The sequence below is a fragment of the Gallinula chloropus genome (genome assembly GCF_964237585.1).
Source record: "Gallinula chloropus genome assembly, chromosome: 5".
In the NCBI taxonomy this organism is placed as follows: Eukaryota; Metazoa; Chordata; class Aves; order Gruiformes; family Rallidae; genus Gallinula; species Gallinula chloropus.
In genome coordinates this window covers 79,723,563-79,867,741 of record NC_140090.1, presented here as the reverse complement: position 1 = coordinate 79,867,741, position 144,179 = coordinate 79,723,563, and the positions used below count along the sequence as shown (strand labels likewise).

The 144,179-nt window shown below is 47.2% G+C and overlaps 2 protein-coding genes across 3 annotated transcripts; both read right to left on the bottom strand.

Moving 5' to 3' along the window:
* Positions 1–33,370: 33,370 nt before the first annotated feature.
* Positions 33,371–55,318, bottom strand: MKI67 (marker of proliferation Ki-67; the record flags this gene model as incomplete). The annotated part of the gene is made up of 15 exons (XM_084264651.1): positions 33,371–36,435; positions 37,797–37,872; positions 39,074–40,074; positions 40,495–41,130; positions 43,016–43,138; positions 43,227–43,398; positions 43,626–43,741; positions 46,145–46,556; positions 47,266–47,501; positions 48,497–49,984; positions 51,368–51,446; positions 52,806–52,875; positions 53,463–53,578; positions 53,669–53,750; positions 55,227–55,318. 15 exons carry the CDS (start codon positions 55,316–55,318, stop codon positions 33,371–33,373), a joined length of 7,764 nt encoding a protein of 2,587 aa, XP_084120777.1.
* An 11,784-nt stretch (positions 55,319–67,102) lies between these two features.
* On the bottom strand, positions 67,103–102,331 carry PTPRE (protein tyrosine phosphatase receptor type E; the record flags this gene model as incomplete). Of its 2 annotated transcripts, XM_084264365.1 has the most annotated exons (19): positions 67,103–67,279; positions 69,028–69,163; positions 72,651–72,811; positions 74,283–74,408; positions 75,562–75,696; positions 76,528–76,604; positions 77,384–77,477; positions 79,645–79,794; positions 80,213–80,348; positions 84,215–84,375; positions 85,819–85,938; positions 87,303–87,400; positions 87,798–87,834; positions 87,959–88,035; positions 88,555–88,645; positions 94,045–94,181; positions 95,783–95,856; positions 96,115–96,217; positions 102,229–102,331. In XM_084264365.1, the coding sequence occupies 19 exons, from the start codon at positions 102,329–102,331 to the stop codon at positions 67,205–67,207; spliced, it is 2,091 nt and encodes a 696-aa protein (XP_084120491.1). In that variant the 3' UTR covers positions 67,103–67,204. The 2 variants fall into 2 exon arrangements, with proteins under 2 accessions (XP_084120491.1, XP_084120492.1); XM_084264366.1 differs by lacking the exon at positions 102,229–102,331 and having other exon boundaries at positions 72,651–72,802; positions 96,115–96,173.
* Positions 102,332–144,179: the final 41,848 nt, after the last annotated feature.

Here is a 144,179-nt window from a genome sequence, read left to right as displayed (position 1 = left end):
TGGCTCTTGCAGCTGGGAAGGGCAATGGTATCCTGGGCTCCATCAGCAGAGGGGTGACAGCAGGGACAGGGAGGGGATTGTCCCTCTCTGCTTGGCCCTCATGGTAACCACCAAAGATGTCCAGGCTCCTATAGATGACATGACAGGTGCATCTGGAGGTGAAAGGAATGCTACTGGACATTCACTGGGAATAAAAGGCACAGGTGGAAGTGAGCCTCTTTTCAATGGTCACTTCTCAGTGTCTGTGGGGACAGGACAAGGGGCGATGGCTGCAAGTTGGAGCACAGGGAGTTCCCCCCCAATCTGGGGAAGAACTTCTTCCTGGTGAGGGTGAGGGAGCCCGGGACAGGCTGCCCAGGGGGTATGGAGTCTCCTTCTCTGGAGAGATTCCAGCCCCATCTGGACACCGACCTGTGTGACCTGTCCTAGGGACCCTGCTTGGGCAGGGGGTTGGACTCAACGAGCTCTGGAGGTCCCTTCCCACCCCTGTGATTCTGTGGGTTTGTTGCCACAAATCTTTCAAAAAAGATTCAGAAAACAAACAAACTTGTCTCTAAAGGGCATTTTCTTTCATTTTTACTGTATTATTCTCATTCAGGACTTTTTATTTAAACAAACAGGAGGGAACATGCTGCCTTACAAATAAAAACCTGGAAACTATTAATTGCTGATTATTAACTTAAATAAAAGATCAGTTCCATATGTGTATCATTAGAACTATAGCAGCTTTCCAGGGAGCTCAGATCTGCCTGGAAGCATTTCAGAACTCCACTGGAGCAGCAACCTACCTATCGATGGAGACGCTTCCAGCACCCTGCTGCAGAGATCTCCTGCACCACCTCCTCTTCCCAGGGTTTGCTTCACAGTGACCTCTGCAACCCTGTCTGCAAGTCACCTCCATCTGTCTGACCACTCAATATTATTCACAGGGGTTCACTCTGTGTTTGTTAAGAGGAGCAAACAAGATCCCCTGCAAAGAGCTGGGAACCTGGAGCTGCCACACCAGCCCCTGGGGAGCAGTGGCAGGGAGGAGTTTTAAAAGCCCAGGGACCATGTCACAGCCACGGAATGTGTTGGGTTGGAAAGGACTTTTAAGCCCATCTATACCCACCCCCTGCAGTGAGCAGGGACATCTTCACTAGATCAGGTTGCTCAGAGCCCCATCCAGCCTGACCTTGGATGTCTCCAGGGATGGGGCCTCCAGCACCCCTCTGGGCACCCTGTGCCAGTGACCCACCAGCCTCAAAGGGAAGATTTTTTTCCTTATACCCAACCTAAATCTCCCCTTTTAGAGTTTAAACCCATCACCCCCTCCTCCTGTCGCTCCCTGCCCTGGGGAACAGTTCTTCCCCAGCTTCCTACAGGCACCTTTCAGGTACTTGAAGCAGCTAGAAGGTCCCCCCAGAGCCTTCTCTTCTCCAGACTGAGCAAGCCCAATTCTCCCAGCCTGTCTCCATTGGAGAGCTGCTCCAGCCCTTGGATCATTTTTGTGGCATCCTCTGAACACGCTCCAACAGGTCCATGTCCTTCTCATGCTGAGGGTTCCAGAGCTGGACCCAGCACTACAGGTGAGGTCTCCCTAGAGCAGAGCAAAGCCAAGGCCCTCTCAATCTGCTGGCCACACTCCTTGGGATGCAGCCCAGGATGGGTTTGCCCTTCTGGGCTGCAGATGCACATTGGTGGCTCACATCCAACTTCTCACCCACGAGTCCCCCCAAGTCCTTTCCCTCAGGGCTGCTTTCTACCACATCATCTCCTGACCTGTATGGATAGTGGGGATTGCCCTGACCCAGGTGCAGGACCCTGCACTTGGCTTTGGTGACCCTCATGAGGTTCCCCTGGGCCTACTTCTCCATCTTGTCCAGGTCCCTCTGCACAGCACCCCATCCCAGAATATATACCAGTGATAAACCACATATTGCTTCAGCCACACAGAGTTTGCAACTGTTGTTTCCTTTAACAGAAGATGCCTGGACCAGCAGAGACCTTTAAACAGCACAGCCTGGGTGCAGGTAAGGCCAACACTGGCTTCTCACATCCTTCAATCAGATACCTAATAAATCTTGCATCAGAGAAAGACTTTTGAAACTAAATGGTTCAGTAATATGCATTTTCGATCAAACCCCAAGGGAGCCTTTAAAAATTTACTGTGCATAAATAAAAGATTTGATCTTTCTGATTCTTATTTTCCAAACCCTTGCAGACACTTCATACTAATATTGACATTAAACTTCAATACCAGGGTAGGCATGATAAAACTGAACTGTCTGCTATAAATATTTTAATAGGATGCACTGGGATGTTTCCACAAAAATAAGGGGTTTCCAAAGGGTTCTTGGGATGACTTCTCCACTGGTGTGATATGTAAGTGTACTGGGGGCTGTCCCATGTGGGCTGAGGTGGATGTGGCAGCTTGGCTGTGCCTGAAGGCTGCTGGGGAATCCCATGGGGACCAGAGCTGCAGAGCAGTGAGGGCAGTGGCCACAAGCAGAGGACAACCAGGTAGGGCTACAGGTGAGCCCAAAGGAGAAAGGCACATCTGGAGGTCAACAGCAGGGCTTTGAGCAACATTTGCTCCAGTCATCAATAGCAGAGATGGCTCCTACCTCAGTCAAGGTGTTCACGGTCCTCTGGCTGGCTCTGGAGAGATGCTCCAAGGGGTCCTGGGTCACCACGCTGGGGCTGCAGCCACCTCAGGGGCTGTACACATGGCAGAGCCTTGGAGCACAAAAATGAAAGATGCTCCCCAGATGCACATCTCTGGTGGGATCCAGTCCTACACAGCCAGGGCCACCACATCCTCATTCATCAGGTGAGCTGAGAGACAGCATCACAGAATCACAGGGTTGGAAAAGACCTTTAAGCTCATCAAGTCCAACCATTCCTGTCCTGTGCTAAACCCTGAGCACCTCATCTTCCCTCGGTTAAACACACCCAGGGCTGGGGACTCAGCCCCCTCCCTGGGCAGCCTGTGCCACAGCCCCACAACTCTGCCAGGGAAGAACTTTTCCCTCACATCTGATCTGAACCTGAAACCTACAGAGAGCCACTAATCTTGCTAAAGACAACAGCAAGTCATACAGGTGGAAGGGGGACAGTCAAACTAGGTGGTCTCAGTGTCTCTTCCAACCGTAAGGATTCTGTGGGTCTAAAGCCCACTTCATGCAGCCAGCAAAACCAATCTCCACAGCACTTCTTGCTGCTTCTACAAGAACATCACTCACTTTGCTGATTTTTTAATGTATTTTTTTGTAAACCAATGTCCCCTTATTTCCATTTAAGGGTTGTTCTCGTTTCATTGCAGAGGGAGAAGGCAGCAACCAGAGGCAGCATCAAAAAAAGAGCATCTAATCAGCATTAAAACCAGAAAAAAAGCCCCAATTTCAAATAATTAGAGCCAGGTTGCATGGGAATCATTACAGAAATCAATATCCAGCACCAGTACCAGAGAAAGTACCAGATGGTCGGTAGAAAATAAGGGTACATGGGAACTAAAGCACTGTCTTTTTGAGGGGGGTGGGTGCCAGGGTGGGAAGGACACGAGTGTGAATTGTCCTTGGGGCAAACCCAAGCTAATAAAAACTAAACTCTTCAGTTTTGTAATGAGCTTGTTTTGCTAATCAATATCTGAACATAAAGGCCAGGCTGCTGGGTGAGCAGCGTGCCCTGGCTGGCAGGCATCGGCGCAGGGAGCTGGCCCAAAGCTCTGCTCCTCTGGCCAAGGCTGGTGTGCACACACGTGGTGAGAGCTCCTCCTGCCTTCATGCAGCTAGAGAGACCCAGTGCTCAGAGACAGACAGGGAACTTCTCTAAGTATGTGTTTGAAAAGGGACCTACCACGAGGAGTAAACAAGGAGCAAAGGGTGTTATCACGGTCCCTGTTCTGGTGCATCTCCTGGTCCAGGAACAAGCCACAAGCATCCCTTGGCCATGCACCATCTCTGTACTCCTGGAGCTCAGGCAGCTACTTTTGAGTTTAAAAGGTGGACTTTCCTTCTGCTTGACCTGAACAGAGAGGCCTGAGACCAACGATGTTCATACCCATGGGTAAGAAGATCCTAATTCAACCCGAGCTTTCCATGGATGTTGGCTACAGATGACAAGACAACATTCACAGCAAAATCTGACCTTTAGGTGAGCAGCTCCTTGCTTCCCAACACTTCCACTGAGAGCTCACTAGAGGCAAAGTGGTAACACCTGGAATATATCCCAAAAAAATGACAGAAGAGGAAAATAGGAAGAGAATTACATGCAAAGAAGCACAAGGCTTGGTGCCCCAAATCGAGGATACAGTGATGTACCTCAGAGCTCGGGCTATGGCAAGTGGCTGAAGGACATCCAAGGAGCAGATCATCACCCCAGCAATCACCACTCCTGCCTTACCAGTTACTGGGGGGTCATTTTTTCATTTTTTAAGCTAATCCTTAACTTTTGCAGTCTGTAACGTCACGTACAGGGGGTCACACACATAAGCAGGATCAGCTCAGCATGAATTTTTGGTGTATTTTGTTTCATATTTCAAATCACTCTGAGCTGTCTGAACCAGCCAACAGCCCTGTTACATCAGCTAAGGGATAACTTAACTACCTGGTAATTAAAAGCTGGGCAAATGGAATGCTAAGCTCACTCCCAGTACAAATTGGGAGTATATATAAAGGAGTGAGATCATATCCAGGAGGTTATATTTATGCCAGGTCTGAAGGCTGTGAGGTAACCTAAGCAAATCCCCCTACTATTAGCTTAAGTGCAGGAAACACACAGGGACACAAGGCTGGTGATTTATACTCTTCCATGAATCAGTCATACAAGCAGCTGATGGAGACTGGAGCAGAACAGGTTAGAGAGCAAAGGTACATTAGAATCATGAAGCTCCCCAGGAGGGGCTGACAGGCAGGAACACTGAGAACAGGAACAGTGAGACCTGGACAGGCTGGAGAGCTGGGCAGGGAGAAACCAGATGAGGGTCAACAACAGCAAGTGGAGAGTCTGGCACCTGGGGAGGAATAACTGCTGGAATCAGGACAGGCTGGGGGTGACCTGCTGGAGAGGAGCTCTGTGGAGGAGGACCTGGGGGTGCTGGTGGGTGACAGGGTGGCCATGAGCCAGCAGCGTGCCCTGGGGGCTGAGAGAGACAATGGGATCCTGGGGGGCATCAGGAGGAGTGTGGCCAGCAGGTCACAGGAGAGGATCCTCCCCCTCTACTCTGCCCTGGTCAGGCCCCACTGGAGTGTTGTGTCCAGTTCTGGGCTCCCTGGGATAAAAAAGCCAGGGATCTCCTGGAGAGAGTCCAGAGGAGGAACAGAGATGCTGAAGGGCCTGGTGCATCTCCCCTGGGAGGAAAGGCTGAGTGAGCTGGGGCTGTTCAGCCTGGAGAGGAGAAGACTAAGGGGGGACCTTAGTAATGTTTAACAATATCTTAAGTATGGGATGCAGGGGGAATGGGCAGCCCCTTTTCAGTGTTTGTGGGGACAGGACAAGGGGCAATGGCTGCAAGTTAAGAGCATAGGCAGTTCCTTACCAACATGTGGAAGAACTTTTCCCCAGTGAGGGAGCCCTGGGACAGGCTGCCCAGGGGGTGTGGAGTCTCCTTCTCTGGAGCGATTCCAGCCCCATCTGGACACCGACCTGTGTGCCCTGTCCTAGGGACCCTGCTTGGGCAGGGGGCTGGACCCCATGGGCTCTGGAGGTCCCTTCCAACACCGTTAGTTCTGCCATCCATTAGGTACCAGATCAGCACTTCTGCTATCACAGCAAAGCCTGAAACACCAAGCAGCTGCTACAAAAGGCAGGGACAGGTTCCTGGACACCAGGCTTTGTGTAACAACCTCCCCAGGAGTTACACTTCATCTTTAATTCATCTCAAATAAAGTGGCTTGCATGACATCACGCTGACATTTCCTAAGACAGTTACAGCTAGCTGATGTCACAGGCATCCTAGGTAAACATGTCAAAATGTATTAGCTAATATTTTTATCTGGACAGCCATCGAATTAAGTCAACAGAAAACAAACCAGGGTGAAGGCAAACACTGCCTTTCTTACCATGGGTCTCCAAAGGGAGAGAACAAATTATTTATAGCACCACCATTGCTACATGCAGGCAAGACCTTTCTCTTTAGACTTCAGGAAAAAGAAAACAAGGAAAGTATTACCAAGCCAGCTGATTTTCAACTCTGCACAGATTCCAATTTCCTAGGTGCTTGAGCCAGCGTTCCCAGAAGACCCCAGTACAGAATTCTGCCTAGAAATGGGCTAAGTACCCACTTGTTCTCTTAACGTAAGTGTTGTGAGCGTGGGGAAAAACACCTGGTGAGGATTTTTGGGTGTTGTTTTCACAGAGACAGGCAGCATTTCAGCCTCTCTCCTCCCAGTCCCACACACAAACACTGGCACCCCTCACACCTGCGTTTCAGCCAAGCCTAAAAGGCCAATGGCAGGGATTCTGTGAGCCCACAGAGAGCCTGAACCTCTGTCCTGCAGCTTGCTGCAGCTCTGAATAACACTTAGCCTGTTTCCCATGTTATTGGCACGTTTGTCATAGAAGCCAGTGGCAGTAGAGAGCAAAACCCACCTCAGGTCCCCATCTCCTGTTGCACGGTGGTGAGATCCCACCCGATGTCACCCAAGGAGCTGCCATCATGGCTTCACCTCCCCCTCAGCAGTGGCTTCGTGCCTGGATTTGTTTCCAAAGATACAGCAGAGCAGAGTCCTGATGCTTCAGCAGGAATACCTGATGCCACATGTAGACTGTGGGGACGGTGAGAGCAGAGGTGGCGGCTCAGGCTGGGGCACTGTGGTGATTCCAGCTCGTCGCTCACAGGCACAGGACCACAAAGTGTTCACCAAGACCTGCTACCCCCTCCTCATGGGATTGGTCAGGGTTAGTGGAGCACACCCATGGGACAGTACACAGTATCTGCTTCAGGCATCAATAAACAATACAACCCTCAGGCCACAAGGTGTGACAGCTAATGCATCAGGGTAACAGGGCTGCAAAACCTTCCAAAGCCTCAGGTTCAGGCTTTGATACCCATTACCAAACACCCACCACTGCCAGTGGAGCACCACAGTCACCCTGTGACCCAGGGCAGACACCAGCTGAGTTCTGTGCATTCTCAACACCACTGAAATGTGCTTGTGTGGAAGCATCTTTGTGTGGCACACACATGCTGTCTTCATCCAGAGGGACCCTCACAGGCTGGAGTGGTGGGCTCCACACATACCACATGAAGCTCAACAAGGCCAGCTGCAAGGTCCTGCACATGGGTTGGGGCAATCACAAGCACAACTGAGCAGGATGGAGAACAGCCCTGAAAAGGAGTTGGGGGTGTTGGGGTGGATGAGCCAGCAATGTGCACTGGTAGCCTAGAAAACCACCCCTATCCTGGGCTGCATCCCCAGGAGTGGAACCAGCAGGTTGAGGGAAGGGATTCTCCCACTCTGTGCCACTCTGATGAGGCTGTGTTCAGCTCTAGGGTTCCCAGTGTAAGAAGGGCATGGACCTCTTGGAGCAAGTCCAGAGGAGGCTAACAAAGATGAACAGAGGGCTGGAGCAGCTCTGCTCGGGAGCCAGGCTGGGACAGCTAGGCTAGTTCAGCCTGGAGAAGAGAAGGCTACTTCTGGGGAGAGCTCTGAGTCCCTTCCAGTCCCTGAGGGGCTCCAGGAGAGCTGGAGAGGGAAGGGAACAAGGGCAGTGAGGGCCAGGCCCAGGGGAACTGCCTGCAGCTGCAGGAGGAGGATGGAGAGGGGCTGGGAGGCAGAAATCCTTCCTGGGGAGGGGGATGGCCCTGGCACAGGGTGCCCAGAGAAGCTGGGGCTGCCCCTGGATCCCTGGCAGGGCTCAAGGCTGGGTTGGATGGGGCTTGGGGCACCCTGGGCTGGTGGGGGTGGTGTGTCCCTGCCCATGCTGAGGTCATACTGGGGAGACTCTGAGGTCTCTCGCACCCAAAACTGTCTGGGATTGTGTGATAACTCTGCTCTGTGAGTTGCCACTTGCTAGATAGTGAGATTCAAGGCCCAGGGAACAAGGAATCAGGAAAGAACACGAAGGACAAAGTGACACCACCAAAGTGCAGCAGGGCAGGGAGAACAGAGAGCTGGTGAAACACAGGGAGGGGAGAAATATTCCACAGGGGGATGCTTAGATTAAACTGAGGAGAGAGAAGAGCAGAGCTGGTGATGAGTCTGTTCCATAAATGATCTCAACCTTGACTCAGCTTTTCTCCCCTGATTCTTTCTGGGCAGCACTTTGGGCATCATTCCCAAAGCCAGGTGGCCTCCCCTCCAGAGCCTTCCCCACGAGTCTCCACTACACAACCTGCTTAGATGCAGCACGTAGAGACTGCAGAGTCTCCATAGCTGGACCTGGTTATGATGGGAAAACGTTTGACCAGCTCCTGCCCCAGGAATCCCTTTGTATAGCTCTGAAGACTTTAAGTCATCTGACCTAATTTCAGTGACTGTGGCAACACTGTCATTTTCCTGAAGCCCTTTTTGGGACACAAAACCTTCCAAACAGATTTTTTTTAAAAGTTATACTGTGCTGACACTCACTGTTGACAAATATCTTTGAATGTTTAAAGAAATACAACTTGTAGGTCAAATAAAGTGATTGAAAATGAAGTTCTGGCCCCCACAAGCACCACATTTCATTTTTTGCTGCTGGTCCTGAACAAGCACCAAGTGCAGCTCTCTGGAGATGTGTACTCAGTGTGTGCTCAGAAGCAATTTGGAGGACATCACGGTGATGGGCTGGACTGGAGCATCTCCAGTCTGTTGTGTCAACTCAGATTCTGACTTTAATCTGAAGATTCTGGCTCTAATTTGAAGATTCTGGCTCTAACCTGAAGAGCCACTCGAGTGTTGTGTACCTGTGAGCATTAAACTCATCACAGTTTTGATAACCCCCAGAAAACTCCCTGTTCACAGCAGCTACTTGAACTGTGACTGGACTATTGAGGTTGGGGGTGATGGTTTATAGCCAAGTGTGTGTAGCCTGCACCACAGGCTGATGATATTCAAGACTGTGGTAGAGAATGAAGTGACTTTAAATGACAACTGGCCTCTGGAATGATGGTGCAGCCTGAAAACGCTGCGTGTGTGTCATCATCACTGTGTTTATCCCTCATGTATCTACCTCATAATAAATGCCAGAGGGAAAGCAGGGTAGTTTTGGCATTTAAATAAAAGAATTTGTTATGCATTTGTACTTTTAAAGGTCAAACACTTGCCAATATTGACAGAGAAGGAGCAATGGAGAGAACCCGATCGACTCGCGTTGAGGGAGCTCAGCAGGAGAACGTCAGTGCCCTGACCCCATCTCCACGTGGGCTTTCCAAGGCAGCCACTGATGTCTACTTACTCCTTGGCTCCTGAGTGTGTGATGGCTTTTTCCTGTGACTCCACCCTCTGCACAGGTCCTCAAGGAAGAGCAATGGAACCGAGGAACTCCTGCAAGCAAAGTGCTGTGGTTATTTGCCAAGCCTGACACAAACACCTCTCCCTTCCTGCTTCCCCAGAGTCATCATGATGTTCAAAGAATTTACTTTTCTTCTAAGTGATCCTTTGCCCCAGGAACACAAAGAGATCAGACTCTTTATGAATACCCATGCCCACTATGACTGCAGTTGATAGTCTTCAACCTTTATTGAGTGCTAACAGCAAGGCTGGGGAGGGGCTACTGCAGCTGCCCTTCAATCCCCTGTTACCAAAACACCCACCAGCAGAAATTCCATTTAGCAGGGATGAAAGATAGACAGGAGAAGCTGTATTAGCAACCCCATTCAACCCCAGCTCTAGGTGTTGTCTTGCTCTGAACAATAACCTAGGTTGAACTGAGGACCAGGCACCTGGTACCTCCCTGGAGAAACACAACAAACCTCCCCCAAAGAACTTAGAGTCGGCTTTGACCTGGATCAACCAGACTTGAAACTGGGCTCTGAGGGTGCCTGGCTTCACAATGAAGCTCTCAGCTTTCTCCCAAAACCAGTCCAGAATGAAAAGCCTCTACTCATCTGAGGAAATTACATACCCCTTGGATAAAGCACATACAGGCACATTGCCAACACTGCTCAGAAAAGCCAAGGATACATGCAAAACATAACTTAAAAGCCTTGGTCCACTTGAGTCAAGGGTAGGGAAAGACCATATACCATCAAAACAGCATAAAGGATACCAAACTAATCATAAAGAGAGAAAAGACAACAATACCAGCTGCTACTTTGCAATGTTTTCTCTCTTCTCATAGAATCCCAGACTGGTCTGGGTTGGAAGGGACCCCAAGGGTCCCAGAGCTCCAACCCCCTGCCACAGGCAGGGACACCAACCTCCAGGCCTGGAGCTACACAAGGTTGCCCAGGGCCCCATCCAACCTGGCCTTGAACACCCCCAGGGATGGGGCACCCATGGGTGTCCTACACCTTGGCTGACTGCTCTGTCTCTCCCCTGAATGGTCCCTGGCAGACTCAGGCTAAGTGCCTGGAGATGGGGTTCAAGGTGCAGCACCTCTCTGTAGCGCTGTCGTGGGGGGTTGGGAAAGAATGAAAGGATGAGGAGTTGATTGTCCAGGAAATCTGTCCCTTTCAGAGTCAGTATGGCTTGTGCCCAGCTGGGTTATCAAAATGATGTGGGCAGAGACCTGTGGGAGTCTCCCAGTGGTCCTGGAGATTATAAGAACTGGAAAGGAGACATAAACAACGCCCGGGCCTACGCCAGGGTAACAGCCCTTGGCAGCAAGCCTGGGCTGGCTTGCTCCCTGGGGAAGATCTCTTGGCACTTGTACTGGAAGGCAAAAGTTCCTGCTTGCACAGCGTTTCCAGCACAGGGATTCAGAAGCCATTCTACAGAAAGGACTTCTTATGATGGGGTGTGTTCTGGTGATCCATAAAGGATGGCATTTGAGAGCTGATGTAAAGCTGAGTGTGCCAAGTCCACAGGCAGATCACACGCTGGCGTCAACGTCACGACCTTGGACCTTCAGTTTCTACTCATTTCTCTGGGCTGTCAGGGCAATTCTGCTGGCCCCTGGGCACACACACAGTGAACTTCCACTGCAAGACCCCAGTGACCAACACACTTAAAGATCCCAACTGCCAATTAAGATGTCTGTTATGGCACTCACAGCTGGCAGAAAACATGGTGGATTTCAAGGATGTTAAATGAAAAAGGACAGGATCTCTGGGGGAATCCCTGCTGGAAGCACAGGGAGTTCCACACCAATATGCAGAAGGACTTCTTCATAGTGAGGGTGACAGGCCCTTGGGACAGGCTGCCCAAAGGGTGTGGAGACTCCTTCTCTAGAAGGGCTCCCTCACCCTCACTGGGAAGAAGTTCTTCCCCAGATTGGGGGGGAACTCCCTGTGCTCCAACTTGAGCCCATCACCCCTTGTCCTGTCCCCACAGACACTGAGCAGAGGCTGCCCATGTCCCCCTGTGTCCCACCCTTCAGCTATTGATACCCATTGATCAGATCCCCTCTCAGTCTCTTCTCTCCAGGCTGAACAGCCTGATAGTGAATCCTTGACAAGAAGTCTCTCCTCCTCTCACAGTCTTTTTGGAAAAACATATTTATCTGTGGACAGAAGAGGTTTTTTTTTACCTGACAGAAGTAAATGCTTCTAGTTGAGGCAGCTGTAGGCATAATTTACTGCAGAAGGAAGCCTGTTTCACATGCTATCTATATAAATCACAGCTTGGAGTACATGTATTTTTAATAAACTCACCTTAAAAGCATGGATGAAATAAGATCACCTCAATATTTCAAAAGCAAAATTATTAGAGGTTTGATTCTCTTTCTGCCTAGACAGAGCATCTGCTTGGCTGAGTGATGGGTGCCTCTTGACATCACATACACATGAAGCCCAGGGAAAAAAACATCAGGAGAACATTAATATAACCCAAAGAAATGGTTACAGAGGAACGTCCATGTGTGTTTTCTTTTGCCACTCCATCCATACTGCAAGCAAACCAAAAAGCTTCTTTGAGTTTTTAATTCTTTGGCTTTACTACTTTGCTTATTTTGTTGGATTTTTTGGTTTTAATTAGCTGATTTTACTACTAGTTTCCAGCAGCCCAGTTTTCAGGTATGTCCATTGTACACCCAAAGACAATTAACCTGCTAATAGCCAGGTATTTACAGAGTCACGTGCAGATGATGTATAGCAACTGTCAGTGCAAGAAAATAACCTGAACCAGGAGAAAGAGGAGTCCTGGTAAATGAAGGGAGCAGAGGAACAGGAGGGGAATCAGCTTTTTAAAAGGGTAGACAATGGCAGGACAAGGGGGATGGAGTGAAGCTGAAGGAGGGAAGGGTGAGATGAGGTATTAGGGGGAAGTTCTTTGCAGAGAGAGTGGTGAGGGGCTGCAAGGGGCTGCCCAGAGAGGGGGTGGGTGCCCCGTCCCTTGGGGTGTTCAAGGCCAGGTTGGATGGGGCCCTGGGCAACCTTGTGTAGCTCTAGGCCTGGAGGTTGGTGTCCCTGCCTGTGGCAGGGGGTTGGAGCTCTGTGACCCTTGGGGTCCCTTCCAACCCAGACCAGTCTATGATACTAAATTTACTAAAGAGATTAATCTGAGAGCAGCAGCTGAAGTAATCTAATGCCCTGTTTTCAAGATTTTTCACCAGGATCAGACCTATTTTACTTCTCTTCCACATATTCAGCCTTCTTCATGGCCAAGTATTTATTTACCCACCATAACATGATGTCTCTTACAAAGGTGTTCATGCAAGGTCCCTTCTCTTATGAGGGGATCCATGCAAGCCATCCAAAGGAAGCAATGCCTCCACATAGAGATAAAATAACTGCTTCAGCTGTGGGCAACCAGGAACCTCCAACCAGCCCAGCACAAGGTGCTGGATGCTCAACAATCACTGACTTTGGAGGGGTCACAGACAATAGCTTAGCTGCCTTGCTGCCAGAGTATCTTAGACACTCCAGTAGAGATGCACTGGAGAAAGAGAGCTCAAAAAACCCCCCCTCTCTGCCTTTTCCAGGGCTGGCTGCTAATTGTCACGCTCGTGCAGCTGAGAAATTACACGGGGCCTCGTGGAGCTGGTGAGGCTCTTCCAGGCTGCTTTGCCAAGCACACAGCAGTCCTGCCCTTCTGCATCCCTGCTACTCCAGCCTCTGCCCTCTCCTGAGCAGCCGCCGCCAGTTGCGCTAAATTGGGTAGTGGTTTTGGAAGTGAACAAATGGGGACTAGAACAAGACCCCAAGCTCATTTGCAATTTTGTTCTGAGCTCCTGTTTGAACTGGAGTAGTTAGGAAAGCAATAAATAGGCCAGGGCCATAGGGGAACAGCACTTGATGTACATTTGGGTCAGGGGCTACCACTAGGATTTCTTTAGCAATCCAGATGACATGATTATTTTTTTTTTTCTTTAAAAAAAAATAAGAAATTGAGCCACAGAAAAGTTTTGTATGGAACATTTGGGCTGCTCAGGCACAGGCTGGGTGCCTCACCACGACAGCAACAGCAGCAGCAGCACCACTAAACAGCTAAAAATGATGTGGAGCACCACGTTTATTTTACCCAGTCACTTAAATATCGTAAATTTGCCTCCCCGAAGGTCTCAGCTTACATTTTAAAATGGGATTTCTGCACTTTTACAAATAATTACTGTGAAAAGACAGCCACTGATGGAGGCCCTACACTTCTACCTGGTTTTTAGTCTGTAATAAGCCATTTAATAGCAAAATACCAGTCTATATTCTATAGATCCTTAAACTACAGCCATCACTACATTGCCTACTTTTAATAAGCAGAATAAAGAACATGTCCTTTGCTTCTGCCTTGTCCTTGTGATAACAAGGAACACATTGATGGGGTTTTTTTAAACAGGGAATTTAAATGGAGAATTTCATGTTTTGGGTTTTTTTTTTTTAAATGGAGAATTTGCTCCTTGTTTTGCTGTTCAGCTCAAGTTGGCTTATAATTGTCTCACACAGAGACTGTAAAGGGTTTATGTTCAGAGGAGCACAGCTGAGGAAGTTACTCTTGTGCTCAGACTGAAGGGGCTCAGGGCTGCATGCAGACAGGCTCCCTGGCAGTGGGGCAGCCTTCAACCCAGGGGGCAGGTGGGTTACTGGATCTGCTCCCACAGAAGCTTCCTCAGTAAATATTCAGGATATATATTTAAAGAAATAACCTTAACATCATGAGCTGAAGTACTTGGAGCCTCAATAAAAGACTTGAGCCCCCTTTTTAACCGGACTAAAAAGATGTTGCTGACACAGACTCAGTCAGGTTGCCACAGGGGATAATGTGTGAACTGATGTCACTCGTTCTAGATGTGGGGGAAGCCATATATCAGGGTACAACTTTCCCTGGAATCTTTGCAGAGATCACAGAATCCCAGACTGGTCTGGGTTGGGAGGGACCCCAAGGGTCACAGAGCTCCAACCCCCTGCCACAGGCAGGGACACCAACCTCCAGGCCTGGAGCTACACAAGGTTGCCCAGGGCCCCAGCCAACCTGGCCTTGAACACCCCCAGGGATGGGGCACCCACCCCCTCTCTGAGCAAGAGATATTAAAATCTCTTTATTTTAGAAGGGTTCACTTGCATCTTTTTAAAGGACCTTCTAGTAATTATGCCCAGTATGCAAAGCACCTTTATGTTCATGGCTGTCACACCTTTTGAAACAACAAAGGGGATGTAACTCAGTATTCACACAGGTAGATTTGATTAATGCAACCAGCAAACAACTGTTGTTCATCTTGGCCCCTTTCATTCCTTCACAGTTGGATGCTGCTTATTATCACTCACTTTGGAGTGAAAGAAAATGATAAAATAGTGCTTCTAATGGAATGAATCAGTCAAAGGAATGACAGAGGAAGACAAGAACCTGAGAGACATCCACCTTTGCTGTCAGGAAGACAAGGTTCTGCTCCCTTTACTCTTTAGGGACAGCCTGGTATTTTTCACTAACCCTAAATTTACTCCCATTGTTTGGAAATTTCACTAAGTTAGCAGAAGTGGTGGCATGAAAGCTACTCAGAGGTGCTTAATTCCCATCATCTTTCAGCTCCTGTTGGTGTCACTTTCTGCTTGCAGCCCTTTCAGTGGTACAAAATATGCAACGTTGGATTAGGATGAGAAAACCAGTTCAAGAAACTGGGATGACAAATCTCAGAGCTCCATTATTATTGTGTGATGGGTGGAGCAAACTGCAGAATACTAGTATAAAGGTACATGGGCCAAATGCTTCACAGCACTACACTTAAATATCAGAGTGAATCTCATGACCCCTGAAATAAATCTAAAAGGTCACATGCCAAGGACTGACCAAGTCTTTCTTTAAAGAGGGAGCATGAAGTTGGAAGAGCTGGTCAGCATCTGCATCAATATTACTTGTTGCCATTCAAAACTCACAGGGGGCCCTGAATAAATGGGGGCCTCTTGTCTGTACAGCCCCAACTCCTGAGGCAGGCCATCACTTTGTTTTTAGACCTGCACACAACCCTTTGATCTAAAGGGAAGTTGCTTTCAGCTCATGAAATGTAGGAGAGCACCAGCTTGTAAAGCCCACGTTGTCTGCTTACTGCTGGGTTTTGCTTATGCTTCTCACAGGGACATAGTGCTTCACTGAGTCGTGGTGCTGAAAAAGAACAGGATCTGGGCAGAAATATTTGCTCAGATTCACTAGGAATGGCAGAAATCAACAAACAACTTCCTCTCCAGACCCTGTTCCACCAGGGACACCTCCAACACCTCAGTCAGCACAGCTGTGTGAACATGAAGAGCTGCTACTACAAGGTTTCTACCTTGGTAGTGTCAGAGTAGGTACACAGGAGGTACATTGACTGGAAAGGTCATCTTACCTTGTCAGACCTTAAGAGGCAGCAGCTCTGCTTGAGGACGTGCATCTTTTGGTGTCTCCCAGCCAGCAAGGCTTGCTGAAACATCTTCCACCTGCTGCTCTGTCAGGTGGGGCATGCAAAGAAGCAAACAAGTGTCAGGGCAAACACAAGGCTGACACATGGTACCTGCCCATTCCCCAGCCAGGAACCATGCCAGCTCACAGAGGAACAGCATAAAAACCTACTGGGGTTGAGAACTTCTTTCCAGGGATGGTCAGGGTGGAGAAATACCAGTGATGAGACCTGCTGCGTGCTTCATTCCTGACCATCACAATGTATCTACCAAAAGGCAAAGCTAAAGCATCCTAATTACATCAAACTAATTACTAGTTATGCAGGAAATGCTTGGGAGGTCTCTTTGTGTGGACAGTTAGGAGCACACAGAATGCACCAGCAAACATTACACATGTAAAAACTCAAAGTCTCAGACCTTATTTTGATTTCAAAGTCTTATTTTGAGACAAAATAAGAAGTTTGGAGGAGAAAAGGGGAGGAATGAAAACTTGGGTAGCTTCCTCCAGCTCTGGGTGTTTCTCTGCCTACGAGCAGCACTCTTCACTTGCACTCCCATCTCTTTGAGTTTTAATTTAGATTTCAGCCAGAAAAATAAGAAGAATTGTGGATCAATCTGTCTTTTCTGAACATGGGCATTTATTAATTTGAAGCTGATTTACTTGCAGTTGGGTTATGGGATGGCAGATGTTAAAGCTGCCCCTGTAAGTGTCCCGTTTGGGATGCAGTTGTGTGACTGAGGCCACCTCAGGATTCCAGTGAATCCAGTTATGGGGGTTAACAACTCACTGCATGGATTTACCCACAGGTAGATGCTGCACAACTGGCTACCCAGAGCATCTCTCAGTGCCTTAGAACTCGCTCTCTCTTCTCAAACACACTGTGTGAAATGATTTCCAGGAAGGGCTATTACGTGGTCCTGAGACAGTGTAATAGATGCTGCAAAAACCACTTTCCTGGCTTCATTCCCCAAGGCAAACAGGTTCCTGTATTTCCTCTTTCCTCCCTGCTTTTCCCAAGGGAACTCATCTTTTCAAAACATCAAACCAAACCAAACCAGACCTGGAAAAGACTCTCAGTTACATCCCTTCCAGAGAGACACTGGAAAGTTCTTAACATCTGTATTCTAACGATTTCTCTTAATTACTGGAGGATCTGGTTATCATTTTGTTCTGTGGAGATGTGCAGGGCTAAGAGCATGAAGAAGCTGATAGAGCCCAACCAGCCCCTTGTCTTTTCAGTTTGGAATTGAACCTGGACTGCAAGATTGGGAAGGATTGATGCTGTGAAGGTGACCCTTAACCTGGCCTTTTCTTTGAAGAGGTGATGCTCCCAAACAGGGTGAAGTTGTGGATTCAATTCTGCTCCACTACTGGTGTGAAATTTTAATCAAAAAAAAAAGACAACCACCAAACCCAAACCACCCCACACAACCTAGAGAGCTCATTCAAAAAAGAAATTAGTGAAAAAAAAAAAATAGAAACCCAACTTTGGTCGTCTCTCATCAGTGAAAACTGATTTAGTTATGCAAATTACTGCTATGAATATTAAACCACTGATGAAAGGTTTTTAATGAAGGGATCTTTTGTTTTGGAAATGCAAGGGTATATGCTTTAATTTCTTGCTAATTTACTGTTCTTTGATAATGTTCACATTTTCCCCAAAGTGACTCCACTGATGGGTTTAATACTGTGAATAGAACTACAGGCCAACAATACTGGTTTTGACAAGCCTTCCCCTGTGTAACTATAGATCATGATTTGCAGCCCCTTATGCACAATTCTATTAGGGTGAATTTTGTCTACAGGGCTTTCCCTGAAATGAATTCTCATTTTAATGTTAGCCTCCTGCAGTTTTTAATTTTTAATCTGTAATATGAAATTGCAAATTTTACAAACATCATTTGAAAAAGCCACTAGGACAGAACCGAATGCCAAAGTTTACATATTGCCTAATTAGACTGTTATGAGAAGCAGCTTATCAATGTCAAGCCAAAGATCATCAAAAGGGGGGGGGGGGGGGGGGAGAAAAAAAATCCAATTACTAATTTGAAAAACACATATATTTATAGGTTCATTTTGTTTAATTTGCATCCGATTAGCTTAATAATTGTTTAAAAATTGTGTTAAGGTTAATAATTTGGGTTCAGTTAGCAACAACACCTGGGCTGCCAAAGTGGGGGGAGCAAATCAGGCGGCTCCCCCTACCTACAATCAAACTCTGCTGCAATCTTCCCCATCCTAAAGCACAGAGAACTCGTTACTCCAATGACAAGGCAATTTCAAATAGGAAAAGGTAATAAATCTGCTTGCAAGCTGCCTGTCTTTACAGCTGCACCACGGGCCAGAGGCTGAGGAAGGGCTCGGTCTGCACAGGCTCTCCCAGACCTTTCTGGAGGATGCATGGCCCTGCAGTGCAGTATGTTGTGTCTTGTAAGAGACAACCAAGACCCTGCTTTGCTTCCCCAACACAGGAAGGACTCAGCCTTTTGGAAGTTGGGGCTTCCAAATGTGTTTTTTTTTCTTTCCAGTCAACTTAGGTGAAACTTCAGAAGTTTACATTTATGAGAGCCAGTGGTAGGACTGAGCAGGAGGGCTCACAGTTGGACTCCATGATCCTAAAGGTCTTTCCCAACCTAAACCATGAGGTAGGTGCCCATCCAACACTACTAAACAGTTTCTACTCATGTGAAAAGTTTGTCTTCCTCCCATCCCTCCTTGACCCTGCACTGGTGAGGTCAGTGGCACCCTGAGATTAAAACCAGCAGCCTGGTAAGAGGGACCTGCTGAGTCTACCGATGGTTCTGACCCTACAGACCAGAGCTGTCTGTAGGGTCAGAACCTATGGGCACAACATCTATGGACAGAAACAACCTGGGAGAGGTGGAGTAGGAAGGTGGTGGCTGTGTGTCATCAGGTGACATGATGGCCTCACCTCAGCTGTGACATATGAGCAGCCTTTGCCCTGGAACTCAGAAGTCAGACTCATTCCATCTTACTGAAAAGGGTGTGTGGTTGAGCAGGCCCATCCTTTGCCCAGGGATGCTAGTCTTTCCCTTTAGTTAATGGAAAGGAGGAGGCTTCTCTAGAGGGTGAATAAGAGCAGAAACCCAAGCCTGAGTGCCCTGGAGGAACTGCTGGTTCTCTGCTGACTACACAGGGCCCTTGGGAGGAGAGTCTCAGGGTGATCAAATTAGTCTTTGTGCCTGCCTCATTCCCTAATTGGCATTAGGTATACCAACTAATGAACAGTGTGTAGCATAAGGAAAAAGGAAGCACACACAGGAAAGGGAGAAAAGTGAGCTGGTGCTAATTGGTGGTCTTGGCTTTGCTGGTGGTAAGTGCATGTGCTCTAAGAGGAAGGCTAGAAAGCAAAGCACACAGTCTGAAAGACACTGCACTACTATACATACATAAAATGATATAGTTTTTCTATCTATATCTATTTATCTTGGTGAATTGACTGGCTATAAGCTGGTTTCCCTCTGGTCCAGCTCTCAGACTGATGGAAGTTCTACTTCTGGTTGTGAACTTCCCTTGCAGCCTGGGACTGAGAACACTGGGTTCAGGTAAAATCCATTTGGCCCTTAACTTGTCTCACGTATCATTCCTGATCCTGCTGACCCTCCTAGAGGGTTTAATCATTTCCCATTATTTAAAAATAGGTCAGGCTGAGCTTTATGAACACACACAAAATATTAATTACAAAGCTCACCCAACACAGTGGTGGCTTCCTTGTGGAGTATCTCCTCTTTCCAAGGAAAGCAAGGATCTATGGCAGTGTGCTTGGCTTCGGAGATTTACATGGTAAATGGACTTTAGGTGGTTAAGAACTCAGTCTTTAAAGAATATTTACAGCTCTGACTAGCTGATTTTAAGGAAAAAAAAAATTCTGACCTTCTTAAGGACAATGAAACACAAATCTTTTCCTGCTCTTAGAATCCTAGAATCCCAGACTGGTCTGGGTTGGGAGGGACCCCAAGGGTCACAGAGCTCCAACCCCCTGCCACAGGCAGGGACACCAACCTCCAGGCCTGGAGCTACACAAGGTTGCCCAGAGCCCCAGCCAACCTGGCCTTGAACACCCCCAGGGATGGGGCACCCACCCCCTCTCTGGGCAGCCCCTTCCAGCCCCTCACCACTCTCTCTGCAAAGAACTTTCCCCTAATATCTCCTCTCACCCTTCCCTCCTCCAGCTTCACTCCATCCCCTTGTCCTGCCAGTCTCTGCCCTTTAAAAAGCTGATTCCCCTCCTGTTCCTCTGCTCCCTTCAGGGACTGTCAGGCTGCAGTGAGGTCCCCCCACAGCTTCTCTTCTCCAGGCTGACCCAGCCCAGCTCCCTCAGCCTCTCTCCATAGAGGAGCTGCTCCAGCCCTCTGAGCATCCCCGTGGCTCCTCTGACCCCTCTCCAACAGCCCCACATCTCCCTTGTGTTGGGCCCCAGCTCTGGACACAGGACTCCAGCTGGGGAGGGCAGAGCAGAGAGGGACAATCCCCTCCCTGTCCCTGCTGCCACCCCATATCTTCACAGATACCACATCTTACTATAGCTCTAGAGTTACAAAACTTAACTGTGGTTGATAAAGACAGAGGTGCAAGTCCCCCTGATGCTAGCAGGAGATCATGAGCTCATTCCTATGCCATACAGCAGCCACTTAGATTTCCTTATATTCTCCCACAACCACATCCAGCAGCCTGGGAAAGGTTCTTAACTGCAGAACATCCTAATTTCCATTCCAACATGCTAACACTTCTAAAACTAGGTCTTTTCCTAGCAAATACTACTCCTCCACCGAAGGAAATAATACTAAGAACATGAAATATAGAAGGCAAATATTAAAATAGAATTGTTTTGAGGTAAACTTACCTTTTTGAAATACTTTTCTGACAGCTGCAGGTCTGTGCAGCCCTTTTTTCTCCAAGCATCAAGGGCCATACCAGCTTTCTGGAAGTCACATAAGCATCTTTTAACCAAACAGCTTCTTTCTTTATCACACCTTTGCTGATGAAAAGTTTCCCTTGCAGTGGGAAAACATATGTTTGTACATTAAAACAAGAATCCAACACAACACTGTGCCTGTTCAAGCACCCAAGCTTAATTAAACAGCAAAGTAGTGCAGTTTGGTGAGCCCAGATCACCCCTGATGCTTGGACATTTGTGTTGGAGGAGCTGTATCACACTGCATTTAAAACTACTGAAGTCACAAGAGGGGTTTTTTATTGCTAAGGTAGGCTTCTCTCAGTTCTTGTTCTAAATATCCATGTCTCAAGGAGGTAAAAGAGCCATGAGGTATTTTCTGCTCAAGCTTTTTGATTATTTATCTTACTATAAATATAGTATATATATATATTGTGTGTATATATGCAAATATTTCATATATACACTATATTATATATTGTATGTCTATATATAATTATAAATATATACAAATAAATATTTAGATATAAATATAGTATGTATATAAAATGTAGTCATTTTACTCATGCCATTCTAATAGTGGCATTAAAAACACTGATTGGTTGCCAATGTTTCCTCCCTAATATACAGAGACACAGGGATATGTGTCTCAACGTGCCTGGATTTCTTCTGGCTTCAGCTGAAATACTCCCACACCATCTAGAGCCACCTGGACATGGTGAGGCTGAACTATGAGGCTCCAAATCAAACGTGAATGGGTCCTGAAGCACTTTTCTCCCCCCTCCCTGTGTTCATGTAGTGTGCCCTACCCTTAATTCTGAGCTCTGACTGCAGTTCTCTGAGTTCATAAGGGGTTTAGCAGGGAATATGATTCTCAGTTTACTTTCTACACCCTTAAATAGCAGAATTTATTATTTTCCAAGTATAAAATATGCAGCATTTGCCTTTAGAAACAGCACAGACCTGCCTTTGTTTGGGTCTCACATGAATCACAGCTTCTAAATGAGGACACAGACCTCTATTCCCCAGTGGCCAGTAAGGAGGACCCACATATGAGACCCCGATAACCATCCCAGCCCAAACTGGGAAGTATTTTCCTTTCCACAGGAACACCACAGTTTTTACTGGGTTCTTTCCCCAGCTGATCAAATGGGTGATGGTGCAAACTGGGTGCCAGCTCTAAGGAGGCTGCCCTAACCTGCATGCTTACACCTGAAAGACATGAAGAGCTGTAGCTTGTAACAGATTATCCTCACATTATAATTAAAATCTTTCTATTCAAACTAATATGTTGAAGACCTTTGTGTCCCTTTCATGCTAAAACTGTATTCTACAGTGAAAGGCAGTAGGTTTTAGTCCTTCTAACATGTCCTTTAAGAAGCTGCAGCTCCCAAACATGAGGTTTGGACCAGAAAGGTGTATTTTAGCCACACACTGTCCTGCATCCTACTGGAATTAAAAAATTCCTCTTAAAAAAAAAAAAACCACAAAACCAAAACACTTCACTACATTAATATGGAGAAGTTGCTTAAACTTATAATTATATAAATTATAAATAATTAGAAAATTTATATAAAATTCATCATTTTGCTTAAAGTTTGTGATACTGAAGATCAGATCACTGATTTTCCCCTGTGTTTTCCACTGATGCTTTCCAGGTTTTGGTGTTAATTTCTACTGCTGTTTTCTTTAGCATGCAGATGACTTTGTGAGGAGGAGTAACCATGACAGTGCTGCTCAGCTAGCAGGTGAACTCGATCTTAAAGGTCTTTTCCAGCCTTGTGGTTCTGTGATACTCACAGACTGACAGGTACTAAAAATCCTGCTGGGCATAGGTACTCGTGTGAGCCATAAAACACCCTATTAGTACCTGTCTGGGGTGCCATAAAAAGCTAGCAGATGACCTAATACACCTGACAGTTACAATTCTAGTTGGGTTTTCTTACCTTTCCTTTTATAGGACTAAAAAAGGTTACTTCATGAGATGTTCTTTGGGTTTATTGCCTCCACAAGTTTAAGCTTCTGCAGTGCCAGCACCTCTAGTTACAAGCCTGAGAATACTCACTAATTATGAGTTTTGGAGTGGCAAATAACCTCACACGTGCTTTTTAAAAAGGGTGTGAGAGTCCCACCTGTCCCTGGGTTTTTTTTCTGTCCTCCTCTGAGTACCAGCCACAAATTATCTTCTAAAGAAACAGGGAAGGAAACTGAAGTGGGAATCTATGGAGACAGCATCCTCAAAGATCATCAATTACCTGCTATCTTTTAATCTTTGAGAATTGTCTCCATCAGACCTCAGCCTTGGGGAAATCATCAAACCTGATGGTGTTTACAGCTTGGCATCAAGGTTAACAACTGCCGTCCTGCCAGCCTCTCAGAACAGCATCGGGCCCCGGTGTCAAGTCAGGAGAGGAATAAGATACAAATTAGAAGGTGGAAAATTCAAACCAATAGGAGTTTCCTTTCCACACCTCGTGTAATTAGGCAGCTAATCTTGCTGTCAACAAACTCTTCTGAGCCAAGAGCCTGGTATCCTGAGTGCTGGAGGCATGGAAGAGAACAGCAAAGCAGGGTGGTGGCACTGGTGACAATGCTGATTGGAAATGTTACAACCCAGTTTTGTTGTCAGGATCCTTTTGAAGGTTTTTCACCCCTCCATGACAACCAAGTTGCTTTTTCAACCTTTGAAATGAAAGTAGAAAGTCCATTAGTTTTTTTAATAAGCGTTGAAATGAAGTTTCGGGTATACCCACAGGTGCCCCCAGTGAAGATCAGCTGCACAGGAGTGAAAATGCCTTTAAAAGGCTGTTCATACTCAAAACTCCTAGAAAAATAATGCCTCCTGCTTAAATAATAAATACCCTGGAGGTATCTGAGATGTGCAGACAGATGTAGTGCTCAGGGATGTGGTTTAGCAGCAGGCTTGGCAGTGTTAGGTCACTGGTCGGACCCGATGATTTCAAAGGTCTTTTCCAACCCTGATGATGCTGTGACTCTAAGTATCACCAGCAGCCTGCTCTCCCTACTGAACACAAGGCTTTAAAAGGTTTCTTCTTTACTAGCTGAGGATCCCTTCACAAATCTGGATACAGCACTGGCTAAAAGCCCAGCCTTAGAAGGTCATCATAACATGACCACGCTCCTACACACAGAAACACATGAGAAACATGCTGGCTGTATGTACTTTTATATCATGTAAGGATATTTACTATACCCATGGAACATTCTATTTATAAACACCACAAATAGCCTTCTAAAGGGTCTGCATTATTCTGTACTATTCCATTCCTGAAGAAAAGCTTTGATCTTGTCTCATCATACTTGCCAGTCTCTCTAGAATATTATTCTTTTAGGTAAGAAAAGCACCATTAGTTTTGTCTTTCATAATGTAACAACTCAAACATACAAAACTTAAAGAGAAAAAGAAAGTCCTGGCATTGCTTTAGTTTCTTAGGCTGTTCTTTTTTGCCCCCCTCTCTGGCCTAAAGCAAGCAAACTGCTGCTCAAAAGGGTAGCAAGTTATAGTTTGGGGGCTTTTTATGTTGCCTGATCATGGGCGTCACTAGTTTCTACTGTCATTTTCCATGTATAGTCATCTGCTAAATAAATCTGTAAACATAAAGATACCTAGATCTATACAGCAACATGTATATATATGTTATATATATGAGTATATATATTTTTTATATATATAAGATGTATAAATGAGAACATTTTTATGCAGCCCTGAAAGCAAAAGTCATTGTAAGACATGAAAATGTTTTTAACATCATCAAGCAAAAGCTTCCTAAGAGCCAGACATGAAAAGCACTGAGGCATATATAGAGATTTAATTGCATTCTTCCAAAGCTCCCAGTCAACACATCCCAGTTAGGTGGCTGAGCTACACAGTGGCTAGGACAGCAACGCTTTACTGAGGAGAAACATGTCCTGGCAACATCTGCCTGACACTTTGATCCCTCTGGATCTTAAGAGCTGCAAAAACTCTCCCAACACTAGAGGTCAGCTGCTCATCTATCTTCAGTGTTCACATCACACCCCTTTCCAGTGACACACAGGCTTCTTCCAACACTGAACCGTGTCTCTGTGTGTTGCTTTGTTCACACTTTGGGATGGAAAATGACATTTTAAACTCACATCCTAAAGATAAGTAAGTTCAGGTTGTTTAGAGAGTTTGCAGTACCTCCTCACAGAGTGTTTTGTAGTTTATTTCAGTTGTGAGCACTATGACATCTCTGAACTCTTAACACAGTTCACATTTTAACTGCATTTCAGTTTTTCTGCACAGGGACACTTGTTTTCCCCTGGGATATTTACTTAGGACAACAGCCCACCTTTTAGAAGACATTTTAGCACAGTAAAACAATAGTGGTTTGCATTGTTTTAGGACTCTCCCATTTATCTGGGGTTCATTCTGATTCTCCCTGAGTTTCACAGAAAACAAGGAGCCACAAGTGCTTTACCTGGTTCCTGCACCTGCCCAGCTGATTTCACCTTTTGCCTGGCTGATCCAAAGCAGGTCTTTCAGAGAAGGGTAAACCCTACCAGAAGCAAGTTTAAAAGAAAAAGGCTGAAAATGAAGCATGATAGAGTTGGGGAATGACTTTTTTCAGGTGTTTAGCAGCTCTGCAGGTTGGGGGTTTTACACAAGGCAGTCCCCAAGAAGCAACACCATCCAGCCATCAGTAACCCCTGTACTGTACAGTGTTCTATAGGTTTGGAATGCCAGGTATCCTGAAAGGACCTGGGCACAGGTGTGAATTCAAGAGACAAGCACACAGCACAGGGTGACTACCACAGTTTCATGTTTACCAGAGAAGTGTCTGAGGAAAGATCAACTCAAGACACCTATCTGTGGGTGAGGACAAGCAGCAAGATGTGTGTTCCTTACACAGGATCATTCCAGGGTTGGTGTTTTCCTTGTTACCACCTGTGGGGCTCGTGAGGTGAGGTTTTTTCCTTGTCCACCTGAATCCCTCTGATGCTACAGCTAATACCTGTCGCTGTGAGATGGTTCCCCAAACCCAACAGTTCCCATTATCAGCTCCCAAACTGTGCCCAGCAGATTCATGAAGCAATGCTGTGTTACCTCTTAGTACCACTGAGCATCACACTGGAGTGTGACAGTCAAGATGGGTACAGGAGTCTTGGTCACCATTCAGTTAGGAATGGAGCATCAGTTCTTTACTGATGCTCAACCCCCAGTAAATATTATGGTAAGAAGCATGAACAAGCTCACTGCATGCAGATTTCAATGTAGAGCAAGTACTTTGGGCAGCTTAATAGCTAAAAGCAAACCAAGGATTCATTCCCCACTTCCCAGGGCAGGCAGGTGTTCAGCCATCCCCAGGAGAGCAGGACTCCATCACTCCCAACTCCATGGCCTCCTTCCTCCTCCTTCCCCCAGCTTTACCTGCTGAGCATGAGCTCATACACCATGGAACATCCCTTTGATCAGCTGTCCCAGCTGTGTCCCCTCCCAACCCCTTGTGCACCCCCAGCCTGCTCAATGGTGGGGTGAGGAGCACAAAAGGCCTTGGCTCTGTGAGCACCACTCAGCAATAGCAAGAGCATCCTGAATTATCACCACTCATTTCAGTCCAACATCCAAAACCCAGCCCCACACCAGCCACCATGACAAAAACTAACTTCATTCCAGCCAAAACCAGCACATGATGTAACAGAAAACCAGTTGCTACTACTTGTACTGCAACTCAGCTCCAACAGGTTCATTTTGTTCTGCTAGAAAAGAGCTAAAATATTCCAGCACCTCAGACTTCATCAGATGATTAGATTCTAAAGTCTAAATTTGTATTTCACATTGAGTGTTGCTTTCACTGAAGGGCATCTTGACTTGGGGATGTAAATCCTTATTTAACTATTTTATCCCTAAGGTCACACACATCATCTCAAAGCAATTCTCCAAGGACTTCTTAAGACTCATAAACTCAACACTTAATCTAAGATAGCAGGTCCTAATGCTTCTTCCAGGGGTGTGTAAAGCCCAGGCAGAAAATAACCTTTCCTCCCCCTGGAAAGTGGCCTGGTTTATATATGATGATCTGTGGATCAGGATATATTTATATCAGGAAGGCAGAACCTGAACATCTTTCTGTGCTGAGAAAATATTTAAAAATGTAAATTTAATAATCATACTTTACACATGCATTGGAAATCAAAGGGGTTGAAAGGATTCCAGGCCAATGGTGGGCTTAAGATGATTAAATGAGTTATAAGCTGCAGCAATCACATGTCCTCCACTCAAAAAGGCCACTCTACTGATCTACAGCACCAGTGAAGCACACAGCACCTGATGATGAAATCAAGCTTATTTAAACACCAATCACACCTGCCTAGTTCACCACTCCCATTGCCAAGGCCATGAGTAAGACAGATACTGAGGATACAGGAAGGTGAAGATGGTGGCTTGGATCATTCCTAACTCTGGCAATGGAAGATGGAGAATAACAGGTGATCACTACTCTGAAACTCCTTTTTCTTAATCACCTCAGAAATACACTTTGCTGCAGTGAAGCAGCTTTAACCTATACTGACAGCATCCTTCAGAGATACAAAAGAAATGCCCAGAAATGGGCAGAAAAGCTACTGCCCTTGAGCTCTTCGGTAAGAGCGTGACAGCCTCAGCTCCTGACTCTGTTTTATGTTCCATTCTTTTGTTTCATTAAAAATCAAAAAGAAGAGGTTTCAGAGTGGTTAGGTTTCTGAAGAACATCTACTGCTGGCCTTTGATGACTCAGAAGGGTTAGCAATAAGCTTTTTCTACTATGGTTTCCTCTGTGTACTTTTGTACAAGCAACAATGAAGTGTCAGTACAGAAAACTCCTCAAGAACAACTCTTCCCTGGAAGAGAAGACTTGCTTCTTTGGTCAACCCCACAGAAGTTGTCTCTCAATTATTTCCTGGGAAGTTCATTAACAAAACCTTGGAAGTGGAGTTGCAAATTCAAATTTTCCCCATGGAAGTGTGGTTACCAACACGAAACGTCTGTATAGAGTTTGAGTCAACATGAATTCAAATAAGAGTTCTACAAAAGAGCACTAAGGGCTTGGGAAACACTTCAAACAGAGCACAAAGTGCTAGGCTGTGTAATACTTTCACAGTTAGAAGTATATTTATACAATGGAACAGACCAGTCATCTTACTCTCCTGCTGGTTTTCCTGCCTTGCCAAGAACACATCTACAAGTGATAAGACATCCTTACTCCAAGACTCCTACAGACTAACACCCTACCTTGTTCATCTCTTCACAAAACACATCTGGACTTCCACAAATCATCATAGGACATCTGTGCTCCTACCATTATGAAGAACTTAGCCTTACACCAGGATCTACCTTTAGAGATCTCTCCTCCTCCTGGAAACTATGGGGATACGATCCCTACGGAGAGACTCTGCTGCCTACCTTAGAGAAGCTTGGGAATTGCATTCCTTAGGAGTCTTTTGGGCAAATCTGCATAACAGCAAAGTGGCTTGTGAGATGCAGACAACTCCTGGAAGACAGTTCTGGCCGGAGGAGTAGAAACACCAGCCATGGGAAAGGGTTTGCAGCTATTTCACCTGATCAGGCCTCCTGTTCGCTTTCAGACCAGGGCCAAACAAAACACCAACATGTCAAACAGGAGTTACTGGGGACAAGGCTCGTTTCTACCAGAAAAATCATCCTGTACTTCCCAGCATTGCCATACAGCTTGGATACATGCTTACACAGAGGAGACTGGTTTCATTTTAGCTGTGATGGTAGAACTTTGCTTTCTAGGCCTAAAGTTTTATGGATGCCACGTTTGGGAAGCAAGACCCCAGTTACAAGTTAGAAGGTTTTGGTGGAGTTAAAACTTCACCAAAACCCCATATTCTGCTGCTCATGTCATTTTTACTGCTGGGGTCATTTTTTTACCCAGCTTTCCCCCCCTCTCTGTGTTAAACAGATGTGATTTACTTCAATCCATCTCTGTGCTTCTGTTCCTTACAAGAGTGACATACACAGAGTGCTGATCCCCAAACCCAAATCATCCCTCAGTTTACCAATTTTGAAGAAAAAATAAATCACCCCCAAAAAACACTTGAGGTTGACCTTGCTACTCAGAACAACACACAGCAGCTCAGCAGCCCACTCTGCCAACACTCCCTGGTTGAAGGCAGAGCAGAAGCAAAGCATCACCACCACTTCCTGGCAGCAGTGGGATCTTCCCCACCCTTCTTCCTCTGCATACACACCTTGATGTACCTACACAAGGCTTACTTCTCCTTAGGCATGAAGGATGCTTCTTTAACAGCCTTGACAAAGAAACAGTTGTATGTCATGTGATTAAAAACAGAGGGTTTTCTTGAACAGCACATTTTTCTGTTGTTCTGGGAAGTCCTGGCCTTTGATTTATCATTAGGCCAGAAATCACTGTCTTGGATAGCTACAGAACAATACTAATTACTGGAAAGATGAGAGGTGCAATCACTTCCAGACACTTCATTCTCTTATATGAGAAGAGAGAAAATTCAGACATGAGCCCAAAAACCAGCAAAAGCCTGTGGGGCTCACCTGGAGTAAGAGTGCTCACAAAAGCCTCCAAATTTCCTCTTCATATCCACAGTTCACAGAGGAGGCTACCTACCCAATATAAGAAGAGCTTGCTGTGGTCATGCAATAGGACAGGCAGTAGGAAAAACTCCTTATAGCTCAGTGAAAGGTAAATGTAAGCTGAGCAGCTGCTGAGCAGAAACACTGAGCTCTGAGCACCTTCCTTCAGATGGATCAAGTAATGAACGTGATACCACAAAGGCAGAAATGATTTCTTGAGTGAAATGCTAAGGAAAATCAGAGTATTCAAACAGAAACATCCTCTGCAAGGAGAGACCCAGAGATTAACACACCAGCACACAGACAGAGTAGCACAGCAGTGCTTTCCAACCCCTTTACCTTCACACCACGTCCAGTATTTCCTTTTCTCTGCACACTGTCATCACTGTGCATCACTAACTCTTCCCTTCTTCATCCTCTGGTGAGATCTAGCCATCTTCTCCAAAAAATTCAGCTAGTAGACAGTGACCCACATAACAACAGTAAAGGAAGCACATGCAGGAAGCAATAGAGGTGATTTGAAAACATGAGATCTACAGCACGTTACATTTCAAATCAACACACTGGAAATAAGTGTGGAAAAAAAGCCCATTATACCAAGATGAAGTGCCCAAAGCATTTAAAGACCCAGAATGTGGACACTCAAGACACAAAAACCACAGAACAAAAAAGCAACACCTCAATGAAAAGTATCCTTCATGTCATATCACATCTGAGCTCTAGTGTCCAGGTGGCATCCAATGAATTCCTTACTTAATCTATTTTTGAGTGTGGAGAGAGAGAAGAAAAGACAAAGAACTCACCTCAAAAAGGGATGTTATTATTCCCAAAAAGAAGAGGTAACATCTGAATGTAGAATCCAGTTGTCCTCCCACAGGAACATCTCTGAGCTCCTCATGGACTCAAAAAAAAAGCTGTAACCTTTCAATCTGGTCTTAAGACTGCCCAAGTTAGATGAAACTGCCCAATTTAGGTGCCTGAGAAGAATCATCTCCCTTTAACCCAACTCATTCTTGATGTAACAGGAAGCCACCAGCCATGAAGACCAACACACATTGTGATCACTCACACACTGCAGACACCCATCACTTAAGTCTCCAAGCCACAGCAGCTACCCCATGCCAGGTGAAAAGGGGCATCATCCCAACTTCATCATCCCAACTTCATCATCCCAACTTCATCATCCCAACTTCATCATCCCAACTTCATCATCCCAACTTCATCATCCCAACTTCATCATCCCAACTTCATCATCCCAACTTCATCATCCCAACTTCATCATCCCAACTTCATCATCCCAACTTCATCATCCCAACTTCATCATCCCAACTTCATCATCCCAACTTCATCATCCCAACTTCATCATCCCAACTTCATCATCCCAACTTCATCATCCCAACTTCATCATCCCAACTTCATCATCCCAACTTCATCATCCCAACTTCATCATCCCAACTTCATCATCCCAACTTCATCATCCCAACTTCATCATCCCAACTTCATCATCCCAACTTCATCATCCCAACTTCATCATCCCAACTTCATCATCCCAACTTCATCATCCCAACTTCATCATCCCAACTTCATCATCCCAACTTCATCATCCCAACTTCATCATCCCAACTTCATCATCCCAACTTCATATGCTCATTACTTGGGTCTCTTACCAACACTGCACAATCCAGCCACACTGACAAGAGAAGCTTCTGTGCCACAGGAGACCCACAGTCCATGTGGGCTAGGAAGAACTTCTCTTTGAAATACATTTATAAGAGGACAGTAATTAAACATGCTTAAGTCTTCTTAAGAACAGAAACCACACAAATCCCAAATTGTTTATAAATTTAATGGACTTACAAACCTTCACTTTTCAGTACAATTCACTTCAAAGGTTTTCTTTTTAAAAAAAATTATCAAAATTTCAGCATAATAATTCTGCTAAGACAACTATAGCTTTTCAAGGAATATTTACAGGACTACCATGGAAAATAAGACTCAAGCATGTGAAAATTAAAAGACAGCTTTAAAATTTAAAAGAGAAAAATAAGACTCAAGCATGTGAAAATTAAAGAGAAAACAGCTTACAATTCAACTGGCAGTAATGCAGTATGGCTTCCTGACCACTGTACTGAGCAGGAGAAAAAGGGGGGTAAACACTGTCATAAAGAGATTGAGACTTATGTTTGCAGCTCTGCACAAGCACCCCAAGGTTTAAGAACCATTACACATCAACTAAAAAGATTGTGTCTGTAAACAATTAAGAGACACACCTTGATAAGAACAAACACTCAGTGATTGCTTTGCAAAACCTGAAATTAAAACCTGAGTGCAAATCAATTCACATTAAAAACCTGCAGTTTCAACTACTGAATTGATTTTAAAACTGATTCTGGGACTGTTAAAGATTATTTTCTTGTTCTTGCACTTGTTCTTGTGCTGCTTCTTGTCTTCCTGTCCATCCCACCAGCAGTCTGGGTGGTCCTTACAGCTCCTTTGTCACGTTTTTCCTGAGATCTGGTCCTTTTTCCTTTTTCCAGCGTTTTATTTTCATCATTCTCTATTGGCACACACAAAAAAACAACCCCAAACTTGTAAATTTGTATCATAAATCAAAACATTTTATACAAGATTCATTCCTCAGTTACATTGTTTTTAAAGGAAATGTCCCTAATGACTAAATTCCAAAGATTACATCTATGAACTCAACAAGCCAACAAACCCCATACTTCTCCACATCCAATATCCTTTAAGATAGATCCCTGAGGACCTACAGCTATTTCTGAAAGTAGGTTAACATTAATGAGAGCACCAAAACCAATTAGCTACCATTTTAGCTGAAATTCCTTCTACTGACACGTAACAACTAAAACATATCCAACACCACAGAAAAATCCTGCAAAAATTAGTATACAGGAACTGGTTTGTGGTCCAGATTAAGCTGGGAAGTCGGGTTGTTAACTGTAAAAGAAACAACTGGAGACCTACATAGCTATCTAGACAGCAGAGAAAAGTTTGGCTGCTCCAAGAGATAAGCATCAGCCATGCAAACTGTCACTAAAATCCATGAGAGGAAAGATGATGTTCTCCTTGGAAGACAAATTATCCAGGCAGGATAGTTTTGCTAAAGTACCAGATGATCAGTCATTTGGCAAATACATAAAGCACTCTCAGGAAGCACCAAGTGTATAAAGGGAAAGAAAAGAAAACACAATAAACCATAGAGGAATGTGGTAAGAGATGTAGGTGTTGTACAAGTGTAAGCACAGGCAATGGGAAAGTGCCAGAGAAATGAAATGAAGGGCACAGTCAAACCCCAATTAAGGTTTTTAATACAACCTGGCAGGAAATTCCTCAATATATAGCTCTAAAAGATTCACTGTTGTTTCCATAAATTTATCTGATAATGTTTTCTAATAATATCATGGGAGTTTTGATATTACATTGCATCAAGGTGATATTTCCAGGGAGTATTTTAGTTGTTATCTGCAGCAAGAGTTCTATCAGCTTGGGGAAAGCAAAACAGTAAAGGAAGCAATGGGAGGCATGGGGAACTTTTGCTGTCTTATCTCCAGTACAGCTTCCAGCCTTTCTAGCACCAGCTTCAAAAAGTGGATGACCAGTAAAGCTCCTCCAAATCCTAGATATAAAACCAGGAGCTTGGATAGCATGTGGGAAAAAACAACAATGAAAAATGGGTGCTACAAGCATGTAGTTATCCCATTCTGTCATTACACCCTTAGGCATGTAAGTTACTTGCTGTATTTACTTTAAACTACAGTTTATTGTTCTCTATTGTTAATAGAGAATGTATTCTAGAAGAGGAGGAAGACACTTGAGTACCCAACAGAGGAAGAATACACATCATATCCCACAAAACCAATCCCTTTTACTTAGCAAAATCCACCTTGTTTCTATAAGACACCCTTAAGTAAAGAGACCCTATTTACTCAGGTCATCTTGCTGTACTGAGAACTCTCTCTACCTCCTCTCTGTCTACACTACAGCAGGGCAGCCCACAGGGTTTGGCACACGACTGCTGTCACTATACTTGTAAAACAGGAAGGAAATTCTTGCCTCACCTGATTTGAGCTTTTTGGATGCCAAGTCATCTGCTGGCAGAGGACATCTTCTTCTGCGAGCAGTGGAAGGTGGCTGTGGCACAGGGTTGGCCTCTTCTTTTCCAGAGGGACCGTTCTTTGCACAACCAGAAGATGCCAAACACCCAGCTTGAGCTTCCAAAGCGTTTCCACATCCTGGCAGGTCACTGTTGTTGCAGCTACTTCTCTCTGCCTCTAATGCAAATTCTTCCTTTTTCCTCTGACTCCTGAGCTGCCTTGGTTTTCCTTGGGATGATTCCTTTTCTAGAGATGCATCTTCACTGACTTTAAGAATCTTCTTTTGACCTCTGTCTTTGGCCAAGCCAGGATTTGCCCTGAGAGAAGCTGAAGTAGTTTCTTCAGATTTGGAAGATGTTTTCTTTCTGCCCACCCTTGATGGGTTTTCTTTTGCAGATGGAACTACTTCCTGAAGTATATTGTCTTGTTGTTCAGGAGTTTCATTCTTATCACCTTCTGGCAGACCTTGGAGTGAGGTGGAACTAACAGCCTGGGATGAGACCGTTTGCCTCGAGCTCCGTTTTGGAAGATCCATTTTTTCTTGGGAAGTAGAGTTTTCCAAAGCCAGTTTTCTTCCTTCCCCATCATTCTTTCTGCCACTCTCTTTTGATAAGCCCTGTTTTCCCTGAGTAGAAGTAGGATTTGGAGCTTCTGAAGAGAGGGCAATTCCTGTCCTCCTGCTTTTTCTCAGTTGAGTTGGAACACCTTTATCTTCTTCAGGAGCTCCTTCTCTACCATTATTTGCTGGCAAACCACGTTTTCCTCTAAGAGGAATGTAATTAGTTGTGTGTGATGCTGGAGCAGTTTCTTTCCTTCTGCCCCTTCCCAAAGGCTTCTCTTCTGCACAGGACACAGTTTCCAAGGGCATAATTTGTTCTTCATTAGTACTCTCCTCTTTATCATCAGTTTCTGACAAGCCACGTTTTCTCTGGAGAGATGAACTTTTTGCCTCCACTGCTAGATCAATCTTCCTTCTGCCCCTTGCTGATGCATTTGCTTTGGTCTGCAAAGTTTTCCTTCCTAAAGCTGGATCTTCTCTCACAGTCGTCTTTTCATCATCACCTTCTGGCAACCCACATCTTCTCCTGGCAGAAAGAGACCGAGATGCTCGTGGTGCTGCAGCAACCTCACCTCTTTTCCCTTGTCTCCGTGGATTGTCTTCTGCTGAAGGGGGAGTAGCTTCTGTAGCTGGATCTTGCTCTTTTTCAGAAGCCTTATCCTTACAATGCTCTGCAATTAATGCTTCTTTTTCCACAAGGGTAGGGCAAGCTGTTTGTGGAATGGAATCACCTTGCTTTCTTCTGCTCCTCCTTACTTGTGAGGTGGGATTTTCTGAAGTCTCATGTTCACCATCTTTTTCATCCCCAGGTAAGATACTTTCTCCTGAAACCACTTTGGAAGTGGCTTCTTCAAGTTCAAAATGAACTTTCCTACCTCTCCCTCTTCTACAGGCAGATGTGTTGTTCTGTGCTTGATTCTCTTGCAGGACTGCAGTTTGCTTTGCTTTAAGGATTCCCTGCTCATTCCTTGTCCGTCTTGGACGGCTGTGAGGAAGACTGTCACTGTCCTCACCAGGTATTGATGTGCCAACTGGGTTGGGGTTGTTCTGGTCCTTCATCACAGAAACAGAGCTTAAAGTATGTTTGGGAGAGGTTTCATCCATTTCTCTTTCTGGCTTAACTTTGGGAGTGATCAATTCCAGGCTGTTTGCATCTTTGGTGACTTCAGCAGGCTGTTTCTCCAAAGAGTCTTTTTTGCCTCTCCTGTTTCTAGTTCTGCTTGGTTCTTGCACTGCATTGTTCATCACTTCCAGACTCACAGCAGCAACTGGCATTTTGTTTGTCTCTCCAGAAGGCACTGCCTTTAATCTCTGAGATGTCTCTGTTGTATTTTCCTCAGCATTTTCATCTCCCAAACACACTTTAATCTCACTTTTGAGGTGTGGTCGTGTTCCAGTATTGGCTTTAGCTGATTTTTCCTCAGTTTTCTGAGTGTTTAGCATATTTTCAAGCACTATCACACAAATACCTGCTTTTACTTCAGGTAAGTGCTTTCTAGCACTTCTTAAAGACTTAGCTCTTCCCTCTGTTATCTTTTCTTCAGGTTTAGTTCCACTTCCAGATTCTCCTGGTGTGGCAGCATTTTTCTCAGCAGCCTGTTCATGCCCTTGTATCATCCTTGCTGACGGGTCTTTGCGAAGCTTCCTTGTCCCCTGAAGGTCCACAGCAGCTTGTTCAACTTGGACATTCCTAGCTCTTCTTCCTCTTTTAGGTGGAATCACTGGCTCTGTTCCTTTTACTTCCTGTGCTCCTCCAGACCTCTTCCAGGGTGACAGAAACTTTTCCTTACTGTCTTCTACACCACTTTCATTAGATCTGTTTTCAGGGGGGTTTACACCTGCTTGCAGCTGACAGTTTTCATGTTGAATGCCATGAGGAACAATTACTGTCTTCACAGTTGCATCACCTTCAGTGCCTAGTCTCTCGATGTCACACACCTGCAAAACCTGTGCTGGATTTACAGGTCCTTTCTGTTGCACTGAAGAATCTTTGCCACAAGACTGGAGATTCTCACTTGGATGTTTTACCTCCTTTGGTTCTATCCTTTTGCCTCTCCCTGGTCTTTGAGCAGCTCCATATGGTTCCACAAATGAAACTGTTTCAAATTTTTCCTGATTTGAAATAATTTCTTCTATGCAACGGTTTGTTCTTCTGCCTCTCCCTCTGTTTTCAGCTACTGAAGTACTGATCTCTCTTATCTCCTCTGGGGTGTTCTTTTTTTCCATGCCTTGCAATTCTTTCAAGTTCTCCTCAGGCTGCTTTGCTGAAGCAGGGTGTACTGTTCTCCGTGATCTGCCCCTTGTTGATCTCTGGGTAGGCTGGTCTTCAACAGTTGATTCTTTCTGTTGAGGATCTTTGCCATGTGAAGTATTTCCTTTGTCTTCTGTAACAGGGTTGGTTTTTTTTTTCCATTCAAAGTTTTTACATAGGAAAGAGCACAAATAAAAGTTACAGCCAGGCCTTATCACAGTGTCTATCAGCTTGGATTTTCCTCACAGTCACCTTGCTCAAGCAAATCACACTTAATATTCACAGAATCACAGGGGTTGGAAGGGACCTCCAGAGATCATCAGGTCCAACCCCCTGCCCAAGCAGGGTCCCTAGGACAGGGCACACAGGGAGGCATCCAGAAGGGTCTGGAATCTCTCCAGAGAAGGAGACTCCACACCCCCTGGGCAGCCTGTCCCAGGGCTCCCTCACCCTCACTGGGAAGAAGTTCTTCCCCACATTGGGGGGAACTCCCTGTGCTCCAACTTGAGCCCATCGCCCCTTGTCCTGTCCCCACAGACACTGAGCAGAGGCTGCCCATGTCCCCCTGTGTCCCACCCTTCAGCTATTGATACCCACTGATCAGATCCCCTCTCAGTCTCTTCTCTCCAGGCTGAACAGCCCCAGCTCCCTCAGCCTTTCCTCACAGGGGAGATGCTCCATCACCTTCATAACCACCTCTGGACTCTCTCCAGGAGATCCCTGTCTTTTTTATCCCAGGGAACCCAGAACTGGACACAAGTGGAGCCTGACCAGAACAGGTTATGGATGTGGAAAAATTAGGATTTTTCTTTTTATTTTTCCTAAACTCTCAGGGCACTATCCCTCCTGCCATGGGAGGAGCACGTTGTTTATCTCTATAACCACTGAGCTCCCTCAGCGTGGTCGGTGTCACCTCGTTTCTCAAGTACTTGTATTGCAACTGGAAACTGTTCCAATACAGCTACTCCAGGTGGGGCCTGACAAATAAATATATCTTTTTATTTATCAATAATTTTATTTACCAATAGATCTTTTTATTTACCAGCAAAAAAAGATAATCATTTAATGATTTGAACCAACTTGTAAATTAAAGGCCAAGCTTCTGGCCAGTGATGTTTGGATTCTTTGGTATGCAACATTCACAGGTTCAAGCAGTGTTCTTGAGAGTCTTTGCAAAGAAAGAGAATTTAAAGTGGAAAACTTAACATCAGGGTTTCTTACACCAGTGTGTTTGGTAATGCCAGCATTACCTGTCCTGGTTTCAGCTAGGACAGAGTTAAACCACGTGGGGCTAAACTACACCACACTATGACACTGTAGCTTCTATACCAACAGAATTCCTGCACCTGGGGATCATTAGGGAAAACCACACAGTCTCCATGAACTATCTCCGCTTCACACTGTCTATTTTGGCATTTCAAATGTTAAAGCTTCATAATAATACATACTACCTTGTATATTCATTACTCCTTTAGTAGAAGTATTTGTCCTTACCATATCTGTGACTGGAATTACTACAAGGAGGTGCAGTATCTTCGTGCTGAGAATCCATTGCATTTACTGATGTGACCTGAGGGAATAAAAAATAATGGATAAATAAATACACACCTGACAGGATTAGAAGCAAGAGAGCCAACCAAAACTAACTTCATGTATAGCAATAGCTGAAAAAAAGGCTTGGTATATACTTTTCTCTAAAAACAAAGTCAGCTTAGTCTTGTAACACACCCATAGAATTGGATATATCAACTGTCTGAATACATCGAATAATACTTGCCATCTGAGCTGCTGTTTTTAAAGTGAAAGATAAAACCCACTGCACACAGGTTATAAAGTATCCATTAAATTGGCTGAGAAGTGTCTAAATAAGAGCTCAAAAGTATTTGGGGTACTGAAGCACGCAGCACACACCACACAGCATCATGTGCTGTCAAATGCTCAACACTTCTGGGTGTGCAAATGACAGCTTAAAATTTAACCTATAGGGTATGAAACAGCCCTATGGAACAAAGCAAGCCCAACTGTATCCCTTGCTTATGAAAAGGCTGGGAAAGAACATGATTATACCTGGTAAGAAGTTCACAAGATGATTTAAACACAACATGAACAAACAACCAGAAAAATAATCATTTTCAGACTTGTGCTTAGGTTGCAATAAGGTGTCCTCTAGCAGGGGGTGTGCACGTGGACAAAGCTACCAGGGAAAGAGGTTGTCATCTGGAGTTTTCACATCTCCCCTGTGAGGAAAGGCTGAAGGAGCTGGGGCTGTTCAGCCTGGAGAAAAGCAGCCTGACAGGGGATCTGATCAATGGGTATCAATAGCTGAAGGGTGGGACACAGGGGGACATGGCCAGCCCCTTCTCAGTGTCTGTGGGGACAGGACAAGGGGCGATGGGCTCAAGTTGGGGCACAGGGAGTTCCCCCCCAATCTGGGGAAGAACTTCTTCCCAGTGAGGGTGAGGGAGCCCTGGGACAGGCTGCCCAGGGGGTGTGGAGTCTCCTTCTCTGGAGAGATTCCAGACCCTTCTGGATGCCGCCCTGTGTGTCCTGTCCTAGGGACCCTGCTTGGGCAGGGGGCTGGACCTGATGATCTCTGGAGGCCCCTTCCAACCCCTACAGATTGTGATCCACATGAGGTGCTTTTCTAGAGAATATCTTTCCTCTGGAGGCTGCAGTACAAGATGTCATACTAGGAGGCCTAAGAATTCATTTCAACCACAAGCTTCAAATCCTAAATAAATCCCTTCCAAAAGCAAAACAAAGTGTTTTACCTTCATTTTCTCTGGCACATCAAACATTTCCTTCACTCCAAGATAGTCCACTTCAACATCAGAACGTTTCTGCCTGGGTTCTGCCAGAAGCTTTTGCAGACCCACAAAGTCATCAGCTGGTTGACACTTCTGCCTGGGAGTCTTCACTAATCTCCTAAAGCCAAAGTCATCTACTATGGGATCAAGTTCTACTTTTGGTGTCCTGAAGATACGGGCAACCCCAATCATGTCTTCTACTGGCTGGTATTTCATCTTTGGGGTTTTCTTGGTTACAGCAACACCTGCTACATCTTTCACCGCTTCTGTTTCTTGTACTGGAGTCTTCAGCAACCTTTTAAAGGCAATTTCATCTAGAACAGGTTCCAGATCTTGCTGTGGGGTTTTCATGAGCTGCTTGATGCCCGAGAGGACCTCAACTGGCTCTGGTTTCTGCTTTGGGGTTTTCATGAGCTGCTTGATGCCCGAGAGGACCTCAACTGGCTCTGGTTTCTGCTTTGGGGTTTTCATGAGCTGCTTGATGCCCGAGAGGACCTCTGCTGCCTCTGGTTTCTGCTGTGGGGTCCTCATGAGCTGCTTGATGCCCGAGAGGACCTCTGCTGCCTCTGGTTTCTGCTGTGGGGTCCTCATGAGCTGCTTGATGCCCGAGAGGACCTCTGCTGCCTCTGGTTTCTGCTGTGGGGTCCTCATGAGCTGCTTGATGCCCGAGAGGACCTCTGCTGCCCCTCGTTTCTGCTGTGGGGTCCTCATGAGCTGCTTGATGCCCGAGAGGACCTCTGCTGCCCCTCGTTTCTGCTGTGGGGTCCTCATGAGCTGCTTGATGCCTGAGAGGACCTCTGCTGCCCCTGGTTTCTGCTCTGGGGTCCTCATGAGCTGCTTGATGCCTGAGAGGACCTCTGCTGCCTCTGGTTTCTGCTCTGGGGTTTTCATGAGCTGCTTGATGCCTGAGAGGACCTCTGCTGCCTCTGGTTTCTGCTCTGGGGTTTTCATGAGCTGCTTGATGCCTGAGAGGACCTCTGCTGCCTCTGGTTTCTGCTCTGGGGTTTTCATGAGCTGCTTGATGCCTGAGAGGACCTCTGCTGCCCCTGGTTTCTGCTCTGGGGTCCTCATGAGCTGCTTGATGCCTGAGAGGACCTCTGCTGCCCCTGGTTTCTGCTCTGGGGTCCTCATGAGCTGCTTGATGCCTGAGAGGACCTCTGCTGCCCCTGGTTTCTGCTCTGGGGTCCTCATGAGCTGCTTGATGCCTGAGAGGACCTCTGCTGCCTCTGGTTTCTGCTCTGGGGTTTTCATGAGCTGCTTGATGCCTGAGAGGACCTCTGCTGCCCCTGGTTTCTGCTCTGGGGTCCTCATGAGCTGCTTGATGCCTGAGAGGACCTCTGCTGCCTCTGGTTTCTGCTCTGGGGTTTTCATGAGCTGCTTGATGCCTGAGAGGACCTCTGCTGCCTCTGGTTTCTGCTCTGGGGTTTTCATGAGCTGCTTGATGCCTGAGAGGACCTCAGCTGCCTCTGGTTTCTGCTTTGGGGTCCTCATGAGCTGCTTGATGCCTGAGAGGACCTCAGCTGGTTCTGGTTTCTGCCGTGGGGTCCTCATGAGCTGCTTGATGCCTGAGAGAACCTCTGCTGCCTCTGGTTTCTGCTCTGGGGTTCTCATGAGCTGTTTGATGCCTGACAGGGCCTCTACAAGCTCTAACTTCTGCTTCGGGGTCCTCATGAGCTCCTTGACACCTGACAAGTCTTCTACTGGCTCTGACCTTTGCTTTGGGGTCCTTAAAAGCTGCTTGATGCCCGACACAACCTCAGCTGGCGCCAACTTCTGCTGTGGAGTCCTCCTTTTACGTCTTGATTTCGCCTGAGATGCCTGTTGCTCTGGAACTGCTGACAGACTATCCACAGTAAGACTTTCTTCCAGGGCAGCTTTTTGCTTTTCAGGAGTTTTTGTGGCTATTGCAGCAAACACAGACTTTGGGGACTCCTCCTCTCTGAAGCAGTGACAGATGCATGGATCATCTTGTTTCTGTTCTGAAGCATCTGAATTATTTAATGGTGACACCAACATCTCTCCTGAAATAAGCAGCAGATTTATGCAAATTTGAAGAAGAATTGAGAAGAGCATCCAAGCATTCTAATAGCTATGTAAGCAAGTAACATGGATTCAAACAGCTGGAGCCTTCTACAAACCCAAAAGTGTGCATCAACAATTGTGATTTGGTAATTTGCTTCTACAAGGCACAGCACACATTTAAAAAACTGACTAAAAATTGGTTATTCTTTAATTTAATCTAACATAAAAATGAATGATTTCATTGTCCCTCATTTTTAGTGGTGCGAGGTTTTTATTGCAGATTCCTTTGCACTTTGAAGCAACACCAGACACAAGCCAGAAACATCTATTTGACCTTTCCAACGTGAAAGGAGTAAAAAAGAGATCAATTTTCCTTAAAAATATCATGCAATCAAAGGACATCTCAAGTTGGAGGGACTCTTAAGGATCATCAAGTTAAACTCCTTGGCCCTTGCTTGGCTACCTAACACTAAACCGTATGAATAACAGCATCACCCAGATGCTCCTTGAACTCCAACAGGTCTGTTGCCAAGGCCACTTCCCTGTGGAGCCTGTTCCAGTGGCTGATCACCCTCTCTTGGTGAGGAGCCTTTTTCTTATGCCCAATCTGAACTTCCCCAGATGCTTTATTCCATTCCCTTGTGTCACTGGACAGAGAAAGGAAATCAGCACCTTCCACTCCACTGTCCCTCCTGAGGAAGGTACAGACTGTGATGAGGTCACCCCTCAGTCTTCTCCAAGCTTAGCAAGACAAGGGACTTCAGCCACTCCTAGTAAGTCTTGTCCTTGAGGCCTTTCACCACCATGGTTGCCATCATTCTCACCCCTCAGTTCATATGCATAACTAGGAGTACCTCACACCAGGTGGAGAACCTGCCACTTGCACACGTTAAGCTGTGGAAGGTTTGTGATTGCTTAAGCTCTTTATCAACCCAGATCTCTCTGTAAGACCTCTCTACCCTCAAGGGAGTCCACAGCTCCTCCTAGTTTAGGATCATCAGCAAAAGTACATTCAATTCCTGCGTGCAGATCATTTAAGAAAACATTTAAAGAGCACTGACCCTGAAATTGAGCTCCAAGGGACTGGTCACTGGCTGCCAGTCTGATGTCACCTCATCACAGGAACTCTTTGAGCCTGATCGGTCAGCCACTTGCTCACCCACCACATTAAGCACTTGCCTAGTTCTGTTCTGTGCAGTTTCCAGAGGGACACTGAGAGACTATCAAAAGCTTTGCTGAAATCCAATCTACTGGCTCCCCTTGGTCAACTAGATGCCTGGCCTTGTCATAGAAGGAAATTAAGTTGGTTAAGCAGAACTTTGCCCTTGTCAACCCATGCTGGCTACGACCAACAACTTCAGTGTCTCTCAGGTGGTTTTCAGTATCTCCCAGAATAACCTTCTCCACAATTTCACCCAGGAGTGAAGCAAGACTGAGAGGTCTGTAATTACCAGTCATCTTTCTTACCCATCTTGAAAACTGGGATATTTGCCAGTCTGATCTCTCCCAAGACCATAGAAAAAGTAGTGGAGAGAGGTCTCACAACGACATCAGCCAGCTACAATGACTTTACACATGGCTTGTACTTGGAGATACTTTTCAGCCCTATTCATTACCTTCCCTGCAGAGGCACTGACTTTTGGAGTGATTCAAATCTTAGCTCATTATGCATAACAGAAGATGATAATCAAGAGGAAAACTTGGGGAACTACAAAAAATGTCTTTTAATACTGATAAAAATCAATGGATCCTTTTATGGGTTGCCAGATGTTTCACCTCAATACATCAAGCCTTCCTAGGCTGAGGACACTCACTCTCTCAAGCAGCAGACACACCACTACTTCTAAATCTTTCTAAACATTTCCTTTCAAATAACAAACATACCAGATTCTTCAGGAGTCTGCAAGTCAGAAACTTCCACTATACTACATGTTGGTATAAAATCAGTCTTCTGAACCAGATGTTTTCCACTCCTATTTTCTGGAGTTTGAAACATTTCAGGCATTCCTGTAAATAATATTCAGAGAAATGAGCATATCATTTGACAGAGGAACTACATGGTTGGCAAAGTGAGCAACAGACTTTAAGAACCAACCTGTGAAGCTTTCATCCAGGTTCATGTTTAGCTTCACCACAGCATTTCTGACCACTTTAGGCACCCTTCCAGATGTCCTGACTGTGGTAGAATAAGCTCTACCTACAACTATTGTAGCAGGTGACTCTGCATGACCTGTGCTGAAGTGACCTTTTATCGTTCTTACTGGAGTCTGAAGAGAGGAAAGAATAACAGAAAAAGACAAAAAGCAGTTAGCAAACAACCTTTTATACTAAAATTCCTATTTTTTTTACGAATGCTGATGTTTATTTTTATGCTGCTGTTACAAAGACATCAGCACCCACTTAATATCATATTAAAAGCTCCTAAACTTCCAGCTTTAGTAGCAAAATGCCTACAAGCTGGTTTGGAGTCCTGCAAAACTAAAATCAAGACTACCTGTGGTGACTGGGTTCTCTTCTTCACACGTCTTCCTTTTCTGACCCTTTTTCTAGCAGCCTTTGACTGTGGTCTTGCAACACCCAACTTGACAACTTCTGCCCAGGATTTTGCAACTAGAAAGGAAAAGAGAAATAGCCACTTTAATTCCTAGCTGTAGAGATGGAATATCACAATTAGTTCTTTAGGATTCCAATGGATTTGCTGCGATAGGGCACAGGGAAGTGGTGGTTATATCATCTCCCAACACCTAGGCTGATGTGCTCTGAGAAATGCTTTCAGTTGAAAGGCCCAATGGCATGTATGACCCTTCCCACATCAAAAAGCTTCATGCAGTGTCAAGTGAATGCTAGAACTAGAGCTGAAGGCTGACCCAGTGACACCCTTGCTCTTTTTGTAAGGAAATTATTATTCCCAATAGAATCTGCTGCCCAGGGTGGTTGTGAAGTCTCCATCTCTGGAGATATTTAAGACCTGTCTGGATGCCAACCTGTGTGCCCTGTCCTAGGGACCCTGCTTTGGCAGGGGCTTGGACCCAATGATCTCTTCAGGTCCCTTCCAACCCCTACAGCTCTGTGATTCTGTCTGTATTCTTGCCCTGGGCCTTTCAGTCCTGTCCATTATTACACCTGAATTTTCCCTGATGGGACATTAAGATTTACCACCAGACTAATGGCTTCTAAGTGAAACACACCCAGCTTTCTTTTCACCACCTTCCTAAGGAATTTCAGTCAGGAAGTTATTTATTTACACTGCTTACCACATTTAAACCTACACAGCTATCCCATAGTTTTTTTTCCCTCCTACCAACTTCTCCTTCTAAGATACTCTGAAAATTCCCAAAGCAAGGTTACCCTCATCACAGCATCATTCTGCACACAGCAGAGGAACGGGAGGATTACTTAGAGCTGTGTCATAAATGAAGCTGTAAGTTGGTAGGACATCTGCCTCATTTACTTCAAAAATAGGCTATGAGAAGACAGGGCTCACATAAAAGAAACAATTATTTTTTTAATTATAGATAAAAAGGGGAATGCCATTCCTGAAGGGTGTTATTAGTCTCTTAGCAGAATTACTCTGCAAGTGGGGGAAAGTCTCTAAATAAAAATAACTCAAAAGCTGCCACTAATAGGGTGTTCAGGACAGAGAGGAAAGCCAAGCATGCAGGAAATTATCTGACAAAGCACTGGGAACAAAGAGGTTTTGTTTGGATACAAAGTAGACCTCCAAAATTTTAGGAATCCTGGTGTGCTTATTACAGAAGAAATGGATGCACTGACATTAAAACCCATTTCCACATTACAGAGAGGTGGTGAAAATGGTTAATCATTACTATTTGTGTACTCTGCTGCTACTGAAATGAAAAAAGAAATACATCTTTATTTCACAGGCTAATTCAGCTGTGTTAACCAGGAGGTTTTGTGAAGGTCTGTGATATCTCATCATGAAATAACAACGATGTTGAGGAGACCATCACCAGGACACTGGATATGGTGTGTTTCAAACATTTAACAAGACACCACAAACAAAAAGGAGACAAAGAGTATTAAAAATTCCAAGGTGAATGGTGGTGTTGGTGGGAAGCTTTAAATTTAACTTTGAAAGAGTCAAACTGATTTAATTTATGAAAACAGATAAGAGACACATCCCTATATTTCATAATGTAAAAATTATGTTTCCAATGGTGTCAAAGCCATCTCAAACCACTGCCAACACTCAAATGTCAAACTTCAAACTACTCAAATTCACACCCATTTATCAGCTTACTTTTTAATTTTATCTGTTATAACTGTCAATAGTTCAGTGCAGTCCAGTCCATGGATAAAGGTTGTGAACAGTGCATAAAAAAGGCCTAAAGAAAACAAACTGGAGATAGATTGCTATAAAAAAAGCATATTTTCAAGTCAAAACTGCTATGATTTAATTTAATACTGTTTGAACTTGAAAGACTTGAAAAATCACTATTGCAACTAACTTCGCAAAACCAACCAAAATTCTACCTTTTTTCAGCTTGTGAACATTAAAATCTGTGTTCTAAGTATGGTTTTATATATGCTTTAGGAAATTGAGCTTTATGAGCTTGATGACTGTAACACTTTGCAACTCCCAGTTGTTTCCAACAGGTCCAACAGCCATCAGAAGATAAACCAATCTTTTGGTGGCATTTGCCTAACATCATAGAATCCCAGACTGGTCTGGGTTGGAAGGGACTCCAAGGATCAGAGAGTTCCACAGGCAGGGCCACCAACCTCCAGGCCTGGAGCTACACAAGGTTGCCCAGGGCCCCATCCAACCTGGCCTTGAACACCCCCAGGGACGGGACACCCACCCCCTCTCTGGGCAGCCTGTTCCAGCCCCTCACCACTCTCTCTGCAAAGAACTTCCCCCTAACACCTAATTTAAGCCTTCCTTCCTTTAGCTTTAATCTATTTCTCCTTGTCTACCCTATAATCAGCCTATTTCAGTTTTGTTCCTGTATTTGAAAGCATTAAGATTAAAAATCAGCTGCTGGAACAAACCTAGTAAGTTGGCACTAGAGGCACCGCTCTTCCTCTGTGCGCTGAGGACGGCCACAGACCCACTTCTCCTCTTCACATAAGTGGCCTTTGGAGGAAACTTGGCACTTCTTCTTGATTTGGTGGGTGTGGGGGTCAAAAAGGTTTTGTCATCTTGGTTAATGTGAGAAGATAGAGGTGTTTGCACTTGGGCATCATTTTTCTCCATCGTATTCAGGGCTTCTTCCAGAGGATCTTTCTCTTCTGCAATTGGCAATGGTGCTGTGATGCATGACACAGAGAAACGTCCTTTGGTGTAAGGAGCTGGAGAACCTGAAGGAAGTTTAGGTGTTGCAGGGGATGAGGCAGCTGGGGACTTTCTGCTTGGCACATTTTTTGGAGACACTTTTTCCTTCTGTGAATGTTCAGAAAGCTCCTAGTAGAAGAAAAACAACCCCAAAACCATAAGATGTTACTGACCACAGCTGAAGTCATCGACATCTCTGGCAAGTAACTAGCATAAAATATCATCAAATGACTTGAAAACACCTTAAATATACTCACTGAACACAAGCATGTAGAAACTTTGATGGTTGGAAATTTTGAAGTGGTCCCAATGCATTTGCAAATTTAATTGAATAAAGTTAACTGAATTTATTATTCTACTTTATTCAAAGGTTTTGTTCTCCTCAAGTCCACTACACTCATTTTAACTTGTTTAAATCACCAGCAAATGTTTCCAAATTTTTAGGCAAACCACACAGTAGTGGTTCACAGCAACAAACAAGTGTTCTGCTTGCTGTTCCTCATGGAAACTTCTGGACCATGTAGACAGTGCTGCAAAGCACAGACAGAAATACACTCCACATATGCAGAATGAGCATTAACATGTGAGGTGAATAAAATCACATCACCTGTATAAAGACAGGTGGATATAAAGGGTAAGCTGAGCAATATAGAAAGTACAAAAAAAAACCAGATTAAACTTTGCTGTTTTCAAACATTTTAATTTGAAATTTAAAAATTTCCACCTCCCAAAAGATATATTAAAAAAGTTTACTACTAACTAAATGTTTAGAAGTCTTTAAATTCATACATTCTGTTCACATAAATTGTCTTAGAAGCTTGGTCAGTCTTAATGTTACCTGGACTGCAAAGTGCTTCAATCCCTGAGCCTTCTTCAGGACAGCTCGGGGCGAGTTTCCATAGGGTAAGCTCAGCCTGGCAGGAATGGCACCTCTCTTCAGGGGGGAGTTGGGAGGCAAGCTTTTATCAAAGAGTTCTGGACTCAGATGCCCACCAAAAGACACTCTCTTTCTTTTTCCTGAAGGCTGAAGTAACTGGTCACCACTTCTCTTCCGAGAATTCCTTTTTGTCTTGCCTAAAAGTAACAATTGAAAATAAGTTTAATGAATCTAGTAACTCCTGTCAACATTTTAAGCAGTGTAGAAAACAGCTTACACATTCTACAGCTGGAAACATATCAGAAGGCAACTTCTAGAATCAGTTGATTGGAAAAAACCTTTAAGATCATCAAGTCCAACTGTTCCCATCTTGTGCTAAACCAGATCCCTGAGCACCTCATCTCCCCTCTGTTAAACACACCCAGGGCTGGGGACTCAGCCCCTCCCTGGGCAGCCTGTGCCACAGCCCCACAACTCTGCCAGGGAAGAACTTTGCCCTCCCAGCTGAGCTGGATGTGCTGCTCCACCCTGCCCTGGGGCAGCTTGAGCCCATTGCCCCTTGTCCCATCTCCTGTCCCCTGGCTGCAGAGACCATCGCCCACCTCTCTGCACCCTCCTGGCAGGGCAGGGGAGGTGGGGAGAAGGTCTCCCCTCAGCCTCCTCTTCTCCAGGCTCAACACCCCCAGCTCCCTCAGCTGTTCCTCAGAGGATTTGCCCTCCAGCCCCTTCCCCAGCCTGGTTGCCCTTCTCTGGACTCCCTCCAGGACCTTCATGTCCTTCTGATGGTGAGGAACCCAGAACTGGACCCAGCACTCGAGGTGCAGCCTCCCCAGTGCCCAGTCCAGGGGCACAATCACCTCCCCAGACCTACTGGCCACACTATGTCTGACACAAGCCAGGATGCCATTGACTTTCCTGGCCACCTGGGCACACTGCTGGCTCATGTTCAGTCAGCAGTCACCCAACATACCTTCAAGAGGAAGTAGATCCAATTGAGTAAGCAGCTTTCCTACAATATACACTGTAGATTTCCTACAATATACATTGTTTATTTTGTGGTCAAGTAGCACAACATGATAAATATTTTAGAACTAATGAGTTCCATATTTTATGTTAAGTGGGAAACTTCTCATTAAAACACTATGAGAATTTCTCTATTACAAAAATGAGGCAGGGGATTAAATGTATTTACCTGACTCTTCTTCAGCCAACAGGCCAGAAATACTCATTTCTGACCCAGCCTCAGTGTCTTTCAGCACAGTGGTGCTTCCAGAAGACCTTCCCCTGAATGACAATCTATGAGGTCTCATAACACTGGCATCTTCCAAATCTTGTTTCTGACCATCCTCCTTCATGGCCAGCTCTTCTTTAGTTCCACTGTCCTTCTTGTCTGCAGTCTTATCCTGATGTTCTTCACTGGCATTTGTCTCCAACACTTTATCAGTCAGGGACCCAGAGGTCCTTCTCCTACCCCTCTTTCTTCCAGAGTCAGCTTTCTGGCCAGCAGATGCCAGTTCTGATGCCAACTCTTCTGAAGCCAGTGTCTCTGAAGGGACACTTTTGTTAAATAGCTCTTTACTTTGCCTGTCATTTCTTCTGGGACTCTTGGAACTCAAAAGAGAGGCAGGAGTTTCACAATGTCCCTCTTGTGAGTTCACCAAACTTGCCTGGTCACTGGCTTCTTTCAGTACTTTCCCAGGTGTTCCTGGGGTACGTTGTTTACTATTTCTTCTCTGTTTTAAGCACTTATTTTCTGCCAAAGGCAGCTGCTCAGGGTTATCATTTCTGCACATGCAACCTTCCCTTGGAGTTTCAGCTGACATTTCTGTGAGAGACCTCCGTTTCAGGGACACACGGCGCCCAGTTTTTGGGGTCTCAGCAGTCGCAGGATTCATCCCACTGGATTCTTGGGTAGGTGATGGGAAGTGAGACTGAGAACTCTTCCTTCTCGACGTTGGGGTAGACAGGATGTATTTCTCTGCTTCAGAAGCATTCCTTGTTTGTGCTGGTCCATTTACTGCCACTGCACAGCTGGATGCTTTCATATTATCTACATAATCCATGCAGTGTATAAAGCACAGCTGGGGTGGAAATCCTGCATTTCCAGCATTCCCCTTACTAGGTTTGGTTGTAACTTCCACACCTGCAGATACATTTGCTGTTCTTAGTTCCTTATGATTCTGCAAGTGACTTCTCCCACCAGCATCTCTTGACATCTCCTTTGAAGCAGAACTTTGAGGACTTTTGGTAAAACTCTTCCTGGTAGCACGTCCTCCACCTGAGATCTGGTTCAATTCTGAACTGATCCCTCCTTGCTCTATTTTACATACTTCCTTCTTTTCACTTCTGCCTACTTTTTCTTTAGTCAGGCTTCCCAGGTCATAAACACCACTGGATGATGAAATTTGAGCACTTGGTTCTAGCAGAAGACTCTTACTGCCTTCTTTTGCAGCTTGTTGAGATCTAATTCTCTCTTGCAGAGATTTATCCATTTTGATTTCATGTTTCAGGTTTTCATAGAGTTCAGAGAAGGGAGACATTCCATATTGCTTCTTAATAGACCTCTGTACTCTGCATGAAGATTTGGGTGTCTGTAGTTGGATGGGTAAAGCTTTAGAAATGTTTTCCTCTGTACATTGTTTATTTTCAGTGGCATTTTTTTCTTCACACTCAGCTGCATCTACAAAGTAAGCAAAGCAAAAATATAGATGCAGAGTTACTTTAAGTACTGCAGAACTACAAATGTAAGCTTGATAAATACAGGCAAAAAAATCCTTCCTTTCCTCTCCCAAGACCATTGAGCAAGGTACAGAATAGAGCACTGTGAATAGAGCTCTGCTAACAATAACAATTTCTCTTGTAATAAAAGCATTAGTATTGAAATGTTTAACAGAAATTGTGAGTTGTAATCTGCAATTTATCCTTTATTCAGGTAAAGGCACATGGTACTTCATGGTTTTATTTTAATTCAAAATCAGTGGTTCACATAAATCTTTCAGGGCTGCCACCAGACAAACCTACAAGCTCAGAATTAAACCACCATTTAGATCAGCTTACCACAGTTCAGACTGGTTTTTATCCTGCATTTACCTGGGTGCTGTATTGCTTCACCTGCAGCAATGCTTCTTTAGGGAAAAGCAGAGCTGCCACCTCCCAGACCTGAGGTGACCTCAGCAAGTGACCACATTAGTGCTGCCACTCCACTGCAATCTCTGAAGTGCATCCTGGGAAGTCTGAGGTAGCACCAGGGTGGTGCACTTTGCCTTGTCCATGAGGAAGGAAGGGGGTTGTGCAAGCTAGCAGAGCTCATCTGATGAGAGGTGGCTTTTTAAGCCATGAAGAGCTGAGCCCTCATGCACCTCTCTACATCTACAAGGTCTGCTTCTCAACATCTGCCAAAACAAATGCTGATACATGTTGACTTTTCCTGATTGTGATGGGAAGCAATCCATGCAAAGAGGCTCTGATATACAAGGAAAAGCCTGTCAGTTATCTTCTAGGGAAAGGAATGAGGAAGGGGGAAAAACACTTGGGAAAGAACAGGAAATCAGATCTTTCTATGAAAGCTTTTAGCCAACCCCCTGAATAGAAAACTTGGAAACAACCTGGGGTTTTAGCCCTGGAACAAATACTTGCCATAAAAATCAAACCTGTCTGTAGATAAGTAGCCTCCAGCTAACAAGCCTGTATCAGCCAGTTTCAACTGACATTTGTATTGCACACCCAAAGTGGGTATAGTGCACTCTACTCTTAGCTATAATCTTCATTAACCAAATCTGCACAAAACAAAGCAAAACATCTGGGCTCTTCCAGTTCCAGGCTGTTACTGCCCCTTTGTCAGGATGCAACTGAACAGATTTCTCCAGGCAGGACTGAGCTTTGGCAAATCACAGCATCCAAGTATGCTGAGCTAGCACACTGATACATGGTGTATCATACTCAGATTGAACAGTCTTAAAATCATTTATTTTGCTCTTTGCAACTTTTTCCTCCCATGCTAAGAATAAACATGGTTAAAGACAGAGAAAAAAACCACCACCACCCCAGTCAAACAAGTACCAACCTGAAGCATGAAGACTTTTAGATCCTGGAGTTTGTTGACGTAGTAATTCCACTTCTGCCACCTGCTGAACATGAAGAACCTGTAAATTTGTACAATATTTCAGCAGAGCAATACAATTTTACACTTCAGCTTTCAATTGTACACTGCAAAACACTGGATTTATAAAAGTATATGCTTTATTTACTAAACAGGCTTAAAAGTATCCAAATTAAATCCTAGAATATTTCAAAACATAAGAACATTAAGCAATACACACAGATTTGAGACCCTGCATAGCAAGAGTTTAGCTCTTGTTTTATTACTGAAATTACCAGTAGCTATATATAAGAAACTGCTCTAAAAGCAGCTGGAGCATAAGAATGTGTATAAGCACATTAGAATCTCACATTCTTATTGGACCCAGTGGGAGATTTTTAAAGAAAATAGAAGTAGAACACTACAGCAAAACCAAGTGTTTGAATAGCCACAGAACTCACAAACTAACACTGTCCCCCCCTATAAGGAAGAAAACTTTCCTAAGAACAAAAAAATAAACCAAGGAAAAGAAGTTGTTAAAAGATAGGCTTTGTTTGAGGTGCTGGAGAGCAGCCCTGGAGAGAACTTAGGGGTGCTGGTGGATCAGAAGCTCAATGAGATCCAACTATGCACACTTGCAGCCCAGAAGTCCAACTGTGTCCTGGGCTGCATCAAAAGGAGTGTGGCCAGCAGGTCTGGGGGGGATTCTGCCCCTCTGCTCTGTTCTCCCGAGACCCCACCTGGAGTGCTGGGTCCAGTTCTGGAGTCCCCAACATAAGGAGGACATGGAACTGTTGGAATGGGTCCAGAGGAGGCCACAAAGATGATCAGAGGGCTGGAGCAGCTCTCCTGTGAAGACAGGCTGAGAGAGTTGGGCTTGTTCAGCCTGGAGAAGAGAAGGCTCTGGGGAGAACTTATAGCACCTTCCAGTCCCTGAAGGGGCTACAAGGAAGCTGGGGAGGGACTTGTTAGAAGGGTCTGGAGTGACAGGACGAGGGGGAATGGGTTTAAATTGGGAAAGGGTACTTTTAGATTGGATATTAGGAAAAAATTCTTCACTCTGAGGGTGGTGAGGCCCTGGGACAGGGTGCCCAGGGAGGTGGTGGCTGCCCCCTCCCTGGAGGTGTTCAGGGCTGGGTTGGATGGGGCCTTGAGCAGCCTGGGCTGGTGAGAGGTGTCCCTGCCCATGGCAGGGGGTTGGGACTTGATGATCTTTAAGGTCCCTTCCAGCCCTGACTTGATATCATTTTATATGTATACACTCCAACAATATCTTAGTGAACCAGCACTGAGACCGACAAATTATTTTCGGGGGGTGGGGGGGGGCAGGGGTGGGGGGAGAGGGAAAGAAAGTTTATTCTCCACTGTATCACTACTGCCACCAATGTACTTGTAATAAATGAGCCTCTGGCCACAACATTACCTGCAGTGTTTCATCTTTTGGAGATCTAGAACGCTTCTTTCTTGGAGTTGATTGCAGAGGATATTCAAACCTGGAAGAAATATTTAAATAAGTAATACAATGATTATTTTTTCAAATAGGTGATGACTGAATTCCCATGACTGAGATCTGACCTGGCAATAGTTGTTCACTCCAAACAGGCTTTATCTACATCAAAATACTTCTAAATTTTCCCTTTAAAATGATCACTCTTGAAACAAAAATCAAAATGATCTCTCTAGACAGTTCCATCTTTATTGGTTTAGCTGAATGTAATATATAATTTTATTATATAATATATAATTCTATATATAAGTATATAGAATTATTATATTATACATTATCTAATTATATATTATATCATTATATATATAATTTTATTATATATTACATGTAATATAGAAGTGATTTAAAAAAATCTTTAAGCAATCTTGCCTGCTGAAGAAGGTCTACTAAGACACTGGAAAGAAATAGAAGATAAATTCAATTAGCTTCTGTTTCTGCAGATGGTGAAAGGACATTTTAATTTTTGCCATTTATCTACATCCACCTTCTGTACCTTCAGCCAGCTCCCTGCACATCCCACCTGCAGAGCACGTTCTAGGATCAGGGCATGAAGGGTTTGTCACTGGGACCTACCTGAAGGAACGATCAATGATGGTTAACACATCTCCATGCTTCAGCAGCACAGGCTGCTGGAAACAGCCCCCGTTCAGCTGCGTAGGATTCACGGCACTTAAATTAGTCAATATTGCCTAGAAATGAAACAAACAAGTCAGGAGGCTGAAGAGATGCAACAGTGAGATGCAAGGAGGAAATGCATGTCATTGCAACGTGTTTCTTACCTCCTTGTTTTCATTCACTTCAATTTTACAGTGCTCCTTTGAGACCTGAGGCAGCTGGATGCGAATATCACATTCTTTTCTCCTGAGGGTGAAAAACACAGTTCCAGTTTCAAGAAACACAGAAGACCAGGTCCAGCAGCTATAGAATCAGGTGATTGCCCAAATTTTTAGCTAATCATTGTACAGCAGCGTGATACTACTTTAAATTTGGTAACATGAAACAAACTAACTATAGAATGCTTTCAACTGTGGCAAATCATGACAGGTGGTCAAGACTTGTACAACATCACAACATCCACAGCAGAAAAAAATACCTAAAATACCTGAATTCTGAAAATACTTCAGAAGTCAAAAGAGTCCCATCTATAACAGACTGATTGGAGATTGTTTCCTGACTTGCAACTTGCCAAAGAGTTGTGGAGCAATTTTAGAAGACACCAGCCTGGGCTCTCCAGCTCACACTTGGTCATTGCTTACTGGTCACTCTCAGGAGTATTAGCTCCATGGATCAGGGGTGTCACCTGATCACCACTTCAACCTTCTTTAAAGCTGTCAGTAAGTAAAAGCTGTGTTTCCAACTGTACAGATTCTTCCATTCTTTTCTTATTTCCTTCTTTCTTCCTCCCACTATCCTCTAATGCTTTTGACACGCTGCAGGTCTCAGCAGCAAACACCCCAGCCATCAGAGCACAGGTACCTTTCACAGAAGTACCTGGCACTCCTTGCTGATGCAGCAGCCAGAAACTAGGGTTTGTACCCCAAGTGACACTTCTCCAGGCAGCTCTTCTGAAGCCAAGGCACAGAATCCCTGACATTGGAATGCCTCCAATAGAGTTTCACTATGAAATCTGATTCAGGACAGGTATCTGAACTAACTGCAGTCATTCAATCAGTCAGCAAAGTGCTGAACAGACACAGCTTAAGTAAAACCATTTTATTTGGAGATTATTTATAATAAGATCATCAAGTCTTCACATATACCTTTCGGGTATGTTACTTTTAAAGTACAATAGCTGGATCAAGCTCAAAACCCACTATCTCTCAACTATGTAAATCAGAGAGCTTCAAGATTGAGGAGGAGGAATAACTCATTAGTAATTTCTTAATATTAGTTTTAGATACTGGCTGATGCATCACTGAGGCTTTGGAGAATCAAAAATAAAATAATAAAAACTGAGAAAAGCACTAGTGTAACAAAGACTGTCATACACAAGCCATGTACCTTGCTTCTCTTCATTAGCCAGTTACTGGAAACTGCCTCTGGATAAAATACCACCAGCACTGGCTTATCAACTGTCCTTTCTCCCCAGATTTCCTTTGGCCAGAAACCATTAAAAAAGATATGTTACTCTGGCAAGGAAAGGAATAAAGTAACAAAACTCAATTTCAGCTTCTCAGTCTTAGAATTAACCTCTGAACTATGCCACCTTCCCTCCTCTTAACACGACTGGCAAACAAACAGCTTTTAGTGTTGAAAATAACTATTAGGAAATATAACCTGGAGGAAAAATATCTCTAATGTCGTTTTGATGTATGCAGGTACTCAACTAATTCTCACCTTCCAAATAAACAAGAACTTGCAGTGAGTGGAAAACTAATTCCATCATTCCCGTTCCGTTTAATTACAACGATCTTCCCGAGGAGCGGCATCTTCAAATGGAAAGACTCTTACCTAGAGAAGAATGTCAGAATGGCTCATCTGAGTAACACTTTACACCTTTCTGAAAGTAAATCAATGTAAGTCTTCTGTTGGAGTTTTCTCACAAGGATCCTGATGCCCTTTGAACTCACTTGCTTGTGTGGAAAACTGGGAACTACCTAATTTACCCGGAGCCTGATGTCAATCATCATGAGGAAGCTGAAGGCTCAGGGCAATTGGGGAAACTGGTGCCTATACAGGGTGCAAGAGCACTTCTCACATGTTCACCTAAACCTGGCTGCACTACCTTTACATCACAGGTGGTGTTTGCTACCCTTTCTGGGGTGCATCAAGAGGAGTGTGGGCAGCAGGTCCAAGGAGGTGATCCTCCCTCTCTGCTCTGCCCTGGTCAGGCCCCACCTGCAGTGTTGTGTCCAGTGCTGGGCTCCCTGGGATAAAAATGACAGGGATCTCCTGGAGAGAGTCCAGAGGAGGGACAGAGATGCTGAAGGGCCTGGAGCATCTCCCCTGTGAGGAAAGGCTGAGGGAGCTGGGGCTGTTCAGCCTGGAGAGAAGAGACTGAGAGGGGATCTGATCAATGGTTATCAATAGCTGAAGGGTGGGACGCAGGGGGCCATGGGCAGCCTCTTCTCAATGGTTTGTGGAGACAAGGGGAAATGGCTTCAAGTTGGGAGGATAGGCAGTTCCACACCAATATGCACAAGAACTTCTTCCTGGTGAGGGTGAGGGAGCCCTGGGACAGGCTGCCCAGGGGGTGTGGAGTCTCCTTCCCTGGAGAGATTCCAGCCCCGTCTGGACACCTGTGTGCCCTGTCCTAGGGACCCTGCTCTGGCAGGGGGGCTGTACTCAATGATCTCTCGAGGTCCTTTCCAACCCCTACAATTCTGAGCTTCTATGAAAGATGCAGGGCCGATATATTTCATCCCAGAAGCAACTTAAAAAGTTTATCTTCCTGCAGTCAGTCCTCTCCTAAACCTAGTACACACTCTCTTACCTACAGGGAAATTCTGAGGCTTGGTTACAAAGTAAACAGAGACCATCTGACTGCAGCTGCGTCCTCCTGAACAAGGGGGAAAGGGGGTAGCCGAGACCTGGGGAGGAGGAAGTTCTGAAGAAGGCGCCTGGAAGTTCAGGGGTTGCTCCGCGAAGCTGCCGGCACAGCTCGGAGAGTGGGGCGAGGGCACCTCAGGTGCGCACAGAAGGCGGAAGGAAAGGCGTTGAGCTTGAAAACAAAAACCCAGCCAAAGCCACGAACCCGCAGCGTTCGCTCCACAGCCAAACACGAGCAGCCCTCGAAGAAAACTGGTCGGGAACCTGCGACCAGGTACCGCGGGGCCCGGCGCAGCCACGGGACTAAAGGCGGGCACTAAGGAGCCCTAATGAGCTTTCTCGCCGGGCTCCACCCTGCTGAAAGGCACCAAAACAAAGCGCAAGAGACCTCGGGGCGCCCCTGGCAGGACCCCCAGGTACCGGCACGCCGCAGCCCGCCGCGTCCCCCGCCCGCACCGCCCGGCTCGCAGCTCCCGTCACCGCTACGAGCCCAAGCTCCGCGGGGCAGCAGCCCTCACCCGCCCCGGCACCCAGCAGCAGGACGGGGCCGGCACCGGGCAGCGACACGGCGCGACCCCGCTCCGCAGCCCCAAAGCCGCCTCCGCCCGCCCGCTCCCCCCGTACCTAGAACGCTTCTGCCTCCCCAGGGAGCCGCGCACACCCACAGCCCCCAGCGCAGCGGCGGCCGGGACGCCTCTTACCTGCGGCGGAGCGCTGGCAGCGCGCTGAGGAGCCGCTGTGGCGGCGGCAGCAGCAGCAGCGGTACCCGCGCGGCGCCTCCTGTCAAAGCGCAGCGCGGCTCAGCCTCTCCGCGCGCGCCAGCCGCACCGCGCCGGGGCCTCGCACCCGCCGCCGCCGCCGTATCCCTGCGCCGCACCGAAACAGAGCGCGGGAGCCGGGCAGGCGGGAGCCGGACAAGCGGCCGCTGCACTCAGCTGCTGAGAGCCGCCATGGCTGGTGGCAACCACCGGGGCCGGCCGGCCGAGCGGGATAGGGGCCCCTCCGCAGCCGGACTCTTTTAGCTTCAATGATGCCGCCTTGGCGGAGGGAGAAAAGTTTCTCCAAGCACCGGGAACGGTTTCTTTTCGAAAAGGCGCGCGGAGGCCGGCGATTGGCGGGGGGGATGTCACGGGACCGCGCCGAAGGCCCAATCGGAAGCGCGGAGGCGGTTTGATTTCAAACGGAGGCGTAGGGCTGAGGCGCCACCTCGGGAGCCGTTCCCCGCCTCAGGGCGGCTCCGCCCGTCACCGCCCCCGCCGGCCGCCTCAGAGGCTCTGTGAGGCGAGAAACCTGCTCCCGCCCGCCACGGGCTGAGGTTCTGGCTCGTACCTGTCCGGGTTTACTTCAGCGCCTCTACGGAGCTGCTGGATTCCCAGCGGGTTCGGCTGTGTCCCCGATACGTTCCCCTTTGGCTGCCCGCAGTGCTTGACCGTGACGGGAGCGCCTCAGGACGGGGAGGAAAAACAAGCAGCACCCTGTCGCTTTATTCTGCTTCCGTTTAACTCACTCAACTGCTTTCTAAGCGAATTTAAGCACCTGGATTTGTTTCCCGCACTGGTCTTTTAGGAGCCGTTTACAAGGGCAGGGAGGGATAGGACAAGCTTCAAGCTGAAGGAGAGGGGATTTAGATGAGATCTGAGGCAGAAATCCTTCCTGGGATGGGGGGAGGCCCTGGCACAGGGTGCCCAGAGAAGCTGGGGCTGCCCCTGGATCCCTGGCAGGGCTCAAGGCCGGGTTGGATGGGGCTTCCCACCCAAATCATTCTATGATTCTATAATTAGATTGAAGTATTTAAACCATGAACATCAGGAACTTAAGAAAATAAAGGGGGCAATGATGGGAGGGAGAAAGCAATAAAAATTAAACTAGCGTTTTAGGTCAGTTTTACTCAGCCATTTAGTTACCTCCATTTATCTACCAAAACTGATTCCCATGACAGCTCCCTGACAGGAATCCATTCCCCAGACTTGAATTTGTGGCTCTGTAAGACAAATGATCAAGAATCAAGACAAACACTGTTTGTGCTGTTCTGTATTTGAAGACAGAAGAAGGGGGAAAAAACCCAAACAACTGACAAGCTGTTCCTAGAAAAAAACAATATCACTGCCTTCCTCATCCTTGATCGATCTTCTATTTTTGATATTATCATTATATGGTTGTATAAAGCTAAAAATTAATATTGAATCAATGAGATGATAACCTCCAGGTATTGAAAAGGAGAAGAAACCTGACTTAAAAAATAGCCAAGGAGAGGAAGGTACCTTTGAGCCCTTTGCATATCATCTCAGATCAGAAACGTTTTTCAGACTGGAAAGGCATTTACTTGGAGCCCTTTCCACAATATGCAGGGTATTGCAGAATATTGCAGGTGTTGCAGAAAAATGCAGGTTATGCTGAGGCTACAGAGCTTCCATCAGTATGCTCAGTTCTTCTGTAGGTTGAACAGTTGCACCAGTGCTCTGAAATTGCAAAACACAGACCCCAGAACCTAATTTTATTCTGCAGAGTCTCCTCTATGTGACGCACAATATGAAGTTTTAAAGCTACCCATTTGCTTTCTCATTCTTTTTGATGTTGAAGGGAGTTCTGAAAGCATTTGGACTTCTGGAAGAGAGGTGCTGTTCTCACCCTCATGAAGCAGTGCAGGAAGGTACATACAGACAAAAGGAACATGGATTTGTCAGTGACATATTGTCCTCTCCCTGGTAAGCCGGTTCTGAGGGGGACAGGGAGCAAGGCTGTTCTTTTGGCATGAGTTTGATTAGATTGTCTGAAACATCATTTCCAGGCTGTGGTTCTGCAAAAAAAAAACTAAGCCAAATTCACCTCTGTGGCTGGAGAAGTAAATAGAAAAGACATTTTAAATAAGCACCAGAACAAAGTACTTTCAGAAATGGTGAATAGTTCGCAAAAAGAGGGATGGCAATTTACTCTTACAGATGGTATTTGAAACACACCTTGGATAACAGATGGAAGTTTGAATTTCTGATATTTGCCCATATATTTCCTAGGTACTGCACATAATGAACGCTTGGACTTGGTTTCAATCTTTTAAGATGACCACAGGAAAACCATCCCAGAGGAGCAGCCTGCATTCCAACTTGCACAGCATTTTTGATACAAGGCCTTTTACAAGGTCATCCAGTCCTTTGTGCTTCAGGGGATGAAACTCTGCCATTCAGATCTTTCACAAAGCAGAACTCCTTTTGATATTACTACTATTTTATTTCATTATCTAGTTTGCCTCAACTGCTGCTTTATGAGGTAGGATGACTTTGGGGTACTTCAGATGTGATAGATGTAAGCAGCTAGTCAATTTTTTTTCCTTTCAATTAAATTACTCAGAAGTTTATTTTATAAGCTTTAATTTAGTTCAGCATATTAAATCATGATTATGACTATAATTATACCTTCAGCTGGTAACAATAGCTTTATGCTGCTGGAAAAATCTTGTCCTTAGATGTAAAACATTCAGACAAAATCAGCATTCTAATAATAAACAGATAATAAACTCACATCCTTCCCAGGAATCTTTAAAAGTGCAGTTGTACCTGAACAATATATCTAACCCAAACCATTTATACCTGCCAAACTCTTTGAGAGCCTTAATTCCTTCCAGTTTCTTCTAGCTCCCATCAGATCGAACTGAGCTGGGCAGGAAAAGAGCAATTTTGCTGCTCTAGTTATGTGAGCCTTGTCATGCTGACGAGGGCTTTGGTGATTTCACACCACCACCCCAAAAAAACCCCAACCCTGCAGTGTGCCAATAATTGTATATTCTTGGCATGTCATGCAGTGGTTTATTAGCACACTTACTGCACAGAATCCTGTCACATCCCCTGTGATAAATGTCTCTGCAAACACAGCAGAACTTACAGGAAAACACAAATTGTAATAAAGGTTTTAAGCACGGCTTTAAATCTGCCTCCAGAGCAGTAGTGCTCTCTTAAGGGGCAGATATACAAATAATTGCAAAAGTAGATCTATAGGAGGGGGAAAAGTGACATTTTTTCTTTAAGCTTTAAATTTTCTATTAGGGTAATTTTTATCTGTGCACATTTAATTTATGAGGAGCACAAGTCAACAGCTGCATCCATGTTGAACTATCAGCTTTCAAAAAATGTGTTGAAAAGTAGTTTATTTTAAATCAGCACTTGAATCTCCTTACCGGCTATTAAGGCATTTTTTTTTTTCACTTACTCAACCAATCCAAGGGGGACTAGGAGAAAGCTGCTTCACTGAGATCCATCTGTATGAACCCATGAGCCTTTCCAGGGCTTAATGACCAGAAGAGGTGGCCCAATAATACAAAAAATCACAAGAACAACAACAAAACAAAGATAATTAGAAAACTGGGCATCTCATTTTTTCGTCTGAAGATCCTCAAACAAGGCCATTCTAGTTTCTGAGCAGCTGAATTCGTTTCTCTCAGCTGGTGCTGCTGCTGATTTTTAACTTGAAAGCCTAAGGAGGCACAAGTTCTATTTTCTAGATTAGGACTTTATAGGGTATCAAGGTATTAGGTAAATAAGGCACTAAGTTCAGGCAGCAGCTGATGTGGATGGGGGGAAATGGGCAGCCCCTTTTCGGTGTCTGTGGGGACAGGACAAGGGGCGATGGCTGCAAGTTGGAGCACAGGGAGTTCTGCACCAATACGCAGAAGAACTTCTTCCCAGTGAGGGAGCCCTGGGACAGGCTGCCCAGGGGGCGTGGAGTCTCCTTCTCTGGAGAGATTCCAACCCCTTCTGGATGCCTCCCTGTGTGCCCTGTCCTAGGGACCCTGCTTGGGCAGGGGGTTGGACCCCATGATCTCTGGAGGTCCCTTCTCTGTGATTCTATGACCTGTTCATTCCCTGCCTGCTATGCCTGCAGCCTGGGATCGGATGCTGGTATTGGATCTCTGCCACCTCAAGTGCAAACTGAGCTTCAGACTCCGATGCTACTGCAACTGCACGAAGTTTTTCCTCCTCGAGCTCCTCCAGACTGGCATCATTTTGCTTTCTTGGTGTCGCCCCAGCTGGCAGGAAGTCAGCACTTAGATCTGTTGTTCAACATTTAGAAACAGGCTGTGTGTGACACCGACAACACTGGAACAATTTCTGATGTACTGCAAACAGGTGAAAGGGAAAACGGTTAACTGTGAAAAGAATCCTTGGCAAAGTCCCAATTAATAATTCAGTAATTCTCCCACCCTGTGCAGAGTAGCACAGAAAACACATAAAAGTCATTAGAATAAAGCTCTTATTAAACTATCTAAATTACAACATAATCCGTTAATACCTAAGGCGAAGAGTGCTCGTGGTGAAGTGCAACTGCTTGAAAAACTCTCCACTGCTGCATGAAGCAAAGCGCAGCGTAGACTTGACACAGGTGCCCTGCACAGAATAAACACATCCTTGATCTCACTCAGTCTACACTGTTTAAATAACCTATTAAACACATTTCACTGTCAGTTTACAACGAAACCAAGTTCTGTCTGAGTCCCCAGTTTCTAGAAACACATCCCCCCTGTCAGCATCACCGGGTGTAAGATGCAAAACCCCACTGAAGCAGCACAAGGTCTTCATGGGATTTCTGTGTAACATTTATGGGTAGGGAAACAACCCACATGCACGAGGTGAGGCAAACGAAATTAACTGCTGGGGGAGTGCATGATGAGAAAATTCAATTCTTACCTGTAATTAAATATAACCTGGAGATATGAACAAGGTCACAGAAGGTGCAGGGTTCATACTTTCAGTACAGCTATTGCTGTATCCCAGCAAAGTCTCACAATTCCTCTGTTTGTTGCAGATTTGTCAGTAAAATGGGACAGAACAGAGTGTATGTTGTAAGGAAAACACTTCCACTCATAGGATCTTAATTACACTGCCACCTTCTCACTGCAATCTTTTTCCATGGGAAGTCAGAGGCAAATAGAGAACTTTATCATCAATATAGTATCTAAACAGCCGTCCGTTACCTGCTTGATGGATGTGAGGATCAGGTGAGCCCTGATTTGCTGTTAATAAACCCCTGTTGAAGTCATCCTTCATCTCACAGGTGATCCCAGTTACGTAGCTTGACTCATCTAACAATGGCAATTCTACTATACCACTACACAGAACCTTACACTAGAAATGGTAGAGACCTGTAGTAATCAATAATTATTTAAATTAACCAGTGATTAATTCACAACTGATTAATACTTGAGATTATTCTATTTCCTGAAGTCACACACAGGCATCAGTTTATGCTTACACGAAGTTAACTTTCACCGATCTCACCAGCTGTGTATCTTGCTCTGGGCTAAACAATATATAATATATATATAGTATAGAATCCAATCACAAAATATTTTGTCAGCTCATTTGGAATTATTAAAATAATTAGTAGCTTTTACAGGTAATGCAAAAGATTACCCTTAACTTGGTAGTACTTAGCGTCCCAGTAAGCAACAGCAACACTTTCCTGAATGCTGATCTCCTAGAGGCTCTGTATTTCGGGGTGCTGTGTCCCTGTATTTCAAACTCTGCAGGTGGATTCATGGTTAGTACATCTTTTGGTGAAGCAAAGCCATCCTTCAGGATGCACACACATGCTGTCTCTGGAAAACAACGCCTAAGTACTTGCTGCAGTTATCCCTGGATGGTTTAATTAGTGTTGAAAGCACCGTGATTGCCAAGCACAAATGTTAGAACAGTGGACAAGCAGACATTGGAAACTACATGTTCTTCCAAGCAAGCTTGGAAAAAATAATCAGAAAACGATCTACACTGAAAAGGCACCTCTGAGGTGTCAGGTGTACCAGATGAAACAGGGCTGCAGGGGTCAGACAGAAACACTGCTTCCTTAGGGCATACTTGATGGGTAACGTTCAGTCGTTTCAAGTCTCAGAGATACTACCTTGGCATTAGGATTGTAACCTTCCCGCGTGGTTACTCCTGGGTTAAACGAATCTCCCCAACACCTCTTAGAACAGTGGGACATCTTACCTTTGGCACGTGAGGTCCAATATAAAACCTGTTGAAACTAAAGCAGAAGTTGCTGGGCCTTCGGTTAACAACAGACAGCACAGTTGAAAATTAAGCTGCTGTTTTTATCTTGGTGTGATACTGTTAGTGTACCACAGCACTGCTCCAACTTAGTTACAAGAGAACAGAAAGGCTTTGTGTGCTGTGAGCACCCTCCCCTCGTACTCACCTGCCCTTCTCCCTCAGAGACAAGACGCGCTCCTACTTCCCTCAGAGCAGCAACGTGGCACTGGGCTCCCCGCTCCTCCCCACCTCTCTCGATGGGGGCAGAACCCCGGGTTCTTGCAGCTCTGCCCTGCTCCAGTGCTTTGCCAGACCAAAGAACGAGGAGCTGCTGTGCTAAGGGCTGTATGGATCGATGGGGGAGTAACAGCTGGAGGTACATCAGGGTCGGGGTCTGAATCATCAAGGGAGGATGCAACAGGATGAGTCACATCAGCGCTCTACACCACCAAGTCTTACTATTTACACAGCTTGGGAAGACCTGTGGCTTTCAATTGCCACCAGGAGTTTGCAGGCACAATGCTTCAGTTACAGCAGGGATCTATTACTTCCAAATAGCTGCAAGATAAGTACCAAAAGAAGCATTTATCTAGATCTTGGATTTCAGCTCCTTTAGAACACTTAATTTAAATGAACACACAGCACGGGAATGAAATGAAAAGATTTAAGGAACGTAATACGGTTGGAGAATAAAAAGGAAGCTTTGTTCTTGCATCAGAATGTATTAGATCTTGCAATTTGCATATACAAATAATTCAGCAACATTCACTGGCATTAAAAACACAGCAAGATCAAATTATAAATGTAATAAAAGAAAATAATAATAGCCGAAACTGTATAATACATACATATATTATAAAGATTTGACAAATTAAATACAATTTGGTTATACAGAAAAAAAAGTTTCAATAACTTTACATTAACAATGGTACTAGGGAAACGAAAACATTTCAAAATACTGCACACAGGTGGTCAGGCTCATTTGAAAAGTTTAAAAATTGATACGTAAAAATACCCTTAAAAACACCGGTAATTACAGTTTGCATTCTTCGTTAAGGCCCAATTCAGCAAAGCACTTAAGGGATTTGCTTCAGGAACAAAGAACCTATGGGACTCGATGGTGGAACAGAGATGTCGTAAAGCAAAGGCTTAAATGCTCAGGTGAACTGGAACCTACCGTAACACGTGAGAACAGTCAAGTCACATGGTGACCAAAAACCACACACAGATCAGAATGTACAACTTCCAATCAACTATTTGGCATTTTAAAGTAATTCCATGCAACACAGGAAAAATTAAAAGAAAATTAATATATGCCTATGTGGAGAGACAGCTCCCTGGCTGCTGGGCGGCTGCAACCAGCAGTCCCTTGACCAACGGAAGAACCAGAAAGCAACCTTTTCAAATTATAAAAGACAAGTCATCCTGTAGCTATAATTTGTGACTTCTGAAATATACCATAGGTACTTCTGTTTCCTCCCAGACACCTTAATACAGATAGCAACTAAAATCTGAGTACCCACTTAGGATGTGATGCTGCAGCTTAACTCCTGCTTGCCGTGAGTACAGAGCGTGTAGCTCTGTGCCCTGCAGAGCGATTCCTTGTAGCCAGCTTCAGGGGCAGGTGGCATCTGCTGCATCTCAGGCAGGCTGTGAGTCCCCGCTGCCACCACACCACGTTGCCATCACGCTGAGGTTTGCTTCACAAGGCAACTCTCACTCCAAGCTTTTACTGAGGGGACCCGACAGGCTGTCCAACAGACGAGTTAGTTTCCAAACACAGATCCTGACATTGGGATCCAACAGGACCACAAAACGCTGCTTTGGAAAACGGTGGGAAGTTCTTGGCATTACATTCTACCATCATTTACCCTCTCTGAGTCTCCCTGTGCTACAAAGGATCATACTGAAAGCCCCACTGCATTGGTTTCCACAGCGAATTTATTTGATGGCTTTTCCAGCTCTGGTAAAATTCTCACAAGCAGTAGTCAGGTCAGCTCACTTAGCAGTCGTTTGCAGCCACTCAACACTTCCTGCGTCTTGAGTGTATCTTCTAAGAGCAACTCACAACAAAGGTGTAGTCTTTAAACAATCTTTTCTGAAGTGCATAATTTACTGTACAAATAAATACAGGAGCGCTGATGGGGAGACAAGCAGCAGTCAATGGCAGTGTTCAGAACAGTGTGCTCAGGCATTTCTCAACTGCATCTTTTCCTCTGAGTAGGAAAAGGAGAGGTAGGGACACCTTCTCCTTTCCCTGCATCCTTACAAAGTATAATGCTGTTTGTTATGGGCAGTGAAGAACGGACACGGGATAAACCAGCACAAGAACAGGGAACTGAGCAGTGGAAGTTGCTGATTTTAAATAAGGCTTTTATGCTTGCACTAAAAAAAAAACCCAACCAAGTGGACAAAGACAGAACTATTGCATATTACTTAGGTAATTAAAGTACATATTCACATTAATTTGTGCTCATTAATTCGTATATGCATTTTAAAGAGTGGAAAAGATAGACTTTTTAATTATTCAACATTCGGACGCCCTGTGATTTTTGGATTTTCAAAACCCCGAAGCGTATCCTGCTCAGGGCTACGATAAAGACTTTGAAACTTTCCTTCCCCAATTATACTATCAGTAGTACTTTCATTAAAAATATATCTCTATACACAATCATATATCCCTTTTAGACAGAGGAAGCATTCCTTTTGTCATAATACAGGGGAGGGTGAGAAGGGAGAGGAGCTCCTTGCTGCGGTGCTTCATGGTGAAAGCATTGCACTGTTAGTGAAACAGGTTTGCAAAATTTTAGCAAATATTGTCAATTCTTCCTTTGTGTCTCATCAAAGAATAAGAATTTATGGCTTTTGCCTTTTCTCAAAGAAGTGGGAAATTATGTACGTGTACATAGAGAAGCTTTATATCCATTTCTGACTGTGGTTATAAACCCTCTTCAAGTAGACAAGTGCAGGTGGCGCAAAATATACTCTTCTGATGTGCAAAATATTCTCCAAGTAGCAATAAACTCACGTTATTGTCATTCTAGATCGATTTAAGCTGGTGTATTAGTTAGGAAACAACAAAATAAATGGCCTTTGAAAGCTGTATTAAGTCAAAATTTCCAATCTGTGTTTACACTCATTATATCTTACTGACTTCAGGACTCAAACCAGAAATGCCATCAACCTGGAGGTTCTTAAATCAGACTTTAAAAGCAGTTGTATTTTTCAGTCGGGCTGCACATTATTACACACGAAAGGGCCCCATTCTGATACCTTGAGCATTAACAGCGCTTCACTCGAGCGGTCTCTTTGCCTCCAGCAAGACTCTCTGTGAAATAAATTACAAGTAAGCATGAGCAGGGTATCAGAAGGCGACCCCACACAAACACCTGCTTTCATAGCAAAGGAAGATTCATGGCTAAAACTCATCTAGTTTAAACGTTGGTACCACGATTCACTTCTTTTTTCATAGGAAATGTAAATCACCTGTGTAAAGGTTCAAGAATTGGGACATAACGTTCTTCATAAATATTTATAAGTGGAAAAATCCAAAGAAATAGACCCTCAAGAATTAATTTACTGTTAATTAGAATAAAGATTTCTATACCATCTTACAGTGATATATTGTATATGAACATTATACTTGGCTTTAGGAGATATTTACATTTAAGAAATAACTTTTTACAGCGAATACAACTTTTAGAGCAAACACAAGGTCGTATTTACAGTTCACAATCCAAATGGCATGGAATAAATTAACAGAATATACAACTATTTATACAGGCAAATTAAAAAATAAGGCAGGAGTTTTCATTTGAAATTAGCGTAATCCGAAAATATGTCGATGAAATCTTGTACCACTCTGTAGCAGAACTCATACTGCTCCTGAAAAACAGTAAGAAGATGTCACAATGGGCTCTGATCTGTTATTACAACAGGCTCTGGTTGCACTGTATGACTGCACTGGGGAAAATCACACTCATACAAATCTGGGGGTAAATGCCAGGTGTTCTGGCCTGGACCGGTGGGTTCTGCTTTGTATTCCTGTGTTTAGGTTTGAACACAGAAGCAATGGTGCCTTGCTCTTCTCTCAGGCTGACTGCTGCTTGTCAAAGTGATTCCATTCAGCTGCCGAAATGATAGTTCCTAAAACGCACCATGCATCAGTTCTTAGACCTGCCTTCTCACTGAAAGGAAGCAGCTCACTGTACCTGCCTGTCACCCAGCTCACCCTACAAGTGAGCGACTCCTGCAGCTTCCCCGCAGAGCCTGGCTGCTTAACACCAAGCTCTGGCTTTACAGCAGAAACCATGGGACAGGATAACTTCTGACAACACAACTGTATCGTATTAATTGGGAACTTATTCCTGTTTATCAATATCTGAAGTGTGGGACACAGGGGGAATGGGCAGCCTCTGCTCAGTGTCTGTGGGGACAGGACAAGGGGCGATGGGCTCAAGTTGGAGCACAGGGAGTTCCCCCCCAATCTAGGAAAGAACTTCTTCCCAGTGAGGGTGAGGGAGCCCTGGGACAGGCTGCCCAGGGGGTGTGGAGTCTCCTTCTCTGGAGAGATTCCAGCTCTGTCTGGACACTGACCTGTGTGCCCTGTCCTAGGGACCCTGCTTTGGCAGGGAGCTGGACCCCATGGGCTCTGGAGGTCCCTTCCAACCCCTGCGATTCTGTAACTGCAGAACATGAAACCTGTTCTGCATTCACCTGCCTGAAGCAGAGCTTCCTTGCAGTGCATCTATCCACTGCCTACATTAGCCTGCTGGCTGGTACTCTGTGTCCTGAGGTGGGCCACGGCCACAGCTCTGAGACACGATGGCAAAACCTCTGGCAGCACTGACAAGAATTGGAACTGGCACCTGAATTCGCTCAGGCTGGAATGTGGAGTTTAGTGGTAGCCTTTCTGCAGGCCCATCAGGGAATATCTGTTACACCCTTCACTAACAGCATTCAGTCACAGAGCCAGAACAGGTTTCACCCCTGTCTCGGTGTGGCTGTGGATAGTCCAATTCTACTTCTGCCCATTTCTTCCTATCTGTGGTATGAAGAAAATCTACCTGAAAAAGGTCTTCTGAGATAACTGTTTCTAAATAAGTTTGGAATTACAGAGCAGAAGCTGCTGTCAGGACAGAAAGTATCAGCATTTTTATAGATTTTGTCAAAAACATGAAGGCCAAACCGAACTCTTAAATAGTTATTCAACAGGGGAAAGTGTCTGGAGCAAGTTTCACCTATTATTTGTGGCTGTCCTTAAAGAAGTCAAAGAATTGTCTCCTTTTCAGTGATGAGCTGCAAGCTAATTTAAGCCCAGATGTTCTATAGTAAGAAAGCAACATCTGATACACAGCTTAAACCACGTTTACTGCGTGTGTTTTGTCACCCACAACGTGCAAAGGACTTTCTTTTATCTGCCTCCTGTTCCTCCCAGACAGGACATTAAGCCAAGCTGTGTTTTCAGGAATGTCATTAAAGAAAAAAATCCATACAAATACAGACCTTGGATCAAACCTTGTACAGCATCACACAGAATGTACTTCAACCTGCAACCCCCCCCTTGGCTCTCCTCCCACAAGAACATTCACACACACACACACCCCCTGAGACAAAGAGACAAAATACCTTACCAGGGTTTGCACCATGTGGGGCCGTTGCAGCCTTAAGCTCTTGACAGCCTGAAACACATCTAAGAGCCCTTCAGCCTTCACGCGCTCCAGGATGTTGCTGAGCGCTATGAAGGTTCCTGTCCGTCCTGCGCCGGCGCTGCAAGGCAAACACATCTGCTTGGCATGCCGTGGGGTAGAAACATCACCAGAGTGAGAAGAGCTGTACAGAATGGGCAAACCCTACCACTAGCCAACTTCTACTCCTTTTTTTCTCACCTCAGCTACACTAGCAGGGAGCAGAATTGTTGGAGTTAAGTGGGAGCCAGGCTGGAACCAGTGAAGGTTGGTCACTGGCAGCGCCGGCACATGACCGGCAGGATCTGTATTCATCTTCGGCACAGGCGACTTCCCGGGCTCCTGCTCTGCTCTCAGGTTTGTTTTCCATGGGGGAGAGAGAAAACAAGCCTTGGGCTGGTAGGCACCAAGCAGCACTGTGCAACAAACCCAGTGTTTTGGTAGGTGGTGATGTATACTGCATGTGGAGCACCATCACCATCGTCATTATTTATTATTATTACTATCATTACTCCAAAGCAATTTGAAGGAAAACATCCTATCCAGCTCTAAGTTTTAAGAGCCCTTTGGATCTAAGCTGGTTCTTCTCATGTGCAAAAGGGCAAAGGGAAGCCAGACTACGTGTGAGGCTGTATGCACACCAGAAACTGAACCCCACTGTTCTGCCTCTGTCCAGACCACAACACATGACCCAATGGGCTCCAGAGGAATCGTACTATCTTTTATCCCAGTATCTTTGACTCCACATACTTTGTCCTTGTATTAATTTCAGATCCTGACTCCATGGGCCCAAAGTACAGTTCAGTAATTGTTTTACCTGATTTATTATGCCCAATGCTGGAGCCAAAAAAAAAAAGAAAGAAGAAAGATTGCTTTCTGTTCCCTAATTACATTAATTAAGGATTATGGGACACCAAGAGAACAGTGGCTGTGCACTGAAAGGCCAGCACCTTTGGTAAGAAATACTTCCTAAAACCAAGATAGGACTGGGAAATTGGGAATCAGGGGTAAAATGGAGTAGAAGGTTCACTGGATTACTGGATAAACACAAAATGCATTCAATTTAAAATGTTTATGTACTTCAAGCAGAAGCAGGCAAATTGAAATCTTCTACCTTACTTCTATCAAATACAAGAGAACCTGATAAGCACAATCCTCATGAAGAGATTAAGTCCAAAGTTGTGTATCCTCAGCTGGATGCATTAAAAGTCTCGCAGGAGCAGGCAGAGCGCCTTAGATGTGTTATTCCCTTCAGACAATTCCTTTTATCAGATTAAAGACAACTACAAAACCCAAAAAGGCTTCAGATTTATTGGTAATTAGCTAATCTCTAGTAGCCATTTGGGGTTTCTGGTGCAACCCAGGAGCGAGGCACCTCGGAACAGGTCAGCAGCTATCAAAAGATGAGGAGATGAAGGAATAAAGAAAACCTGGGCACACACAGCATCACCCACATCGCTTCCCCCTCTGTGCCTAGAAGAGGTCAGCAGGCATTGCTTTGTGCTCCATTTTTAATACTCCTCGTGCTGGGCTCGCTCCTTTCTTCCCAAACATGCTTTGAGCAAATCCTTAAAGCCCACACAAGTTGGGGGTTTTAATTTCAGGATTTTTAGTATGGATGCATGGCAAACAAAACTGGATAGTTCTTACACATCTCATTTGGGTATGTCAAGGACATCCCTCACTTTTACCCCTTATTTCATTTTTTGCATGAATGAATTCACTGATTCTGAGGGCAGGGACAGAAAGAGGATTGGTTTATGAATCGGTGGTTGAGCCTGTGAGCTTCAGTGGTGAGAAAGGCTCCAGTGTGGGAGGTCTTGGATGAACACGGTACGGAGGGACACAGCCTCTGAACGCTCCCATGCTGGGAGCTGCAGATGGGGTTCATCCCCTGCATCCCCCAGCATGGGTCCTGGGAGTCTGCAGCAGTGAAGAGGCTCATGGCAAAGGGCAACCTCGAGCCCAGTAACTTCTTATTTAAAAAAAACTAAAAATAAACCATAGGGACTTCTCTTCTGGGGCTGTGAAACCCTGCTGGTCTCAGCCCTGCGTATGGCAAGCTTGGCTTTGTACAGATCAGAAAGCAGAAAAAGCTTTGTTGGCTTATAAAGAGTAAAATACTTTAAAGTAAGGTATGGTTACTGAGCTGGAGGTAGGCAGGACACTAGTTCTGCTCTTACTTTTTTCCTGGCACAGAAAGGGAAAAGACAAATTGAGAAGACTTATGAACATACACCTCCCCCTCTGAAAAACACTGCTTGAAAAACCAGAGAAAAAGCCTTTAAAAACCCCAAAATGCTGCAGTGAAAATGTACAACAAAAAAAAGTGAAAACCTGGCACAGGGTAAGGATGTGTCTCAGTTACCATGCCTCACATCACACACAAGCTACCCTTCAGCATCAATGTAAACATTGTTTTCTCTGTCCTCCCAGCTCTCCTGCCGGCTTTCAAGGACAAGGACACGTTTTGCCTTCAGCTTAGATTAGGGATATATTTTATCCTCCTGATAGTTTGTAAAAACCAACAGCATTTTGCTCTTGACAGAAGATTTGAGCACTATATCACGGGGTACATTACACACCGCTACAATAAACCTACAGCTTTCCTTTCCCCATCGCGGTGTTGAGCAACACTCACCTGTACTGCCAGGAGTTAACAGTGCCCAGAGTCACTCCCAGCCACGAAGGACACCCACCCTGTGGCACCCACCTTGCTGACTTAGCAAACCACCAGTCACAAACCTGCAGGCTGAACATGAGCCAGCAGTGTGCCCAGGTGGCCAGGAAGGCCAATGGCATCCTGGCTTGTGGCAGAAACAGTGTGGCCAGTAGGTCTGGGGAGGGGATTGTGCCCCTGGACTGGGCACTGGTGAGGCTGCACCTCGAGTGCTGGGTCCAGTTCTGGGCTCCTCACCATAAGAAGGACATGGAGGTCCTGGAGCGAGTGCAGAGAAGGGCAACCAGGCTGGGGAAGGGGCTGGAGGGCAAATCCTCTGAGGAGCAGCTGAGGGAGCTGGGGGTGTTGAGCCTGGAGAAGAGGAGGCTGAGGGGAGACCTTCTCCCCACCTCCCCTGCCCTGCCAGGAGGGTGCAGAGAGGTGGGCGATGGTCTCTTCAGCCAGGGGACAGGAGCTGGGACAAGGGGCAATGGGCTCAAGCTGCCCCAGGGCAGGGTCAGCTCAGCCGGGAGGGCAAAGTTCTTCCCTGGCAGAGTTGTGGGGCTGTGGCACAGGCTGCCCAGGGAGGGGCTGAGTCCCCAGCCCTGGGTGTGTTTAACAGAGGGGAGATGAGGTGCTCAGGGATCTGGTTTAGCACAGGACAGGACGGTTGGACTCGATGATCTAAAGGTGTTTTCCAACCTTGTGATTTCTGTGAAATCCTTTAGTGTCACCCTGGTTTTTCTTCCTGCCCCCCACCCCCTACATTTCACTTGAACTGCTTAATTGTTCTTATTTTTTAAAGGATGTGCTCTGCTCCCTCTGGAAGCAAAGCTGCTGGACCAGAGACCAGGAGGGAGAGAAAGCAAACCCAGCTCCTCAGCTGTGTGTGGGAGGAGGCGAGTCTCACCTGCAGTGCACCGTGATGGGGTGATTGCCCGTTTGCTGCTGCTGCTTCTGGACAGCAGCGATCAGGTCGATCATGCCCTTCCCTTCGGCAGGAATCCCGATTTCTGGCCAGCCGTGGAAGTGGAACTGACGGATGAGCCGGTTTTGCTTCTCCTGATTACCCTGTGTGTGGGAAAACAGCAGATTTACCCGGGTATAACCTCAAAATGGAAACAAACTTCCTACCTCAAACATCTGTAGCATAACTTTCACCCTGCTATAGTGGAGGGGGCTATCTGTGACCTGGCCCACAATCTCTGGGCCATCACAGGACGTTAGGAGGTGGAAGGGACCTTGAAAGATCATCTCATCCAACTCCCTGCCAGTGCAGGATCATGCAGACTTGCCCACACAGACCCAGCAGCTCTGTTTGTAACCCTCCACTGACAAGTGCAGGTTGGTATCAGTGCAGGGGGCCCTACACAGGTCTGGACACACCAAGTCTCTCTGTTCTCTTGCATTTCCCTACGCTGAGATTTGGGCTTTCCCATGTCTGCACTGTAACAGCGTCTGGACGCAGCGGGAATGTCCTGGCAGTTCTACCACCTTTGTGAGCCACTGAGTGTAAAACACGAGGTCTCTGCCAATGCTGGGTGCCTGCAGCGTGCCCATGACAGGGGACACAGGTAAACGAGTTCGATGGGAAGTCTCTGGACGCTGTTTTGTACTGGAAGCCTGAGAAGTTTCACCATGATGAAGGAAAAGGCTTGGTCAAGCCTCCTTCCTGCCTTCTGAAGTAACATCGCTTTGGATATCACTGACTGTCTAGCTGGACTCAGGCACAATGCAGAAGTTCCCCAGAGTCCTGACATCTGCAGCAGAAAAACCTTCTAATGATGCTGGATTGTAGAGCAAAACCCCTGATGTTGGGGTACAAACTGCCCTTAGGTGGGTTTGAAATGCTTCCCAGCATGACAGAAGCCAACACAACAACAAGGGTCTGAAGCACAGTGTGTATTCACGCCGACCCCAACCACCCTGCTCCTCCTTGAGGAAACACAGAGTATTTAAAGTTCTCTTGCTTTGCATATGCCAATTATTTAAGCACATAAATTCTAAGCAATGCAACTAGTTAAAGGAATTATGCTCTTAATTGTAAGTAACTTTTGTTTGGTGTTAGTTTTTCCAAAGAGGGATGCCAGTCAGATCCTACAGCAATGGCACAGTGAGTGGAGACACACAAGTCCTGGACATCAAAACCAGGTTCCGAGCAGAGCTTGCTGCAGCAGAGCAGCAGGAAGGCAGAGCTGGTAGGTCAGGCTAAGTACAAGTGCTGTGAAAATGCTTCACAGGATTTAAAAATACCAAATTGAATAATCTATTGTATTCTAATCTATGTGGGAGACAAGAATAAAAAAACTAACCCCCCCCCCCAAAACCCCAAACTAAATAACCCCACATGCCACTTCGAGGACGTGTTTTACTGCCCAGAATCTTCCCGGGGCTCCAAGCAAAAACTGTCTCCTATGAGCTTCCTCTCGATGGATACAAGGCTGGATGTTGATTAACCAGAAATCCCAGAATTTTAATTACAAGAGCACTCAAGTAAACACCTTCAAATGCAAGAAAACCTCACGGCACTACAAAACATTACCTGGCTGTAGGTAACCACGAAGTCCCTGACGCTGATGGCATCGAGCAGACTGTCATTCTTTATTTCTACGGTGATGTCTCCGTGAGTCACAGAGCCCTCTGATGGCCAGTACTGGCAGCATTTTTCCTGCAAAATTGAGAGAATTATAAATGTTCCTTAAAGTTTTTGCCAGTTACCCACGTTGTCGTGAAGCTCGGATAGAGGAGGTGGCACACGGCACAACACACACACTCTGAACACTTTGCAGTGAAACACTTAATGGCCAAGACAGGGATGAAACGCTTCTGTAACATGAGCTGTTCAGATGAAAAGGGCTTCAGAGCCATGGATGGCAAATGCTGCTTTAAAACAGGTCAGGATGAATACACATTAACTCCTGGAAGCAATGCAGTGTTGATAACAAGCCTCCCAAACCCACCAACAAAACCCATTTCACACAATAACAAGGTTGGAAAAGACCTTTAAGACCATTGAGTCCAACCGTTCCTGTCCTGTGCTAAACCAGATCCCTGAGCACCTCATCTCCCCTCTGTTAAACACACCCAGGGCTGGGGACTCAGCCCCTCCCTGGGCAGCCTGTGCCACAGCCCCACAACTCTGCCAGGGAAGAACTTTGCCCTCCCATCTGAGCCGACCCTGCCCTGGTGCAACAAAACCACTCTGGTTGCTGCATCAAACCCTGAATCTTCAAACAGCAGCAGACAGAGGTATATGGGATGCTCTTCATTAATTAATAATGTACCAGGAGGAGCCCAGGATAAGCCACCAGAGCTTGTACTGGCAGAACAGGGAGGGAAGTTTTCCCAAAAGCTTAGTCCAGCTGCTGCAAACTCCACACTGCTGTTTCATGTCAGGCACCCTAGTAACTGTTGTGCTTTTAATGTGTGCTGGCCTTGCACAAACCAGGAGTTTTGGTAGTTTTGGTGGGTTTTCTGACAGTTCAAGCAAAAGTACCAACATTGGCCCAATGAAGCCAGAGCTTGTTTTAGGGAAATAGTAAGAAATGTATCTTGTACGGCCAGTTTATCTAACATTAACAGGATCACAGAATCACAGGGGTTGGAAGGGGCCTCCAGAGCCCATGGGGTCCAACCCCCTGCCAAAGCAGGGTCCCTAGGACAGGGCACACAGGTCAGTGTCAAGATGGGTCTGGAATCTCTCCAGAGAAGGAGACTCCACACCCCCTGGGCAGCCTGTCCCAGGGCTCCCTCACCCTCATATTTTACAGGTGCCGATGGGCACCGCTTCGCTCAGGGGCTGGCAGCTGCGGGACACGTACCTGCTCCCTCTCTTGAACCTCTGTGAGCATCACGATGGTGTGACACTTCCACTCCCACACCATCCTCCAGAAGTCCTCCACCGTGTGCGGAAGGGGTCCCTGGGTGGCGATGAAATAATCCTTCTGGCGATAGCCCTGCGGAGAAACGGCAGGGGAGCCCGTCACAACGGGACGGGTGTCGCGAGGCAGGGACACCGAGCCCACCCTGGTCCCGCTCCCTGCCCGAAGCACAGGACAGAAAACCCTCCGAATTCACAGTCCTGGGGTGTGTTTTAGGATTTAGGCTGAAGCAGCAGCAGCAGGTGACCCGAAGGACCTCACAGCGGGGCCACGACAAGCGGCAGCTCCGCTTCCCCACGGAGCGGGCATTGCTCCGGATTTCTGAGCTGCTGTTCTGTGGCCACACCGACCCGCTTCAGAGCCCCAGTGTCTGTGGTCCTCAGCCACCAACGGGGTTTTACTGCTTACAGATAGAAGGAATCCTCACAAGACACAGTGGGAGCAGCTGCCCAGATTCCACTGGGAAGCAGAGTTAGGAATTAGCACAGGTCTGCCCAGGCAAACGCCGGTTCCTAGGCACCGTCAGAGCCTTGTCCTGTGCTGAACAGGGAATCTTCTCCCTCCTGCCCTCAGAAGAGCCCAAATTTACATCCCTCAACCCGAAGGCAGGGAATGGATCAGTTGGCTGTCAGGTTTACAGCTCATTTGTTTTACTGCCCATAGTTTTTAGAATACAATGAAAGCCTGAGTTTGTAAGTCTAACATGAAGAATGCAGAAGTTACACAAAATAATATAAAATTGACCCCCCCAGGCAAGAAATTTCTTTGGAATACATAATCCAAACCCAAACAGATCCCATAATGTTCCTCCTCAGCCAAGGTGACTGTGTCTCTTTAGGCAGGCTTAGCAGTGATGGCAAAACATTCAACTTGCAATTTAAATCCACACAGTGTTTCTGTACATACATCTATGAAGGAAGCGTTGATGTAGTCTGTGTATTCCTGCCCTCTTTTCATGGACAGAATCACTCTGTTGAAGTCATCTGAAAGAAAGAAAAAGCCTGTTCTTGCTCCTGCTTAACTGCACCTTGACTGCTCCACTGCTGCATTTATAAACAGACCCGACAGAGTCTCTGATGTGAGAACCAGAGTGTCTGAAAGATCTTATCAAGAGGATTTAGGCACGGTGAAGGAGGGTGCTAACTTGTCTGCTCTTGTTTTTCCAGTCACACAGGATATGGCCAACAAGGTTTCGCTTTCAGGCACAGACATAACGTGCTGCTCCCCCTCAACCTCCATCCCGGAGAAAAACCCAACCATGACACATTTAAATCCATCAAATAAAAAACCCAAACCAACCAAAACTCATTAAATCACCCACAAAGGTTTTATGATGGTGTTGGGCTTTGTAAGGAGAGGACAATGCTGTTTGGAGCAGGAAGTCCTCTAGAAACCAGAGCAGCTATGTCTGCAGAGAGGACAACAAAACCAAGGGGGTAGCTAACAGAAACACCCCTCAAAAAACACCTCCAAGCTAAAAACAAACCAACACCAAACATGACCACTCCACACAGCCCAATGGGTTTTGAAACCATTTGAATTTTCCACCAGAGAAGTAAAAACTTCTTCTCTTGAAGACAGACACAGCAATTATTTGCCAAACTGCAGTTTCCAGCTGCAGGCAGGACTCTCAGCTCTTGAGTTGTCCCAACAGAGTTGCTTCGATTTGAGCTGTGCTGTTCTCAGTGTGGAGGTATCTACACCTTAGGATAACCAGGTACTTCTAGCCCTTGTTTCTATTCACCCACAGCTGATCTCTTACATGGGATAATCTGGATGACTCTTGCTTTCTTCATATTTGCTGGCAGATTCCCAGTTCTCATGTTTTCCTTCATTATCCGGACGTTTGTCAGCTTCTGCAACGAGACACACCGATGAGGATGAGAACTGGGACCAGAAGTGGTTCTTGTCCATCACATCTGGTACTCAGGGGGTTCCCAAGTGACTCCACTGGTTGCCCAAAGCCCCATCCAACCCAGCCTTGAGCCCTGCCAGGGATCCAGGGGCAGCCCCAGCTTCTCCGGGCACCCTGCGCCAGGGCCTCCCCCATCCCCAGGAAGGATTTCTGCCTCCCAGCCCCTCTCCAGCTGCCCTCCTGCAGCTGAAGGTGTTCCCCTGGGCCTTGTCCCCATCCCTCTCCAGCTTTCCCAGAGCTCCTCAAGGGACTGGAAGGCCAATATTACTCTGATTACAATCTGTTCAGAGCATTAAATCTCCAGTGTGTTGGTCCTGACTGTGCTCCCTGCAGCACAGCTCCCAGTTTCTGCCCTAACAAGGCTGCCCAAGTTTTTGGACCACATCACACCAAACCCCCAGGCTGGCTCCATCCATCTCCAGCTTCTGCTGGTGAAGGGACTGATATCCCCATGATTTATCTGGCATGCCCTGGCAGAAGACAAACGCTGCTCTCACCCCAGTGATGATTTCTGTGGTATCCATTACACACCTGGCAGGTATTTGGTGGGCACTGAGTGTCAGGAACATGTCTCCATTCCCATAAAATCTCTAGTATGAGCCACAAACTATTAAAAAAAAAGCCCCTTCCCTCTGAGAAATCACTGTGCAGCCACCCTGTAACACTGTGTTCAGCAGACTGTATGCTAGAGACTCTCACACTGGTTACTACACAGCCCTACTCTGGCTGTAGGAGGGCTTGGTGCTCCTGGCCCATCTGAATGCTTTTCAGGATACATGCTGGAACTCAGCATTTCTCCCTGCCCCTTAATGCAGCCTTCCCTCAGGGGGCCCAATACTTCTGAATTCCCCACTTGTTGCCTTATCAGTGGGTGTATTTTGATATCACTTTGTTTTCCCAGTTCCCAGTTTCCAATTACATTAGCCCTTTAAAGTAAAGGGAGAACTCCAGTTAACCCCTGTGTGTCTCTAAATGCTCTAGAACTATGTACACAACAAACATTTCAGTGCAGAAGTCACTGAACAGTTGTAACTGTTGCCTCAGGACAGTAAAGTCTGTTTGAAACCCTGATCGCGGCCAGCACGGCTGCCTTGGAAATAATCACAGAACCACAGACTGGGTTGGGTTGGAAGGGACCCCAAGGATCACAGAGCTCCAACCCCCTGCCACAGGCAGGGACACCAACCTCCAGGCCTGGAGCTACACAAGGTTGCCCAGGGCCCCAGCCAACCTGGCCTTGAACACCCCCAGGGATGGGGCACCCACCCCCTCTCTGGGCAGCCTGTTCCAGCCCCTCACCACTCTCTCTGCAAAGAACTTCCCCCTAAAATCTCCTCTCCCCCTTCCCTCCTCCAGCTTCACTCCATCCCCCTTGTCCTGCCAGTCTCTGCCCTTTAACAAGCTGATTCCCCTCCTGTTCCTCTGCTCTCTTCAGGGACTGGCAGGCTGCAGTGAGGTCCCCCCACAGCCTTCTCTTCTCCAGGCTGAACCAGCCCAGCTCCCTCAGCCTCTCTCCGTAGGGGAGCTGCTCCAGCCCATCTTTGTGGCTCCTCTGACTCCTCTCCAACAGTCCCACATCTTTCTTTTATTGCGGCCCCAGCTCTGGACACAGGACTCCAGCTGGGGCCTCCCGAGGGCAGAGTAAAGAACCAGAATAAAGAACCATCCTGGCTTCCTCCACTTGACAGAAAAGCTCTGTTACTTGTTTCCCCACCTGACAGGTCTGGCTGTTCAGCACAGATTGTGTGAAGTTCTCCATCAGCAGCCAGCACACGAATCTACTGAGATGTAAATTAGGTGTATGTACTCCAGCTCCCTCTTCCAGCATTATCTGATCTGGCCTCCGGTGCCAAACCACAAGGACAATTAAGAACAATTCCACTTCTCTTTGGGAAACAAACAACAAGCTAGAGGCAAAGGGCCATAAGGCAATGAGGCTCTGAATGAGCACTGGCAGAACAGGATGTTAAGCAAGGCCCCATCCACCCAACCTCCTGTTCTGAGGGACTGTTTCTTTTAAGGAGACACTTGTCCTGCTTTTGAAGCATCTTTTTGGCCGAGCTGTCCCCACGTGCAGGAATCCTACAGCAAAGGACTTTCATACTTACTTTAAATTCCTCTTCTAGCCCTATTTTGACCAGGTTTGGCGCCGCGGTGTGCGATGTTTGGAGGTGTTTTTCTAAGGATGACACATCCAGCTCTGTGTCACCATAGAGGTAGTATTCAAGTAAGGCTTGATAGATGAAGGAGTATTGCATCTGGAACGAAGAAAGAGGCAGATAAGCAAACCAACAAGCAAGGAAGTGAAGCTATGGGTTCTGGTGCTTTCACCCATCTCGTTTGGTCTAGAATCTGTTAATTATTGAAATATACCTTAAGCTAAACTGGTGTTTTCCTGTTACATCATCATGTTCTCTAAAATTCCACCCTCTTGCACATGGGGAAATCTGGGTGTGACCCCTAAAGATAACGTGCCTTATGGTGGTCTTCACCGCCCTACCCACCTCTACCTGCTTCCCCAGCTCCATCCTTCTACTGGGCCTTGTTCACTTGCCAGTTATCCCAGTGTGTAACAGAGCAGGACATACTGGGATGGTTATCAAGAGTGGAAACACAGAAGCATACTCCTCATTGACCACAAAAGGTTGCCATTCCAAGGGATGCAAGTCCACTTACGTCAGTCTGAACCATCTGTGGACGCTGATTACGGATCCTTGAAACAAACTCGAAGACATCAACCTTCTGCTCCTCGTGCATCATGTCCATGATGGCGTCTATCACGATGAACGTGCCCGTGCGGCCCACACCGGCGCTTGGAAAGCAAACAGAAGACAAAGCTCAGCTGACTCACTGCAGCCTTCCCCTCCCTGAAGGGAGCAGAGGAACAGGAGGGGACTCAAAGGGCAGAGATTGGCAGGACAAGGGGATGGAGTGAAGCTGAAGGAGGGAAGGGTGAGAGGAGATACTAGGGGGAAGTTCTGTGCAGAGAGAGTGGTGAGGGGCTGGAAGGGGCTGCCCAGAGAGGGGGTGGGTGCCCCATCCCTGGGGGTGTTCAAGGCCAGGTTGGCTGGGGCCCTGGGCAACCTTGTGTAGCTCCAGACCTGGAGGTTGGTGTCCCTGCCTGTGGCAGGGGGTTGGAGCTCTGTGATCCTTTGGGTCCCTTCCAACCCAGACCATTCTATGATTCTATGATTCTATGGGTGACAGGAATTGTTCCAGCAATGACACGTTGCTGTTCATACTGGGCTGAAATACTCAACATGAAACCCAAACTTTCATTCTTTGCTTTAACAATGATGGCCAAAAAAGGGTGTGAGAGTTTGTAATGGAAAACATCAGCTCTTATCAGCTCAGAAATGATGAGATCAAAATTATACTAGGAAAGACCTTTGGAAAAAACAATTGGGCTTGGCTAGCTTCGATAATTTGGTCTAAAATGAATTTTAAATTACTTTTTCCTTGATTTTCATCCCATCTGAATGCTTCCTGTCACACACTATTTAGAGAACAGTTACTTCTTACCAGTCCTGCACTTCCTAACACACTGCCATCCCAAAATACTTCTTTTTTTATTAAATACCCCGCAACAGCCACGAGAGGGAGTCTCATCATTATAAATTACAGCACTCCCACGAATTTCAGCTCTTCCTTTGAGGAAAAGGGCATGGCATCCTGTGCTGGGCATTAATAGCTCTCCTCTAACCTTCTGTTAGCTCCCTTGGTACAGCAACTGCTGGGATGTCCTCAAACACCTTCTGGAATGAGACAAAAAAACCTGCTCCCCCCATCCCAGCGTGCCCAAAGATGCAGGTGAATTTGCAGCCAGGAAATGTAAAGTTTTAAATAATGCCAGGAAAAAAAGCAATGAAATTGCATGCACAGCATGACTGAGTTCAGAAGTACACCCAGATGTCTCTAAGAGCAACCACCACCTGGCAGCAAAGCCCCCCAAGCCTCCCGTTCCAGAGGTGCAGAGATGAGCAGGCCCAGGGAGCCCCAGGGATCTCCATGGAAATGTCACTAAGTTCTTCCCCAGCAAACAAGCCCACTGCAACCTTCAGTCCCCTGTTTCCCTCACGCCCAGTCAGCAGTTTAGTAGGTTCCCTTCTCTCCTCACTCACCCTGTCCTGACCCAAAGCCCCCAGCCCTCTGCGGCCTCTGACCACAGGCCAGCCCTCAGCAGCCAAGGCTCCCTCCCCTCTCACTTCCTTTCATTCCTATTTCACCTCTGCCACCACAGAGGAGCCCACCTCCAGACCTACAGTCTCAACTCTCATTTTCCAGGGATTTTCCCCCCCTCTTCCTGATGCCTCTTGGAAACCATCATGTGGGCTGCCCATCGCCAGTCTGCGCTTGTCCTTAGGCCTGAGGCTTTCTCCTGAGGGCCACAAAGATGATCAGGGAGCTGGAGCACCTCTGCTATGAAGCCAGGCTGAGAGAGTTGGGCTTGTTCAGCCTGGAGAAAAGGTGGCTCCAGGCTCCATTGTGTCCTACCAACACTTAAAGGGGTCCTACAGGAAGTGGGAAAGGGGCTGCTCACTGGGGAGTGCAGGGACAAGACAAGGGGGAACGGCTTCAGGCTGGGAGAGGGCAGGGTTAGATTAGATGTTAGGAAGAAGGTCTTTATTCTGAGGGGGGGAGGCCTGGCACAGGGTGCCCAGAGAAGCTTGGGCTGCCACTGAATCCCTGGCAAGGTTCAAGGATGGGTTGGATGGGGCCTTGGGCACCCTGGACTGGTGGGGGTGTCCCCACCATGGCAGGGGGTTGGAACTAGATGATCTCTGAGGTCCCTTCCAACCCAAAGCAGTCTGGGATTCAGTGCTCAGTCCTGCGAGCTTTAACCCATTGAACCTCACACTCAGCTTCCTCACTTCTCTCCCCTTTGCAGATACAACCCCTTCTTGCACTTCCTCATTCCCTCTTCGTGCCTCTCCCTTCTTCACCTCTCCTCACTTCAGATCAGTGCTGAATTCAATCCTTCATCTTCCCACTCAAGCTGGTGACTTCACAACCCCCTGGGAGCTCCCTGCTTTTATCCATCCCACTGTCCATTTTCACCCCACACCAGGATGTCCCTTACTCAGCTATTCCTCTCTGCAGCTTTCTGCTCGCCAGAAAAACCATATTCCTGAAAACTTCTGGAAATAAAAAGAACTGGAAGGAAAACCTGGTGTCCCCCTCCCTGCTTTTATCTGCTCTTCCTTGCTTCCAAGTGCTGACTTAGTGCTTTACCAAGTTCCCCCCCGTTCCGACAGAGCAGTGTTTGTTCGGAATGCCTGGGCGACACCCTCACAAAAGCTCACTAAAAATGGGCTCTTACTCACTACTGATGAGTTTCCCTTTCCTTTTTTTTTTTCCTCCACAATTCAATAGTGTCACATCCTGACCCGTGGTGGAAATGAAGTGTCACCTCTCTGGCTCTGTATTTCCAGAGTAGGCCGCAGCAGCGCGCTAGGCCCCGGCGCTGACACACACGGCCGTCACCTCCTTCTGTGGGATCACCCCACTCACATCTCTCCAGGTTTCTAGTAAGATGCTTTATACTTTCCTGTATTTTGCCTCAGCTGATTGAACTGAGGATGGAATTTCCTCTCGGGGCAAAACAAAGCTCAAACCCACCGCGAGCCCCCACAGAAAGGTTTTAAAGGCAAAAACATTGTGGGTTTCTCAAAGGAAAGACTACGTGAGGCAATGGAAAGTCGTCTTTTTAACTCCTTAAGCCTGTCCTGTGTGGCAGCTGGGAGGGAAGGTGAATCCCAGCAAGGCAAGGTCTGGATGGAAACAATGAAGGGGGAAAACAAAGCTGGCTTGGTCAGGACAAACATACTCTTTTTCAACAGTACAGCCTTTGAGGGCTCTTGCAGAGTATTTCTAGTTGTCAGCAACAAATAGATGAGTCTACAACCATTTCCTTTAAAAGAAACCCCAGCAGAACCGAGCTGCTAGTCCTTCTCTTTTAATCCATCCCAACCTCACCGCGAGCATCGCTCTTCAGAAGACACCGCTCGCTCAGCTCGGAGCTCACAGTTGCTATAGAGATCCCAATTATTCTTTTTAAAACTGATTTGGAGTGTGCAGTTTGGTTAATGTAAGATTACAAACAGTTTAGGAGAAGCCTTTACTATAGGAGGAAGTTGGTGTGAGGCTGACTGAGTGGGAGCATGCTCTGGACCATGCTCTGGCTCAGTACACAGTACATTTTTTAAATCGCAGCCTTCAAATGCAAGTCTTTATTCCAAACTTTGGAGGAATTTAAGGGACACCCCAGCAAACTGCAGTTTTACTGTGGGAGACGTGGGGGATGAATTCTCAGCGGAGCATTTAGAGGCAAAGGGCAGAGATTTGTATTACAAGCCTGTTCTTCTGACAAAGGACAAATTTATACCAAACACCGGGCAGGACTCTTGGATGAAAAACAAGCCAAACCAAGGATTTCTGTTGGAATGTGAAAGTAACAGCAAGGAAGGACAGCTCTTTTGAGATTGGTTTTACCCAGGGCTCTCAAAAAACTCCACATATGATTGCCCTTTACATCTATAAACATAAACACATAAGTAAATGTATATGTACACACACAAACTTTGCAGCCTATGACCAGAAGATTCGAATTGAGCCTCAATATGCTACACATACGTGCAAGACCAAGCTATGAGAACAGCTAGAAGAGCACATACATACCTACAGTGAACCACAATTGGTCCAGCATGGGCAGGATTCAACGTTCTGACCTTCTTCAGGAATTTCAGCATCCCAATAGGTGTGAAAGGCACCCCAAAATCAGGCCAGCTCGTGAAGTGAAGCTGCGTAACAAGCCTGGGAGCTTTACAGCCGTCATGAAGCTGCAGGGAACACACAGAGCCTGAGTTTGACATTTTGTGTTTCATGCAAAGATTTATAAACAAGCTGCCGTGGTTATTTATTACTTTAATTAACTGCAAGACTTAGAGCCAGCTCCAGGATTAGTAGTGTACAGCCTAGGTAAAATACAGCCACAGAGTGGAATTACCAGACATTGGTCAAATGCATCTTTGCAGTGAAAATGGGAATAATCCCAGGATTGCAGAGTGAGACTTGCAGTTTTTGTTAATAATGGATCAAATCTTAACTCCTTTTTCACTTCCAAAGTCCTCATGGCACATCTTTCAGCAGCCTCAGACAGAACTCACAAAATTCAGCCTAACTGTTGTGGATCTGCTCTGCTATGAGATGCCAAGGGCCAGCCTTTGCTGGATCACGTCTGCAAAACAGAAGGGCTGCACCTCTAACAGCCAACCACTGCCAGTTTCATGTCCTGCTCCTCATGAATAACAGAGAAGATACTAGAGAAGCAACCACTGCAGAGCCCAGCACCATTTCATCTGCACTCACTAACCACAACCTGTCCTCGAGGTTCGGAAGCGTATCTGTCTGACGAGCTCTGAGTCTGTCTGCCAGGGTCAAGGCTGTGTCTTTCCAACTGGAGAAAGCCAACTGGTTTTGTAACGTTACCTGGTCCCCACCAAATGAATCCATCCCTATTCGGAGGGGTGCTGAGCTCTCCAGGTAGTTCTACACAGCTATACGTGTTCATCACTTCTCACCAGTGTGTAGCAGACACAGTGGTGTTGGGCTGACAGTTGGACTTGATGATCTCAGAGGTCTTTTCAAACCTTAAAGATTCTATGATGCTGTATTGTCTTTGGTCTTCAATCTGAATTAGACGGCTGTTGCATTGCCAATGTTGTGCTTGTAAAGCCCTCCCTTTAAGAGCTGAGGGTCTCTAGCAATTTCCAGCCTCCCATACAAGGCTACACACTGCAGACAGCAGCCAAGGCATCCCACTACCTCTCTTCCCATCTAAAGCATTAACTCATGCAGGAGGCCAAGGGTGCAAGAGGAATCAAGCTGTAACACTGTCTGACACTGGCCATCTAATGTCTATTCTGAGTACATGGACATATCCAAATCGTTCATTTATTTACCCATGCAATTTGTCCCAGGAAAGGGCAAGACTGGCTGCATACTCCCTCCCCAGCAGTCATGAGGAATGACTTTCTGCGGCCCTTGGCTACAGACAAGAAGAAACCAAGTGGAACCTCTTGCAACCCATCAAACTGCAGCGGACGCTGTGCGTGCCGACAAGCAGAGCTCGCTCACCTGACTAGGAGAGGCGCCTCACCTTTCTCAGACTGCAAATACATTTAACTGATTTCCCTCATTTCTTTAAGGCAAATACCTGAGATCTCAATAATTTGCTTTGAAAAAGAAGATGAAGCCCCAGCAAGAGCATTACCGCTCCTTACCGACTGGACGCAGAACTTGCGGATGGTGTAGTCCACCAGGACGATACAGTCTTCCACCGACACCCGGATACTGCCGTAGGTCCAGCACCCCTGGTCAGGCCAGTACTGGTAACATTTTTCCTGTACAAACACATGGGGAGTTTCACACCACTGAGCCTGATGTCACCATCCGTCACTCACAAACTGGGGACCGCAATACAAGGAAGATGTGGGGCTGTTGGAGAGGGGTCAGAGGAGCCATGGAGATGATCAGAGGGCTGGAGCAGCTCCCCTACGAAGAGAGGCTGAGGGAGCTGGGCTGGGTCAGCCTGGAGAAGAGAAGGCTGTGGGGGGACCTTGAAGCTCTGGGTGCATTCAGTGAGACGTGTGAGGCAGTTCTCATCTGGAGTCATCAGGGACATCCCCATCTAACAGGTCAGGCTGCTCGGATTGGGAATGGGGTCATTTTACAGACCCCCTTTGCAAGCAAGGCTGTACTTGCAGTATATAGACACCACTCTTGTGAAGGGACAAGACCAGGAATGCCAGTCCTTGTACTTGTGGGGAGCAGACAGCACAGACATTACCTTTGCTTCACTGTGAAAAACACATAAAATCGGTATGAGGGCCCTTTGTCCCATCAACGTGGCACGTGATGCCTCACAAGTGGTCCTCCATCTCCTTCCCAAAGCCATCTCTTGCTGCTGACCCCTGTGTCCCCACTGGCAGGAGAGGTGCCCTCAGGCAAGGGAAGCCCAGCTCTCAGGCATCACACTGCTCCTGTCTCCTCCCTCACCACGCTCCAACACCCACCATGGAAACGAAGGGGTTTTTCCTCAGGCTTACATTTTTGAGGTCTTATTTATTTCCAATAAGGGTGTAGCATACTCAGGGGGGCAAACTGTCCCTCAGAGGAAGAAAAAATTATTAAAAAGTATTTTGACTATTTCTGATGGTTGTTTCCTTCTTGTTTTAACTCAGCTTGTCAAGTCTGTGAAGCAGCACTGAAGTTAAAAGGTTGTCGTGCGCATCCCGGTGATCAGCCAGTGCCTGGGCAAAGCCTCGTGCAATGGGAGGGGCAAAGGGGGTCAGGGGAAGGAACAGCACCACTCTCACTTGCAGCTGCTTTGCTTTTTAATTCTTTAGGGCATGTGTCAAAGAATTCTGGTACCTCATGCTGGGAAGAACGAGTAGTTTTTATCTTCACCTGTAACCAAACTGGCCCAGGAGCGCAGCCGTGCCGCAGCAGAAACACAGGATGGGATTTGCCTTGGGCTATGGGCTACACAGGACAATATCAGCTGCTGGATTTTTTCCCCCTTTCTTAATCGACACACAGGAATTTGCAGTTTGGAAAGGAAGATACTTTATGAGCAGGAACTCGGATGTGGTAACCAGGACTGGAGGAGGAAGTGGTCAGAAATGTGACCGGCCAGATGCTGAGCGGCCACGGCTGCTTTTGGAGCACAGAGAGACACCCCTGAGCAAACCCAAAAGCTCGTTACCTCTTTTCTCTCTTTCAGGTTGGTCAACATGACAATAACAGCCGACTTCTGCTCCCATATCATCCTCCAGAAATCATTGACTGTCTCTTGCTTCGGTCCTGCAGACAGAACAGAGCTTTGCTCAAGGCACAGCCCAGCACCAACACCCACCCCCTACACGCTGGGTGCCTCCCCCCACCCATGCTCACTACATCCTGCTCAGTTTTTCAATATGCCACCTATTTCCTTAAAAAAAAAATTAAAAATCCTATTTTGTTTTACAGAATCTGCTGTCTCCCTCTCCTGAAATACCATTATTGCTCTGATGCTTTAGGCAAGTCTCTTGCTCAGCACAGCATTGGCCAGCAGTGGGTTTTAATTCCATTACAGTGTAACCTGTAAATCCCACCTCCCATCAGGCCACAATCTGCAGCTGAAAATAACCTCTAAAGCATGCCTTGAATTAAATACATTCAGCCCTAAGATAGACAGAATAGGGAAATGAAAAGAATTTACCTTGTGCTGCTATAAATTTATTCTTATCCTTGTAACCCTATGGAAATAAACACCACAGCAGTTAAAAAAGGGAAATGTCAACCTGTGGTAGCAGAAAATCACTTGTTTAATTCACAGGCAAAGTTGGCAGCTTGGCCAACAGTGGGAAACTCTCAACTTACATCTATATATGATGCATTAATATAGTCTGAAGGTGGGACTCCATCGATTTGGGTCAGAATCACTCTGGAATGGTCATCTGGAAGAAAAAACATTACAAGCACGTTTGCACCTCCGATAGCCTGGAGCACGTAACCTCCTTGCACACAGGAGGCCAAACTAAGCATGCACGTCCCAACCCAGCTCCCTCCTTGTTCTCATCAAGAAACTTTCTCCACAGACTTGTTGCTTTGCTCCCACACCTAAAAATCACTGGGACCACCCCTCTAAAACACTCCAAGTCCAAACTTTGCCTAATTTGATTGCTCAAAACTAATCCAAGGCGCCACAATATCCACTGGACATAAGGGGATTTGTCAGAAGCCTGTGGGAGCTCAGGGTTCAGAGCGTGGCACCTGGGAGAGGCCACAGAGAAGCCTGGAAGATGATGGTCAATACTGGAGACGTGTCACAGCAGGACAGGTTCTGCCCCAACACCACAGGAAGAACATTTATGAGCAGCAAAACTGTACGACTTGACTACTTTCAGCAACGCTACTACAGGTTTGCTCCGTGCTGGAGTGAAGTGTCCGAGTTGAAAGACAAGGGGGTTTCTTACACGGCAGGATGTTAGGGTATCTGTTCTTCTCCCTGTTTTCTTCCTTATTTGCCATTTCAAAGGATCCCTGCACGAATCCTGCTGTCAAGGACTGAAAGACAAAAGGACACCAAAGCCACTGTGTTAGAGAACAGGTAACCATTAAGCAGGCAGGGCCTAGGGGAGACCCACATCCACACGCATCACCTCGCATCCAGCGGCATCGAACGTGTGTTCTTCCTTTTCCCAGCAACTTTCCTTCCTCTATAACAGGAAACCACGTCCTGGCAGACTTTTTTTCACTACAGAGAGCAAGTTCAGCAGGTTTTTTTGGGGAAAAATAAGTGTTTTTCCACCAGAGATGGCAGCTAGAGAGAACTGTTAAAGCCCAGGCTGCTGCTTCAAGCTGCCATCTGCCGCGGTGATTCACAGCGCCGTGACCCAGCCGCACGGATGCTCCAGCGAGCTCGGCTCCCACAGCTACTTTTAGCAGGAACAGTTGGTTTGATAACATAAATAGAGTCTGATTGTTAAATAGCTCCACTGCTACAAATATGAAATCTCAAGCATCTTGTTGAGATCCACAGGTGAGGGCCCAACGCTGACAGAAAGGGAAGGAGAGGAGGGAGAAACGAATCCCAAGGTTTTTAGGCTGGAAGTCACTGTGCAAGCACAAATTCTGCCAGGAATCAGCAAGATGTAGGACTGGGGATAAATTTAGTCAAGCTTAAAAAAAAAAAACCCCAACCCAACAAGACAGTCTTGCAGAGCAATCGAAGCAAAGGAAGGAATGGAGAAGAGGAGGGTGAAGATGGAAACAAGGAGGGGACTGAAGTGGAGCAACTCCACCTCCATGCTGAATCACAGATTCTGTAAGGTTGGAAAAGACCTCTAAAAGCATCAAGTCTAACCGTCTGTCCAACACCACCATGTCAACTAAACCATGTCTTGGAGCACCATGGCTACACGTGTTTTGAACCCTCTCCAGGGATGGTCACTCCGACACCTCTGTGGCAGCCTGCTCCAATGTTTGGCTGCTCTTCCAGTGAAGGAATTTTTCCTACTATCCAACCTAAACCTCCCCTGACACAACTTGAGACTATGTCCTCTTGTTGTATCACTGGTACCTTGGGGGAAAAGATCAACCCCCACCTCACTACACCCTCCTTCCAGGGAGTTGTAGAGAGTGATAAGGTCTCCGCTCAGCCTCCCCTTCTCCAGGCTAAAGAAGCTGCTGAGATGCCACCACAGGGGTCAGGCAGATGAGCTCAGGCTGTGGTGGGGACCCTAGGGCAAGGGGAACATCAGGAAAAGGCACCATTCCATCAAGAGCCACGGCATGAGGTTCCTGCCCTGTGCTTTTAGCCAGGAACAGTGTAAGTGAGAATCCAGTTTCACAAATTTCCTTTATCAAACTCCTAAAGCCCAGTGTTGGCACGTTGGATCCCACCGGGGTAAAGCCCCAGCGGTTTGGGACCACACAACTGCCTCCTCCCACCCTTCTCCTCCCTCCCACCTCCCACTGCCCAGTCTGAATCACGAAGGGAAATAACAGTCAGCAGCTCTGAGTGTAAAACAGCTACCCCTGCCCAGCCTGGCCAAGAGCAGGGCTTGGAATTTCCCCCTAAACCCAGCAATCTGTGTGTTCTCAGGGTGAGGTTGGGTAAAAGGGGGTGCGGGGAGGGAGGACTCCTCCTCCACCACAGAGGAAATGGCAACATGCATTTGTGGGTTGTTTTGTTTTTGTTTGGGTGTTTTTTTTAATATCACTTCAACTTGTGAAAGAAAAGAGAAGGTTAAATGAAAAGAGAGCTGCTGGTAGCAAAGGGCTTCATTCCTCACATGAATGGAGACGGTGGTTTTGCTAATTAAAAATACATTTACAGTTTAGAAGACACAGAAACTTAATTTATGTTGTGCATGAGAAGAAGTAATTAGCACTTCAAACATGATTTCTTCAAATTTCAAGTCAGGCAGCAAATTCACAGAATCACCAGGCTAGAAAAGACCTTTAAGATCATCATGTCCAACCATTCCTGTCCTGTGCTAAACCAGATCCCTGAGCACCTCATCTCCCCTCTGTTAAACACACCCAGGGGTGGGGACTCAGCCCCTCCTTGGGCAGCCAGTGCCACAGCCCCACAACTCTTTCAGTAAAAAGTTTCCCACTAAAGAGTCACAGAGTTCTGTGTAGAGGAGGCTATGAAGGTGATTAAGGGTCTGGAGCATCTTCCCCTGTGAGGAAAGGCTGAGTGAGCTGGGGCTGTTCAGCCTGGAGAAAAGAAGACTAAAGGGGGGACCTTATTAATGTTTATCAATATCTTAAGTATGGGATGCAGGGGGAAATGGGCAGCCCCTTCTCAGTGTCTGTGGGGACAGGACAAGGCGCGATGGCTGCAAGTTGGAGCACAGGGAGTTCCACACCAATATGCAGAAGAACTTCTTCCCGGTGAGGGTGAGGGAGCCCTGGGACAGGCTGCCCAGGGGGTGTGGAGTCTCCTTCTCTGGAGAGATTCCAGACCTGTCTGGACACCGACCTGTGTGCCCTGTCCTAGGGACCCTGCTTGGGCAGGGGGTTGGACCCCATGGGCTCTGGAGGTCCCTTCCAACCCCTGTGATTCTGGGATCTGTGGTCCTCTCTGGCAAAGCCATCCCTCCATTCCCTGCTCCCAACTCCTGAAAGGCCCTGACACCTCCCCAGAAACCTTCGACCACTCGAAGAGGGTTTGTGAACCCTGGGTGCAAGGACACAGCCCGTTTCGCTGCTCCCACCCATCTTCAGAGGGGAGGATGTGATTCATCAGGGATGAGCTTCATCACATCCTCTCCATAACCCCACAAAATCACGAGGAGCTGATGAGTCCCGGTGGCACTGGGTCATCTGCTCCCCCCACCCCATCCCCACCCTGCACAGGAGTCCTACAATCTCTCTGAAGCTCCTAGAAGACTCAACCTACCCCAGCATCAACACATCTTCTCCTTCTATTTTTTCTTTTCCCATGGAATGAGCCAGAATGAGCCTTTTAATCAAGTCAAAATTAAAATTTCAAAATCAAATCCTTCCAGGAAGCTTTTTAGACCTTAATCTGAAAACCCAGGCAGTATCACAGACTTCAAACATCCAGCTCCTCTTGCATTACAGGTGATAAGCAGAGGTAGAACTGATTTGCAAGGACCATACAGAAAAGAGGGTTGGGGTTTTTTAGTGGGTTTTTATGTTTTTATGTTTTCTTTACTTCTTTCCTGTAGAGAAAGTAGATGCTCTGCCCAGTGCAGGAGGAGATGCTGCTATTTTGGTTAGTGCATGAGTACAGCAATAGCAAGGCACATCTCTGGGGTAGTTTAGGCTTTAAGGAGAAATCAAAGTATCAAAGAACACTGTTAATCACATCTAGGAGAGCTGTCTTCAAAAATTTACCAAAATGCCCTTTTAAGCCTAAATCTGTTTCAATTTCACAGTGGAGCCCCTGTATCTGCATCCTGGAGATGCAGGATTTGGCAGTGACAGCTGCAAGGGGCAGGTATGGACCTAACCTCAGCTGGTGGGAGGGTGGAGCTGAGCGCTGGGGGATGCTCTGAGGGTGAGGTTGTCACACCAACGTCTTTGTGCCCAAGGGTCCTGATATCTCAACCCCTTTTCCTCCCTGTGCTGCCCTAACAGAGTTCTGTTTGCCACCTTTCCTGGTTTAGGCTCCAATACCCATCACTCCCATTTCCAGCTGCCTCTCACCCTTCCTTTCTCTTCCTATCAGCTCGTATATCCATGTGAACAGGATATGAAGTAGGGGAAAAAACCCTCACCCCACATCCAGCATCCAGCAGACTTTATATACCCCCCCTCACAAACTGGGGCCTCATGGGGACCAGCCCCCAGCTTCCAGACTCGGTGCCTGTGTGTGGATGGACACGCTCATGGCACAGGGCAGAAAACCATCAGTGCAAAGAGGGTTTTCAAAATAAAACTCCTAAATTCCTCCCCAAATTTGGCCCTAACTGTGGAATGGAATTGATCAGGAGAGGCAAAATCCACAAGCTCACATCTTGTCAGATGAGTTTTCACATTCAGTTAGTAGGCTTGGATAAATACCTCCCCAGTGTTCCCTGGCTGCTAAGGCAAGGAAATGATGTGTTTTAAACACATCCCCAAACAAACTGCAGATATAAATACACCACCAATTAAGAAGGTAACTTCACAGACTGCCTAATCAAGGCATGCATGGGCTTTCACAACTCCCTAAGCGACATTTAAGCTACTGCTTTGTGCAACTTCCTTCTGCTGCTAAGGGAAGTGAAGAGAAATAATAAAAACTATGGAAAAGGACCCCACCACCACCAAACACAGACCTGTCAGAGGAGGCTGGTTGCACCAGGTTTCTCCATAGAAACCAGCTCTGCAGCAGCTCACCACAGACCCTGGTTAAGCCTCGTCTATCTGACCACAAGTGACTAAAGTTCAGCTTATAGGAGGGGGGAAAAAAAAAAGAAGAGTAAATGAAATCTCCTTTCTGAGCAAGGAAATGCTTTCAAAGAAAAGCCCTTTGAGTTGAGATGCTTCACAGAAGTAGATCTGCCAGGGCACAGGGTGCTGCAAACAGGGAAGTGACGGGATGATAACAGAGAGCACAAGGTCAAACTGCCCTCAGAAAAATAAGAGAAAGGTCTAACGACACCAGGACAATGTTAGAGGCCATGCTGCCTTCTCTGAGCACCTCCTGTAGAGGTGAAACACCCAGTGTCCCAAAAACCCCTCTGTAACCACCAAGAAAATCAGTGGTTAAGGGATTCATGTTCAATTTTCCTCTCAATCAGCTTCCAGGCAAACACTAAAGGCCTGCTCTTACCTCCCCTGTGAAGAGAGGCTGAGGGAGCTGGGCTGGGTCAGCCTGGAGAAGAGAAGGCTGTGGGGGGACCTCACTGCAGCCTCCCAGTCCCTGAAGGGAGCAGAGGAACAGGAGGGGAATCAGCTTGTTAAAGGGCAGAGACTGGCAGGACAAGGGGGATGGAGTGAAGCTGAAGGAGAGAAGGTTTAGATGAGATATTAGGGGGAAGTTCTTTGCAGAGAGAGTGGTGAGGGGCTGGAAGGGGCTGCCCAGAGAGGGGGTGGGTGCCCCATCCCTGGGGGTGTCCAAGGCCAGGTTGGCTGGGGCCCTGGGCAACCTTGTGTAGCTCCAGGCCTGGAGGTTGGTGTCCCTGCCTGTGGCAGGGGGTTGGAGCTCTGGGACCCTTGGTGTCCCTTCCAACCCAGACCAGTCTGGGATTCCATGATTCTTCAAACCTCAGGCAGCATCAAACAACAGACACCTATCACTGATCTGGCATCGCCCTGTCCCAGAGCAGGTAACGCTGCAAAGGGCGACCACACACGTCTGAGCAGCAGCAGCTCCCTCAAGGGCCGACGCTCTGAGACACCAGCACCAGACACTTTTACACCAACCCTTAGTGTCTGCACATCTTTTGACTTGGCCCCCCTCACCCTTTTTGCCACGCAGGCTGCACACAGGAGGGACTTACATTGAACTCCTCTCGGAACAGCTTCCCTTCGTCCGCCGATCGCATCCGGATTTCCTCTTCAAGATTTTCTACTGGAATAGGGAAATACTTCTTTGGGCCTGAGGGAGACCTGCTGAGCAGCATCACCCGTTGCTGGTCTGTCAGTACAAGGAAAGTACCTGTTAAAGGCATGGCCAGAGCAACAGCTAGCAAGCTATTTCCCACTACAAATTAATTTCTATGCCAAAGCATACTGCTCTCATGGGACTTCAGTTGGTGAAAAAGATTATTTAAATGAAATGGAAAAAAAACCCACCCAACTGAAACCACAAGTCAGGCAGCTGCTTTGAGAACATCATAAATTCAAGTAGAGCCACTGCTGGTATAATGAATGGGGTTTGTATTGCCACCAGAGTAAAATGCCATGAAGTTTTGTTTAGACAAAGAGATTCCTTCTCAGGATGAAGACTGTACTAACCCAGGGCTGCTGCTAGAGCATTTAACTTGTGAAGGGAAATACTACTACTAATAATAATAATATCCACCTGCAACTTGTCAGACAACAGCAACTCTGCACCCAGACAAGTGGTTGCTGCTGGTCTCAGTTACCCCAGATCGCCCCAGCATCAGCCCGGTTTGGTACAGGGGGTGCTGCGAGTGCTCCTCACCACCTAGACCCCCACATCAGGAAATAAAGCCCCAGGACACCTTCCCCTGCCACCTTCACAGCCCCTCAGGAGCACATCCTGGGGATGGAGAGGAGCATCCCCACGGGCTGCCCACCAGGACGGCTGGGAGGATCAGAGGGAAGATGAGTTTCATTTACCCCCCCGGGCAAACAGCAAGGCAGACCACTTCCCCACACAGGGCCAGCAATGGGGCAACTCCCACTTGCAAACTAAAAAACTGGTGGCTGCACAGACCATTCATCTCCCCAGGGCACTACCCAGGGCCCGGGGATCTCCAGGCCCTGCTGGGGGGGGTTCCTGTGCACAGGCCCCAAACAGGAAGCCCAGGGCTCTATTTAGAGGTTTGACTTTCTCTCTGACTGCCAGGGTGTCTGTTAACCCTCTGCAGCTCACACGTAGCGGGGTGGAACTGGCAGGGACCGGCAGCTCCTTTCAGCTTTAGGCTTCTCTCTGTGTCATGGGTAAAATGAACGGCTCCTCTGGGTTTGCAGGGTTTGAACCAGCCCCACAGGCAGCCACCCCCCCACCCAAAGAGCCTCCTCTCTAGCAGGCATGAACCCAGCACACTGAGAGCCAGCAGAACACATCTGTGGGGCCTGAGAGGGTTTCACTTCAGTGCTGTGGGCTCCCAACACTGCCCCAGTCTCACCCCCCTGCTTGTTTCTGTTGATGTTGAGGAACCAGCCCATAATTTCACAAATCCTTCAGGACATTTTTCTCCCCTTTTTAAAAGGAATAAGACAATTCTTTCCCTAAACACAGAGGCTGCAGTGCCAGAAACCTGTCTCTCAGCTGGGATCCTAATAAAGCACAAAGAGCAGGAGAAACACGTACAAACATCTGCTGTATCCCAACTTAAAGGGACAATTATTGAAGACCAAGCCCCAAATTAAGATCATCCACACGTGTAGTTAAACACAGACCCCTATCCATTCTTTTCCAAACTGTTTTCCCTTCAATAACAATCCTGTGGTTTGTATTAGAAGTTAAAAGCTAAGATAGCTGAATGAAGGAGCCTGTGCACACACAAACAGATCTCACACCAGCAAGGACAGCAACTCTCTCCATACCTTGTTCTTCTAAGATCCCATTCGGCATCTTCTTGTCCCCAGAGTTCACAACAGCTTTCCTGTGTCTTCTGAACCTGAAATACACCCAACCCAGTCAATCCCAGTAACCAAGTGGAAAGGGAGCCGAGCCTGTTCCCAAGCTGATCTTTACCAACCATGTAATCCTGGAGAAGCTCTTTCTGTTCATCCTGGCAGGGAGAGCCACCACCCCACCGCCGCACCCTCCTCTGTGCTGTGATGGAGGCTGCTGCCTCCCCATAAGGGCTCGTTTCATTTCCTTATTAGATCATATCGAAACAAGACTCAGCTCAAGAGCTCCACTCAGACCCTACCTGAAGCAATAGCCAGCCAACAGAATCAAAACGATGAAGACCAGGAGGAGAATCAGCATGGAAGTCAGGAAGTCCTTGTGGAACTTGTTCTCCTCTGTCGAGTCTGTGGGTTGAACACAGCAAAGGTGAAGCTTTAGAGACAGGGGCTGTCTGCCCTGGGGTATCAGGGCTCTGTGGTTTCAGGCTGCTGGTACTTACCAAGAGCACCACAAATTATTTAATAATAGATACAAAGCTGAAATGGAAAGTTCTTTTTTTTTTTTTCCCCTCTTTTTACAGATTCCTGGAATGGTGGGGGTTGGTAGGAACCTCTGGAGATCACCCAGTCTCACCCCCTGCTCAAGCAGGGTCACCTACAGCAGGGTGCACAGGATCTCATCCAGGAGGGTTTGGGATCTCTCCAGAGAAGGAGACTCCCCAGGCTCTCTGGGCAGCCTGGCCCAGGGCTCAGACACCTCAAACTTTCTTCTCATATTGAGATGGACCTTCCTGTGATCCAGCCTGTGCCCACTGCCCCTTGTCCTGTCACTGGGCACCCCTGAGAGAAGTCTCATCCCTTCCTCCAGACACCCACCCTTTAGATACTTGTAAGCACTGATGAGATCCCCTCTCAGTCTGATCCAGGCTAAACTGCCCCAGCTCTCTCTGCCCTTCCTTACACCAGAGATGCTCCAGGCCCCTCATCATCCTCATGGCCCACCCTGGACTCTCTCCAGTAGTTCCCTGTCTTGAGCTGGGGAGCCCAGCACTGGACACACAACTCCAGCTGTGGCCTCAGCAAGGCAGAGCAGAGCAGGAAAGGAACCCCTCTCAGTGACCCCCAGAAGAAGCTGTTCCATCACCTTTCCAGGGATGGGGAGCCTGACTGGCCTGTAATTTCCTGGATCCTCCCTTCCTGCTCTTTTTAAAGACCAGAGTGACACTGGTTTTTTCCCCCCCTTCAAAATCACAACCCAACTACCTGCTGCTGAGAACATCAAGGATAATTTCTGGAGTCTGGTCAAGCAAGGAATTTACTTGTAGTTAGAGTGAGTTTAACAGGTACAAGGTATTGAGCTAAATTTGAAGCCCTTTGACAAGGTTTGCTGCTGTCCTCTGATGCTCCTCAGCTGTTTCTCAGCCAGACAGAGATCACAGAATCACAGCACTGTAGGGTTGGAAGGGACCCCTAGAGCCCATGGGGTCCAACCCCCTGCCCAAGCAGGGTCCCTAGGACAGGTCAGGGCTGGAATCTCTCCAGAGAAGGAGACTCCACACCCCCTGGGCAGCCTGTCCCAGGGCTCCCTCACCCTCACTGGGAAGAAGTTCTTCCCCAGATTGGGGGGGAACTCCCTGTGCTCCAACTTGAGCCCATCGCCCCTTGTCCTGTCCCCACAGACCACTGAAAAGAAACTTCTGGACCCAAGAAAGTCTCTTTGTGCAGATTTGATGGACTCCAGGGTTAAAGTCTTCAAACACACCTCATTTACCACCAGCTGCACTTGGCTGCAAAGCCCCTGAGCAGGAGGGAGGGGGAGGGCAGGAGGAGACACCACGAGCTGCAGCAGCTTCCATGGCTCATAGGATGTATAAAACACACCTTATATTATATAATTGTGTAAGAACCAGTTAGAATTATGACACATTTCACATTTCAATAGATAAGACATCGAAACCATTAAAAACCCAACAGGTTTTGTTTAAGCAGGAACAACTCTCAGCTGCATGTAACAGTCAGAACAGCACATTCCAGCAATCCTCCTGACACCTCCTGCCTCCACACCCTCCCCTAAATTCTCCCTTTCCCCTTGCTTTTACTAAAGCCTTTTTGAGGAGACCTTGCCACAAGCCTCACCATAAAGACATGGGATTATGGTACAGGAGGATGGAAAACCTACAGTGTTCTGGGAAAGGGCTCATCCATACAAACTGTGCTGAAAGGATCCCTGCAAAACCATTGGAGGGTTGGTTTGCACCTTGGGAGCAGCTGGGAACCCTCTGGATGCTCAAACAGGGTATTTAAACCTCCCTGAGGGGTGTAGGGGCATGAGGAACATGCAAGGGAAGTAGGTATCTCAAGTCAACATGATAGTAGAAAGAAAGGGATGGCAATAAAATGCATGGAAGGTGACATTTAAGTGGTATATAGTGATAAAGTGACAGGCATGACAACACTGTAATCAGAAACCATCACTTGGCAAGGTTACAGAAAAAAGTCACAGTTGGAAGGGAGTGTCTGGATGAAGGTGCAGCAGCCAGAAACAGCTGAGCAGTTCCTGTGTGGGATGGAGCAGCACAGCACTCACACAGAAACCACGATGCACCAAAGGAACACACACCAAAACTACACAGAAATATCTGCCCCTCGCAGGCAAAGAGGAGCTTGAGGGGGTTTGTGCTGGTTCTCAGCATCAGCTGTGTCCAGACCCATGAGACAACAGGAGAAAAACAACAAGTTGAGTCACAGGGGCATTAAAATTTCCCTCAGTTTGTTACACAACCCAGATTTCCCCATCTCTTCCTTTCAGAAGAACTGAAGTAGATCACACCACCTTTTTGGGGTGTCTTGGGAAAGGGATTCCTGGAAAAAGCACAGAAAACCTCCAATCCCACCCAAGAGAAGAGAAATACAACCTCCTGCCAAGACTACCATCTACAACTCTTTAATCAAGGACAGTTCAAGGACTGGGGCAATGCTCTGCTTTGAGACCTGAGAATCCCAGACTGGTCTGGGTTGGAAGGGACCCCAAGGGTCACAGAGCTCCAACCCCCTGCCACAGGCAGGGACACCAACCTCCAGGCCTGGAGCTACACAAGGTTGCCCAGGGCCCCAGCCAACCTGGCTTTGAACACCCCCAGGGATGGGGCACCCACCCCCTCTCTGGGCAGCCCCTTCCAGCCCCTCACCACTCTCTCTGCAAAGAACTTCCCCCTGATATCTCATCTCCCCCTTCCCTCCTCCAGCTTCACTCTATCCCCTTGTCCTGCCAGTCTCTGCCCTTTAACAAGCTGATTCCCCTCCTGTTCCTCTGCTCCCTTCAGGGACTGGGAGGCTGCAGTGAGGTCCCCCCACAGCCTTCTCTTCTCCAGGCTGACCCAGCCCAGCTCCCTCAGCCTCTCTCCGTAGGGGAGCTGCTCCAGCCCTCTGAGCATCTTCGTGGCCCTCAAGATCTCACCTCTCCTCCTCCCATTTCACAAGGAAATGGGGCCAAACCCCACAAACCAACCCTTCTTCCTTGAACTTGGCCATGTCTGTCTTCAAAGCCCTGCAGTGGCACGCCAGTGGCTTCATCTCTGCAGAGCCTGTGAGGCACAGTGTGGTTTGAGAGAGTTTCTTCTGTTAACTGCATTTCCTTCAGTTAAACTGGTAATTTTATAGATGTAGCCCAAAAATCATAAAGGAAAGTTACAACTGGGTTTCAGCCCTCGTAGATTCAGAGGCTGAAAGACCTTTGGCCAACATAACCATCCAGATATCAAGTGGGATTTTAAGTGGAGAATGAAAGACAGACCTGAAACACTTCTTTAATCAGTGCTGCTTCAAAACCTGACTACTGAACCTATGATTAAATGCAGGCAGCAGAGGCAGATCTCCTCCTCAGCAAACCTCTAGCACAGCCACTGCCAGGAGAATTCCCCTCCTGCTCCAACCCAGAGTGACCTGTGGTCCAAACCCCCAGGGTTTTGCTCACAGCCACACGAAAAAGATCACACTCCCCAAGGGTGTTTTTCAGAAATACAATGAAATAGAGACTTTCATCTTGACAGGAGAGCTGCATTATTGCTGGAGGGGGGGTGGGGGTGGTGGCAAACCCTCGTGCTTTCCCTGCCACCCACCCAGGCTGACTCATGGGGTTCTCACCAGCTCCATTCCCTGCCATCTGAAGGGCTCTTTTTGGAAACCTCTCACCATTTCCTTCAGGGCTGTGATTTTCCTCTTTCCATACGTGTCAGAAACAAAACCACCCACCAGAAGAGAAAGAAAAAGAGAACTAACAGCATTGTCTGCAAACTTTGTTCTTCTTGAGCCTTGGGGCAGTTCCTTTGCCTGAGGGATCTCATGAATAGAGTGGGGCTAAAGCACTTTTCTCTCCCAGCCTGCACTAGATTAGCAAGTTGGGCACCTGAAGTTACTCCAGTGCTTGGCAAACAGACAAGATCTTGTTTATCTGAGTGCAGGTGAAATCCCACAATAGGAGCTGCTTATTCATAGGTCTGAACTTCAAAGCACAGAGAACTCACCCCTCTACCCCTCCAAAGCTAAAAGCAAAGGGCTCCCACCTGTTGTTGGGGTGAGATTCCTGGTGTGTTTCCAGGGAGCATCCTTTATCTCTGCTGCCCCTTCAGCAGATCCACCAATGCCCTTTAACAGTGCTCAGTCAAACCTGACCACAGAGGGTTCAGGGCAGCATCCTGTGTCCCTGCTTTGGGTCAGAACTGTTGTTTCAACCTGCAGCCCTGCAAAGGACCCCAACATGCCCTCCAACTTCTATCCTACACAGAATCACCAGGTTGGAAAAGCCCTTTAAGATCATCCAGTCCAACTGTTCCTGTCCTGTGCTGACCCAGCTCCCTGAGCACCTCACCACGAGTACTTAAATTCCCCACGATGTTGAACTGAGCTCTGGAGATGGCTGGTTACCTACAGAGAAACTCCATTTCTTACTGATTTTATTCAAATTCTGGGAAATGACACAAAAACAAGTTACTTCCCTTTCCCAATTCCCATATTCTTACAGATTCAGACCAATGGGTAAGTTGCTCTTCTCCTGGTCCAGGTGCCAGACAGGAAGCAGGGCACTGACAACAGACTGACAGTGCTTCAGCAGAGCTGTTTAGCAGCAAGTTTGTACCTAGGTGCACCTTTATTTTATATTAGCTATTTATTTTGAAAGCCATAAGCTAAAGAACACAAAGACTGTCATTGCTAATGGCAGAGCCCCTTGCTCTCCTAACCCTCCACTTCCCCTGTGGAAGCAAATTCCTCAAGGATTTGGTGGAAAGCAAATGCCAAACACCCAAATTCCTACAGCCAAGGACCAAAAGCAAGTGGCCACCAGCCATGCCTGGCATTTGACTCCTCCCCAGCTCTGCTTCCCTGCAGGTGTAAGGTTCACAGGCAGAGTAAAAGCAAACTCCCCACCCAGAGAGACATCCTCCTGTTGACTGGGTGTCAACGAATCACATGGAAACTTATCAAGACTCCACCACACTCTTTATACTGAACATCATCAGCTTCATTTCCCTTCAACCAGCTTGGCAGAGCAGCTATCCCTGCCAAGATCTCCCTCTGATGTAAGCAGTCATGATGTCATGCCCTGCCACCACCCAAACAATGGAACACCACCCCACTGACACCACCCACCAGCACAGAGATTTGGAAGACAGACAGTGAGGTTTATGAAGGATAAGGACAATGTGCAACTGAAATAGATCATCTCATCACAGAACCTAACAGTAAACTCAGTATCTCAAGCTAAGAAACCCCAACAAACCCTTGTTTGACTTGACCTACCCCCTCACCAGGAAGGGAAGGGGTTAGGAGGGAGTTGTAGGAAGGCCTGAAGCAAGAGGCAGAAAATCTGAAAGCAGGAATGAGGAGGAATAAAAGCTGCTGTGGCACACTGGTGAGGAGCAGAAGATTCCTCCCAGGTCTTTGAGAAAGGTTTTTCTGATTTTCAGCTGAGCTAACCTTATTCTGGACCCCTGAACTATTACCCATCTCCTCAAGTCTGCCTCAGATAGCTCTTTTCATTAGAAAGCACAGAATTCTGGTTCTTCATGACCTTTAAATACATTCACCCTGTTGTCCAACCAGTAACTCTTTGATATTATCTGTGTCCAGGTCCCATCCCACTGCAGATCCCCAGTGACAGCTCCTGGCACGTGGAGAGCTCACAGCCCAGGCAGGTGGAGACACCCAGAGCTTCTTCCCCTCTCCCAGAGCCACCCATTTCCCATAGATGGGAAAGAGAAAGTAAAAGCCACAGCCCCAGTCACATGGAGATCAAACACAGAGGTCACCAGCAAGATTAGAGGCACGTTAATGGTGTCAAAGTCCAGGAAAAACACCCAGGGCTCAGCAGTTCCTCTCCACACCCACTCCCAGACCCGTAAGTGACGTGAGGTCCTTACTTGTTGTTGTTGTTGGCTTTGGCAGTTCAGTTCCATTGGGGGGTAGAGCATCCACAAAGAGAAAGCTACCACTGAGCAGCAGGAGCAGGTGGGAATGTTCCATCCTGGCCCTGAAAGAAAAGGAAAGCAAAGGACACATCTTCAGGCTGTTGGGTTTTATCTCATGTCAGAAGGAAAAAAAAAAAACAAGCCCAATGTTTGTGGTAGATGATGAAGAGGTTTTACAACTTATTTTATGGTCTCCTATTGCCTGCTCATTTCACTGTTGGTCCTGATGCAGGGGAGAAGGAAACACACTGGTTGTGTGCAGGAGGAATCCATCAAGCTCATTTTAAATCCAAGAACAGGAAGATGCTGACAGAAATCAGGCCAGAGAAGCTGCTCAGCATCAGTAAAATGGAGCAGCTGAGGACAAGGGGGCAAGGAATCTGAGAGTCATTTTGATATGTGAGAAGAAAACCCATGAGGAGCAGTGTCTGAACTGGGATCTTGAGAATAAATGTCAATCAGAAACTGGGCACTGGTTTCTGGTGCCCAACAGATCGTTATGCTTCCTGCAAAGCACAAGGAGATCCCACCAGTAAGCAGGTGGGCTCTTACCACTGAGCAGCCCAGTGACAGCCACCAAGTTTAAAGCACCTGCAAGGAGCAGCTGCTGGGGTTTCCTTACCAACCACCTTGATTTCCTACAGCCACACACATGGTAATTCAGAAAGCCCTTGGGAGAACACAAGTGAGTCTGCAAACTAGAAAGCATTTCCCAACACCTTCCCAACGTGGAATTTCAGGTTTGGTGAGACCAGAAGATAATTTCCAATGAAGAGATGGTAAGAGAAGAGCAGCAATGAGAACGTGCTGCTGCTCTGAAGACTGCAGAGAAATTAGTCTCATTAACAGCTGTAGATAAATGAGCTGATCTAGAAATACTCCAACCCCTCCAAATCAAGGTTAATGTGGGAAAAAATAAATGTTATTACTTTTCTGTACATTTATCCAGTCACTAATGAACACTGGGACATAACCCCATGCAGTGCTGCAGGCTGGGGGAGGCTGGCTGGAGAGCTGTCAGGCAGAGAAGGACCTGGGGGTGCTGGGTGACTGCAGGCTGAGCATGAGCCAGCAGTGTGCCTGGGTGGCCAGGAAGGCCAATGGCATCCTGGCTTGTGTCAGACCCAGTGTGGCCAGTAGGTCTGGGGAGGGGATTGTGCCCCTGGACTGGGCACTGGGGAGGCTGCACCTCGAGTGCTGGGTCCAGTTCTGGGCTCCTCAGCATCAGAAGGACATGGAGGTCGTGGAGTGAGTCCAGAGAAGGGCAACCAGGCTGGGGAAGGGGCTGGAGGGCAAATCCTGTGAGAAGCAGCTGAGGGAGCTGGGGGTGTTGAGCCTGGAGAAGAGGAGGCTGAGGGGAGACCTTCTCCCCACCTCCCCTGCCCTGCCAGGAGGGTGCAGAGAGGTGGGGGATGGTCTCTGCAGCCAGGGGACAGGAGCTGGGACAAGGGGCAATGGGCTCAAGCTGCCCCAGGGCAGGGTGGAGCAGCACATCCAGCTCTGCATCCCCTGCTGAAGTTCCATCCATCCTGACACTGCACAGCAAAGCTCCCTGATGTCTGACTACAGCATCTTTAACACTATGGGATAGTCCATAGTGCTGCCACACACACAGATATGCAGGAGCTCATCAGTCATTACAATAACCATGAGAGAACCCTTCCTCTCAATGTAAATATGGGAGAATCCCCCAGAAATAATCTCTGGATAAACTCAAATGCACAAAAAGCTTTTGTAACAACAACTTCACCTCCTCTGACAGTCAGGGAAGCTCACTCCCAGCCTCTCCCCTCTACTGAGGCTGAATTCAACACTCAGCACGCAGCTGGGATTCTTAAAAAGCAAACCACCAACCAAACAGGAAAATGACCTAAAAATGAGTTCTCTCCTGCTCTGAAGGGATGTCAGCAGCAGCCAGACTCGCTGAGCATGGGCACTGCTCAGTGGAGGGCACCAGAAACTGCAGCTGCATGAGTGAGTGCAGGGATCCTCTACAGGAAGGGCACCCAGGGAGCTCAGAGAATCACAGGGTTGGAAAAGACCTTTAAGATCATCAAGTTCAACCATTCCCATCCTAAGCTAAACCAGATCCCTGAGCACCTCATCTCCCCTCTGTTAAACACACCCAGGGGTGGGGACTCAGCCCCCTCCCTGGGCAGCCTGTGCCACAGCCCCACAACTCTGCCAGGGAAGAACTTTCCCCTCCCAGCTGAGCTGACCCTGCTATTGTGGTTCATTATCACACTGGGTACCGAGCAGCCTCTTTCTGCTGCACTGAAAGCACCCTCAGATCACCAAGGCAACCCCTTCCAGAAGGGGCTGCAGGATGATTTCTACCTACTGCCCATAGGATGCTATTTTAAACTCCTCCAAGGGTTATGGGAATACAGGAGTAAGGAAAAAACCCAAAGATGAAAGGAAAAGGACAAAAAAAAATACCCATTTAGAGAAAAAAAAGCATAAAACATTTTTTATATGGAAGGACTCACTTATTAGTATCTCTTTACTATTGCTCCCTTCCTAGGGTTTGGAAGCTCAATGGATTTAGCTGATATTTTTGTCTAACATAGTGAGGGAAGAAAGAATAACAAGAAGCATTATTAGCATCAACCTATTTTCTTAAATGCCTGTTTTGCTTTCTTTTCTCCAGCCCAGCTTCCCACTGACAGATTTACTCATTCAATTCCTTCTACTACTGTTTGTAACTTAAGCAGCCCCAGATGTCTTACACCCACAGGCTCAGCCAACAGCCAGGTTAACCCTGAGCTTGCCATTCTTAGCATCAGCCAATTAATTATGTATAACAGCTTATTGCAAGAAGTATCAGCATCACCATCACTGCAGACCTGGTCTGACACCTGTGACCCAACTCTGTCAGTGGGAGAGCCATCCACTTATTCCAAGACAGTCCAGCTTTGAGAAACAGCTTCAGCCAGGCTTAACTGGATAGAAGCAAAGCCTGTTATGGTTGTCAGTGTAGTAAGGGACCATGTTGCCATCAGCTATGGGGAGTTTTACACAGAGGTTACTTGGGCTGAGTTCAACAAGTCTGTTTTCTCAGTGTTGTCTACCCATTGTAAGAGATGAACAAGAAGTTTCTATCTAGATGTAGGAAAGAAACCTCAGGCTTTACTTAAAATAACAACTGCAAATTTATGCCTTTAAACCTTCAAGTCATTGTGAATTTGTGTGTTCAGCAAAACAAACACCCACCATGGAATTTGGTGTCATTCTGGAAGGGATCTGGGTTAGGAAAGCCCAGGCATGATGCACAACGTTCCACATCCCACAAGCTGGAGTTACAAAGCAACAGAATCAGAATTGTTCAGGTTGGAAAAGACCTTGAAGGACACCAAGTCCAACCCTTACCCTGGCACTGAAATCAGACACAAAACCCCAGCCCTGAGTACCACACCTACACCTTATAGTAGCGTGCTGGGAGCTCAAACCATGCAGCAGCGGCTCATGTGAACTGAAAGGAGGGGAAAGGAAGGAAGAGGCTTTGGAGATGTGGAATCCATAGGGAATGGGCCAGCACTGCCAGGCACATCACCCACTGAAGCTTTACACCCTCAGCCAAGGCTGCTTCACTCCTCATGCCTTTCGGGGCGCGGGCTGCGGCACTCCCAGCGAGCTGTACTAACAGCAACGACTGTGCAGTGAGCTTTGAGTTCACTTGCTGGCTGTTAAAATACTGCAAAAAAAGGAAATAAATTAAAATAGAAATAATTACTGAAGTTGCTGTGGCAGGTCTCCAAAAGCCTGGAAAGCATAAGAACCATTAAACGCTTCTCAGGAGGGTTTTCTGGATACAAAACCCACGCCAGGCATCTTGCTTCTGTTCCCTTGGAAGTGCTACAGCACAACTTGGGCACTCACAGCCAGCTCTCCCCAAGTTAATCAGGAAGAAACACATCCACAAAGATGATGCAAATCCCGGGATCTCATTTTTCTGGCCGAAGCTGTGATGAAGCACTTTGCATTTCTGCTTGCTAAAGAAAGGAGGATTAGAATTGATAGTGAATTAGAAGGCTTGCTGCAGCCCCAGGGCAGGGGCAGGATGCTGAGCTTAGTACAACCAAGCACTATGCATGGTACCTCATATATATATATATACATATATTTATGCAGAATCACAGAGCTGTAGGGGTTGGAAGAGACCTGCAGAGCCCATGGGGTCCAACCCCCTGCCCAAGCAGGGTCCCTAGGACAGGGCACACAGGGAGGCATCCAGAAGTGTCTTTAATCTCTCCAGAGAAGGAGACTCCACACCCCCTGGGCAGCCTGTCCCAGGGCTCCCTCACCCTCATAGTGAAGAAGTTCTTCCCCATATTGGTGTGGAACTCCCTGTGCTCCAACTTGAGGCCATCACCCCTTGTCCTGTCCCCACAGACACTGAGCAGAGGCTGCCCATGTCCCCCTGTCTCCCACCCTTCAGATAATAATAGGACCTCAGCTATATATTTATACAGGACCTCAGCTATATATCTATAGATATATATCTCTATATATCTCCTCCCTGGGCTTTCCTAACACAGATCCCTTCTCACCATAGCCACAGCAGCATTTTCCACCCTCTAAAGGTACAGTCAGCTTTAAAAAAAAACCAAACCCAAAACTAAACAAACTCCCCCCAAAAATAAAGAAAAGCAGTAAATATAATAACAACTCCTCTCCAGAGAGGGCAGGCAGGGAGAAAAGCACTGCTGCACAAGGAAGGACAAGTGTGTAGTACAAAAGAAGCCTCTTGTTGATAAAATGGGAAAGGAAAAGCTACAGGTAACGACAGACACTCTGTTATTACACTGCTTTGCTGGAAGGCAACTCCTGCCCTGCTTGGAAAAAGAGATGGGAACTGCTTTCTAACAGTCTGGGGATACAGAAAGGTTTTATTTACTCATATCCTTGATTTCCTGGGTGTGTGTGGGGAAATGGCTCAGGCACTTGAGCTTTGGCTCTACAACCCCATGTTATTTGCAGTGCAGGATTCTTAGCTGGTTCTGATGATCTGGAGCCTTAAAAGGAGACAGAGACGCCTGTTACAGGTTTCAAAGTCTGCACTGTTAGAGAGAAATGCTTCTGTGTCCAGCAGAGAACTCGATACCAGGGCAAAAAGAAGCCAAAATCCCTGTAAAGCTGCACAGAGGGCTGAAATCCTGCCAAAGAGGCAGAGCACTTGTAAGCCAGATGGGACCCACTCGGGTCTTTGTGCTGCTCTTCCCATTGGGATCACCACTGCCACTTCCTGCATGGCCCAAGGAGATGCCACAGGGGCTGGCCCAACTCCCCAAAACGTGGGGAAGCAGCACTGTTTTCAGGGATTGCTGCATTTGTACCCACATTCCATTTCAACTCTCATTGCAGAACTGAATCCCCATCCCTTAACTCGAGACTAAAATCTGGGGGTTAAGAAAATACACTAATAAAACCTCTGTTGAGGTGTTGCCACAGCCATGGGACTTCTCCAAGCAGGAATACACCAGCAGAACCTCCCATCTAGGGCAGGGGATGCTGGAGAGACTGCTGGGCTTTGGCTTTATTTCCCCACAGGCTTTAGTGCCATTCAGCCCAGGTCATGCCCCAGATATGTAGTGCTGAGGAAGAAATCCTCTGAAGGGTAAGCAGCATCCCTTCAGAGCACAGACTTCACCATGAGGGATGTTAAGGCACTGCCACTCTAGGCTGGAAAATGCATTGGGACCTTCAATGTTGGGCACACCAAAAGCAAGTGTCTACCCAAGAAGATCCATAGTTCAAGAAATATATAAATACACATCCAGAAGAGGGAAGGGGAAAGCCACCTGCTCTTCTTCCTCCACCTTCTCTCCTTCTGCTCTTCCTGCTTTTCACCCACAACACCCAAACAGAGTTGGTCCTGCTGAAAAGCCTCCTGCCCCTGTGTCTCTTCCCCAGCTCACTGGGAAGGTTGCCCTACCTGGAACAGGTGAGCCCCCCCTTCCCAGCACCAGGAGCAGCTCTCATCTCCCATGGGTGCTGGATGCAGCTCTGTTTGCTCTCCTGAAGCTCCAGTATTCCCACCATGTCTCTCCCAACCCATCTCAGCACACCAGGCAGCCCAGTTAAACTCTAACTGGTGTAGCTCTTGTGTGACTTTGTTTCTGGTTCGGCCCCCTGAGGCAGGTAGGAAGGTGTCCCTGCAGCACTCCAGAGGACATTATCCATTTGGATTGTGGTTTTCCAAAGCCACTGGAGAAAGGAGAGCTCCCTTCCATTCCAAAGGAGCGGGTGGAAAGTGGGAGCTTGAGGGAAGATGAATTTAAGACACATGGCTTCAAGAGAACAGTGCAGTCCCAGCACACCCCCAGGACCCAAACACCAGGCTCTTGGTCACCAAACCCACCCAGAGCTCTGTGGAGCAGCAGGACCCCAGGCTCCTGCCCTCAGCTTGGCTGGTGAGTGCATCCCACATCTCCATGGGGCATCAGCCAGACACAGCCCATCTGGTGTAACCATGCAACACCAATCTGTTACTGGGAGTTGCACCTTGAACTCCAAATTCTCAGAAGTCCAGTAACAGTTTTGTGTGTTTTGACCCAGTTTGGAATTTCAAAGCTTTAGAAAAAATGAATAAATTCAGTATCCATAATTTTCCTGGTTTGAATCCCTGTAATTCTGGCTCAGAGACTTGGGATGTGCTAAAACCCAGAGGAAAAAAACAGAAAAGGATATGATATATTGAGATCATAAAATCCAGGAATGGTTTGGCTGGGCAGGGCCCTCAGACCCTCCCAGTGCCTCCCTGCCACAGGCAGGGACATCCCACCAGCTCAGGGTGCCCCAAGCCCCATCCAACCCAGCCCTGAGCCCTGCCAGGGATCCAGGGGTACCCCCAGCTTCTCTGGGCACCCTGTGCCAGGGCCCCCCATCCTCAGGAAGGATTTGCCTGTGTTCCCAGTGCAGCCCAGCAAGCAGCAAGAAACTTGTCAGGGACCTCTCTGCCTGACAAGTAGGCAGCATAAACCCCTAATTTTTATGGCACTGCCCAAAACAGACTCACTTTGGGGTATTTTTGGTACATTTAAATACAATTTTTGACCCTGACCTCTTCAGCAACAGCAGGAGAATTTAGGGGTCCAATATCTAATAATTAAATTACTGTGTAATTTCATGTACCATCTCACAAAGTTCTACCTGACCATAACAATTCCTCCTGCATCCTATACAAACACCTGCAATAAGGATCATCTAAAGGAGATGGAAATAATTGGATTAAACAAACCACAAATGAGAATAATCACACGTAGGAGACTGAGTGAGGCAAAGCACCAATTAAACCAGGCAAAATTAATTTCCACTTAGAATAATCAAGCTTGATAGCCTGTCTTACTCAGTCACTTTGTCTCTAATTCAGGAAGAGAAATTATTCCATTTGCTTTCAGTTCATGCAAGAGGTCAGCAGGTTTTACCTGTGCTGGAAAAGTGATGGGCAGGTCACAGGAGGGGATCCTCCCCCTCTGCTCTGCCCTGCTCAGGCCCCACCTGGAGTGTTGTGTCCAGTTCTGGGCTCCCTGGGATAAAAAAGACAGGGATCTCCTGGAGAGAGTCCAGAGGAGGGACAGAGATGCTGAAGGGCCTGGAGCATCTCCCCTGGGAGGAAAGGCTGAGGGAGCTGGGGCTGTTCAGCCTGAAGAGAGGAAGACTAAGGGGGGACCTTATTAATGTTTATCAATATCTTAAGTATGGGATGCAGGGGGACATGGGCAGCCCCTTTTCAGTGTCTGTGGAGACAGGACAAGGGGCAATGGCCTCAAGTTGGAGCACAGGAAGTTCTGCACCAACATGGGGAAGAACTTTTTCCCAGTGAGGGTGAGGGAGCCCTGGGACAGGCTGCCCAGGGGGTGTGGAGTCTCCTTCTCTGGAGATGTTCCAGACCCATCTGGACACTGACCTGTGTGCCCTGTCCTAGGGACCCTGCTTGGGCAGGGGGTTGGATCCCATGGGCTCTGGGGGCCCCTTCCAACCCCTACAGCTCTGTGATTCTCTGAGCCTCTGCAGGTGCATGTCAGATGTGGCCATCACCCATCTCCACTGCCCAGCACTGGGACCGACACAGATTTCAGCAGAGCCAGTGTCAGCCCATCCCCACACCCAGAATAAACACAATATACCTCATCAGGAGGAAGCCAGCAAGCACACTATCACTTATCCAACAGCCCTCCACCCAACGATGCAGTGACCAGCACCATTTGTAGCTGCAGCATCACCTCCTGACCTGGTGAGTACCACTATGGATACCCACCTCTCAAGCCCACACCACTACAACCAGGAGCTGCAGTTCTGCAGTTGGGGCACCGAGGACACTATCCCACAACCTCCTCATCCCACAACCTCCTCATCCCACAACCTCCTCATCCCATGCCCAGAGAAGTGTTTAACTTCAAACAGAACTCCCATAGCTCCAAACAAACCAACCCCAAGCCAACAGCCAAACACCTGTGGCAGCTAAAACACACCCCTAGTAAGGGGTCACAGCTGTGATGAGCTGAGGCTTTCATCACTAGGGAGGAAGTTGAGCCAACTCCTATCTTAAGGTACACACAAAGCCCCCTGATTTCAGTGTGATGAATTAAATGAGTCATGTTTTATTCAGGTGTTTACACATCTGCAAGGGGATTAACTCTGAATCACAGAGCTGTAGGGGTTGGAAGGGACCTCAAGAGATGGTAAAAGTCCAAATCCAATACAACCAATACAGCTGTGAAGTGTTCAATAATCCACTGGAGCAAGAAGGTCCTTCAGGGGCCATTCCCTGCCCATGGGCTGGGCCAGCTGTACCAACCCCTCACTGACAGGCTAGTCCAGAGCCTTTATTCAACCCTTCTGCTCTTCAGCACCCAACCCTTCCATTCTTCAGCATCCCTCAGCTCTGTGTTCCAGCCTCTCCCTTTCTCTTTGTAAAACCTACTTACCCTGTGCAGCATCAGCCCACTGCTCCTTCTCCCCCAGCCCAGGGACAGACTACAAGCTATCCCTGCCCTCAAAGACAGGCTTCTCAATCCATAACCTCACTGACCCCAGCAATTCCTTCAGCCTCTCCAAAGAGATCACTTCTACCTCCCAGTAACGTGCATTGCTCTCTTCCAGCCTCTCTCAGCCCAGAATCCAAAGGTGAAGCCCCTGCAGCCCACAACCCAGGGGAAGGACCAGTTCACCATCCCACACATTCCTGTATCTTCCCATGGTGACCTGGGAAGGGGCAGATGGATCCTTCCTAAGGTCTCTGATGGAGGACAAGGACTTCAGCAACCCCCACACTGCAGCTGTGACTCCTGCTTCAGACCTGGCTACTGCCTTGCCATCTGCACACCGTCCTCTCCACAGCCCCTAATTAGTCAGGATGGCTTTGATTGCATTAACAGGATACTTGCCCTGCAAGCCAGCCATTAACAGACCCCACATCCAGGCAGTGTGAAGGCCACCCCCCTACACTCTCCAGGGGAGTTTCCCCAATGAATAGCTGCTCTGAGAGCATCTCCCTTCCTGACACACTCCAGTGAAGGGATTTTCTCTTTGAGATGGGTAAAACCCCACTCAAACTTGTGCAGATTCTGCTGAAATCCATAAGGAATTGTCCCAGCAAAAGCCTGATTCAGCAGGAGATGTCACTCCCTACTGTTCCCACAGGGTTACTGGTATTCAGCTGTTTTGCCCTGGAAACAGAGTCAAGCTGACCAGTCTGCAAAACCTCCAGCTCCTCAGCATCTCCTTCCCAAAGAGGACTCACATGAGGGCCTCTGCCTGCTCACAGGACATCTCCTGGCCCCCTACAAGCTCCCAAACACAACTGCAGTGATTGCTCCAGCCTGTTCTCAGCTGAGCATTTCACACAGGCCACCTGAATTAAGAACACCCAACTTCACCCAACCACCAACTGCTCCTTCCCCATCGCAGCCTGAGCTCCCACCCATCTCCACGCTGGTCCCCAGCTGAGCATCCCCCCTCCCAGCACTCTCCTGCACACACTTTCACCTACCTTCAGCACTCACAGCCCTGGAGAACCATTTCTCTCAGCACTACTGAAGCCCAACCACTCTCCCTCAGCCAGAGAGGAGCAGAACCCCACCGACTGCCACACCAGAAGTCTTTTCAGAAACCAGAAAATTCATGAGAAGTTGGTTCTTCCCTTTTTGGTCCTGGGGAGGGACTCTCTCCCCTGCACCTTAATGGTTATGCACAGCCCTGCCCCAAGGAGCCAGCCACAGCTCTGGGAAGAGGGCTCCTTGAAGGCCACTGTGGCTGGAGCGGGACCTTTGGCTTCATTAACTACAAGATGAATATTAAAGTTGCCACCCCTAAGTATGCCAGTGGGTGGGGTAAACATGGGTGACTAAAGTACTCAGCTATCCACCCAAATCTTGCTAAACCTCACCCCTGGGTGAGGTTAAGGTTGGGGTATAAAGGGATAGAAGAAGCCACCCCTGGCAGGGGAGGGGGAGAAGAAACTGAAGACCCCAAAGAAGCACCTGATGGGCTGTGCTCCCTCCCCAGCCAGGCCAGGGGCACCTCCTGGGTGAGTGACTGCCATCCCACCTTTGGGTGAGGATACCTGGGATCGTGTTCTGCTGCTGGTTGGTTATAACCAAAGCATTTTAATTCCAGACACGTGCCAGCGCCTCGGCAGTACCAGCAAATCACAACTGGCACTTCCAGAACCTTCTGTTGGCTTCAACTTTGCAAAACTCTCACTGAAAGTCCTGGGGGGGCTCTGATGGGCAAACATGGACTCTGACACAGGTAACCTGTTATCCTACAGACAACCCTTTAGATACAAACCATGGGCCACGTCTGGGACTGGGACTGGACCCAGCTGCCCCTGCACTGTTCTCTGAGGGGTTCAGAAAGCGAGAGGGTCCTTTCTGAACACCAGGACCTAACGGGAGGGCCCCCCCCAGCCCCACATCCCCCTTTCCGTGACAGCCACCCCATGGGACTCGAGTTTATTCCCTTTTCTTGTGACCACTCTCACCATTTCCTTCTCCCTGCTGTGCCCCAGGCAGCAGCAGCTTCTGCAGCGCGGGGCTGGGGGCGGGAAATGAAGGACTACACCTCGGTCCTCACAGAACCACAGTGGTTGGAGGAGGGGAGAAGGGCTCCCCTCAGCCTCCTCTTCTCCAGGCTCAACACCCCCAGCTCCCTCAGCTGCTTCTCAGAGGATTTGCCCTCCAGCCCCTTCCCCAGCCTGGTTGCCCTTCTCTGGACTCGCTCCAGGACCTCAATGTCCTTCTGATGCTGAGGAGCCCAGAACTGGACCCAGCACTCGAGGTGCAGCCTCACCAGTGCCCAGTCCAGGGGCACAATCCCCTCCCCAGACCTACTGGCCACACTGTTTCTGACACAAGCAAAGATGCCACTGGCCTTCCTGGCCACCCAGGCACACTGCTGGCTCATGTTCAGCCTGCAGTCACACATCACCCCCAGGTCCTTCTCTGCCTGACAGCTCTCCAGCCAGTCTCCCCCAGCCTGTAGTGCTGCTGGGAGTTGTTCTGTCCCATGTGCAGCACTCTACACTTGGCCATGTTAAACTTCATCCCATTGGTCTCAGCCCATCGGTCCAGCCTGTCCAGATCCCTCTGAAGAGCCTCCCCACCCTTGTGCTCCTTAGTGAAATGACTTATGGACAGCAGGCAATACCTGCTCTAATTACTGCTGGATTTAAGCAGCACTTAATAGAGCCTATTAGTATCAGAAACCAGTCATATCATTCTATACATAGAATATGGTATATAGAGTCAGCAAGGAGCTGGTCCTCCCCTGGCCCCCCCTTCTCCTGCACAGAAAAAGCCTCACCTCATTTTTGGCAGAGGAGGTGTATAAACTGCCCAGGTTATCACTGCTAAGCCCAACTTGCTCATCAATCTCTCTTCTAACCCAAATCGCTACAAATCCCAGATCAGAGACCTGAAAGTTTAGAGACAGAAGCACAGAAGAGATGACAAACCCTCCATGAGTTACCACTCCAAAGGGGAACACGTGGGCAGGAGGATGAGCTCTAACTCCTGGCTGTGGAGAAGGGCAGCAGGGAAAATGAAAGAAAAGCCACTGGAGTATTTAAAGCTACATGTTGTCTCCCATCAGGTCTATGCCACAGCCATTTTACACTCCTGTTTCATACCAAAACATCTCTCCTGCTGCACATCACAGAATCACAGAGCTGTAGGGGTTGGAAGGGACCTCCAGAGCCCATGGGGTCCAACCCCCTGCCCAAGCAGGGTCCCTAGGACAGGTCACACAGGGCGGCATCCAGATGGGGCTGGAATCTCTCCAGAGAAGGAGACTCCACACTCCCTGGGCAGCCTGTCCCAGGGCTCCCTCACCCTCACTGGGTAAAAGTTCTTCCCCACATTGGGGGGGAACTCCCTGTGCTCCAACTTGAGCCCATTGCCCCTTGTCCTGTCCCCACAGACACTGAAAAGGGGCTGCCCATGTCCCCCTGTGTCCCACCCTTCAGCTATTGATCCCCATTGATCAGATCCCCTCTCAGTCTCTTCTCTCCAGGCTGAACAGCCCCAGCTCACTCAGCCTTTCCTCCCAGGGGAGATGCTCCAGGCCCTTCAGCATCTCTGTCCCTCCTCTGGACTCTCTCCAGGAGATCCCTGTCTGTTTGATCCCAGGGAGCCCAGAACTGGACACAACACTCCAGGTGGGGCCCGAGGGGGAGGATCATCTCCTTCAACCTGCTGCAATACATACTCATTGTCCATCCTTCTCTGTCTCATGTTAGATATATGAAGATCTCAGCAGCAGGGCTCTGTTCAGAATGACTGACTCTTTTACCTGAGAGCTCACCAAAAGGAGGAGTTCATTAACACAAACCATGGAGAAGGAACAGAAACTTGTATTTTCAGGGCAGTCATCACACAATCCAACACTGGCCAAGACAATAACTTCTAGGATTTTATTTTAAAAAAATAAATCTGAGAGAACAAATGTCTCAGGAAAAACACCTCAACTGATTTGAAAATCTCATTAGTATCTTCTAAGCAATTACCACCCATGCCCCAAGTTAATGACTGAATACATATGGAGAACTTTTCAAGCAACCACAAAAATTTGCATTTGTGGTTTTGTGCAAGTTTCCAGCATTCCCCTCTCCCTACAGGCCGGTGCTGGAGATCACAAATTAGGGTCACCTTTCCCTGTGCACGGTCAGCAGATCAATCTGTGCTGCCTTTCAAGCCCAGCTCACACAAAACTGAAGCAGCCTGCAGCTGATTCACAGGAGCAGCCCTGGAGCAGCAGAGTGAAACACCAATAACATCTCACAATTAACTTGAGGAGCTGCTTTTTGTTCCATCCCAGTGGTCCTTTTACTCTTCAGCTGCAAAAAACATATCATCATACACGTGCTCCCTTGTAATAGATCTATATGAATATTTAAAATCGCTTCTTGAAAGTGAAAGCTCATTAGATATGATGGAAAATACATCCAGAAGAACTCTGTGCTGCACAACAGCCAGATGAAACCCTTGTGTTGCAGCAGGGAAGTGCTTCACTGGGGAGGGGAAACAAAAGCCCAAGTGTGTGCTCTGTCTGCACAGCAGCAGAAGAAAAAGGACAGCTGGATGGTGGGGAATTCACTCCACACCCATCAGGAAGGTGTGGTGGAGGAAGGAGGGTCGCTGTGTTGTGGCTTGAAGGTGTTCAGCCCAGCAGAGCTTGGAAAGCTTAGGGGTACATCCAAAAGTGATGCTCAAGCTCCCATGCTGACAGGTGGATGTCATGATGTGTTCAGACATGGGGAACTCAGGCAGTGGTTTTGGTGCCATCATCAGTCTTGGCCATAAAGCAGGGCCAGCTGACTCCCCATTCTTCTGCTTCCCTAACTCTACTGTGACCTGAGCATCCTCCACACCAGGTCCCTGAAGCTCAGGGGTCAAGACTCCCACATCCCTCTGTGAACCCCACAGCCATTCAGGGCCAACTTCATTGCTTGGGAAAACGTAAAGATAGAAGTATTCTTTCTAAGCTGAGGATTGAAGTCAACACTCTCAACATTAAAGTTAATAGTACAGGATCTCTTGAAATCCCTTCCAACCCCTACAACTCCGTTACTGTGTGATGTCCTACAGACAGACAGACAGGTCCCTGCTCTAGTAACACCTCTACAGACACCACCCTCAGGACCCCCAGCCAGGCTCTCCCTCCTTTCTTTACAAACACAGAGTACTTTCCACAGCCACACTCAACTCCTGTCACAACCTGTGTCAGCATCTCTGGCCTGGCCAAGGTGGACCCTCATGCCAGCAGCAGGGATGCAGCACCCACAGCCATTCCCCATGGATGGGAACTCACACAGCCCTGGGAAACCCCCTTCCACAGGGCCATTCACATACAGCTTCTTCATGCTGAGCACGAACCAGGATCTTTCAAAATACAAGAGAACACCACAATAAACACCCCTTTGGGGATCATTTTGAAAGCCAAAGCAACAGGAGTTCTTCATCTCCAAGCTAAAGCACTCATCACATGAGGAGAGGAGAGGACCAGGATCACTTTGTACATCCCAAGGGCTGGCAGAAAGATTCAGCTTCAGAACAGCCCAGACTGCAGCTCACACAGAGAAAAATCCATACACTTTGGAGCCCTTGTTTCTCTGTAGCTTCCAATTTGGAAACGTGGAGAGAGAGAGAGAGAGAGAGAGAGAGAGAATGGGAGAGAGAAAGAGAGAGAGAGAGAGAAAGCTCTTTCCAATTTTTGGCTAAGATTTAAAACTTTAACTACTGACAGCTACCCCACAATATTTATCCTTCACCCAATTGAATAACCTCCCTAGACTGACAGCAGTCACAGGGAAAGAGAATCCCAGACTGGTCTGGGTTGGAAGGGACCCCAAGGGTCACAGAGCCCCAACCCCCTGCCACAGGCAGGGACACCAACCTCCAGGCCTGGAGCTACACAAGGTTGCCCAGGGCCCCAGCCAACCTGGCCTTGAACACCCCCAGGGATGGGGCACCCACCCCCTCTCTGGGCAGCCCCTTCCAGCCCCTCACCACTCTCTGTGAAAGAACTTGCCCCTGATATCTCCTCTCACCCTTCCCTCCTCCAGCTTCACTCCAGCCCCTTGTCCTGCCATTGTCTACCCTTTTAACAAGCTGATTCCCCTCCTGTTCCTCTGCTCCCTTCAGGGTCTGGCAGGCTGCAGTGAGGTCCCCCCACAGCCTTCTCTTCTCCAGGCTGACCCAGCCCAGCTCCCTCAGCCTCTCTCCCTAGGGGAGCTGCTCCAGCCCTCTGAGCATCTCCGTGGCTCCTCTGACCCCTCTCCAACAGTCCCAGCTCTGGACACAGGACTCCAGCTGGGGCCTCACAGGGCAGAGCAGAGAGGGACAATCCCCTCCCTGTCCCTGCTGCCACCCCTCTGCTGATGGAGCCCAGGATCCCATCGCCCTGCCAAGCTGCAGGAGCCACTGCTGCTCATGGGGAGTTTCTCATCTACCGAAGAGCTACCAAACCAAAGCAGATCACAGACTCACAGAGATGGAGGGGTCAGAAGGGGCCTCCAGAGCCCATGGGGTCCAACCCCCTGCCGAAGCAGGGTCCCTAGGACAGGTCACACAGATGACTGGATGCTCCCTGTGAAAACCCCCAGCGATTCCCACTGACCAGCTGGGCTACGTGGCAAATTAAATGAGTAAGAAACAATTAGCAAACTAATGAAGCAAGCTATGCCAGATGTTGAACTTACCCCCAGATAATTCCACCTAACACCTGCTTTGTGACTGGTGTTGTACCATAACAACATGCACCAGGATTCAAGGGGAACAGCTGGTTTTCCATTTAGCTGCTTGCTTGGCATTCATTAAAACCTGCTCCTCCAATTATTTATTTGAAAGATGTCACTGTCTTGGGGACAGGTGGCAGCTCTGCTCTCACAGCATGAAGAACTAAAGCAATACCTATATATACATGTATATATTGTAGGGCCTGTCACTGGTGTTCAGTATTTCTCTTTTCCTGTGGCATTCAGGATGTCAGGAGATATATTTACTGTGTACAACTGGATTTATGGTGTCCACAGCAGCAGCTATAATTCGAAATAAGGCTTTGGGACATGAAATGCATCCGATTTTCTCATCCATTATTAAATTCAAGGCCTGCTAATAAGCCATTTATCTCTGGAAAAGATCGTTACCGATGCAAATTTCTAGGGATAGGAAAGTTCTTTACAGCCTAGAGTCTTGTGAAACCAACAGAAACTGCATTTACTCCTATAATTAAACTAGCAAGCCTCTGAGTTGTAAGAAATGTAAACTCCCAGCCCACAGTGTGGTTTGTGCAGGCAGCTCTTGGAGCCTGTGTGGAGTCCCAGGGATGTGGGCACTCAGCATGCCCACAGAAACCACGAGTAGCATCCCTGCGATGCTGAGTGCCTGCATCCCTGGGTGCCTGCATCCCTGGGTGCCCACATCCCTGGGACATCCCCCCCCATCCCAGCAAGTCGCTGCAGGAGGGCAGCTCATCCCTTCAGGCACAGCTTCAGCATCACCAGAAGCAGGGCTGAGAGGGTTCACACGTGCTGTTCTACCCTGAGAAAATAAACCCCCTCCTGAATCAGCTCTCTGCAACTGCTCTCTGCGTAGCAGAGGATTACAGTTTCTTGGCAGAGGGAGATTTATCTTTACTCAAGTCTGAAAAAGAAGAATTCATAAAGGAGAAACAACAATGGGGAGGGGGGAAGTTAACCCCAGGAGGAAAACGCTGATGCAGAACGGAAAAGCCACCAGACAGCAAAGTGACCTTAGCGAGCAGCTGTGGAACGCCCTCTGCTCCACAGCAGCCAGGGGAAGGTTAATGTGCAGCAAGGACTCCTACTTCCTCCATAATCCCACCTCTGACAGCAAAACATGATGCTGGACTGGGAGGGCAAATCCACCCCTGACACTGTCTCTCAAGGAATGCGGTGGATTTCCAGTGCTGGACTGGGAAAATCCCAGAAAAGCCATTAAAACAGTATTGGGCTGAGCTAAGTCCTTGGAACATGCTTCAAAGACTAAAGGCTTTTGATCTTTAACCTTGTTCTGGATTTGGGGAAATGGAAATTCACTGGAAGATGATAAACCAGAAGACTGGATGACTTTCATCCCTGTGGAAGGATGTCCTCCCCAAGACACGTGTGATGCTCAGAGCCCGGGCAGCTGCCCCCCTCCCTCCAGCACTCTGCCAAAAATTAAACTTTTTCATAGAATGGGAGAAATGAGGGATGAGAAAGGCAGGAAAAAAACAATTCTAATATTCAAAATGTTTCAATTTCCATTCAAAGCATCTGCATGCTACCCAAACCCACCAATGGGGACCACGGACTCTAAAAAAAAACAAACATCAGGAAGTGGGAGCTCAGAGAGTATTTTCCAAACTGGGATTACTGGATACAAATCAGACCAATTATTTTCAATCCATTAAGTCACCAAAAGAAAAGAGAGTCTGGTACCTCTTCAACATCTCTGAAGGGCAGCACACAGCCTGCAGTACATTAACATGACTCATTTCCAGGAGTCATGACTCAAAAATTCTGCTTTTTAATGTAGTATTATACTTCTAAAATAATCTATTCATCCCTTCAAAGAATGACCAGCAAGAAAACCCCAAACCATTAAAAGAATAAATAAATACAAAGAAAGAATTAACCTATGGAAAAGGAATGGGAACCTGGGTATTTGTTGAAGAAGAGAGATCCCATGTTACTTCATTGGCTTTGAAATGCTCTTGGATTAACCAAGCATCCTGTTAGAAGGGTCTCCTTGCCATGGGATGGAGGAACAGATAGCTTGGAGGAGGGGAGGTACTGGTAAGAAACTAACAGGTGAGATTTTAGGTCTAGAAACATCCTGGAGCTTTTTCCCTGTACTTACTGAGACAGGCACTCTCTAGTATTAGCTATTAAGTAGTAATTAGTATTACTACTCTCAAGAAGTAATTAGCATTCCTATTCTCTAGTAATAGCTGCCCTATTATATATAGGGTAAACTCTAAAAAAAATCAAATAAACCTTTGAAAACAGGATAAAGCTCTGCAAAGCTTTTCTCAGCACCACTACTTGCACAGCTGAGCTTAAAAACTGAGCTGTAGCTTAGCAAGCATTTAAAAATGACTCAAAAAGTATCACCTCTGTGTTACAGGACTGCTGAAGCCACCTCAGATAAAGGAAAGCAATGAAATCAAAGACACGGCGAGGTGGGGCAAAACCCACCAGGGAGGAGGATGATCTCTGATGGTTACACCACAGCAGACACAGAGCTGCCCAAAATATCGACAGCTGCACAGCTGGAGATGTCCTTTCCATGTGCCTAACTCACCTCCCACTCCTCCTCCTCCTCCTCCTCATCACCATCTCACCTTCACAGCGCTACAGACTGATGGATCCACATGAGTTCCTTGGGGAGATGGCCTTCAGATTGCAAAGCCCAGCTGAGTATGAGCTAGGAGAGATGACTTGTCAGCCCTTGACATTACAGGCAGCAGCATGGGCTGCCCTGCACAACCCCCAGCACAGCCAGGGCAGGGCTGCCTGGGGTGGCTGCTGCAGTGTGAGCATCTCTCGTGCGGGGCCGCTCGCTGCCCATGAGAGACCAGACTGAGCCCCAGCTTGAAGCTGCTCTGGTCAAGAAAATACTCCCCCACAACCACCCCTGCAAGCCAGTTAGCCATCAACTCCCTTGTTCCTGGTGTTTGGGCCACGCTGGCACAGCACACCAACCCCACCTATGCAGAAATAGGAGCAGGAAGGATGGGGAGATGCCCGACACATGGACTGAACGGGAACCAGCCTGGGCAACGCTCTGAAAGAGCAGCAAAAGGAGGTTTAAAAACAACCAAACCCACAAAACTGGAAAAAAAAACCCCAAAATTAAGATTACTGCTGCTACTGCTCCTTACTGCCCCACCCAGCTACCTGTCCTTACCTCCCAACTCCCCCTGTCCCCCCTCCCCAGCCTGGACCCTTCCCCTCCCACAGCCCATCCTGCCAACCTCCTCGTCCTGCAGCCGCTCTCCAGCTCCCTGAGGCTCCAGCCTGGCACAGCAGAGGCTCTCTCAGAAATAATCCTTCCAGTTTCACTCATATTTTTTTTTTGTTGTTGTTCTAATACAGGAAGCAGCTCAAAACAAAACCAAAGGTTTCTAATTTTTGTTTGGCTGTTTGTTTCCTTCACCACCGAGCACCCAGCTGCTTGGGCTGAGTTACAGCTGTAATGATGGTCAGAAGCTTCTCTAACTCTCCAAGGCTGCCTTTTTCCCCTATTAAAAAGAATAAATCGCTGCATTTTTGTAGCTGTATGTGATAGGGAGGTGGGACAGACATCCAGCTCTTCTCCTGAATCCAAGGAGTTACCTGTGGAGCTATTTTCATGAGGCCTCAGCTGGAGTCCTGTGTCCAGAGATGGGGCCCAACACAAGGAAGATGTGGGGCTGTTGGAGAGGGGTCAGAGGAGCCACGGAGATGCTCAGGGGGCTGGAGCATCTCCCCTATGGAGAGAGGCTGAGGGAGCTGGGCTGGGTCAGCCTGGAGAAGAGAAGGCTGTGGGGGGACTTCACTGCAGCCTGCCAGTCCCTGAAGGGACCCCAGGAACAGGAGGGGAATCAGCTTGTTAAAGGGCAGAGACTGGCAGGACAAGGGGGATGGAGTGAAGCTGGAGGAGGGAAGGGGGAGAGGAGAGACTGGGGGGAAGTTCTTTGCAGAGAGAGTGGTGAGGGGCTGGAAGGGGCTGCCCAGAGAGTAGGTGGGTGCCCCATCCCTGGGGGTGTTCCAGGCCAGGTTGGCTGGGGCCCTGGGCAACCTTGTGTAGCTCCAGGCCTGGAGGTTGGTGTCCCTGCCTGTGGCAGGGGGTTGGAGCTCTGTGACCCTTGGGGTCCCTTCCAACCCAGACCAATCTATGATTCTACCCAACATGGGTGCACTGAACACAACCCTTTAACCACCACATCAGATGCCCTGCTGAGGGAGCTGCTGTGGCACGTCTGCTCTGGGCAGAGGCTCAGCAATCCTGCCTGAAGATGAGGTTGGGGGGAAAAAAGTGATTTTATCTCTGGAATAAACGCTGCAGTGGGTATTTCCATTTCTCTGCTGGTTCTCAGTCAAGACAGGATCAGAGCACCCAAGCCACGAAATGCAGACTCATGATTTACACACCAGGCATGGTTAAGGAGATACTGAAATAATAAATATTGAAATAATAAATATACTTTCCCTAATAACTCAGAAAATCTGGCTCAGACCAGTGCTTTTGTGCTCACAGGGGAGGGAAACTTCAGGCATTATAACCATCCTGTAACCATGTGCTTGGGGGTGAATGGATTTTGGGTCTGTTCTCCCAAGGAACAGGACATGAGGAAACAGCCTCAAGTTGCTCCAGGGGAGGTTTGGATTGGGTATTAGGGAACAGGTTTTCATGCAAAAGGCTGTCAAGCATTGGGACAGGCTGCCCAGGGCAGTGGTGGGGTCACCATCCCTGGAGGGGTTTAAAAACCATGTAGATGTGGTGCTCAGGGACATGGGTGAGTGGTGGGCTTGGCAGTGCTGGGCTAACTGTTGGGCTTGGTGATTTCAAGGGTCTTTTCTGACCTCCACGATCCTGTGATTCTTTGAAAACAAACACCAAACCCAGTCTGTGTTTCTGGTCTATGTGGTGACAGGCAGGAGGAACCATAAGCAAGGAACTCAAAGAAAAAAACCCAACCCACCCCATTACTGAGTCCCACACCACATCCTGTTCCATCTGCAGAGCCAAAGCCCCTATGGCAGTGGCAGGGAAGTGCTCCACCCTCCTCTGCACACACAGTGTCCTGTCCCAACACCCCTTGTCCAAAGAGGTCTGACCAGAGGGTCATTCCTGTGCACAAAACCCAGCCATTTCCTCCAGTTCCCTTCCAGCCCTGCCACTTCAGCTGACTTCCACAGCAGCAATTGAAACGCAGAGGAGAGAATGGAGCCTCCCCACAACCCTTCCAGTGCAGTGACACCTCTGCAGGGTGGGCTGGGTGCTTCAGAGCCTTTACAGCCCGTGCTGGCTGTCCTCAGCAGCAGCACCAGCACCACCAGCCCTGCTTTGCAAGCAGGGTCTCAGACACACCTGTATTACCTGCTGAACAGAAACACCCTCTCCCAGGTGACACTGAGCTGTCTCACACCATGTCAGCTGACAACAGCAACTCTCTTTTTACTTATCTCAAATTTACTAGAAACTATGGGCTCTCCCAGGTGCAGAGAGTCGGTGAGTAACAATGTCCCAGCCCATCAGGAGCATCTGGACATGGAGTGTCTTAAGGGAAGACTAGAAACTCCTTAAACTCTGTTAATTAGTAAAATCATTTCCACTCTCAACTGTAATTCAGCACACACAGACAAACCCTGAGAAGTCCATTTGCCTCCTGTAATTCATCTGCCCCAAAGCTGTGCACTTCAGGCAGAAAGCTGCAGCCTGAAGCCTTTCTGCATCAAGCAGCACACAGATAATTATATCCCATAACTACTTCTGTCTGACATTAGATGGCTTCTAACTTTTTGCTGCTGAATGAAAAGATGATTCTCATTACTGGAACATTATTACACTGAGTTTTTAATGTATTTTTTTAACGTATCAGAAAAACCAGTGTCATCATCTGAGCATCCCAACTGTTGTCAATGAGAACAGCCTTGGGCTCTGATCTGCAAGAACTGGACCACTTAGTGATGAGTCATAGAATCCCAGACTGGTCTGGGTTGGAAGGGACCCCAAGGGTCACAGAGCTCCAACCCCCTGCCACAGGCAGGGACACCAACCTCCAGGCCTGGAGCTACACAAGGTTGCCCAGGGCCCCAGCCAACCTGGCCTTGAACACCCCCAGGGATGGGGCACCCACCCCCTCTCTGGGCAGCCCCTTCCAGCCCTCACCACTCTCTCTGCAAAGAACCTTCCCATAATATCTAATCTCACCCTTCCCTCCTCCAGCTTCACTCCAGCCCCCTTGTCCTGCCATTATCTGCCCTTTTAACAAGCTGATTCCCCTCCTGTTCCTGGGGTCCCTTCAGGGACTGGCAGGCTGCAGTGAGGTCCCCCCACAGCCTTCTCTTCTCCAGGCTGACCCAGCCCAGCTCCCTCAGCCTCTCTCCATCAGGGATGTGAACTGGAAACAAAGCTGAGTAGTAGGACACATGAACACATGCTGTGCAGTGTCCTAGTGTTGTCCTGCTTGCAAAAATTAGGGTGGTGACCCCTTGGATTGCAGATCACAGCCTGAGTTTATGATTTCTTACCCAAACCAACAGAAAGCTTTCCTTCAATACAAGCTGGTGGCTGCACTGGTTGGCCTTGTTCTCCTTGAAGTGACATGACAAAACTGCTGTCCCCAAATAGATCCCTCTCCTCCACACATCTGCAGGATGACAGGATGCCTCGTGACAGGCAGAGTTTCTCCTCACACAGTCCTCTGCTCCTTTCTACTCAATTCACACTTAAAGGAAAAAAATGAGAAGAGTTTCTCTGCCTCCAAGGTATCTCTCTTTGTCCTTGAAGGCTGAGAAAGCCTCTGCAGGCAGCAGAGTTTGCTGAAATCATTAATTTTATCATCATCATCAGAGCTCTCTCATTAGCAGCATCCCACAGCCATGCCCTGTTCCACACGTGGTCCTTCGTGCCCAGGGAAGGAGCAGGCAGGGGCTGAAGCCCCAGCATCTGATATTCTCATTTGGTTTTCTTTATTATATTGTAATTCTGCAGAAGAAACAAGGTGTCTGCAAACTCACCCATCACTGCTCTGCCCCCTCCACCCCTTTCCAGCCCGCTCTGCCTCCTGGATCACCAGCACTTCTCCAAAGCAGAAGCCACCAGCTTCCCTCTGGGGAAAGGCAGGGAGGGAATGAGGGGAGCCTGTACCAGGAGAGAGCAGCTGGCAGCAGCTGTAAGCAAGTTCAAGTGGAAGAAAGATAAAATACACACCAGAGGGTATGTCTGCAGCCTCCTTAGTGCATTAGAGATGCCACTTACAAATGTGAGAACATCAGGAAAAAAAACACCCTTATAAATCACTGCTCACAGTGTATAAAAAGCATTGACAGCATCTGATGAGGCAAGGGAAGTGTTTCTTTCCCTAGGACTTCTGAGCCTTAAAGAAATTGGCACTATTAGAGCCAGAAAAATCATCTGGTCTGAAATATCCACTCAGAAAACATTAATTGAAATAAGGTACAATATTCAGTTTGATGTGGATATTCTGTTTATACCCTTATATTCTGTTTATACCTTTATATTCTGTTTATACCCTTATATTCTGTTTATAGCTTCACACTAAACTCACATCACCAATACACAAACTTCCAGGAGAATGAAAACTTGCCAGATTATTAAAGAAACTGTGTGCTAAGCATGGAATAACACAGGAAGAGTCCACACACATTCATTGGGTTGTGTAACCTTGAAACATCTCCAAACCCCTGCTGATCTAGAGGGCCAAGGTTAAGATAGCTTTTATTTAAAAACCCCCTCTCAGTACTGCAGCAGCACGTAAATAAACATGTATTTAGGTCAGTGGCTTCCCCACCTTCTCCAAAACCCCTGTCACTTACCTAAAGCACAGGAATCTCTCTGCAGTGGAGCTGCTGTGGCTTTGGAGGAAACACAGGCAACCAAGGGCATATTATTTATTTTATTCTGATGCTCTGCTAAATAATTACACCAGGAGTTTTCTCTCTTCCACACCACCTAAATACAAACAACAACCTTCAGTTCAGAAATAGGTTTTCTGGTCAACTGTGGTATTTACTGTCAACTACACCTCCTGCAGCTTCTGTAGCAAGGTTCTTCTGAGCAGCCTTAAGGAAAATAACCCACGGTGCTCACTGCTGCTTTAAACAGATTTGTGCCACAGGTTTTGTGTTTGAGAGATCAGATTTGGTGCCAGAGACCCCACAGCTATGGAAGTCCCACTGCATGATGCTTTCATAAATATGCAATGGATATTCTCATATATTCCCTGAACACTTGGTAAGAGAAGGATGCATCTAGTTCAGCCCTGCTTCCAAAGCGCTGATCGCCACGGTACCTCTGGCTTTTGACTCCTCAGAGCTTTAGAATCACAGACTCACAGGGGTTGGAAGGGACCTTCAGAGCCCATGGGGTCCAACCCCCTGCCCAAGCAGGGTCCCTAGGACAGGGCACACAGGTCGGCGTCCAGATGGGGCTGGACTCTCTCCAGAGAAGGAGACTCCACACCCCCTGGGCAGCCTGTCCCAGGGCTCCCTCACCCTCACTGGGGAAAAGTTCTTCCCCATGTTGGTGTGGAACTCCCTGTGCTCCAACTTGCAGCCACTGCCCCTTGTCCTGTCCCCACAGACACTGAAAAGGGGCTGCCCATTTCCCCCTGCATCCCATACTGAAGATATTGATAAACATTCATCATGTCCCCCCCTTAGTCTTCTCCTCTCCAGGCTGAACAGTCCCAGCTCACTCAGCCTTTCCTCACAGGGGAGATGCTCCAGGCCCTTCAGCATCTCTGTCCCTCCTCTGGAGTCTCTCCAGGAGATCCCTGGCTGTTTGATCCCAGGGAGCCCAGCACTGGACACAACACTCCAGTGGGGCCTGACCAGGGCAGAGCAGAGGGGGAGGATCCCCTCCTGTGACCTGCTGGCCACACTCCTCCTGATGCCCCCCAGGATCCCATTGTCTCTCTCAGCCCCCAGGGCACACTGCTGGCTCATGGCCACCCTGTCATCTACCAGCACCCCCAGGTCCTTCTCTGCAGAGCTCCTCTCCAGCAGGTCACCCCCAGCCTGTGCTGTCTCCAGGAGGTCTGGATCCCTCTGCATGGCAGCACAGCCATGAGGTCTACCAAACACCCTTCCAGTTGGGTGCTGTCAGCAAACTGGGCAGCAATGTGCCCTGCTCCACTGCCCAACCTCAGAACCACACAGCATTGTAGCAGGGTAGGAGAACAGCAGGTAAAATCCATGTACAGGCTCCATGTCTACAAATCCCTTCCATTGCTGCCTACACACTCAGCAGTCACATTCATCAACTCAAACCTGAGCAGGGGAGTGAGTTTCTCTTGCCCCAAAGAAGAGGAGAGAATTCTAAGCTAAATGTCATCACTATATTTAGAAAATCAGCTCTTTCCACTGCAGTGATAATTATGCAAGTGTCATAACATTTTGAGCTTCCTTGGATAAATAAGTATTATCTGCAGCAAAAAAAAAACCCCAAACCCAACTCAAACCATTTAACAAGGCACATTCTCACTGACTTCAACAGCTGTATCAAAGAGCACAGCTCCAAGCAAGCCAGGCATGAGGATTCAGTGTCACTCACTGCTCTTGCCTCTGGGCTGTACCACTCCTGCATCCCTGAGGCTCCTTAATCTGCCCATTTCCTCACTCCCACCTTTTACTACTCCCAGCCCAAATAAATGCAGAGAGGGGTGTTTGGGTTTTTTTTTTCTTGGTTTGTTTGCATTAAGAAAGGAAAAAAAAAATCTGTTTTTCCCATCAGAGATATGCAGAATGAAGGTTGAAGATGCTGGCCAGCCTCCTTTGATCTGAGAGGTTTTACACTCAACCTTCTGTTTTCCTTCCTGGGTATTTATATCCCTCAGAAAACTGAGCAAGAATACAATATACATAGTGACTTACTACAGTGAAGCTCAGATCCTTCTCCTGAAAGTGGATCTACGACACTTGGTGTTAACATTTTTCCTCCAACAGTAACTACAGTGATAAGTGATGCATCCTCAGTTCAGCCCTCTTGGCATTTCAGGCAGCTAAATAGAGGATTCCTAGAAAAACAGATTACTGGAGGAATGCTAAGATATTGCCCCAAAAGCCAAGAATTAGTGCTTCAAATACACAAGCTAAAATCAATCCCAAGGATGTTAAACAGCCCCCAAAACTTAGCAGCCACAGAAGACAGCACACTGGTGTTCTGAACTCCAACGTGCTCAACTGGGCTGCTCTCCAAAGGAGGAGGGAGTGTGTGCACAGGTCTCCTCTGAAATGCAGAGATGGATCTCACAGTACAGCTCCATGGCTCGTTTCCTCACCACAATGAAAACTACCTGGAAAACAATGAGAAATAACTACCAGAGAATCCTTTTGTGAGGTGTGAACACTCATTTCGAAGACAACTTCAGGGGTTTTGGCTTTATACACCTCTCAGCTTTAATTCCTTTTAATCCACAGGAAATACACTGTTTATCTGAAAGCAAGCTAATTATCATTTGGCAGTGAGGTGGCACTGTAAGGAGGAGAACAGCAAGGCACCAAAGCAAGCTGGGGACAAGCTGGAGGGTCACATGTTAAACAGAATCACACAATCACCTGGGTTGTAAGAGATCTTCAATAACACTGAGTCCAACCACAGCCCAAGCCTGCCCAGCCCACCTCTAGACCATGTTCTCAAGCACAGCATCTACGCCCCTTTTAAATCCCTCCAGGGATGGTGACTCCACCACCTCCCTGACAGCCCTTTCCCTAAAGAAATTCTCCTGATACCTGATCTAAACCTCCCCTGGTGCAATTTTAAGCCATTTCCTCTCATCCTCTCACTTGTCACCCAAGAGGAGACTGACCCCCACCTTTCCACACCCTCATTGCAGGTAGTTGTAGAGAGTGATGAGGTTTCTCCTCAGCCTCCTACGATACTGCCCCACGAGCAGCTAGTTTCTCTAGGAGGATTACTATCCATTCTCTAGGAGGATGCTGTGGGAGACAGTGTCAAAGGCTTCACTGAAATCCATGTAGACAACACCCACAGCCTCCCCTTCACCCACTGAGCAGATCACCTTGTCACAGAAGGTGACAAGCACACCCTGCCTTTCACAAACCCATGGAGACTGGGCCTGATCCCCTGGTTTTCCTGCACATGTTGCATGATGGTACTCAAGATGGGGACAAAAACTCTGAGCCAGGCAATGTGAATGTGCTGCTTTCCAAGGAAGGGGAACACCTGTGGTACCCCAGGTAGCTCAAACAGCAAACACCTGGATACTCATTTGCATTGCCAAAGAGCTCTGCAGCCCAGGCTGGAGTCAGACCAGAGAGCAAATGCTCCATACAGAAATCAATTTCATTTAAACCACGTTTAAATGACCTAATGATGTTCTTTTAATTGCCAATAACTTCAGAACAATGGCAGCTGTGCAGAAGTTGTGAACCCATCTGCTGGAACGCACTGAGATGTAGCCCCAAAATGGGGATTCCCTGGATGCAACACATCCATGGCCTTGGGGGAGAGGCTGTATGGTACTGTGGGGAAGCAGCCTAATACATGTTTGCTCCTGACAATGGAAGCAGTAAGCCTTTAATGCTTCTCTACTCCATTCTTGTTAACCAAAGGATTACGATCCGTTCCCACTGCTGTGTTCTCCTAACCACTTAAGCTAATACAGCCAATACATATTTATTGAAATTCTTCATGCAAACCCAGCAAAGCCCTTGAAATTTAAGCCAAAAAAGCATTAAAAATTATCTTTAAGTCTTCTTTGGGGCTGTTACAGAGGTTTATTTGATACAGTCTCGTTGGTAAGGCGATAATCTCGAGTAATTCTGAGGACTCGACTGGAAACCCACAGAGCATCTGAGAACATTCCATCTTGATGGCAACTCAGGAAGGGTTCTTTGGAAAAAAATGTCACTTCAAATACTCAAGCAAAGTCTAATATCAAGAGATAACATGCTGGGGAAGCATCCTTGGAGAACAGCTGGTCCCAACGCAGCGTAATTTAAGATGAAAGTAATCAGTAAATGACTGACTGGTAGAAGCACAGCCAGAGGCTTCTCCAGTTGTAGTGACAGGGAACTGCACTGGACTGTAAATGGGAACACTGGGCAGGGCTCAGACTTGTGGTTAACAAGGAAAAAGGTTTTATTTACTTAGGTATTACCTGCTCAGGTAGTATCTGAGGCTGAATCTCCACAAACTACATATCCATCAGCCAAACCACAGGTTTATCAGGCCTGAGAACTTCCAATTCTGTATTTTCAATACGTTCCTTAGTTGTCAATATTTGACTGTTTACTTTGCAATGAAGACAACCTAATCCCTGGTGTTAATATCACAGTAGCAATGGTAACTTTTCAAATAACAGGTCTGAATGATCAAAATGATGATTATTCAATCCTTGCCCTATCCACACATTCAGAAAATAACCCAACAAACCAACATTCCACCTTCCCAAGAAGGAAACAGCACATGGAGCTGACAGATCCCACTGCCAACACGTCTCTACAAACAGAGGAAAACCATCACAGGCTTCAAATGTTAATAACAGGAGGAAAGGGATTGAGGTCACAGGTCTTAATTGCCAACTCCAAGTTCTCCACCTTAGGAAAGGCAGATTTTTAATGGACCAAAATATATTTCTTTGAAAATAACCTAATGCTAAGATTATACTTGGAAAATTAAAAGTTATTCTGGTTTTCTGAGTAATAATTGCTTGCTATCTTCTTGAATTCATGCTAGACCTTGGAAACTCTTTTTACACGCTGCAGTGGAAGCAGGGCTTCCCAAATTATGTACAGGGCTAAAAACAGTTCAGCAAGTTCCCTCAACACCTAATGTTTCTATGAGAACAGCTTTTTCTCAGATAAATTCACAGTATCCCTATCTGTAATTTTAAAATGGTTCATATTTATTTACAAAGATCACACGTGTGAGACACTACAGCAGGTCTTCCCATCAGGTACAAAAGCACTTGTGAAGGGTGAAAGTCTTGTCCCTTAGATCAGAAATCTGGAGCCTCAATACTTTGGAAAATATCATCAGGCAATGCCTGCAAGTCCCTAAAAGCACATGGATGTGGGCTTCCAAATCCAAACATACCAGTAGCTGATGGAAAGCCAGCAGATAAACCCAAGACTTCAACTATCCAAACCAGTGGGTACCAGTATTGGAAGACCCAATATTTCCTCACACCAGCGTTACAAACCAGAACAAAATCAGCTTTTATCTGTCAGAACACCCAAGCCTTCATTCCTGACAGACACACAGGCATCCAGGCAGTGTAGTGTCCTCACACATCACTCCAGTCCCCTACGCCTTCTCCATTTGCTGCCTGCAGGCTCTCAGCTCCTCTCCCCTCTTTCACTGACACAGATCAATAGTTACAGTGCAGGAGCCAGAAATAACAGGGAAAGATCCCTAATCTTCACCTGAACCTGTATTTAAGAAGTAGCTGTCACTAGCTGTGATGAAAGGACGAAGAGAAGGAAGGAGGTCACCCCAGCACAGCCCCGCTGCTTGCAGGCATGGCCCAGCATCCCAGGTTGGGAAGAGGTGATGAACCAATAACCACACTGATGGAGAAACAGTCTCCACAGGACCTGCTCCTCTGCTCAAAGAGAGAATAAATTTAAAAGGAAAAGAAAAATAAAACCAAGCTAAAAAAGCCTGGTCTGGCTTGCCAAGAGAGCCTGACTTCCCATTTGGAATGCCAGGACGTCTTTGAGATCTCACATTTATCAGGCTAAGCAGAAGCTGTGTAGCATAGGTGTTATTAAAGTGCCATATGTAATATCATATGGTATTTTCTCACATAGTTCAGTTTCTTAGCTAAAGAGGACATGATATGGTAATTCTATGCAAAATAAGCTCTGACTCAACAGCACAGTGCCTTTGTAATTATCAAATTCCCCAGTTTTATTTATACATTTTCAAGGTTTTTTTTTAAAAAAATAATTGAAATAGTTAACTAACTTCCTAATTAAAAAAATACCAATTTCACAGTTTTCAGTAGAAAGAACAAGAGTGCACTGATGCCTTCAGGCCTGGCAATGGAATCTGGTATTAAAAATAGGCCTTTCACTTCAGGAAGGTGACTGGCTGCCCAGCTACTTCCTCCAGCATCTTAAAATAACCCCCAAACACCAGCCCTTAACCTTTGCTTGCAGAACCAGAGCGCTGGGATTTTATACACAGCCCAACACGCCTCACTGGGGCCACATGGGGGTATTTTTAGGTGTTAGTCCTTCACTGGGTTGCTTTCTGAATGTAATTAATGCTTCTATGAATGTAATTAATGCTCCTCTGAATGTAATTAATGCTTTTATTGTTCTTTAACCAATGGTATGGGCTTGCAAGTACCTTCACCTGAGCATCTAGCTGCTGCCATCTGTTTCTACTGATGAGAACTTTGAAACAAGGCTCTGCCAGTGCTGCAATCAGACACTAATAAGAATTCTGGGCTGCAACAGAACTTGAAATCTCCTGTTTTCCCAGAAGGGGCCCTTATTTCCATTGGTTGCCATGGTGATGTTGCAGTATAGCTGCTATGGGTTTCTGGAGCTTCCCCCCTGGTCACGGTGCAGCTGGGGAGGGGAGCCCTTTGGGTGGGAGGGTGCAGGTCCCACACAGAGCCCTATCCACTCACAAAATAGGAGTGAACTGGTGTCTTCTGCTGGGGTGTTCAGGCAGGACCACAGAGCTCTGACCAACCAGTGTGACAGGAGTGGATCCCTGAAGCTGCAAGGGCAATGCCACCACACACCAGAGGTTTCTTCCTAAACCTCCCCAGAGATGAAGCTAACCCCCACATGTTTCTTACCCTCTGATGTCCAAACACCAAGGCCTGCATCCTCCTGTTGTCCCATCCAACTTGGACACACTGAAAGACTTACTTGAGAACATTCTCCCTACCTGTGTGACCTGTCCTAGGGATGCTGCTGTGGCAAGGGGTTGAACCCGATGAGCTCTCAAGGTCCCTTCCAACCCCTACAACTCTGTGATTCTGTAATTATTCCAGCAAGGTTGCTGCTGAATTGGAACAAGAGACACATTTATTCACATTATTCACGTTACATTAACTTCCTGTCAGGCCAGCTTTAGGTGCACCCTAAGCAGCATGTTTTCTCCTTTCAGAAGACTTCAGACCACACCATTACTCAGAGGTCTCGTGTAGGACAACAGGCTTCAACTTATCAATTCAGGCAGACAAAGGTATCAAGTCCCATCTCCCACAGTAAAGCCTCATGTAAAATGGCTACTACATTTGTCTTCACTTCTGGAAGAATAAAACATGGGGTGGTGCTCTCAAAACATGTTCTATCCCCCAGAGAAGAGGTGTGAGGAGATTGTGGTAGGATTTACTGACAGGTTTAATCGACTGCTGCAAGATCCCTGGCCTGAACACACATACACACACATTGCCACCCACTGTTTGCAAGTTATTCATCATTCAGCCCATAAAATCCAAACTAAAATACAACTCCAGCTAATTTACATCCCAGAGTCACACATCTCCAGTGGAAAATATTGTATCAAGTTCAGGAGAATCCCAGTAAGCCCAAACTTCTCCAACAGTTCCTGAAGCCAGATTTGAAATCGCTGTGCACCAAGACATCCTTCCAAATTTACAAGTCAAGAAAACACCCCCCAAACTCAAAATCCCACAACAAACTGTGTTTTGCATGGTGGTTCTCTGCCTTTTGTAAGAATGAGAAGTCATACAAAACCAGTGGAGACACTGGGAGAATATCTAATGGCTTTAAACCTGATTATATATTGAAAGTTCCTGGCAGTGCCTCTTGCACTGATGTGCTGCAGAACAACAAACTGCACTGCTTAACATAATGCCCTGCAAATACAAGGGTGAGGGGGCTTAGCAGCTGGATGGAGAATAGTAATTAAAATTAAAATAATCCAAGAAGAAAGCAGCTCCCTTCCCATTTACTACTCATGCTTTAAAAAAGAAAAAGGAAAAAATAAAAAGAGGTCAAATTGGTTCTGCTGTAGCTGGCTAACAGGGTGTATTTAGGTTACCCTGCACTGTCAGCACGATGCGCAGACGCCTGGCTGAGCAATGTGCCTTCTGCAGCAGGCTTAGCAAGCCAGGTAACACAGCACAGTGCTAATAATTAAATTAAAAAACAATATAGAAGCTCATTCTCTCCATATATGCACTGGCAATCATGGTGTATAACAAATGTTATTGGGAAAACACTAAGGGAAAGAGAAGGGATCCCTGCTGCTCAAACAAGACGACCGCTGCTGAATCTGTGGGCAGCCACGGCTCTCGGGGCTGCTCCCCCTCCCCTTACCTACCGAGCCCACAGGGGTGGCTTGGTTTGAAACAGGAAGGTTTTCTGCTGGGAGCCCAGCTGACAGCAAACATATGTCCAAGGCCTGCCAAGCCCAGCCAGCACAGCCTGGGAGCTGATGTTCTAAGAGCTGTAATGGTTTATATGTCTCGTTTCTGCGGCGCGCAGACGGAGCCACGGTGAGCATCCACATCAACAGACAGCACGTGGATGCTACAGCTGCTCTTCTGAAGGACATAAACACTCTACAAGATTCTTTTCCTGGATAACCACCTGATGTTCCCTAATTCACAATACCAAAGTCTTCTCTGACCCCACAGACTAAGGAAACATTCTGCTTCCTCCAGCGCTCGCACCACTTCAACACACCTGGTACCTTATTCCGTGCATGACATCCCCCTTGTGACCCCAACTGCCAGCCCTAAAGCTTGCTGTAGATCTTGGACCTCAGGTGACTCTATCCAATGTTGCTGCAGCCTGAAGAGGGAAGCAGGGAGGTTCTGCCACTTTCCCACTCTGGCCCAGCGCAGGTTTTGCTGTGACTGATGTTTGCTCCCGTTAGGTTCTGGTTACAGCTGGTACAGGTTTATTACCTGATGCAGTGACCTCAAACTGGTTTGAAAAAAGGGAAGGGACCCCAAGGGTCACAGAGCTCCAACCCCCTGCCACAGGCAGGGACACCAACCTCCAGGCCTGGAGCTACACAAGGTTGCCCAGAGCCCCAGCCAACCTGGCCTTGGACACCCCCAGGGACGGGGCACCCACCCCCTCTCTGGGCAGCCTGTTCCAGCCCCTCACCACTCTCTCTGCAAAGAACTTCCCCCTAATATCTCCTCTCCCCCTTCCCTCCTCCAGCTTCACTCCATCCCCCTTGTCCTGCCAGTCTCTACACTTTAACAAGCTGATTCCCCTCCTGTTCCTCTGCTCCCTTCAGGGACTGGCAGGCTGCAATGAGGTCCCCCCACAGCCTTCTCTTCTCCAGGCTGACCCAGCCCAGAGGAGACATTCAGCTGCTTTTCATGAGCAGTTTCAGTATTTCAGCTCAAACTCAGACCTGTTTAACGCCTGTCTAGTCACCCTCAAAAAAGTTGACCCTTTGAGAAAGAAACTTCAGGGTTTTGTGGTCGAAGGAATTATTCATTGGACCAGTTCCAAGAGCTCAAACCTCTGTGTTCTCCCTTTATGCTGAAAAGTGAAAGAAATCCTATCTTCTCAGAGCAGCGTGACCCTTCTGGGGAAACCAAGTGCTCTGTTTTCCCACCGGTGCCGGGAACAGCCAAAAGTGGAAGCTGGTGACTAAAGGAACAACTAAAAATATCTGAAGCAGTCTGGACCTAGAGAGTTGCTTGTCCTCACTGCAATTACCAAACAGCATATTCCATTGCACTGATGCTAAAGTGTGAAACCTAAATTCATTTATTTACAACTCAACTACCTTCAGAAAGAGCTTGTTTGCCACAATCAATGGCAGTTCTTCCTTCCTTTTGCTATAGCCCCACTTTTATCCAAGCCTTAATGCAGTCACAGATATGGCAGGACAAGGGGGATGGATTGAAGCTAAAGGAGGGGAGGTTTAAATTAGGTATTAGGGGGAAGTTTTTTACAGGGTGGTGAGGGGCTGGAACAGGCTGCCCAGAGAGAGGGTGGATGCCCCATCCCTGGGGGTGTTCAAGGCCAGGTTGGCTGGGGCCCTGGGCAACCCTGTTTAGCTCCAGGCCTGGAGGTTGGTGTCCCAGCCTGTGGCAGGGGGTTGGAGCTCTGTGATCCTTGGGGTCCCTCCCAACCCAGACCAGGCTGGGATTCTATGATGTGGTTTGAAGGGAGTGGGTGACAAGAAAAGAGAAAAATGTATTTCCAACATATGGGAACAAGAGTAAGAGGAGGAGAAACCTGCACTGGATGGGAGCAGATGGATGCCAGCTGGTTTCTGAGATGCAGCTGTAATGGTGTGTACTTAAAGAAATCTGGAAAAGCCACTACAGAAGGAGTTCAGCACAGAAAACAGGATGACTGTGGTACCAACACAAAGGCTGGTGGCTCCTCTGGGACCTCCACAGGTATGAGCACCATGTTGCAGCAGAGATTCAAGGTCCATCTGCAGCTCAAGTTGGCAGAGAAGTTAGAGCCTGTACAAGAACTCCCCATGGCAGCACTAGCAGATTTGACCAAAAGGTTACAGTTTGCCAGGGTTTATCCCTGAATAAAGTCCTGCTTGCTCCTGAATGAAGTCCTTCTGCGTCCTTCTCACCATTTATGTTCTTTTAAGGAGACAAGAAAGAGGTTGGCAGGGGCCAGACTTCCATTAAAAAATGGCAACGTGGCATTTAATCAGCAGATAATTCCAAGCAATAAATCTCAAGCAATAAAGCAAGGTTGAAAGCATGGCTTAGAAGAGGAACTGGCAGGGGTAGCTGGGAAAACCTGATGAGAAATAAATCAAGAGCTGATGACACTTTTTCCCCGAAGCACAAGCGAGGATGACGGGGAGGAAGGCAAAGCCTCCCACGAGTGGAAACACTGATGCTCCCCAACCACAAGCAGCCCTCACTCTTCTTCCATGGCCATTTGTCCCACCTGCTATTACCACACAACTCCCTTTTCCTTTTTCTCAGATATCAACAACATTAATTAACAAAGAAACACTCACACATACACTGGTTGGAAGCTGTATCATCCAGGAGGAGCAGTTGGGCAAGAGGCAGTGCCTGGTAGAAAATCCAGCTATTGATTTTCCTATAGGTTGCTGTCATCAGCTCTGCTGCCTACAAATAAACAACCTAAAGACTATTTGCTTTCCAGTGACAGCCCATGTCAGCAGCAGTATGCATTTACTGTCACACTGTCTGTGGAATAAACTGATACTTCATTATTTAATGTGTTTTAAAATCATTGCTGGAATTCCCAATGGCATTTCAGTTGGTAAAATGCACACATTATCTTCAATCCCTGGCAAAGCACTGAACACCCACAGCCAGAGAGCATTCAAATCCTTATACATTCCTTTCAAGACCTGGTATTACAAAGAATTGCTACTCTCAAACATATTTACTAAGGAACAGAAGAAAACCTGTATGTGATTAATAGAATAATAACTATATCAATACTATAGAAGCACACATAAATATTTAGCTCAAGTGAGGCTCAAGTGCTGCTTGGGGTATTTACAGCAGATCTTGTTATAGTTCACAAAAACATCATCTTGTGAGGATTTCTAAAAACATCTATTCCCCTAACTTACAGGATAAGTTGGGTTTTTGCATAAAGGGATTTTTTTTGTTTGAGGAAAGGGATAAAAAAAAAGGCACACTGTTTTTCCTCCAGCCCTTGACAGCTTTCTCTAAGAAGCCATGTGTAGCAAACACAGAGGAGGGTCCCATTTTGGAGCATCCTTAGAGGGAAATGCCTAACAAAGCTGCAGATCTGACCATTGTGTGTAGAGACATCAGCCTATTTCATCCAAAAATATTATTTGGTGGAAAACGCCCCACAGTGAAATATGAGTTGTTACCATGGGAATAGCTTTTTGGGCTGAGACTGTATCCTGGACCCAAGATCAAAGAGAATTGTATTTCTATTTTGGATGTGAAGTATGTTAACTTAACAAAAAATAAACCCCAGCATTTGTACAGGACACCCAGTTCCAAATCTGCAAGCTTGATTTTCACAAACCCAACAGCAAGAGCTGAGCCTACACCCTGGTACCATCCACAGGTACCCAGCCTGCCCTTGCTCCCATCAGTGCCAAGCACCCCTCAGCACCCACTGAAGTAAGGGGGTAGGAAATCTCTACCCATTGTAAAACTGTTTTCTGAAAAGGGTGATTTATTAGTATTGTTTTAAATAAAAAAGGCTGATGGTTTTTGTCCCAGTGTTTGTTATGGCATCCTCTGAAAGAAGGAAGCTGGCAGGAGCTCTGTGTCTGCCCCAGCCATCTGTTTGTGCTCACTGCAGCCCCGCTGGCAGGCCCAGCCTCACGCAGGGGATGCACCAACACACACCCAGACGGGCTCACAGCATCCAGCTACTCACTTACATGACAGGTCACTCACTCCTCATCTCACCTCGAGGATGAGATGGAAGCAGAGGTGTGTTCAGGGGGAGGAAAACATGCTGCGCACTGTAGCAGGAGCCCAGCACCACCAAGGTTCCTGGAATCGGCTCCATCCCTTCCCAAGGGATTACAGGGACACAGAATCACAGACACATAGGGGTTGGAAGGGACCTCCAGAGCTCATCGGGTCCAACCCCCTGCCCAAGCAGGGTCCCTAGGACAGGGCACACAGGTCAACATCCAGACAGGGCTGGAATCTCTCCAGAGAAGGAGACTCCACACCCCCTGGGCAGCCTGTCCAAGGGCTCTGTCACCCTCACTGGGAAGAAGTTCTTCTGTATATTGGTGTGGAACTCCCTGTGCTCCAGCTTGAAGCCATTGCCCCTTGTCCTGTCCCCACAGACACTGAGAAGAGGCTGCCCAGAGGAGTCCCGACATCCCGGACACAGTGCATACCTACACGCTGGTGTTGCTAATCCAACCTAGATGTTTGCACACTGCGTGGCTGCTCGCAGGCTTTCACCCAGGAAAACGACACAAATAAAGTGCTATTCCAAAATTCACCCACCTCCAGACTGCCCCTTTCCCACAGGGGCACCTGTGTGTAGGTACCGTACACCTCACAGCTCGATTCGGGGCCTGGAACAGTTGTCAGGGCCTGGAACAGGCTGCCCAGGGAGGGGGTTGAGGCACCTTCCCTGGATGTGTTTAACAGAGGGGTAGAATCATAGAATCATAGAATTGCATGGGTAGGAAGGGACCCCAAGGATCACAGAGTTCCAACCCCCCTGCCACAGGCAGGGCCACCAACCTCCAGGCCTACACAAGGTTGTCCAGGGCCACATCCAACCCGGCCTTGATGAGGGCCCCATCCAACCTGGTAGATGAGGTACTTAGGGATATGGTTTAGCATGGGACAGGAACGGTTGGACTTGATGACCTTAAAGCTCTTTTCCAACCTTGTGGTTCTGTGTTTTGCAGTACAGAGGGTCTTGTCATGCAAAAAGGAATTCAAAGTTTTCACTGGAAGTGCAATTTTACACGTATCAAGCCAGATTTTACTGCATTGTAGTACGTTCCCATTCCTCCTCCTGCCAGTATGACACAGCTAATTAAACAGCAACTTTTTAATAAGACAACTGCAAAAACTTTCAAATAAGCTCAGATTCCCTCAGGCTACAGAAACATAAACACTTAATTTTAGTTTCTCCCAGACACAGGGGACCCAAAAAATCACTCAAATAACGCTCCTAGCTTCAGAGGATATAAAACTAAGCCAAGAACCTTACTTCCTTCTAATAACCCTTTCTGATGAAGCAGGTTTAAAATAACATCCCCAAAGTCTCCAGTACGACAGCAGTGTCATTTGCTGATGCCTGGGTACTAATAATTTTACTATTCTGTTTGTTTTGCAGTTTCATCTTACGAGCAATCAGTTACATTGTAGCAAATGAATTTCTCTACAACAAGGAATCTTTTGGCACAGTGAATATTTAAAATAACTTCCTAGTTCTCTGTTTTTCCTGGCCCTGGGAACACTGTCTTGGGTCTTTATCCCTGTACGTTCAGGACCATGGTGACTCAAAGCACAAATAAACACCTGTACATTGAAGCCCAAGCCGTGGTACCAACTTCATCAAAAAGAGTCACACACATGCAGATTTTTGGGGTAAAAAAAAAACCATAAACCCAAGACACTGAGGAAGGAGATCTTCCAAATTATAGTACCAGCTCATTTCACCCAATTAATTAATATTTTGCTGTTCTACAGTCCCCCACCCAGTTGTTTTATTTATTTATTTAATTTTCCTAGAGAGATTATTTCAGGTAACACATCCAATCGATGGACAACCTATTAAGTTTGATTCATTGTCACTAAACACACTAGTAGTGTCTCATTTCAGTAAGACCTGTGTATCAGCCCTGTATCCCACTGTCCTAGGCCTGCCCTCTATCCCCACCAGTCCCTACCCTCCTCTTCATCAGAGCTTTGGGCAGATTTACCCCTGCATGGCAAACCAGGAGACACACATCATCTCCAAACTCCCTCTCTGTGGTCCCAAAGACCACACCCATCTAGAAATATCCCACACTTCATTAAATTACATTCTACAGGCTGATTACTTTCATTTCCCTTGTATTTACCTGCTTTCCAATTGATGCAGAGATGCCCAAGAACAAACGCCGCTGCCCCGTGGGGTCCATCTTTCCAGATCAGTTGAACGCTGCTGTGTCAGACTCCTCTTCCAGAACACAACAGCCAAAACCAGGGTGAGCTTTTTTTATAGCATAAATTCAGGGGGTGTGTGTAGTCCCACCCTGGGGATGGAAACCCTGATCACTGAGTATTTTACTTGTGGCTTTCAGCACGTGGTACGTGCTCATCCCACAGATTCAATGGAATAACCTGAGATGCTCTGGCCATGTCATAACATCAACATTTTCCTCCTGTGACTGGAAAAGGAAATGTCCAGGCTGATCAACGACTTGAAGCAGCTACAAAGTGAAATCCCCTCTTTTTTTTTTTCCTCAACAGAGCAGCTACTGAGAACGTGGCTATGTGTAACAGAGACAATCTGCTTGCACAGGTCAAACAAAACAGTCAATACACTGTCACCACCTCGTCACACCCTCCTTAAAAATACAGCAGGAGGAGGGAAGGGGAAGTTGCAGGAAATGGTTGGGGTTTTTTCCACAATTTTCCCTCTTCCCTACAAGCACCCTGTCAGCATGCTCCTACCACTGGAAGCCCAGCTGAGGAGGCTGGGGCTCAACTTCTTTCCACCTAGTGAACAGCTGCCTTCGATGCACAGCATACATCGCTCGGGTGCCCCTGCTCCCCACTCCCAAAATTGGGTTCATGCAACCTATCTGCATGAGCCTAAATTCCAAATCCCATCTCCAATTAGTTTATTTTTTCCTACAGGTAGGGAAAGACTGGGTTAGATGGGGCTTTGGGCACCCTGGGCTGGTGGGTGTGTACCTGCCCATGGCAGGGGTGGCACTGGGGTAGGGACTGAGGGCCCAGCGCACCCAAACCTGTCTGGGATTCAATTGAAGCATCTCACAGGAAAGAAAAAGGAGAGAAATTTCATGATTGAGAAAGATGCACCATCCTGAAATAGCAGGTACCTCTGGGACAAGTACACCAGGTTTTTATCACCGGGTCAGGGTCACGTTAACTATATTCTGTTTTCAGAGCCCAGCAGGCTCCAGGGAACTGTCTTTACAGGCACCTGAAGGAACCAGGAGTCACACTCAGTAAGGCAACAAAGCCAATTTAGAGTGTATTACACATCCAAAAGCAAGGCAAGCGCTCTGAGAAGCCACTCCAGCTGACAGCGTAACTCCTGCTCATCCCAGGCGGGGTGGTGGGAAGAGGAAAGGTAAGAGCTCAGCCCTTTTGTGGGGCTTCATGTGTCACAGAACCATGGAATTGTAGGGGTTGGAAGGGACCTCCAGAGCTCATCAGATCCAACCCCCTGCCCAAGCAGGATCCCTAGGACAGGGCACACAGGGCAGTGTCCAGATGGGGCTGGAATCTCTCCAGAGAAGGAGACTCCACACCCCCTGGGCAGCCTGTCCCAGGGCTCCCTCACCCTCACTGGGAAGAAGTTCTTTTGCATATTGATGTAGAACTCCCTGTGCTCCAACTTGAGCCCATCGCCCCTTGTCCTGTCCCCACAGACACTGAGAAGAGTCTGGCCATTTCCTCCTGTGTCAATTAGCAATCGATGAGCAATTACTAACCATGGAAAACTCAGAAAGGCAGCAGATAAAGTTCAGCTAACAGAGCCTCAGGAAGACCCAAGAAGATGATGAAGCCTCATTAGATAGAATTCCTGATCTTATTTTTTGGCAACCAACCTTTCTGGCAGCTGACAAACCAAACCCAGGTAGCTCTGAGCGTGCCTGTGCTGGCAGTGGTGAGCAGCAGCTAGGAAAAGAGTGGGGTTGAAGGAAAAAGACAAAGAAGAGTCCTTTGGTGAAGCTACATGAAATCCCTCAGGATTTTATGGAAAAAAATTAAAAACACAATTATTTTCATTTATCAACAGTCTAGAAACTTTGTGTCCCCCTCACACACATACACACAGAGCTTTGATTCTTCCAGGGCACCAACTAAAGGCATTAACTCAAGAAACAAAGAGAAACCAGATCAGCTTAAGTTGCTCCCTTAAAATAATTATTTCTATTTCCCAGCATGCTAATTAATAGAACAGAACCAATATTTTGATATCATGATTAAGAACGGTTCATTTTTCAGCATTTTTCTTAACAGCAACTCAATTTAAGGCGCAATTAGCACCAGTGCAATTATCTGGCAATTTGCTCACTAAATGACTTCCCAAGATGTGTTCCTGAGATAAGGCGATGCCTTCCTTAATGTGCCTCTGAGCTGGTGAAAGAGGAACCTTCAGGGAGGATTTTCTCCACCATTTACACCTCAAGCCTGTAGTAAACAGCAAAACTTTTGCTTCACGAGTAATGACAAAGAAACATGGAGCTAGGCAGAGACACCAGGGTTTTTTTTTCCTCCTTATTTCCCAGTTATCACCAAAAACCAACGCTGTGATGGAGGAAACATCCAAAAGATCACTTTTGGGAAGCATAAACCTGAGCTTGGTAAGGATTTTTGATGGGCATCAATGCTGAATGAGACAAACTTCAGCTGAGAAGGAGCTCTGAGGGCATGCTGTCCAACCTCCCACTGAAAGCAGGGCTGAGCTCCAGGCTGCTGGGATGTGCTCATGCTGGTGGGGGTGTGAGGAGGGGATGCTGCAACCCCTCCAGGCCCCTGCTCTAGCACTACACACGGCCCTCATGGGGAATTGTCTTCCCCCAGTATAACCAGTTGCCTCTGCACACTGCCTCCTGCCCTTGCACTGTGTGCCTTGGGGTAGAGCTTGACTCTGTCTTCCCCATTACTGTCCCCCAGGCAGCTGAAGACTGCAGTTCAGCCCTGCCAGCCCTCTTCTCTGCTGGGACCCACCTCCCATCCTTGGCCAAAGCCAAATGCAAGGACAGCTCAATCACAGAATCACAGAACATTTGGAGTTGGAAAGGACCTCGAAAGATCATCTAGTCCAACCCCCTGCCAGAGCAGGATCACCCAGACTAAATCACACAGGAACATATCCAGGCAGGTTTGACTATCTCCAGAGAAGGAGAGACCACAGCCTCTCTGGACAGCCTGTCCCAGGGCTCTGTCATCCTCATAGTGAAAAAGTTCCTCCTTAAATGCCAGAAGGCTTCCTGATGTCCTTCTGCAGAGCATCCCTGCCCTTCAGCACAGCAACCACTCCTCCCAAACTGGGGCCATCTGCCAACCTGCTGAGCGAGCACTTCATCCCATCATCCAGGTCACTGGCAGAGATGTTACATATGAATATACAGCTGAGTGATATCCAGAGGAAGAATTATGTATCAAGACCTTCTCTCTCATGTTTGTTCAGAATAAATGAGGAACAGCTGCCGGGGAAATTTGACTTCAGAGTTTGGTCCCTGCTAGAGAGCAGCAGCAGTCACTTCATTGTGATCCAATGTGGTTTCAATGATGATGATACCACTCAAAGTCCTGAATGATCTGGAAGGTCAAGAACATGCAGGACACGCCAAGTTTTGCTACCTACCTTACTCAAGCTTGCACAGATGTGAATTTATTTGGTAGTCGTCTTCATGACAAAATAAATCATTTTTTAAAGGGTCTTGGTCAGTGTAAACAGGAAGAAGGTACTGCATTCAAAGGTCAGGCTTTGCATGCCTTCTCTGTGTTTGTGATGCACAAGGATGTTTGTGATGCACAAGGATGTTTGTTAGGATGTTTTAGATGTATACAGA